This window comes from Crinia signifera, chromosome 1 (assembly GCF_055691185.1).
Source record: "Crinia signifera chromosome 1, ASM5569118v1, whole genome shotgun sequence".
NCBI classification, from domain to species: domain Eukaryota; kingdom Metazoa; phylum Chordata; class Amphibia; order Anura; family Myobatrachidae; genus Crinia; species Crinia signifera.
The window spans coordinates 57,924,596-58,068,774 of record NC_139217.1 but is presented as its reverse complement, the minus strand read 5'-3'; the positions used below and the strand labels follow the sequence as shown (position 1 = coordinate 58,068,774).

Here is a 144,179-nt window from a genome sequence, read left to right as displayed (position 1 = left end):
GCTTTTGGGACTGCTGTAATGCGGGACTGCAGAAGATATTAGGGAAGTGTATGTATCCCTCCCAACTGCATCCCTCCCAACTGCATATCTCCCAACTTTCCACATGAACGTCCCGTTTTTAGGGGACGTTCCTACATCCAGCCCGGGACCAGCAGTGTCCCACAGCAGGGGAGGGGGCAGTTGGGTGTTCTCGCTGCCACCTCTGGGCAGCGGTGCATCGACGCTGTTTGCATGTGCACAGCTTCTATCCCCCACAGGCAGAGGGCAGGGGCAGAACTCTGGAAGGCAATGGAGTCATCTGCCGCCGGGCTCCTGCTCCCAAGGGGGCACCTCTCCTCCCCTGCTAGTTTAAATCAGTTAACTGGAAGCCATTGATATCCCTTCTGTAGCTGATTTCTGAAATATATATGTGTGTGTGTGTGTGCATCACTCATGCCACGCCCCCTCACTGTGAGGCCACTCCCCGAAATTTCGGCCGCACGGCTACGATGCGTGCGAAGGTCCCACTATGCCACCAGGGAAAGTTGGGAGGTGTGGTGTATGGGTGTAGTAAATCCTCTAAAAACTGAAATGTTTTACTGCAAAAAGCCTTTAATGCATCTCAACCATAGACAGATGAGGGGGGGGGGGGGGAGTAAGAAATGAAGAAAAAGGAAGTGAAAAATATTGGGTAGAGTGCTGAAGAGAGAGTAGGAAGGGAGAGCGAGAGAGCGAGAACCGGCAACAATATCTAGATATAGTGTAAGTGTTAATGTGCACACACATGTACATGTACCACCTGACCTTGCTGAACACGGTGACTCAGAGCTGCCTGTATACACAATCATGCCCAAGGCAAAACTGATGTGACCTAACAGATTGCTTCTGAAGCCGATGCGAATCGCAGGCACACGGGACCACGCATTGCCTGCTGTCAATCACATGCAATTTGGATGATTTTCATGCGATTGATCGCAACAATCACAATCAAAGTGGCAAAAATTGCATGTAAATTGCTCTAGTGTTTCTTCAGGTTAAAGTGACTGCTTCATACCCCTCAAGATGTAGCACATCCATAAAATCTACAGTACTGTATTATACCGCTATCCAGTAGTCAAAGGGTTAACACAGTGAAGAAACAGTTTCTGAATCCTTTAAGCCGTCAAGGACACAACTCAAGAAAGGCTCATTGAAGACTGAAGGTACAGTGCATATACAGTACAGTACATCTTATAAAAATAGACACCGAAATATGCAAACAATTTCAAAATTAATATGGCGAAGAAACAGAAATCCTACTTACAGTATGTCACCAATATTCCTGTACAGTTATCTGAGTCCATGGCATGGGTGAGACGGTAAATTATACATCTGATCAGACATTAGCCCCCCGAAGAGTGAAGCTTAGAGGTACACAGCAGAGGCGTAACTAATATTGTGGCGCCCCCCCCCGCCAAAAAATTACCTTACCCCGCCGCATGCCGCTGCCGGCCCCGCATTCAGTCCGGCACCGCAGATAGCCTCCGGGCTCCGTCTCCTGCAGTAATGAAAAATGACACGACAAAATGGCTGCCCCCGTACAGCAGACAGTTTTTTTAGGGATGTTAGAGGAGGCGGCGGCCTCCTCTAGCATCCTTAAAAACTGTCTGCTATTAGGGGGCAGCCTGCTTGGCCTCTCCATCCTGTGGCTTACAGAAGGGGCCATACAGAGAAGGAGGGTCAGGCAGGGGAATATACTGTGAAGGAGCAGGCTGGGGGAAATACACTGAATGGGGGCAGAGTGGAGGACATGCAGAGAAGGGGGGGAGCAGGCTGGGGGAAATAGATTGAATGGGGGACATGCAGGGAGCAGGCTGGGGGAAATACACTGAATGGGGCAGAGTGAGGGACATGCAGAGAAGGGGGGAAGCAGGCTGGGGGAAATACACTAAATGGGGGACATGCAGGGAACAGGCTGGGGGAAATACACTGAAAGGGGGCAGAGTGGGGGACATGCAGAGAAGGGGGGAGCAGGCTGGGGGAAATAGATTGAATGGGGGCAGAGTGGGGGACACACAGAGAAGGGGGGAGCAGACCTGTACTACAGATGTAGCCCCTGCCATCCTTGGCCGGGGCTCACCAGACCCTCCCTGCTGGGGCACGCGTGTCCCAGTCTCTCGGCGGGGACGCTGCGTGTCCCTGCCCGTCTCCGCTTCCGGGAGATGGGCAGGGTTAGGGGGAGCGCTCGGGGCGGCGAGGGGTACCTGCGGCGATGGCGGGGGAGGCGCCGGGGACCGGAGGCAGGCTCCGTTGCCAGGGGGCGCGCAAAGCGTCTCTTGCGCGCGCACCCCCTGGCGGGAATGGCGGGGCTGGCGTTAGAAACGCCAGCCCTGGAAAGATGACCCAAGCTCCATCTGTATTTACTGCAGTCAAGATCTCAGTATCACCTTTCACACTAGAGCAGGTAAGACAAGTTATTTGTTTAGTCTTCTGATGGGATTCATGGTTCAGGCTGAATTGTCGGCCCCCACACATTTTCACCTCACCAAATCTGGCCCTCTTTGCAAAAAGTTTGGACACCCCTGGTCTAGTGTGTTCCCAGCTTAACAATGTACAGGGCTCATTTATCAACGGGTGATAAAAATCTTTGTGAGCGATAACACTTGTTGTGTATCATTAATCAGTGACGTGCGGTGAGGTCAGTGACTGGTGAGGCACTGGCTAGTATCAGAACCAGATTTACACACAAACACACATACAGTATAGACCGGATAGGTTTACCATTTAATTGAACAATAACGCAAAATAGACCAGGTCCAGCCTGGCGAGTTTGACAGAACCATGAACAGTTCAGCGAGATCTGTGCATGGTACAGTCTTATAAAGTAAAAAAAAAAAAAAAAAATGCATAGGGTCCCCCCTCCTGAGCATAACCAGCCCCAGGCTCATCGAGCCAGTCCTGGTTTCCCAAATAGGGGGGAAAAAAAATTGTGGGGTTCCCCCATATTTAAGAAACCAGCACCAGGCTCTTAGACCGGTCCTGGTTCCAAAAAAATACAGGGGACAAAAAATTGTGGGTCCCCCATATCTTGGAACCAACACCGGGCTCCAACAGCCAGCAGTGTCATGCCACAGCTGGGGGACACTTTTTATGCAAGGTCCCCCAGCCATAGCATGATCACCCTGGCTGGTCAGCCCTGGACCGGGTACCTGGGGGAGTGGGGACCCCCCCAATAAAGGGGTCCCCCACCCCCAGGCTTCACCCGTCCTGGGCTGAAGCCCGGGGCTGTCCCCGGTGTCCCAGGGCGGTGGACACCGGGCTGATAAAAATAAGTGTAAAAGTATTGGGTTCTGCTGCGGAACAACAAATCACAGCAAACCTTCCCCTGTATGCAGGAACTTGGGGAACCACAAGTCCCAGCATACAGGGCAATAATGGGCCTGCTGGGACTTGAAGTTCCACAGCAGAACCAATACACCAATAAAAACACACACACACACCGTGTAAAGTAAAATTTTATTAACACAGCAGTCTTCACCTGGTGGGTGGCAGCCAATAAGCTCTTTTGCGTGGCTGCCACTGTGCCAGGGCTTCCGGGGTCTTCACCTGGCGGGCGGCAGCCAATAAGCTCTTTTGCGTGGCTGCCGCCGTGCCAGGGCTTCCGGTGTCTTCACCTGGCAAGCGGCAGCCAATAAGCTCTTTTGCGTGGCTGCCACTGTGCCAGGGCTTCCGGGGTCTTCACCTGGTGGGCGGCAGCCAATAAGCTCTTTTGCGTGGCTGCCGCCGTGCCAGGGCTTCCGGTGTCTTCACCTGGCAAGCGGCAGCCAATAAGCTCTTTTGCGTGGCTGCCACTGTGCCAGGGCTTCCGGGGTCTTTACCTGGCGGGCGGCAGCCAATAAGCTCTTTTGCGTGGCTGCCGCCGTGCCAGGGCTTCCGGTGTCTTCACCTGGCAAGCGGCAGCCAATAAGCTCTTTTGCGTGGCTGCCGCCATGCCAGGGCTTCCAGCATCTTCATCTGGTGGGCAGCAGCCTTCTTTCTTCGGGAGCTCTTCTCTGCTCCATTCCTGCTGGCAGACTGGCTGCTGCTGGCTCACGCTGGCTCTTAAAAAGACTGTGAGGGGGCGGAGCCAAGACAAGCAGCACTGTGATTGGCTTCCGGCGGCCATCTTTAAATGTCAAATATGAGACCAGAGACGCCGCTGCCGCTTCTATGCCCTAATATATAAATAGTAATTAGCGTTACCCTTGCACTACAAGTCCCAGCAACTGACTAATCATGCTGGGACTTGTAGTGCAAGTGTAACTAGTTACTATCTATATTGCCCAGCATGTCTCCCTGCCTTGGCTCTTCCCCGTATCACATGCGGGGAAGAGAACTGAAAGCTCTCCCTGCCCTGCCCCAACAGGGACCACGGGCAGCCGGAGAGGGGAGCTAGGTAGCTGGGCTGCGGGGGGGGGGGGCAGAGCGGGGGGCAGCAGACGGCCTGGTGCAGGTGCGCGGATAAGGCACCCGCCACTACCACGGCGCCGATTACCACTGCAGCCCCCGCTGTCGCCGATGTGCGCTAAAGCAGCCGCGCGGCGCCGGGGGCAGAGGGGGTGGGGGAACAGCTTGGTGCAGGTGGGTAGATGAGATACCCACCGCTTCCGCCCCGCAGTTTAACGCTACAGCCCCCGCTGTCGCCGATGCGCACTACAGTAGCCGCACCGGGCTGCGGGGGACAGAGCGGGGGGTTACAGATTACAACTGCAGCCCCGCTGTCTATGGCATCGGCAGTAGTTGCTACTGCGGATGCCCGCTTCTCCTAGCGGGCACCGCTACTGTGTAGGACCCGCCAGCGCTGCTGCTGCCCGGTTCAGTGTTCCAGACACTGACTGCGCAGCTCATGGGCAGCGGACACAGGCTGTCAGTGAGTGACAGCCTGCTCCGCTGTCCTATCACATCTGTCTCAGTGACAGGGGCATCCGTCCCTGTCATTGAGGCAGAGGAGTAGATGCCGCTTCCACATACAAATTCAATGGGCTTCTCAGCCTCTTTACTCCCTGCGGGTTATGCCCGCCCCCAGCTGCCTGACATTTTTCAATTGTCAGCGGGAGGCACAGCTCCCGCTGCCGCTCAGCCACCCCACAGTGTCCCACCTCATGACGAATTAAAGAAAAAATCAAATAAGATATTTATAAAAACAGCATATGTGTTATTATGTTATAAATATCATGTTTGTATTTTTTTTAATCAGTCATGACAGGTGAGGCTCTGCCTCCCCTGCCTCCCCTGACTGCACGTCCCTGTCATTAATGGTTCTCCAGCCAATCAGCTCCTGTCATTTTCTTCACTTCCTGTCATGTGCTTGAAAAAATGTGAGGTAGGAGCTCATTGGTGAATAGTAATGATGATGCTAAATAGTCCAATTTGTTTCTAATATCTTAGATTTCACAAGTTTCCAAGATAGCTAATGTGAGAAAGAGATGTAGGATGAGATTTAATAGGATGAGAGATTCAGAAAGTGAGAGATTTGGTAAGAAATCTCCAGTTTTTTTAAAGTGGCAATCATTTACACTGCTAAACCAGTTTGATATTGCAGTGTAAATGATTGCCGCTTTAAAAAAACCTGGAGATTTCGCACCAAATCTCTCACTTTCTGAATCTCTCATCCTATTAAATCTCACCCGTAGTTTCACTTGCTGTCAACAGATGGCAGTGTTTCAGTGACACACAGACACTATACATATACAGTATATAGAGTATGTGTACATGAAATGTACCTTTATGCATTGGATACTTAATAGCTGTTGTTTGTTATGTAATGTTATAAGCTTGCTAAATGACATTCCCGTGATGTAGTGCCAGCACCATAGCCAGGAAGGCACTACATCACATTTAGTGCTGGTTATCTGTATTCAGGACTAATGCCCGGCTACAACAAACACTGACTAAAGGAAAACAAAAAAGTTGCAATTAAAGTTTCATTAAAGCTCTGCAAAAGGTTTTCACCAGAGAGCTGTGCTGATTAACTCTTTCACGTCTTTTAGGGGTGTATTTATTAATTATCGAGAATCTTCCTGATAGTTACAACTTCTTAATTCTACTTACAGTGACAATATCAAATTAAGATGGTCCCTTGACAGTCGTTTAAATATGAACAAAATCCCCATGCGTTTCTAGAGGCACACAGATTTACAGTACACTGGTGTTACAGCATATACTGTAGTAAATGACTTGACCCTGCCGATCTTACATGCAATGAGCTTGCACGTGCGTAAGCATTGAGAGTAAGAACAGCTGCGCAGACTCAGCCGCTATAAGCTAATGATGTGGGAGTGTGAGTGGGCAAGCTCCAGTTTGTGGACACATTTGTTCAGAGCTTGAGTAACGGTTCCAGGTGCCCTAGGCTAATACACATGTAGCTCCCCTTGTAATGCTGCTAATCCCATGTGTATGGGTGCTCAGGGACTCGCCATTCATACTGTCCATGTGCATGTATTGAAGGGTATACAACTGGCATGTAGGATCTAATGCTTGTGGTATGTGAAGGAGGCTTTGGCTTTAGGCTGCCCGGCTGGCGCTGTAGCACAATGTACATAAAGAAATGGTTCCATCAGTAAGTTACATCCTTTTCCTGACCACTTATCTTATTTCATTGTTTGAAACAGCCTATACTATAGACCAGGGGTGTCCAAACTTTTTGCGACGAGGGCCAGATTTGGTGAAGTGTAAATGTGTGGGGGCCGACCATTCAGCCTGACATTTTTTGAATCATTAATCACATCAGAATGGTGCCCCACTCTGCCCCCATTCACTCTATGTCCCCCAGCCTGCCCCTTCACTGTATTTCCACCAGCCTGCCCCCCATTCACTGTATGTCCCCCAGCCTGCCCCTTCACTGTATTTCCCCAAGCCTGCCCCCATTCACTCTGTCCCCCAGCCTGCCCCATCACTGTATTTCCCCCAGCCTGCCCCTCCTTCACTGTATGTCCTCCATTCACTGAATGTTCCCCCAGCCTGCACCCCTTCTCTTAATCTTCATCAGTGCCTCCATTCATTGTATGTCCCCAAGCCTGACCCTACTTCACCGTATGACTCCCATTCACTGTATGACCCCCATTCACTATGTACCCAAGTCTGCCCCCATTCACTGTATGTCCCCCAGCCTGACCCTCCTTCACTGTATGTCCCCCACTCTGCCCCCTCCCTTCTCTGTATGTTTCCCAGCTCCTTGTGTGAGCCAGAGGATGGAGAGGCAAAGCAGGCACTGCAAGGACAGGAGATGCTTGGGCTCCCGCTGCTGCCCTCCTCCACTCTGTATGTTACGGGAGCAAACTTCCCCCTTGCTGCACCCCTCCCCAAACACTGCTGTCACTGTGATTGTGGAGTAGGGTGATATACGGTTACAGCATCAGGGGTAGGACGCCAAACACATCTGACTGTGGTGGCGGCACCTCCTCACTGCAGCAGACAGCAAGGTGAAGGCGTGCTCGCCAGGGCCCCACCTTTAGTGTCCTGTGCTGTGCTTCCCACATCTGATGCTGTACCCGCTTCCAGCTGGAGGCTGCGGGCCGCTTGAAATAACAGCACGGGCCGCAATTGGCCCCCGGGCCTGACTTTGGACATGCCTGCTATAGACCATCTGTACTGTTAAATATTAATACTGTATTCCGTACAGTATCCAATGTATGAAAGACCAATTTTTGTGGCTGTTACCGCTCCCCCAGATTTCCATACATTACTCCAATGTGAGATTTTGGTTTACATTTGGAAACCCCCCTATAAAAATTATGCATTTGCCAGTGTGCCCACTTATTTTACTGGGCCCTGGGCCCATCACCCCTTTAGCATGTAAATTGAAAACACACTGAAAATTATAAATAAATGATATCAAACTCTTTAATAACTCCGCATAGTCCTTAGAAATGAAAAGAAATATGTCCATCATATAACCAGTATTATCATATCCAATGATGAGGATATATGATAAGTTAAATCATAGGTCATCAAGTATAATCCAAACCCATATGTTCTTAGCAGAGGCGTACGTAAAAAATATTCATAGGCCCCATAGCAAAAGTTTGTAAGGGCCCCCTATTTAGCACCTGATGGTGATAAATGTATGTAAAACCTATTAGTTAGACAGCAAAGATGGGCCCCCTACAGCTCTGGGCCCCATAGCAGCTGCACCCCTTGCCCCTTTGGTAGTTACGCCCTTGGTTCTTAGGAGTCTTTATAATTTGCCAATGGATTCCCTGGAGCTTTTTGCTGCCCAGCTGTGTAGCTATATATAAGCAAGCTTGTAAAAAATACTTAGGAATCATAGGATATGTCTAATTCACTATAAAGGACATACAATAGAGCAAGTACTTCTGCTGTTCGCCCGTCTTATCAAGAAGACAGTGAATGGGGAAGGAGAGAGTGGGATCCCCAGGAACTGGCAGAAATGATAGACAGAGTAGTGCATTTCTTTTACCAAATTGGTCCCGAATGACCCTGATGCCTGCCAGCAGTGCAGGGAACAGGTCTAGGCCAGATCAACGCACTACTGCACCATAGAAAACTGGCGACTGCCCTGAGAATTGGAGGAAAAAGGTCGACATGTTCTTAGGTCAACAGGTTCATTAGGTCGACATGGGGAGGACGACAGTCAAGGGGTTCACATGGGTTTTTCACATTTTCTTTGAGCAAACATGTGCCAACAGGTGGTATTTCAGGCCCTACCATCCACTAAGGTGTGGTGGGAGGATATTATAATGTGCCAAGCGTAGCGAGGCACCGATCGCAAAGCATGGCGTCCGAAGCGAGCCATGTGAGGGGACGCGGTGCACTTTTTCAACGTCCTGTTGACTGTGAGTGACCTTCCCCATGTCGACCTAATGCTTGTGTTGACCTAATGAGCCTGTCAATCAAAGCCCACATCGATCTTTTCAAGTGTTGAACTAAGCCCATGTCGACCTTCAGTGGTCAACCCAATGCATGTCGACCTTCCTGTGGTCGACTCAATGACCCAAACCCCTTTCAGTTCTCTATACTACAGGTGTCGATGCTTGGAAGCCTAGGACAGGTCTTCAAAATCTACATCCAGCCCATAGAGTTTAGGGCGTGCTGTATATTTCCATTAAATTGGGTGTATGAGGCTATTACAGTGTGAGTAATGTGCATATATATATATATATATATATATATATATATATATACTGTATATATATATATATATATATATATATATATATATATATATAGTGATATCACATCGGGTTTTTTGCTTGCTGTTTATAAGACAAATTTAGACTAAGGTTGTGCAGAATCACGCTGGGGTCTGTGACTTAAGTACCTCCCAGGGCAATGCTAGATTAAATCTGCAATTGTAGCTTGAATATGTCATATGAGATTTCAGTCTTAATAAAAGACTTCTAAAGAGGTAAAATTAGAATTAGCCATCTGTAGTAATGTATAAGAACTTCTCTGACTACAGCAATGTGCAAGAGGTTGGAAATCCGTTGTCTCATAGGCCCTTATTCTAGTTGAATCGGACGGATGCAGATTTCGGACAGGAACCGAGTGTTGTTAGCCCCGCCTATGGTACGGATCGCTCACACCGATCACTGTAAAACGCAGACCGAATGGACCGCGAGTGGATGTTTCATGTGAACACCTCCTCCATCTGTGGGAACCTCCTCCATCCTCCGATGGTTGCCGACCATCGAATGATGGGCTAAGTGGTCAGACAGCACCGAGTGACCACATGTGCGTCATGGACGCATTACCATACGTATGCCCAGAATTTTCATGGAAACGCCCATGAAACGCGGGGCGGATGCATATGGCAATGAGCCCAAACAGCCCTTCATGCCCCTCTACGCCCCCTGCTCAGAAAGTTCCATACGATCATTTTCTGCACGGACCTCAAGCCGTGTTCGTACGTGTGAGGCCTTCGCTCATGCGCAGATACGCCTCTGCACATGCGCAACCACCAACCATCGGCTGTCTGTCCGCACTCGGAGCCATCCGACTCAATCAGAATAAGGGCCATAGTAACAGTTCATCTGGAAGGGATTGAAAAAGAAATGGTAACATACCCAGATTTATCAGAGCTACATTTTATGTAGTGCTGACATCTCTGTGAAAGATGTTCGAAATATCCGCTAAAAATGCCAACGTCGCTCATATTTGTTATATAAATTCCCAAAAAAAAACAATTCCCCAAAAAAAAAAAAGTAAATCATTACAGGTCGTTCTGATGAATACAAATGTTTGATTTTGCAATTTTTTTAAACCTATTTTGCCAAATTCACTTGGCACTCACAGGGTTAAGTAATGTTTGCGCTAAATATAGTATATTGTTGCACTAATATATTCAAGATGACTCTCGCAATGTATTTATGACTTACTAAGTTTGCAGGTCATTGTCAGGGTACCAAAAAATATTTATACATTTACCTTTGCGATCCTTACTAAGGTAACACAGTTCACATTTCTATTAATTCATCCAGCTGGTCAACATCGATTGGCCTGCCCATAGGAAAACAGACCCTTACTAAATCCCAAGCTGTCCCCCATGTAATTGCTTCGACACCAGTAACCAAAAAAAAACATTACAAAATAGCTGTACAGTTTGGTCAACAAGAAATCCAAATCCACATGAATTTTGTTCATTAAGAAATCCAAAGACAACTGAGTCAAGGTTTGAATCTTCCCACAGTTTAGAATTTGAAGTTTTAATCCAAATGTCACGCAAAATTTTCAAGATTTTAGAAATTTTTATTCATTTTTATTAGATATTGGACTCACTCAATTCTTACTAACAAAATTAGCCCAAGTTTGTATTTTTTCGGATTTGCTATCGGCTGTCAAGTTTTCGATAGCCAAAAAGATCCCAATTTATTTTTTTTAAAGATATTTTTATTGAGTTTTATAAAGCATAACAATCGGTCAGTCAGACCAGAACAATCAAACAGTGAGTATTCAAATATAGGCCCTTATTCTGATCGGTGCGGCCAGATCCGATTATGCGGCCAGGACCGTGCGTGCGAAACCCCGCCTTCCATACGGATCGCCAACTCCGTCCGTACGCGGTAAGAAGCTGGCCGAACGGTCCGCACGTGTATTTTTCACGGAATACGCCTCCTCCATCTCAGGGAAACTCCCCCATCATTCGATGGTCGCAGACCATCGAATGCAGGACCGAGTGGTGCACCAGCTCCCGCAACCTCAGACCACACGGACATTTTTCCGTGCAAAAGCAGGGATCTGGGCGGGCAGCTGACATCCGGCGATGTCATATGTCCGCCCCCTACACGTGCGTCACGGCCGCATTACCATACGTACGCCCAGCGTTTGCATGGAAACGCCCATGAAACGCGGGGCGTATGCATATGGTAATGAGCCCAAATAGCCCTTCACGCCCCTCTCCACCCCCTGTTCGGAGTGTTCACATTTCATGCGGGATTTGGCCGTACGCCCCGCTCGCACATGCGCAGAGACGCCTCTGCACATGCGCAGACACAAAACATCGGCGGCACGAACGCACGCGGATATTAACGCACCGATCAGAATAAGGGCCATAGTAACCAGGACTATAGGTAGATTCCAAGGTTGTAACACGTGGGTGTGTTAATATTTATTTATTTATTTATTTAGAGTTTCTTATATAGCGCATACATATTACGCAGCGCTTTACAGAGTACAGTTGGACATTCACATCAGTCCCTGCCCCAGTGGAGCTTACAATCTATATTCCCTACCACATGTACACGCGCACACAGATATTCTAGGGTTAATTTTTGTTGGAAGCCAAGTGACATACCAGTATATTTTTGGATTGTGGGAGGAAACCAGAGTACCCGGAGGAAACCCACGCAAGTACGGGGAGAATATACAAACTCTGCACAGTAAGAGCCATGGTGGGTATTGAACTCATGACCTCAGCGCTGTGAGGCAGTAATGCTAACCATTACACCATCCGTACTGCCCGCAATCTTAGTTACAGAGTATCTTTAAGTTCAATAAACAGTATTACCCCTTGAGTCAACATATAATCCTAATAGTTTGTAAAGTAAAGAGGTTAAAATAAGACGAACAGTCGAACAGTAGAGTTAGTATATGAAATAAAGGATGAGACGATGGCATAAATTGTTTTGCCCGATTTTCGGAAGGGAGGAAAAGAAAAAGAAAAAAAAGGGGAGGGGGGGAAGGGAGATGGGAAGGGGGGTGTTATGTAGAGGATAGGGTAGGTGTAGTTTTGCATAAGTAAGACCATCGGAGATCATGTCGGTAACCATTATGAAGAACAGAAACATTAGCTTATTACTTGGTGTAATGAATATCAGATTAGTATAACTTGGATAAGTTTTTTTTTTTTTTAAGTTCCTGGAGTTGTTGTCGAAAGGAATACCATGAGGTGTTTGCAAAAGGTTTTAGTATGTCCAGTTGAGTAAAGACTGAGAGAGATCTAATAAAGGGTTCCCAAATTTTGAAGAATTTCAGAGTACTGGTTTCTGGGTCGTTAGTTTGAATCATTTTCCTTTCTAGAAATAGGAGTTGAAGCATTTTTTGCGAGAGTTCGGACAGGTTAGGAGATGAGCAGGTAGTCCAATGGACTAGGATGAGCTTCTTGGCAATGGTAATAATTTTGGTGAGTAGAGGAGAAATGTCTGTGAACTTCCCGTGAAGGTTCCAAGAACCAAAGTGTAAGAAGATGATGGCTGTAAGATCTGGAGATGTGTGAATATTGAAGAGTTTGTTTATAAAGGAGGCAACTTTGTGCCAGAAACACTTGATTTTTCCAAATTCCCAAATACAGTGGTCAAAGGATGCAGAGGAGTGGTGACATTTTTTGCAGTGTCCTGTTTCTTCTCTAACCCAGTGCTTCCTTTGGGCTGGGGAGATGTATGACTTGTGGAGAAATCTAAAGTGGACTTCCTGATAATAAGCTGCGTTGACAAATTTATAAGCTTTGCTGTGGTTTTTGAGTGTCTCAGGCCTTCCAGCCAGGTTGGGAAGGTTCAAAGTCCAGGTGTTACATATAGAGGACCAGACTGCATCTGATCCCAGTACAATCAACTGGGTGTATAAGTCTCTGGTATGATATGGTATTTAGGTTAATTTCCGCAGGATAGTGTTTACCAAGTCTGGGGAATTGGTGGTACAATCTTTTTTATTTAAGGATAAAACATAATGACAAAATTGTAAATATATATAAAAATGATTAGTAGGGATCCTGTAAGTGGATCTTAAGTCAGAAAATGGATATATCTGTCCTCCAGGATCAAATACCTTGGTGATGTTTGAAAGACCCTTTTCCTTCCAGGAGTAGAAAGAGGAATTCGATAATGAGGGAGGGAAAGAGGGATTTCCCCAGACAGGGATATATGGAGAGCTATGTGGGTCTCGTTTTAATTTCTTGTTTAATGTGAGCCAAATTCGGTATGTGTCGTGGAATAGTATATTATTTAGAATTCCCGGAGGTATGTCTGAGGGCTTTGAGTGTAGGAGTCCAGAGGGGGAGAACGGGTGTAAAGTAGCTTGGTCTAGTTTGAGGCACGTATATTTAGAGGTTTCTAGGACCCAATCACTTATATAGCGAAAGAATACGGATATTGTATAATATTCTAGGTTAGGTACTTTCATTCCTCCTAAGGACCTTGGCATTTGCATTTTAGGTAGAGCAAATCTTGCTTTTTTCCCAGACCAGAGAAATCTGGAGATTGTTTTGTCAAACAGCGAAAGGTCTGCTTTGATAAGACTTATGGGAAGCATTTGAATAATGTAAAATATTTTGGGGAACAATATACTTTTTATTGCCGCAATGCGACCTAGGAGGGATAATGGGAGATTTAACCAATTATTCACTAAGGTTGAGATTTTTGTAAGGACTGATGCAAAGTTCAATTTATATAGTTCTGAGAGTTTGGCTGGAATATAAATACCTAAATATTTGATTTTGTGACAGACTATTTTAAAGGAGGAAAGGATGTGCGAGTTTGTTAATGTAGGTGAGAGAGGAGTGAGGGGGAGAATTTCAGATTTATCCACATTAATTTTATATCCAGAGACTTTCCCAAATTTGTGAATTAGATCCATGATCACAGGTATACTCTGTGCTGGGTTTGAAATCATGAGTAACATGTCGTCCCAAAAAAGCGATACTTTGAGCATTCTCTGATAGTGATACCCTGTATGGAAGGGTGATTGTGAATTGCTATAGCCAGAGGCTCGATTGCAATAGCAAAGAGGAGAGGGGACAGCGGGCATCCCTGCCTTGTCCCCCTTGCTATTTTAAATGAGTCAGAAAGGTGAGCATTACAATATACCTGTGATGAGGATCCCGAATATACATTTTTTATAATATTAATGAAATATTCAGGGAAGACAAAACGTGACATGGAATAAAAGAGATGGGGCCATAAAATCATATTGAAAGCTTTTTCAGCGTCGAGGGCCATCAACACCTCGCTAGTAGAGGACGTGGAGGATGCAATGTGTTGGATTGCAGTTAATACTCTACGCACGTTGATCACTGAGTGTCTACCAGTAATAAAACCTGTCTGATCAGAATGAATGATCTCTGGTAAAACAGGTTTTAGGCGTTCTGCAAGAATTCTGGTTAGGATTTTATCATCTAAATTTAATACTGATATTGGGCGGTAAGAATTTGGGGAGGAGAGGTCTCTGCCTGGTTTGAGGATAAGTTTGCTTATGGCGGAATTAAAATAGAGAAGAATTGAGCCTGATTTTATCATGGAATTGAAAACCGAGGCCAGTGTATTTGATACGTAGGGAAGAAGGGTTTTATAAAATTCAATAGTAAAGCCGTCTGGGCCGGGAGCTTTCATTGCTTTCATGTGTCTGATAGCAGCTGATATCTCTTCCGTTGAAATTGGTGCTAATAGAGAGTTCAAAATAGTCTGAGGGATTTGAGGATAAGGGTTATTTGCATCAGTTTCTGTGTAGAAGTCTAGATCTGGAGAAGGGTGAGGATGTGAGTTTTGGTCTACTTTTGTCTGTGATGGAACAGAGTACAAGGATTCATAAATTGAGGACATGATATCAGCAATTTGCTTAGAGTCATTGGTAAATGTACCATTATTTAATTTTAGTGGATGAACTATCATAGGAGGACGGGTACCTTTAAGAAGGTTAGTTAGCAATTTGCCAGTTTTATTACCGTATTTATGGAAGCGATAATCTATGGCGAATTGGTGTTTATTCCCCTTATCACCGCTTTTGCTGTTTGCCAAAACAAGCTCGGATTAGATTCGTAGTGAACGTGATTGTCTTTCTGGTAGTCTTGCCAGGCTTTAATTAACATAGTTTGAAATTGTGGGGAGTTGGATAGGTTAGAGGGAAAGTGCCACAATTTGTTGGGGGTGACTGGAGGTCCTATGTTAATTGAGAACCAAACCAGAGCGTGGTCTGACACAACCATGGTTTCAATATTAGAATCTGAGATTTTTGGAAGTAGGTGGGAGGAGGCAATGAAATAATCGATTCGGGAAAGTGATGCGTGTGCCGCAGAAAGACAAGTAAATTCTTTATCAGTTGGGTGCATAGCTCTCCCTATATCCACTGCCTGTAGTTGAGATATGAAAGTGGGGACCCCTAATTTGGGCAGATGTATGGTTCTACCAGGAGGTTGAGATCGGTCTAAGTATACTGAGGAAATTAGATTGAAATCTCCACATATTATAAGGTTTTTATCGGTGTGGGGAAGTAGTATGCTTAGAAGACTTTAAAAAAAGGCTTTTGTGTATGTATTAGGAGCATAAATATTACGAAGTTTAAATGTGAGGTCAGACAGTTCTATTGTTACACAGACTATACGACCTTCCGGGTCATTAAATACATCTGAGGTTTTAAGTTTAAGAGATTTTCTGGCTATAATTATCACTCCTCTTGACTTAGAGTTGTAATGAGAGGTCGCGATTACTTCCCAACCAAAGAGGATGAGTTTGGAAGTTTCAGTAAGAGTAAAGTGAGATTCCTGGAGGAATACTATATCCATTTTCTGAGTTATTAGGTATTGCAAGATTTTCCGCCTTTTTATTGGTGAATTAATACCACCAACATTAATAGAACCAATATTATACTTTAGGGGGCCCATAACGGGTGGTGAAACATGTTATAGAACTTAGTGGTTAAGCAACAACATTGGTTAGGTCTCCGAAATGCAAAACAGCACTGAGGAATGCAAAAGTATTGGAGGGGGGAGGTGAGCAAAGGGGAGGGTATTCACATAAAGGATTTAAGATTGGGGGAGAAACCTTTGAGATCAGGTAATTCGGGTAGTGTAACTTAATATATTTGCTATGTTTTAGCATGTTGTCTAGATTTATATCAATCTTAGACGGTACAACTAAGTATTGTAGATGGGAGATGGGGAGAGGGCTCGAGGGCAGACCCTGGGGTGTGATAAACACCATTATTCAATGTGACTCAATATTTGACACCACTTCTGGTATATAAACTGAAAAGGGGGGGGGGGAGTGGGGGAGGGGATGGGAGGAAGAAGGGGTTACATAATAATAAAGCTTTGAATACAGTTATTACATCTATACATCAGTGATAGAAATCCCTATTTTGACTTGTTGCGGGGTTGTGCAAGTGCACATTATTGATGTAACACAATATTTGACATCACTTCTAGTATATATATTGGAGAGGGAGTGGGGGGGAGGGAGGGGGGAGAGAGAAAGGGGTACATAGTAATAAAATAGGAAATACAATTATTATAACTAAACAACAGTGGTGTAAGCCCCTAATATAACTTGCTGCAGAATTGTGAGAGAAAAAGAAAATATTTTCTGTGTACTGTCACATAACAATGATAGCATCAATAATGAGCTATGTATGATACATTTATTTTGACGGGTATATACCATAATGGAAAGGTCATTGGTCTGAGATGTCTTGGTTTTCTTCTTTATTACGTTCCTTAAGAAAGGCCTCTGCATCTCTATAATCCGAAAAATCATAAAAGTTGTCGCCATAATCTATACGCAAACGCGCTGGGTAAAGTAGTGCAAATTTTTTCTTTTCTTGCACTAGTCTGGTGCATATGTGGGAAAAGGCTTTCCTTGCTCTTGTGAGTTCCACTGAAAAATCTTGAAAGATCATCAGCTTGTTATTTTCCCACATGAGGGGTTTCACTTTCCTAGAGGCAGTCCAGAAGGCAAGTTTGTGAATGTAGCTTAAACATCTGAAAATGACGACACGTGGGCGCTTCTCAGAGGCGTTAACTGGTCCTATTCTGTGTATTCTTTCAGTGACAAGATCTGCGCATTGATCTGCTATGCCCAAAATGGAGGGGAGTGTGACTTTAGCAAAATGGAGCAAAGCCTGATCTTTCACTGTTTCTGGTATGCCCACAATTCTTATATTGTTTCTGCAGGACCTGTTTTCGATATTATCCAGCTTGTTATGTAACTGGTAATTCTCCTTTTGGAGCTTAATCATATCTGTTTGTAGAATTTCTATGTCATGAGATAATCCCCCTATGTGCCGCTCAGTTTCGGTTACCCTGTGGTTTAGCTGCTGCAGCTGAGAAGTGATCTCTGTGACAGCTTGGGATATTAGGGGTCCCACTGTCGTTTTTATTGCCTCGACCATGTCTGTGTAAGTTAAGGGGTGTTCCGCTGGTTTGCGTACCTATGGTCGGTCTGTCAGTCTGGAGCTTGCAGCTGCTTTCTTGGATGCCGGAGAGGACGGCGGGGTTTGATTGCCGGACGCCATATTGGATTCAGCGCGCATTTTCTCCTGTCTCTGGGGAGACGGCAGAGCGGGTTTCACGGGGGTTTGCGGTGCCGGGAATTTCTCCAAGCGCCGCACGATAATGCGGGGGAGAGTCGTCTGAGGGTGAGTGGAGGCTAAGTAGCCTTGTAATGATGAGCTAGCAGGGTCTCTCCGGGAGCTCCGTCTCCTAGCTGCTTACAGCATTGAGCCGGAACCGGAAGTCCAAGATCCCACTTTAAGATCCTAGTAAATCTGGGTAAAACCGAATCCATATAATCACTAAAGGCCCCCACACACTGGTGGATATTCAGCTGAAAGCAGCTCACTTTATCCGTTTGAGCTTTATTCAGCTCAAAAGCTGCACAGTGGAGGTTATCTGGTTGATTCGCTCTGATGCGAATTCGCACCCCTGGGAATCAACCAAACCCTACTTTGCGAAAGGGTGGCTGCCACCACCCATTCGCAAGGGTGACTCGCTCGCAGGGGCCTGCAAATGGATGTTACACAGTAACAGCCATTCGCAGTGCAGGGGGAACCTCCCACATCTTTTCATGGTCGCCAACCGTCGAAAGATGTGGAAGGTGCACGCATATGTAAGGTTCCTCTGAGCAACATTACACACAGATGTGTCCACATACAGTACATCTTGGTTTTATTGCGCCATGTATGGCACAATTTGGCACACCTTGGCACTTTAGGGATGCCAATCCCAGGGCATTTTTTCAATCCCGGGATTGGGGATTGAAAAATGCTCAATCCCGGGATTCCCGGGATTGGCCTCCCTGATATAAAAAAAAAAAAACCCAAACTGCCCGGGCCGCACTTCACTGAAATTAGATCATCCCCACCATTTCTCTGTACCCCCCCCCCCCCCTGCCCTGCACTGCACTGTCACTTACACTGGGTTGACAGGCAGTAGCAGGACCATCATCTCCAGCAGTCGGTTGGCTTGGAGCATCACAGTGGGCGGGTGGCTTGGAGCATCACAGCGGGCGGCTTGGAGCATCACAGCGGGCGGGCGGGAGAGAACATCGGGAGGGCGGCTCGGAGCTGCTCAGCAGGCGGGCGGCTGAGCGCTGCACTGGAGGAGGGAGAGTGGGTGACTGGGAGCAACACACCCCGTGAACAGGTGATCAAGTGTGCTATGCTGTAGCACCATGGCGGCGGCCGGGCTGTGCAGCGTGACGTTATGTCAAGGGTCACGCTGCGCAGCCCGACCGCCGCCATGCCGCTACAGCACACTTGCGAACAGCCGCTGCCGGTATGCCTGCCTGTATTTTACAAGCGGGTACTAATCCCGCAATCCCGGGATTGAAAGGCTCGATCCCGGGATTAAAATCCCGCCGTTTTTAGGCCAAAATCCCGGGATCCCGCCTCCCTAATCCACTTGCTAAATTTGGAAAAACAGCTAAACTGTGTTTTGAATGTTGTGCCAAATTGAGAAAAATAGCCAAGATGTTTGTAGACACAACTGTATGCGTGCACACTGGGGAGGAAATGGGCGGGCAGATGACATCCGGTGATGTCAGCTGCCCGCCCCCCCACCTGTGTCATGGCCTCATTAGCATAAGAATGCCCAGTCTTCTCATGGGAAAGCCCATGGAATGCTGGGTGCTCCCATATGTTAATGTTTTCTCTCTTTCCAATAGCGAAAGTTCTATGTTTTAAGTTAGTTGTCTCTCGTTTTCTTGTGTCAGGAATGTGCTATAGTTATGTATTTCGTCATCCGATCTCCCCAGCCTGCAGCATTTGCCTGTTTTGTTCTTTCTCTTTCTGGATAATAGTTCCAGTGCTTGGCATCTATCTTCCTCGCTGCTTGTTAGTCTCTTCCTGTGTTCCCTCAATCTCTTAGTTGTGCTGAAGCTGTAGTTTTTTTTTTATTTCATTTTGAATGTGTACCCAACTGTTGGTGGCTCAATGCTTCGTGTGTCATCGTGGAGGTGCACGAACACGCTTCACTGGCATTAATATTTCTGGGTAAGTACATCGGTGAGAAAGCTGTGATTTGAGCAGTATTGATGCACAGAAATGAATGCCTTACGAGAGACGTTGGGCCCAATTCAGTTTTACTTGGTCCCCTGCGAATTCACTGCAGGGACCGATGTATTGGTGGTGCGCATGTGTATTGGGGAATATATGCATGTACAGACCCGATGTGCGATCAGACGGCGAGGTGTTCCAACACAGCAGGAGGGGAGGGGGGGGGGTTATTGGGCCAGCAGGGGGCTGCTGCATGGTAACGGCCAGCGTTTCCTGGGCCACTAAAACGGTGGCTGCTGACAGAAAAATGTGTAGCAAAGCCTGCATGAGGTGCGGACGGCTGACATCACACGACGTAAGCATCTGCTCCGTTCTTGGCTATTTCCAAAGGCTGACTTTTATTTGCGAACGAGGAAAACGGTCGGTGACAATCAAATGATTTTTTGCCCGCATGCGAATGGATGTGTTATGCTGGGTACACACCAGGACGACTAGGGCGCCGATCCCCACAATCTAGATCCAATTCCGATCAATTGGATGTAGATTGTGTGCTGATTGGGCCCTTTTCTGTCCTGGTGTGGACCGATACCGATCCGATGCGCGGTCCCGCGGGTCGGTCGGTCGTTATTGAGATCCTACCTGCTGCAGGTAGGATCTGAATGACGACCATACAGCCGGGTGCGGGTCGCCATCGGATCGGACCTGCTCACGGTGCACATAGTGAGCGGGTCGTGCCCTCCCGCGTCACCGTGAGCGGGTCGGACGAGACACTGACGACCCGCTCACGATGTGCATCGTGAGCGGGTCGCCCTGGTGTGTACCCTACATAAGTGTACACATCCATTCACAAACCAGTGAAGACATTCGCACGCCAGTGGGGGGTGGGCATTCGCTCACCTGGCACCTGGTGTTTGCCCTCTCACCGATACCCCATTCACACCAGAAAATGCAGGGATCCACCCGGGAATATGGCCCAGGGATCATGCTGGGCCATTCCTGGGTTGACCCCTTTCACACCAGAAAAGTCCCTGCATTTTCTGGTGTGAGAAGGAGGCTGGAAGGAGGCGGGGAGGAGGTGGGCAGGCGGCGGGATGGCAACGGAGGCGAGCAGGAGGTGGAGAGTACTCACTCCGGTTGCTGGTCCTCGGTCCAGGCCGGGGATCCACACAGGCGGCGGGCGAGGATGACAGGTCAGGCGGCAGACGCAGATGGCGCAGCTCTCCGGCTGCAGTGAGGGCACCGGAGAGCTGTGTCATCTATATACGCCGCCTGTCCTGTCCTTTGCACCCGCCTCCTGTGTGGATCCCCTACTGACACCACGCACCGAGGACCGGCAACCTGGGTAAGAACCCCTGCCCCTTTCACACGGCCAGGACCCCGGGTTGAACTCGGGAAACACCCTTTAGAACAATGATTTTAATATGCTAATATTCATATTACTTCTTTGAAGAAAAATCTAGGCCAATATGTATGTTCTCCGGAAACCATTAAGTTATTACAGCTGGGAGCACTTGGAGTGACATAATATAGAGGATAAGTGTCATTAAAAGCCCCTGATGTGGCTCTTTCTGTAGAAGGTATTTATATTCTAAACAAAACATGATTTTGTTATATTCACCTACTATATAGATGTATAGACTCTTCAGCAAAACAAAGGCCGATGTGTGCTAATAGCTGCGATACTGTGAACACTCTGCCAGCTGAACTGAAGTATTCCCTGTAGTTAAACAGGAAAGCCGCGTACATGGAAAGGCAATCAGCGTTACTGGAGAGGTACACAGTCACTCTGAGCCAAGGTAAATTCCCAAAAACGAAGCACAATTACAGAGTCATAGGAAGCCAATGCCTGATAGAAACTAATGTACAAAGCAAGCAAGATTGTGAAGCCAGGAAATAACCAAGCACTGGAAGAACAGTCAAGGGGGAGATTCTCTAAACTAAAAATGTGGTATAAACCCTGTTATCTGGTTTTTACTGCATTTTGGGATGCTCTAAACATCCCCCGCTGGGTTACAGCGATGGGGGCATCGCCAGCAAATGCTGGCGATGCCCCATAGAAGCCTATGGGCTTCTACCGCGACCCACCGCCGCCCCGCACCGACCCCGTCAGCCCCGCGCTGACTCCCCCCCTCCTCCTTCCTGCACTGTGATCCTCTTCCGGCTGCAGGGAGGAGGAGAGCCAGCCCCCCGCTGCTGCAGCAGCAGCACCAGCGCCGGGTAAGGGAGGGAGGGTGGAGCCGTGGGACCCGCTGACTCACTGCAAAGGACAACTCGTAACGCAAGAGCTGTCCTGTGCCATAATTATTGCATATGTTAGAGCATATGCGATAATTATGTAGGTGATGGGCGGCGAAGGGCGGCAGAGCTGGGATGCGGATGTTAGAACATCCCGCCCTAGAACCCTTAAAATAGTGATAGAACAGCTGATGTCATCGGATGATGTCACTGCAGAGTGTGTGAATGGATCTAGTCTTGCATGACTATTCGTTACATCCAGAGCATGTATCCAAGGTTGGCAGGGACACATGGGGTGTGGTGTAGTTTGACACAAGCAAAAGGTTGACAGGAAAAGGGTTGACAAATGAAAAGGTTGACATGAGTTTTTCATGAATTTTTTGTTTCAATGTCCCTCCACGTGGATGGTAAAGGATCAAAAACTAAAACCCCCTAAAAACTCATGTCAGCCCTCTTATCCACAGCAATACTCTGCTTGTATCGACCTTGTGTCAATGTCAAACTTGTGCATGTTGATCTTTTGTTGTCGACCTATTGACAGTTGAGCTAGAAATTGGGCCTAATTCAGACCTGATCGCATGGCTGCTAGTGCCAAAGTGTGTGCAGCGGGCTGAGTTGCCCTGGACTTACTTGGCGCTGCGATGAATCTCTGCAGACCGCGGCCGGTGCTGATGTCAGATGCCTTCCCTGAAACCGCCTGGGTCCCACCTGCGATTTTTGTGCGGATTGATGGGCTCTTCAACAAACTGCACTTAGGGCCACATTTATCAATCAATATTTGAGGCAAATATTAAGCATCCCTTGAATGTATCAGAAGGGACCATCCCTGCTGCGATCCCTCCTGTACCACCGCCGGCCGTATCCTCCATAGGTTTCTATGGGGGGTGCGAAGCTGGCCGATGTATCAACATCAGGCAGCAGCGCATTGCATGCCCGGGCTGCCCCCATTCTCTGATGGCGGTAGCCCATTGTATCCTAAGGGCTACACACCGCACTGCTGCCGGGGCAGTGCGGTCAGCGGGGGGGGGTCAGCGATAAACGTGCATGCGCAGATCCCCCGGCTTCCGACTCAGCACATCGCAGGGACGGGCTCCTTTTGGAGCCGTGTCCCTGCGAGCAGGGGATGATACATCCCGCCGTTAAGATCACCTTTTACAATGCGATCCTGGGCGGTAATATTCAGTGGAGCTGATGAAAAGAGCCGGTGATGTAAATCAATACAGCTAATTGAATACCCCCGCCCCCTTAATATATGGTCTTATTTCTCCAACAACATTATTGTATACAGTTGTTTATACTACGTCACAGTACTCTCCTAGCTTTAAAACTGAACAAACTTCTCCAACACTGCAAACTTCTGGCACATTCCAAATTCTAAATGCATCGCTCTTATCTTTGCACAATAATCATTTGCAATATTTTCCATTTGCAAAAACATAGTTTAATTCCCATCACTGTGCTTACTGTGAAGATGGCAAATAGCTTACCAACTAGCGTGTAATTTATGGACCTCATCTGAAGCAATGTAATTATACATCTCTGTGCTCGAGTACTGATATGAGGTGATCTTCTTACACAGTGATGAATACCAAACTGTGTTATAAACATAAGATAGTCCTGTACGACCTTATTTATATCATGTCTGACTACCTTGCAGTGTCATTTAGGAGAATTCAAATATTTATTGACATAACGAGAAAACGGTGCTCAGTGTCTCATGTCATATTTTTTTTAATTAATCATTTAAAAATGACAATCTGTAACAGATGAAGGAAACATACAGGGGGAGATGTACTAAGCAATGGAGAGTGATAAAGTGGGGAGAGATAAAATACCACAACCTTTCGTAAAAAGGTCCTGCACTAGGATAGTCTATTCATATTGTCCAGTGGCGGATCCACCAAGGGGAGACTAGGGGCGGTCACCCCGGAGCCGCCGACACTGGAGCCACCGACACCGGAGCCGCCGACACCGGAGCCAGCGACCTACCGACGGGATCAAGATAGGTAAGTATCAGTGTGTGTGTGATGTGTGTATTAAACTTTTATTTAAAATGTGTGTCAGTGTGTTTTGTGTACTATTTTTTTAACTGTGGAACTACAAGTGCCAGCGGGCCCTTTAATGCCCAGCAGGCTGGGACTTGTGGTTCTCCAAGTCCCAGCTTGCTGGGGAGGCTTGCTGGCACTTGTAGTGCCACAGTAAAAAACAATAGTTTTATCTTTTTTTTTTACACCATAATCAGCCCGATGCCCACCGCCCAGGGGCATCGGGGACAGTACCAGGCTTCAGCCTGGTCAGGTAAGTCCTGGAGGGGGGGACCCCTTCATTGGGGGGGTCCCCACTCCCCCAGGGCCCCTGGCCAGGCTGACTGGTCGGTAGGGATGAATGCTTTGGCCGGGGGGACTTGCATAAAAAGTCTCCCCCCGGCTGTGGCATTACCCTGCTGGCTGGTTTTGCCTGGGGCTGGTTCTTAAAATACAGGGGACCCCCAGTCATTTTGTCCCCCGTATTTTGGGAACCAGCCCCAGAGCAGGTGCCTGGGGCTGGTTGTTAAAAATCAGGGAACCCCTATTTGTCGGGTTCCCTGATTTTTAATTACTGGCTCCAGGCTCCGTCAGCCTGGTGCTGGTTTCGCCTGTGGGGGGGACCCCACGCCGGTTTTTAATTTATTTATTTTGTTTTATTTATTTTTACACCGCAGCCTGCACGGATCTGACTGATCCGTGCAGGCTAAAACGAGAATACGACAGGAAAATGGTGTTCTATTTTTCTGCCGTATTTTCGTGGGCAAAAGCAGCCGTATTTTCTATACGGCTGCTTAGTAAATCAGGAACCACCATTCTTTTGAATGGTGATTTCTGTCGTATCCTATCGATGGTGTAGACATTCGTATTTGTAAATACAAATACGAATGTTCCATCTTTAGGAATACGAATTGTTGTATTTTTGGGATAGTAAATCCCGAAAATACAAATTCGTAAAAAAAAGGTGTATTTCTCCCTACGAATACACCTTTTTTCTACGAATCCATTTTGGTAAATGTCCCCCTTCATGTCAACAATCAAAAGGTCGATAGGGTCCAAAGGTGGACAGTGAAAAAAGTCAACAGGGTCCAGAAGTCGACAGTCGGAAAGTCAACATGGTCCAAAGGTCGACATCAAAAAGGTTGACATCAAAAAGGTCACCGTGCATTTTTTTGCAAAATTTTGAGCCGACATGTGCCGACAGGCGGTATTTCATACTCTACCATCCAACAGTGCCGAAGCATGGCGAGGGTAGCGAGCCATGTGAGAGGACGTGGTAAACTTAGACATAGGCACCCAAAAAACATTAAAAAAACTCATGTTGACCTTTTCCACGTCGACCTTTTGAATGTCGACATTTTGATCTTGTCAACCTTTTCACTGACAACCTTTAGACCCAGTCGACCTTTTGACTGTTGACCTTTGGACCTTGTCGACCTTTTGACTGTCAACCTTTTGACTGGCAACGATTAGTGGTCAACCATATGACTGTAGACCTAGACATCGTAGATCTAATATACCGTAACGGAACTCAGTATATGGTATATACTGTATACAAGGTACAAGCTTAACAGCACTGACCACAGAGACGGCTGTGCCAATCATACAGACACAAGTGAGGAGCTGGTCTGTCAGCCCCATGTGACGTATCTGTTCTCTGCTCAGCAGGAAGGTTCCTTATACCGCTTTCAGACCGCACTCTGAACACGACTTATTGCCGTGTTCGCGGGGCCTAAACACGGGTCACGGTGCGGTCTGAAAAGGCCACCACGGGTCGAGCAACACGGGTGTTCAACCCTGGTAATGACCAGGGTTGAACACGGCTATGACCCGTGTCAAGTGCAGTGTGAACGGGTGCCTGGGTCGAGCGACCCGTGTCCCGTTCACAGTATGGAGGAGGCAGCACTGTCAGCTCCAAGTACTGCCTCCTCCCGAGCCCCCGATGACGCGCCGCCGCCCAGCACCGCCCCATGTGACGTCACCGACTCGGCAATATGCCGTGTCGGTGTCGGAACTTTCAGACCGCATTGCCGTGTTGCTCTGGGGATGGGACCCGTGTCCTAATCCCGTGTGCGACACGGCATTTGCGGTCTGAAAGTAGTATAAGTCAGAGAATCATCGCCTGTGCGCTAATAGGAATACACAAATATTGGATGTAATTGTTTCAGATCTCCAATTATACAGATTATTGTGAATTAAATACGGCTTGACGTTGAAATTAATGTGCAAGAAATTGCTTCGCGTTTAGTATAATTGAGCCTAATGAATTTAAATATAAATGTCAAATTTGACTGTAGATTTGTGAGAGCGGTATTAGGAGAGGCAAGATACCATGTGCAAATGGTGTTAACGTCTGCTACCTAAAGGGGGCGATTCAGGCCCGCTCCCTGCACGCCGAATTCGCTACTTTAGCCAATTATATGGTTCGCGTATATACATGGGCGAATATGCACATGTGAAAACCCCCCGTAGCAAACTCAATGGACGTTTTTCACACTCTTCGGGGCATTCGTTCCAGGATGGGTGAGCAGAATGATTTTTTCTCCGTTCTGCCGCATTCGAGTGTGGGGAATGGGATGGGGGGATGGCGGGCTTCGGAGGGGCGGTGTTTACCTGCTTGCTAGGCAGAGAATATTTGCTGCGTAGTGAACAAGTCTGAATCAGGCCCAAAATCCTTTGATATTCTGTTTTTGCCTTAGAACTAGGCCCGGGTTTCAGGATTGAAAAACTTTCAATCCCAGGATTCCCAGGATTGGCCTCTTGATATGCCCAATCCTGTATTTTTTACCTCTCTGGGCCCTGTACATGGCGGCGGGCGGTGGAGGAAGTGGAGGAGCAAGCAAGGTGACTGTGGCGGGCCAGGAAGGAGGCGGCTTACTCCAAAGTTCGGGGCGGGCAGACGTGGCGGCATGGAACCCCAGTGTGTGGCTGTGCAGCATGACCTCTAACATCAAGCTGCTCAGCCACGCAACCTTGTTGCCAGGCAGCGCATGCCCATTTTGATCTCGTAATCCTGGGATTGTAACCTCCAATCCTGGGACTGAAATCCCGGCCAAAAATGCCTTAAATCCCGGGATCGGATTGGCATCCCTACTTAGAACACAAAGGAAACAATTTATAGAGGGTCAATCCAATTAGGTGCAAGTTGGGTCCTGTGAGACGTGCTCGCTGCAAGCTTGCCCTGGGAAGTACATTTGAAATCCTATTCCAATCTCCCATTGGTTTTATAGATTGAATTAGCAATTTTTTTGTGCTTACCCCATTATTATCCTTAATTATATGGTGCCACAAGGCATCTGCAGCGGCCTTTTACAGAGTAAATAAACAAATAAGCAAAACAGGAAACAGTGACTAAAGACCCCCTTACACTAGTGCGATTTGGACCCTTATTACACAATTTCGATGAATCAGGCCGATAAATCGTATGAAAAGTGTCAAATCGTATATTTATGTCTTTATTTCCAATTCTGATCCGATGCGCAGTCCCATGCATAGTGGATTGGATCCAGAGATTATCAATGCTGCAATAAGGATGCATGATATCTCGCATCAATCGATTCGATCGCATGCGTTACATCGTATGCAAAGTGGCCGCATACGATATATATCGCATGTAATCCTTGCCAAGGTTACGATACCCTGGCTTTGTGTGTGGGTACATTTTCAGTTAAATACAATAGAGGACAAGTACAGGGTACATAAACATTGCTGCATCCGCAAACAACACTGAAATAAATATCAGAGTGCATGATAACCGCAGGATTTGGTGCAATCGAAGATGGTTTAAGTGTAAGAGATGGAAAATCACAAAAGGGAAGAGGGCCCTGCTTGTGAGAGTTTACATTCTAAAGGGGAGGGGCAAACAGACAGTCGAGACAAGGATGGGGTAAATGTTGGTGCTCAGTGCAGAACCTCTGAAACATCCATTCTAATAAATGATTGTGCACTTAGAGGGGTTTAAAATAAATAGCAAAATCTGTCCAATAAAGGTGTCAATTTTTTTTTTTTTTTTTACTTGACTTTCACTAATAAGCTCCATAATAAATGAAATGATGTTGACAGGTAATTGGCAGTGTGGTACTGATGTGGGAGGGGCTTTTCAACTTTATTAGGATTTATTCCAACTTGTTACAAATTTGCATTAGATACGGTTCAGTTAGTTGTCACTTTTTGGAGTCCAGAATGGCTTCCCCACATTTTGATTCACTTCTACGAGGTTGCATTTCGTAGAATGCAAATGCACCCTGGCCCTCGCCTTGAGTACCACACACTGGCATTTCTAAGTGGATCTCACATTTATCGGGTGCATTTGTTTATGGGATGTATACAGGTTTCGAGAAACTCACTTTTGCTCAATCGCTCCCATTTGTGTTGCTCCCATACAGAGTTTGGTGTATATGGCTCTGCTGGCTGTGAGCAAGTTTTACTTCATTGCTATTTTTACTTATAAGGCCATAGGAAATGGGGAAAAGCGTTCGTGGCATCTTATGAAAAAGGAGAGCATTTTGATTGATACCTAAGCACTTATGCTATTGTCCTTAGTGTGACTACCCGGGGCAAATACACGCCAGTAGCCTGTCAGATTTGTCCCACTTTTCACAATGCATGTGACGGAGCTATCTGAAAGCTACAGTATCTATAAATAGTCATTTTAAAACCAAAAATGGACGAACAGAGCCTGACTTTTCTAGGCTGCTGACCTTACTGTCATTTGAACAGATCATTCTTATGCTGAACTGTTGTGTAAGTCTGTAATAGGAACTCCACCACTATCACTGTATTACTCATTGCGGATATTTTTCAAAACTTAGAAAGAGATAAAGTGGGTAGATATATATTGTTGTGGCAGAGCCGGCCCTAGACATAGGCGAACTTTGCAAATGTCTTGGACATTTAGAATGCCTTGGGGCATACTTGCCTACCTGACCCTCTCCATGCGGGAGAAAATGCTCTGCTCCTGGACTTCCCTGGTAATGTATGATTGCCATCAGTAATGGTGAAACACCTTTACCTAGCTCCCCACAGGTGACGGCAATCATACATTACCAGGGAAGTCCAGAAACAGAGCATTTTCTCCCGCATGGAGAGGGTCAGGTAGGCAAGTATGCCTTAAGGGATAAAGCAGCTCATACAACTGAGACTGCAGCCTCCGGCATTATGTGTATAAGGTGCACTACTGTGTGGCATAATGTGTATATAGGGCACTGCTGTGTGGTGTAATGTGAATAAGGAGCAATACAGTTTGGTGTAATGTGAATAACGAGCATTACAGTGGGGTATAATGTGAATAAAAAGGAAAGGGTCATGGGCGGAACTAGCAACAGCGCTAGGGGGCACCACCAAAATATTGCCAAGGGCATCAAATTAGCTAGGGCCAGCTCTGCATAGGCGTCCCTTTTTAACATTATTTTTAAAGTTTTCACACCCTTTTCACATTATTTAATTTCACCTAAACGCATTAAGGGCCTTTAGCGCAAACCCTTTAATTCACATTTTTTAAGTAAGCAGATCTGTTGAATTTGCTAAAAAAAAAATGTGAAAAAAATCCCTGCAGTGAGCCCTTTGATAACAACACTAGTCTCAGATGGTGAATCAGAGAGCTCACGTGCAAATTGTGGCTTCTACAGAGCTTTCTTTGCCCCTATGCAGAAAAAGTAGTGTAATGACGGAGCCAGTGGGTTCACATAAACTTATTACAGTGTAAAAATGTTTTAAATAAAAAGAATTCATACTCACCTCCCAAGCATAGGCGAATCTAGGGGTGACCTTCGGGCGCCTCAATTTAAAGAAATGACAGCCGGGCAGAAAAGGGCTGTACGCTGCCCGGCTGTATAATCACTGGCTAACTAATGCATTGAAAACAAGCAGCTTGCCTCTGTCCCCGATACCCATGGACCGCGAGCCAATAGGAGCTCGCAGTCCGGCAGCCAATCAGGAGCGGCCACAAATACAATTAATGCCGCTCCTGATTGGCTGCCGGCCACGAGCTCCTGGCTCGTGGGAGTATTGAATGAAGAAAGATAGTGACGGGGACGAGGCCAGTGGTGGGCTGGGGCAGGGTGCCACATCATGGTCCCCGGGCCGGTATGTACTTGGCCTGGCCAGGGTCGCCACCGTAACTAGGGGGAGCTGGGCACTGAGAGACCGGGACGCTGAAAGCCGCTGCAGCAGCAGCTACAGACTGAGTTTCACTACCTATTTTGTGGTTCCGTGCCCCTGGCCGCCTGTAATAACTGTGACCCCTGCGGCCGTCTACTTGTGTGGCTGGCTGTGCTGTGCGGCGTGTGCCCCTATCTGACCTATCTGCTCCTTGTTCTTGGACTTTGTGCAGCCGCAGCAGCCAGCATTGCTGCGGAGAGGGTTTTTTTTCTTCCTGGACTGGTGCAACAAGCATGTAACACCCCCCCCCCCCACACACCATTCCCCCAGCAATGAGCATGTAAATCCCCCCCTGGGCAATGAGAATGTAATTCCCCATGGTAACAAGAATGAGACCCCTGGCAAGAAGCATGCAACCCCTGGCAACGAGCAATATACCTCTGATAATGAAGAAAGAGAGGAAAGAGAAAGTACTCTCTTTGTTTGGGGGCACACTTTATTTAAAACTTAACGTTTAATTATTATGTCATATTAAAAAAGAATGATTAGGACATTACATGGGACATACATTGACATTAAACATATATAACATACACAAACATGTACATACAATTCCTTATATTTGTCAACCCGCGTCTATGATGGCAATATTTGTCAATAATTTTTAATGTGATCAATATAAACACAGCTGCCGGTCTAGCGGTGATAATACAAATAGTTATCCTGAAGGAATTGATTGAAAGGACACCAATGTTGGGTGGGTGAATAGCGAATTTTGTTAGCTATATTGTAATTTATAATGGAATACACATTATATAACAAGTGGAGTACCCCAGTATGGGAACAGCATTATCGGGTCCCTATGACAACGGACGCGCAGGCGCAGGAGAGAGCATACTACACTCATGCAACAGAGTCTCAGCTCCGAACGTACATACGGTAATCACGTGGTCACGCAGATGATTACACATGTGACGTGACACGTGACCACACCCCAGCCAATCAGTATGCCCTATAAAAGGGTTGCCAGGGAACAATATACATATACTAATTTCCTAACACGCCCTCGTCTCTCATTGGACTAGAATTCACACACCCTCGCTTAGGGATTGGCTAACTTACGTATATTACAGGTTTCTGATCAGACAATTATTGGGACACTGAGGAAGCGGGAACACCGCAAAAACGGCCGTTTGTCCACCTATATATCTACTAGTCAGAGAGGAGATACCAGTCCCATCTGACACCCTTTGAGACCCCTTAGGGAATTTCAGCTCCAGCACCTTCTCACCCGACAAAGGATCTGGTTATAGCACTGGCTAACCCACCCGGGTGGTGGTAAGATCCCTGTGAGGGGAACCTATATATTTCTGCTGATATAATTACACTGTCTAGTATGTGCAATCATAGCTTTTTGTGCACAGATATCTTATTTGGGAGACCACAAGAAATAAAATTTAGAATTGTGAAATAGATATTACTCCTGTTGCATATCTAAAAAAAACACTGCATAGGACTGCTATAGAATTATCATTCCTATTTCCGGTGACACAGAAGACGAGACACATCACTCATCACCCACCAATGCTAAGGCACATGGGAGAAAGCAGCATGTGAGGTAGTCCACGTGTGTCACTAATTCTACTACTATCTATTATCACTTTCTGGGCAGACTCAGCCACGATCGATGGGACAACCCCTGCAAGGGCATTAGCCAACCAGGGGGGCCCCTTCCCTAACGTGGATAGTAGTAACCCAATTTTTCTTATCCATATCTGCAACTGACGCACGGATCAAACCCGCTGAATTGTGGGGATTGGGCAACACCAATCCATAACGACAATCAGCAGCAGTTCCCGTGCAAAAACAACCTTGCAGGGATATACTTGCACATCTCTATCTAAATCTATTTTCAGTTCCTACTTTTGTGTTTCTATTGTGGATTATTCTCTCCTCCTTAGAGACAGTGATATAATGCAGTATATATAGCCTTGGAGATCGCCAGTTGACAATATCATTATAGAGAGGCTAATATTGTGCGATTGCTAAAAAACAGTTTCTTTACTAGATTATTTTTCTTTACATCAGGGGTACTCCACTTGTTATATAATGTGTATTCCGTTATAAATTACAATATAGCTAACAAAATTCGCTATTCACCCACCCAACAGTGGTGTCCTTTCAATCAATTCCTTCAGGATAACTATTTGTATTATCACCGCTAGACCGGCAGCTGTGTTTATATTGATCACATAAAAAATTATTGACAAATATTGCCATCATACAGTAGACAGTAGACGCGGGTTGACAAATATAAGGATTTGTATGTACATGTTTGTGTATGTTATATATGTTTAATGTCAATGTATGTCCCATGTAATGTCCTAATCATTCTTTTTTAATATGACATAATAATTAAACGTTAAGTTTTAAATAAAGTGTGCCCCCAAACAAAGAGAGTACTTTCTCTTTCCTCTCTTTCTTCATCTTATCTTACTCTCTGGGAAGCACCTCCACACAGCGACACTGTGCTACGGCACATTCAACCATATATTGTGGACCATAAATAAATAATTAAATAATCACCCGATTTTATTAACCACTTCTTTGGAGGGTATCAGTGCATAGGTATATTGTCCCATTCCCCCATACCCCATGTTTACTCTGATAATGAGCATGTAGGTATGTGGCAGTTATGTGATATAATATGTAATAGGCATTATTGTGTGTAGTATTATGTTTAATGGGCATTATGGTGTGTGACATTATGTGTAATTGGAATTACGGTGTTGGTATTATGTTTAATTGGCATTACGGTGTTGGTATTATGTTTAATTGGCATTACGGTGTTGTGATGACACGCATCCTTTCCATTAGGCCATGGCCATTTTTCGCGCAAAAGTCCGCTCTTCTTCTTTGTCTGGATATGGGACCACCATTACCATATTTCTAGATTTGCCTATGCTCCCATGCTTGGTGGCTATGGTCCAGTGCTTGGTGCTATGGTGAGCACTGTTGGTCTTCAGGGCTTCATGTTGCTGTGTGACCCTTGGTGCTGTAAAATGCTGCTGCAAAACGAATGAACACTGGCTGCGAACGGACCAGAATGAGGTCCATAGTTTATACATACAGAGCCCCCACACACATAGTATGCATATACACAGACCCCCTATGCACACACACTATACATACACACAGACCCCCACATACACACACACACACAGATGTAGTATACACATACAGAGCCTACGGCACCTCTCCTTGGCGGCTCAGTATCGCCCTCCAGTGGCCGGCGCCCTAGGCAAATGCCTAAAGCTGCCTAGTGGTGGCGCCGGCCCTGACTACATACGTGGTGTGTGGAGCTGGAGCAGTAACCAGCTGCTGGAAGGCTGATATCTCTGGTTCTGGGAACAGTAGAGACAAGCTACTAGTGTCCATCAAAGGGGGAGATTCCCAGCTTTTGGAATATACCCTCAGAGAGGGTAAGTCAGACAGAACCTGAAATATCTGACTGGGAAGAGCAATTAACAGGCTTGGATGGGGACCACTGCTTTGAAGTCAGATATCTCCGGTTCCCCAGGGCTGATTTTTAAAATTCGTCTACCCTTGGAAAGAGGGAACCCTCAGCTTTCAGGCCGGGGTCCCTTAGATTCCTGAAGGGGGGGGTTTTCTGGGTACTCAGAAATCCCCATGCGTGTGCCACTGCTATAGATGTAGTGTGAATGCTGCAACTCTGTCACGTTATCAATCGGGCCGGCCCTGCTCCGCTCCCGTACAAAAAACGCTGTTCAACTGCCCCGATTGATTGGCGGGCAGGGGTGGGGGTTTCCAGGTACTCATTAAAAAAAACCTGCGTTCGTGCGATCATGTCTGAATCAGGCAGTTTGTCTTTCTGGAGAACAAGAAGCTTTAGATTTTCAAATAATACATTTCTCATTGTTTCCCAAAGATTATTCTGTCTAGTCTTGAAATATTTAAGCTCATGAAGAAACTCCTGAATAATAGAGTCTGGCCTGAGGACGTATATGTGCTTTGTCCATGCTAAGATGATCGGAGGATGGATCAGGCGCAGGACGCTGGGAGAATCCCTTTAAGAAGGTCTCCAGCTGATATCGGAATCATACGAGAGTTCTGACAAAGCCCCTGTAGCTTCCTTTTTATAGCAAACTAGAAAGGACCACTGACGTTCATGACATCACTCTCTAAGACAGCAGAGCAATTTGCACATGCATGGGAAAGGCATAAGGATATCCTTACAAAGAAATAAGGATCAAATATGGTTGAGGTAAGCATATGGTTAAAAAGGGGGCAGACTAGATGGTTCTTAGCTGATGTTTCTAAGGGCTAGATGTATCAAGTGATAAAGTGGAGAGTGATAAACAACCAGCCAATCAGCTCCTACCTTTCATTTTTCAAACCCAGCCTGTAACATGGCAGTTAGGAGCTGATTGGCTGGACGTTTACCACTCTCCATTTGATCACTTTTTGGAGCTTGATACATCTGGCCCTAAATCTTATGGAGGGTCACAATGCCTCTCCTTTAGGAAGAGATACATTTATGCATTCAAATTGGCCAACCAAAAAAAGTGCAGAATTATACCATGTATGGTGAGCAGAGATCGTCACTGTCTGAAAGTAGTTTGTAGAAAAAAACAATTAGATATAAAAAATAAAAACAGCTAAAAATAAATAAAAGAAACTTAGAATTGAATGGGTAGCTATTAACAGTAAGTAGCTTTGCAGAACCGACGTCTGCTTCCATAGGCCCAATCATTTCTTTGAGTTCAGAAGAAGGAGGAACCGCTAAGCACACATGACAAACATGTAACATCTGTGCTGATAGTTCCCCTGGTTTCGGCATCGCTGTGGGTATCAGGCAAGATGCGACTCAGCATGAGGTATCACACTCCTCCTAAGCCCGCCCCCAGACTCCTATTGGCTAATTTCGCAGGAGTCTGGGGGACAGACTTAGAACAAGTGTGGAGCCTAATGCACCTGATACACACTCTGCTGTCAATACCCGAGGGAAAGAGGAAGCACATATATGACATACATCAGAACGTGTATGTTTATATGTGCTAAGTGTTTCCCCTCTGCAGCAGCCACTGCTCCAGATAATCTGATTGATGGGTTACTAATTATCCCGCCTGCTTCCACAGACAAAACATGACCTGGGGAAAACGTGGCCTCTTTCCACACATACAGGGCCAGATGCACTAAGCTTCAAAAGTGATAAAATGGAGAGTGATAAGCAAGCAGCCAATCAGCTCCTACCTGCCATGTTACAGACGGTGTTTGAAAAATGTCAGGCAGAAGCTGATTGGTTGGTTGTTTATCATTCTCCATTTGATCACTTTTGAAGCTTAATGCATCTGGCCCACTGTATGAAGAAACATATACATGTCATCTAACAGGTGCATATGTGCCAAAGCCCAGAGAGGAGACACACAATACAACTGCTGATGGTGGAGTTAGGCAATTTGATGTCACTAATTATCATAGAACCAAGTCGTATTGGCCCCGCCCACTCCAAGTTATACCTCCCAACTGTCCAGGTTATTGGACGGGATTGTCACACATCCCACCCGAGATCAGGCGTGTCCTGCGGGGGGAGGGGGGGGCAGTTGGGAATCCCTCTGTCAGTGCAGTGAATAGACTCTGTGCGCATGCACACATCAGCTAATCAGGAGTCAGAGGGGACAAGGAGCATGGTCAGCAGCTTCACAGCACTGGCCATGGTCCCACAGTGACGAAAAGGTGGTGTGGCCTTGTGTTTGTGTACATGCCCCTTTTCCATGAGGCCACACCCCTTATTGGCAACCCCCCCCCCAGACCTCTGAATGTTGTCAGGTATCAGTTGACTGTGATTTCTGACATTTGTAAACTGCAGGTGTTAAAGACCTTCCTGTATTCGGCCTGTGCTGGGTTGCCCCTTCCCTCATGTCTCAGCAGTGGGGAGTGATCAGCATCAGATCTGCAATTACTCGCGTGCATGAGATTTCCTTCCGAGTCAAATCACACACTAGCGTAACCCGCCTCAGGCTGCATCAGCCACTATGTGTTCTACATATGTGCAATGGAGTCGTACACTGTCATGTAATGCGTACCTGTCAGACACCGCTTGTCTGCAAATTGTCAGTTAATAAGAGCAGCTTATGCCTAACATTTCTGCACTTCATTTACTTGGGGTTTTTCAATGCCTGTATGTTAGAGCGAGATTGGAGGCAAGGTTTGCTAACATTATTCCCAGAGACATGAAACGTGTTTCTTGGATTTAAAATGTTACAGGGTGTCTGACATTTGAAAAGCTTCACTGCAGACAAGGCCCGGGGTCTGTTGTTTCCTTGGTTATGTTCACTTATTCAATTATAATGTGGTCCTCGGTTGGATTCAACAATGTTCCCGAAGGTCTCAGTTTGACAGCGTGTGACTAATATCTTTTGATTTTTTAAGCATTACAGTAAAAAATGGAAATCCAATCAAGGCCTGGGAATACGTTTCATCCCATCTTGAAAGTTACGTAAACCTGAGTCACAGACAGCATGAGGATGATTTTTCTGGAAAACAACAAACATGGTTGTCCTTGGGTACATGCAGACAGCTTCGTTTTTAGTTCCACTTTCAGAACGCAAATGTTAAGTCGCACCCCAGATTAGGACCCATCTCAGGAGCGACCCGGCATTTGCGGTCAGAAAGCTCTGCGTCCAACCCGGGTTATTGTCTCCTCCATACTGTGAACCAGACCTGGGTTGCTCAAACCGGGTTACCTGTTCACACTGCAACAGGTCAGACCCATGTTCAACCCTGGTCGTGACCATGGTTGAATTTTCGGGTTGCTCGACCATGGATGGCCCTTTTACACTGCACCTGGACCCGGGTTGGTGATGTAACGACCAGGAAATAAACTGGGTTGAGAGTGCGGTCTGTTGCTGTCTCTTAAGCTGGGTGCACACCAGCAGATATATATACTGTATTATCCATTGACCAAACAGCGGAAATATCATGAGGTCGATGGAGGTGTGTAATTTTAGGCTGTGTTGATTGGTCGCTATGGACAACTACTCCACTTTATCCCTCCACTTTATCCACTTAATGAAGGTTTGATACATCTTCCCTTCTATAATTTTTCCCTGAGATAAAGATTTTATATAAGCTTGGCCACTTTAGGTCTGGTCCTGGTTCCTACCAAGTAGTCTTCCAAGCTTCAGCTCCGTCTCCAGGGATTCCTATGCCCAATACCCCTTGGATTTGCAGCTCAGATCTTGTGGCTGAAGAAGGTCTGCAAAACTAGATGAAGCGGGCTGGCGGCTACGACAGGCAGACTGCCCCCAGTATCTCATGGACTGACATTTCAACATTTTACTAAATAAATGGAAACAGTCCATGGTTTGGCTAAAATATTAGGTTTAAGACTCCCGTTAATATATTTTGCAGTCATCCATACAGTACTTGTGTCTTGGGCTTGTATTGGAATTTTTATGTTAATGAAAAATGGGACGCGATTGTTCAGGCGGTTGAAACAGAAAGGAAGTAATTTGATGAGAGACTTGGGAACCTGCATATGACGTGTTAGAAATATAGGCAACAGCTAACGGAGCACAGCTGTCATGTCCTCTGCGGCAGATGTATTACTACTCCCTCGTCTATCACGCTTTAAATGTGAAAGGTCTCAGAGTAATGTAGAGCAGCGACATTTTATTAATTAACTGCTTGATGCTCTGTAAAAGCCGTCCAGTGTGGAGGCTTGGGCAAATGGAATGAAGCCTGAACTCATGTTCTCGACTTCCAGGGTTGCGTGGAATAATTACTTTTTACCCCTGATTCAATGAGCATCTGCATATATTACCAGAGTGTGGATGTCATTAGTAATTAGCTGTCCATACGGGTGTCTCCCTCTTGATGACAAGTCTAGATCCTCTTAAATGGTGAGATGGATTATTATTAATTTATGTCTAATTAGTTCCCAACTGAATATTAGACATAATGGGTTTTATATTCAGTTTTAAAAGAAATGCCTCTATTGTTTGTGTATTGGTATTTCAAATTATTTGGTTCTTAACTAGATAGTATTATAACTTATAGTCCCTATGACTTTTACCATATTAATTCAAGCCAATGCCTGTAATTGTTTGATCATTAGGTTCTTGTTCACTTCTAGTTGGGTTATTTTCTTCTCTCTGTGATGTAGATGTTGTATTCTCTCAGAGAAAAGAAGTGGGACGGTTTCTGCTGACCCCACCTGGCACGGGTAGAACAGGGTGTAATGTGTCCGATAAAATAACACCAGCGGTGAAACATTAGGGCTATTTCACACTGCCCGGGTGTCGCCGGACGGGAAAATATGTGGGCTAGTGACACTGAAAAGTCACTTGCTTATGCATAAGCACACAATTTATCCGGCTAAAAACCAGATCATGTGAAAGGTTCTGCCATCCGGCTAAAAACCGGATAAAGTTTGTCTGGCTTTTTGCCGTCCGCTACGCTCGCCACAGGTTTATATCCAACTCCATGCCCACTTGGATAGTAGGGGTATGAAAAGGACCCCTTTTTCCCATTGAATTCCATGTTAAAATGGACTCAGTCCGTTTTACCTTTGATTCTTATGGAAAAATTGGGTCATCGCATCGCATCGCATCCGATGGTCGCATGCGATGCGATGCGATGTGCCCGATCCGACCCGATTTAGAAATCGGCAGCCCAGATACTACATAAGTACCTTGTCATTACTTGCAGGTCAACTTAAAAAAATGTTGTAAAATGGTAAATGTCTTTGCCATCACTACATATTCAAAGTTTAGAAATTCGGCGTCTTACCGTATCCAAATATAAAATACCGTGGGTGAAATTTACTAACAATCCCGATTACTGACGATCCCGTGTAATAATGGGTACGACCAGGATCGTCCGTAATCCGGCTGAAAAAACACAAACTGAGAATACAGCTAATTTACTAAACTGCCCTATGCTCGGGATTCGTATTTTCAGATGGTCAAGTGATTAGTATTTGGCTGATGAGATTCCCCGGGAGCCAAATATTGATGAGCTGGAAGTCTGCATTGATCAGTCAGATCTGTGCAGGGTTCTTTGTGTAAAAAGTAGAAATATCAATAAATAAATGGAAAAAAAATGGCGTTGTGTGCCCACGAAATTATTGAATCTGCCCGTTAGGCTACATGTACAGTAAATGCACCAATAGCATACCCATTCAGCAGCAAGCAGAGATGTGCGCTAATTGCGTGTGAATTGCAGAATCGCCTGTAGTCATACATAGTTGTTTACACTTGGACATAGATCATAGGTCAAAAAATGCAGGACACACCTACAAAACATTGGGGGTTATTCAGATTATAGCGGGGCATTCTAGTAAGGTGGCCAATTATTGGATGACTGCGCCTATGTACGGATCATAGCATGAATGTTGTAGTAGTAGGCCATTCTGCCAGAAAATCCAGCGCCTTTACTGTACGCAAGCCGTTCACACGAAGACTGACAGGAAGACACCATTTTTGGGTGTCAGTCACCGGCAGTTTTCTGAGAGTGTCAAACATGCCCAGGCGTTTTACGGTGAAGGTGTGCGATGCCAGGTCCGGCCTCGCACCGTTGTCTGTAGCACAGGCAGAGCAGTTTCTGGGTTATGCACAGACTGGGAGAATCATTCGATGTTGAGCGAGTTGCGAATGGATTTGCAGCTAAACACTGATCTGTGTGATTTTCAAAATCCATTTGCAGACTTACACAGGGTGGGGATTTCATTCTGTTTGGGCAGCAGCTATCTGATCACAGGGCTCAGCTAAATCACCCTGCTGCAATCAGGCCTGAATAGCCCTCATAGTTGTGTAGTTCTGTATCATCCACTTTATCTGCAGGGATATATCAAATAAGCACAGAAGCATTGGTTTGACCTACTGTATGTACCTGAAATCAACAGCATTGCAATAACAAGTTCAGTGGCAGAACTCTGGGAGACAATGGAGTCATCTGCTGCTGGGCTCATGCTCCCAAGGGGGCACCTCTTCTCCCTAGTTGCAAGTTGAAATCAGTTAATTGAAAGCCAACAATATCTCTTCTGTGTGTGGCTATATATATATATATATATATATATATATATATAAATATATATATATATATATATATATATATATATATATGTATAAGTTGGGGGGGGGGGCACCAATACATATCTTGCATCCGTGAAACTGGAGGAACTTACAGCACTGAACTAGTTAATCAGGTTTACTGCTTGAGCAAGACTAATAAATATAGACAATTATTTTGTGCATTTGGCCCATTTCCATCTTTGTAATAGACTTCAAAATCTTTTTAAATTAAACTTTTGCTAAATGTATTGTCGTTCACATGTATTGTATGTACTGTATACAGGGAATACCTTTCATTGAGGACAGTCGCATCTCTGAACATCAGTAACAATATAACGGCAGCTGGAGTATCGCCGAGATCTGAGTTTCAGTACATTACAATAAGAATCCCAATCTGTTGTACAGTAATTTGCAGCCACTCAGCCGTAATGATGTAAATGTGTATGATAATGAATAGTCACGCTGCGTTTGCCAGAATGTCTCTATTAATGAAGGGACTCTAGGAAATTTACACTTACCTATTAGTTATGTGCATGCAAATTGTCTTTTATCCAAAGATAGGAGCAAGCAGTGGCGTAAGTTCGTCACAGTTGCCCGGAGGCAAGATAAAAATTGGTGCCCCCCCCCCAATGGCTTTCAATTAAATTATTCAAACTCACAGGGGAGGAGAGATGCCCCCTTGGGAGCAGAAGCCCGGCAGCAGATGACTCCATTACCTCCCAGAGTTACGCCTCTGGGAGTATCCATGGATAGGAGTAACCTGCATCCTGACAATATTGTCAACTATAGATGCCCTGATGGGGTTCAGATTCTAAGGGTGAAATTTAATAGGAAGAGAGATTCAGAAAGTGAGAGATTTGGTAAGGGGATGGGGGTTGACTTTGGTGTGCCATGGGTGGGGGAGGGTGTGGTGTGGGTGTAGTGCGGGTGGGGGAAGGGCAGTAGTGTTGTTTATGCAAGTGCATGTGGGTGTGCTGCGGATGTGTGTTGGGGTGGTGTGGGTGGGTGGGTGGGTGAGGGTGGGGTGTGTGGGGGAGGGTACTTGGAGGTGGTGTGTGGGGTAGTGCCAGGTGCCAATCTCAGCCGTGTGGGCACTCCTAACCCTGTGTGTGTCATAATACTATATGTAACTTTGATTATTGTAGCAACAGTGCGCTGATATCCCTAGCCCTTTTTAGGGCTACCACCTAACTGTTCATGTCATTCTACTCACTTCTCTATTGTATGCCAGCCTGTATAGTTTATTGTGAGTTGCGGCTTCACTACCTGAGCCGCTGCTCCATTAACCCCGGCACCGCTGCATGTAAATTGAGTGTATAATGCGATTGCAATATATCACATTACAATTCTGCAGTGCATTAGCCCAGCGCCACCCTAATAAGAAAATCTGTAGTGGATGCTATACCGTATCAGTACATTTGTAATACTGACGAGGAATATTAGGAATCTGACAAACATAACAATCATTTTTTACATCTTGTGACAAAGTCAGTTCCTGGGCCAAATAATACCCAGTGTCGGGGGCTAACAGGAATTACTATTTTAACAGAACCCTCGGATCTATTTGAGTTATAATCTATTAGTCTAGTAGGAAAAACTAATAAATATTCATACACTACAGTTTAGTAGGAATTGTTGGGTTTGTGAAACTGGATACTTTGTCTCACTAAAAGCCTATACGGCAACTTAATACATAAAGTTAAACAGTTGCAGTTCCACAACCACTGAATATACTAATTCTTATAAGCCTGTTTGCTCCTCAATTATTTAAAAAAATACATTAAAACACACATGGAGCGTCCGCACGTGTCATTTTAAACACACGTCACTAGTCACTTGTTCGTCTATATGTGTTTCCTTTTAATATTTTTTCGCCTGCTTTATTAATTGTAACAATAAAAGTTATGTTTTAATGAAAATCTCTCTATAGGTGCACCACACCAAGACAAATCTTTTCTTTCTCCCTCCTTGATTGCATATGTACTTTGTCAGTGGTAGCACACCCCAGTATTTATGTACCTATATGGTCTTTAATATCATACACAGGGGAGAGTCTGTGACCTATGTATTTATGCAGGTGCTATATTACCAGTTGGTACTTTAAGGGGCACTAATTTGTGATGTATTGTGAATTAGGGACACTACATGTGGTGTAATGCGAATGCTTTTGTGTTACTTAGTGACCTCGCCCCCTTCTAGGGAGGACATGCCCCTTTTTGCGCTGTGCACCTTTGGCGCACAGTTGTAAACCGTGTCTTGCGGCGGAATGAGTTCCACCACCTCTCCAGGACCACTTTAAGCACTGCTTCACATTTCCGCACACTGGAAGGCAAAAATACTGCACTCCGATTGGTGTATAGCTACAACCATCAATTAATCAGCTATTTATTGCCTGGTTGCAGGAATGGGGGGGGGTACACCGCGCTAAACAGTACAATTAACAAAGAAATAATGATAATGTTAGTGCCAATTGGGTAAAGAGAATACAGAATTATTTGTTAAAAATTTGTACCAGATGCCCTGCTATGAACTAACGGGATGCAGTTTAAATCCCGGCGGTCTAAATCCTGACCGCCGAAATCCCTGCACTTTGTCCCTCTGTGGGTGTCAATGACACCCATAGAGGGAGAATGAATTAGTGTGCCTAGTGTAGCGAGGCACTTGGCCCGCTGCGTGGCGAGCGCAGTGAGCCCACAAGGGAAGGGGGCGATCCACGTCCCCCCCTTATCAGGATTCCGGCATTGGGATTTTGACCGCCGGGATTTCAAACCAATACCGAACTAACAGCAAGATTAAACCAATGTAGAGAAAGTTATCTTACCGAATCAGGGAAATGAAACACATCTTACAAATATAATAGTGAGGATCAGAAAGTGAGAGATTTTGGGAGACTTTTCCCATTTTTTTAAAGCAGCAATCCTTTACACTGTAAAACCAGGTTGATTTTGCCATGTAATTGATTGCCGTTTTAAAAAAATGGGAAAACTCTCCCAAAATCTCTCACTTTCTGATCCTCACTCCCTATTACATTTGGCCCTTTATTTTAGTTTGAGTGTCAGCCCAGTTGTGACTCTTTAGTTCTCCAGCAGGGCATATACTTTTTACCCAACACTTACTATTGTGTTACAACTTCAATTCTGTTTTTATTTACTTATCTGTGTAAAAAATATGTACTTGTGTAGTTTCACGGCACCAGCCGCAAGGGGACTCAGACGAACGGCGCCATACTGGCGCCGTGAAACTACACAAGTACCAAAAAATATTATATTTTTGCTTTAAGAATTAAAGGTGCATACACACTGAGCAATTTTAGCCCGTCCAAACGATTTTCGTGGCAGTGGAAGGTTTTTCATAGCAGGACATTATGGAAAGCCATCCACTCGGCTGGTAATACCAGCAGATGAGTGGTACAAGGACGTCATGGAAAGCCATCCACTCGGCTAGTGATACAGAAGCGAGCATCAGCACTCACCACTCATCGCTGGGACATATACGCTGGGCGGTTTTGGAGCTGAAAACAGCTCAAATGTTAAAAGTGAGCTGCTTTCAGCTCAAAATCGCCTAGTGTGTATGAGCCTTAAGTTTTATGTTAACAGAAACATTTTATTATACATGAAAAAAGTTTGAGATTACTGGCATGCAGTGTGCTGCACATAATGACAGTGCCATACTGCCCTCTTGTGGACTATAGAAAAATGCATGTAAGGTGGTCAATATACAGTATGCAGTGTATCCAAAAGGTGGCTCTTTAAAGCTCCTGTCCAGGGCCGTCTTAACAGCAGTGTGGGCCCCTGGGCAAAGCAATGCACTGGGGCCCTTACCCATTCTCCCCTCCTAGGGGTGGGGGGTGCTATCAGCAGCAGCTTTGATGTCCCACAAGTGGCAGGGGGTGCTCTATCTTCCATTCAACATGTAGCAGTAACTTCTGCTAATTACTCCTTTACTGCACAGGTGGTGGGAGGGAGAACAATAACATGTGGAAGGGGGCACTGAGCTGAATGAAGGGTCCCTTGTAAATGACTTCCACAGTGTTTTATACGCAGTGGAAGGTTGGATAATGGAGTGGGCTTAATATTCCTCATTTTCTGGTGGAAGTGAAGCTTGTTTGACTGCAGATATCTCCATTATCTGGAAATAGATTTCTTAGCCTTCAATAGTATAAAAACCTAGAGTCCCAACTTTCAGGAGGTGCTGGGAACTTGGGGATCAGAGATCAGGAGCCAGAGCAATCCATTGACAAAAATATAAAACTGTACACCAGACGTTTGGAGCTGGAGCAGGGACCGGCTGCTGGAAGGCTGATATCTCTGGTTCTGGGCAAGATAGAGACAAGCCGCTAGTGTCAACAGAAAGGGGAGAGTCCCAGCTTTTGGAATATACTTTCATAAAAATATGACTGGGAATTGCAATTAACAGGTCGGAGTTGAACTGCTGCTTGTTGGATATCTCCAGTTCCCCAGGGCCGAGTTTCAAAATTCTGGTATCCCTGATAAAAGGGGATCCTGAGCTATCAGCATAGGGCCCTTATACACCTGGGGCCCCTGGGCAAGTGCCCATTAAGCCCATACGAAAAGACGGCCATGCTCCTGTCAGTTCTGTTTTTTTAAGTTAGCTGTGATTGGGCAGGTGATTTAATAATATCATATCAATTTGATTTAATTATATGTGCTCTTACATGGATAGCCTTAAAATCTGGACTGCATTAGGAATTTGAGACGAAGCTTGGGAGACAGTGCAATACGGTTTCCATATGCTGGAGTTGCACCCTTACACTTTAACCCTTTGAGTGCCAATATCTCTGTGAGATGTGCAAAATATCGACTAAAAACGCCAGCGTCGCTCACATTTGTTATATAAATTCAAATAAAAAATGTTGTGTGAGAGAAGATAATATTTCCGATATAAGGTAACATTAAAGATCATGATGAGGAATAAAATATGTTTGCTTGGTCATTTTCACACCTATTTTTGACAAATTCTTGACAAATTCACTTTGCACTCTGTGCAAGGGTTCACCAAACTTCCAGTTGCTGTAGCATACCTCCCAACTTGCGCAAAAATCAAGTCAGGACCCCCGCACGTGCCCAAAATTAGGGGGTATGACCTAGAGGCAGAGGCTGTGCTCCCATGAGGCCCCGTCCCCATTTTCGCTGCAGTGGGGGCATGGCCAGAGACTTTGTGAGCTGCTGGACATGCCCCCACCCCTCTGTCCTGCAGCAAGGCAGGGGGTACTCCCAACTGCCCCTCCCCCATGCAGGAAACTGTCAGCCCCTGGCGGGACACAGGACCATCCCCAAGAAACGGGACGGTCCTGCTAAAATAGGGACAGTGGTGATGTATGACATAGCTATCTCTGAGTGTGTGTTATCTTTTGATAAATAATTGCCTTTCAACTTTTGCTTCAATACCAGATTTACCAAGGTATATAAATATAAAGCATACTTTTTTGATATGACCCATTTTTGCCTATATCCATGTCTCTGTTTTTGCTAATGTAATTTCTCAAATGAATCACCCCAAACTGAATTAAATAGTTAAAGTTAAGGGTTTGTGCATTTTCGCAGCGTTCTCCCACCCCAGATACAAATACAATTCAAGCAATCCGGTCTGTAATACTGCAGGCTTTGTAGGTCATTAATATTCCCCTGAGCTACTACGGTATAAACTGCAGGTCAAACAGAAACGCAGACCGACTGCTCAGGCCTGACCTGCTGGCTGAACTCCTGCTGTGTGTGATCCAAAACTGCATTAGGGCACTTGGATCAATGCATCAAACTCCTGTAACGTTGTCGGAGAAGTTTGTCTGAATTTTATTTCATTTGACTTGTGGCTGCTGAAACGTCTACCAGAAAACTCATCTGAAATGTGCAGTAAGAATATATATTTAGAACTAAATGTTTCAACTTACCTCCCTCCAATTCATCACTTTCCAAGGCATAATACATCTGCCCCTGTGGTGGTGGTGGTGGTGGTGGTGGTGGTTTATGAAACTCTCTAAAGAGTAATCAGATTCTACAGATGGGGCCACTCTCGTTTCCACCAGACCAACATCCGCAAGTTTCTGGCGGATGGCGAATCTGGTGGACAGGGATGGGACATGGACGCTCGAGTGTCTCACACGCTCGTGCATCCTTTGCGGAGAATGCGGCACGCGAGCGTCTCAACGTGGTGGCGGATAACACGCGGTGGTAGTCGCGATGGGAGCCGCTCAGATGAAAGTGGTCCCATCTGTACATATTATGTATGGATACCTTCTATAGAATGATAGATCGAAGCTGGTTGGTTGTCATTAGTGACATATCTACTGTTCCTCTTTAGAACGTTTGATACCTCTCTCCCTATGACGATGTGTTTATGCTGCAAGTAATACGAGCTGTCTTACACTATTCTTAGCTTGAATGATATTAAGGGAGGTCAGTGGAAAAATAATATAACAATGGAATGACCACAAAATAATGTATACATTATAGGCAGGGAACACGCTATTCCTTTACAGCCTTTGCTTTTATATTTCTGCTAAAATAGAGATTGAGTTGCAGAACATTCCATCGTGTAAATCAAGGCTACGGAATGTAGACAACCAATCCAGTGTACGCACGGTTTAGAATGTATACAGTTAGAACTAGTTTTTAAAAATAAGAAATATATAATATCTACAATTGTAATCTGTCTGTGAGCTCAGGTGACCTATACCTAAAATTACTGCACAGATGGGTACAATATACCTATAGTTACACAACGTATTATACAAAGTATACGTTGTACAGCACAAACGGCAATGCTTTGCACCTGATGCCCAGCACATCAGAGTCCATCTTTACTCTCCTTCTGCATATTGGAAGCATGGCTAAGGGCAGGGCTGGGCAAACTACTGCCCACTGGCCGGATGCGGCCCGCGACCCGATCCGGACTGGTTTGGTACATACTACAGGTGTAGTCGTGACATGCGGGGGGTGGGCGGCTCGGGCTAGGCGCTCCTGTGTGTGTGTGTGTGCATGTGCGGTGCAGTCCTGTGGAGCTGCCGCCGGCGATCAACCTGTGTGTAGCAGGCACCTGGCACGTCCCGGCACATGCTCAAAAGGCTCTCATGGACGGTGGGGCTGCAGTCGGCGCCATTACATGGTGTTTGCTATAGATTCGGCTCCAGTAGCAGGTGCGTGAAATAACTGAGGGGGGCGTGTGTGGAATTACTATGGGGGAGGAATTACTATGGTGTTTGGAACTACTAATTTTGTGGCATTACTATAGTGTTTGGATCTACTAAGGTTAGGTACAGATGAAGCTGGCCTCTTCCTTGCAGGGGCTGGCGATTCTATTGCCAGAGGCTGGCTTTCATCAGGGGCACTCGTGCACGAGATGCTCGCATGCGCCCTGTAGCTACAAAGCTTTCTCCGCCACCTGCCGCCTCCCTTGCTGCCTCCCCCAGTGCCCCTTGCCGCCCCTTGTCCCCCCTATCCCTGCCCATCTCCCTGAAGTGGAGACGGGCAGGGACCCGCAGCTGTGCCGTTCTGAAACTGTGACGCGCTTGTGAGATGCACGTGCGTCCCAGTCAGATGGAGCGCCTCTGTGCCGGAGATTGCCAGCGGAGACATGCTGTAGGTGTTTGGAATATCTAAGGAGGGGCAGGTGTGTGGAATTACTGATGTAAGGGGCAAGTATAAGGGGCCTACTATTGTGTTGCATGATGTGTAATAGGGGTATATGGTGAGCTACAATACATTCAAAGACACACACCCTTTTGAGAGACCACACCCCTATTTCTGGAGTGCAGCCCTCAAATATCTGCTGGAGGTATTAAGTGGCCCCAAGCTGAAATAATTGCCCACCCCTGGCGGTATGGTGGATGTCCTGTGAGGTGCACTGTGCAAATGTTACATGACAATAGATTATAAGAACATGCAGCTTACTGCTACTGGTGTAGATTTATGGATTTGGATGGGTATAAAATTCACGTACAATAGACCTCTGGCCATAATGTTCCCCTAAGTGTCCGTTTACATAGCCCATATCCATGGCTATAGAGATAAATGGTGATCCTTGGAGACACTGAGGGCCATTACCAATACAATATATAAATATATATATATATATTCCCTTGGTTACGGGGAAACAGGTACGGTTACGTCATTAGCAGGAGACAAGCACACGGTAACGTGCGCGAGTGCTCCACGCTGGTCCCGGCTCCCGCCCAGCATAGGTGCCGATTCTGTGGGTGCTTAAGGGCTTGAGCACCCACGGAAATTGATGAGCACCCACGGGGGCCCGAGTCGTGCTGCTGGGCCGCAGTTTTACTATTCACACCCGCTGTATTACACAGCACACTTGCGTCCTGCATGCCGATAAGCATAGCAACCCGGTCCCCACCACACCCTGTGCACTCACGTGACCTCACGCACAGCCGCTGAGCGCCAGTGCCAACCTCCCGCATCCTTCTCCCTCCACTGCGCGATCACACAACGTCGGCGTCCATCTCAGCCTTGGGCAGCTGCAGCACAGTGCAAGGAGGCAGCTTGCTCACCCCAACAAGCGGAGCGGAGTAGGCTGGCAGGAGCGGGACCGGCATCTGACTGTCCTGTCAGCTTCTAGTTTATTCTTGTGGCGCCTGCATGGCCATGAGCTGACAGTCACTCTGTGAGGCTCATGTGAGTAAGGTCAGTAAATCCAGTGCACGTTGCTCTACTGGACCCAAAATAATAGCTGGCCATTCATAAAACTAGAGCTTTTATTACAGCAGCCCAGGAATAAATGCATTTATGTATTTGGCACTGTGGGGGAACTTATATACCTGCACTGTGGGGGCATTTATGTATTTGGCATTCTGCTGCTGTAATTTGAGTATTGGAGACAACTGTGTTGCGTAATATGAATTGGTACTATTTTGTGGCCACGCCTCTTCCCCATGAAGCCACTCCTCTATATTTTTGGCTTGAGCACCCACCAGCAAAAGCATAAATCGGCACCTATGCCGCCCAGCACAAGGTCAGGTATGTATGTAATCTGTTATATTTCTCATTGTATGTTTGCATTTACTTATAATAACATGGGCCCTTGATAAAAACGCCTACATCAGCATTGAAACGTCGGGGCACTAACCCATGCTTTTGAAGTAATCGAATTGTATGATGTCTGCATAACCTGCTTCAAATACAAAGAAAAAGTTTTTTCACAAGACCCTTTGAGTGCCGCAATTCTTCCGCAACTTGTATCTATTCTGTTGGAGGCACCTGGGCAAAATCCAGCAAAGTAAGGAGAGTGCCTGATCAACAAGCATCCTATCCAATATATATATATATATATATATATATATATATATATATATATAATTCTGGTATTGCTGGCACGCCACAGCTCAAATTTTGGTGTACAAGCACCAGGTGCCCTCCCTGGGCAAACCCTGTTGGGTTACCAATCTACAGCAGGTAGGTGGGCGGCATATAACACAAGCGTCTTATAATAATGAAGACAGGAAACCTGTTAATCTATAATGGCCTAGAACTTTGGAATATGGTAGCCCTGTATGTAATAAGTACAACACCGTCCTCAAAATAATTCTCTGATTTATTTTTTTACCTAAGGTTCAATCCTCCTGCAGCCGGAATGCATTTGATTTTTTTTTTTTGTTTTATTCGGAATTGAGTACACTTATACATTTCTGCCTATAGTACAGATTCTGTCAACCATTTTTTAGGATGCAATAGAGAAATTATAGAAAGAACCTGATTAGTTGCTATGACACTTCCAATCTCCATGGAGCCGCTGGGGAACTTCTGCATGCGATGTGTAGCGTTCCCTGCCGCTGGGAGAGGGTATGTTACGGAAATCTTACACACTGCGGACCGCACATCGTATCGGATGTCACATACATGCTATTTGGGCCGATTTCACCAGATTTCTCTGGCCTACCCGCCGGACCATGTGAAATTGGGCCCAAATTGCATATGGGGCCTTTATTATTCTAATTTTTTTATTTTTGTTGTTAATACAACTTCTTAGTAAATCTCTGTGATCGATCTTGTGTTCTTTAGCAGGCATTCTGGAAACTGGATTGTCCTTAAAGCTAAAAATGTAGAGTACTTTTATTTGATCACAAAGTGACAGCAGTTCGGTGTATATATTACAACTAGGTGATTCATCGCGCCCTACGGGCGCTCTTCACACCGTCGTAAGGGGCTGCGCCCCCTTAATTTGTGAACGTTTGTATATGAGAAATATGGTTAGAATTGTATGAAAGATGCCCTGTATTGCAACTTAGGTGTCCGCGAATCGCGGGAGGGGGGGTCGCGGAGGGTGCCGCGAATTGCAGGAGGGGGGGTCGCGGGGGGTGCCGCGAATTGCAGGAGGGGGGGTTGTGGGGGGGTGGATGCTGCGAATCGCGGGAGGGGAGGGATTGCAGAGAATCGCGGGAGGGGGGTCGCGGGGTGGGTTGCCGCAAATCGCGGGAGGGGGGTTACGGGGGCGGGGGTTGCGGCGAATCATGGTAGGGGGGGTCGCGGGGGATGTGCCATGAATCACGGGAGGGGGGGGTCACGGGGTGGGGTGCCGAGAATCGCCGGGGGGGTGTGTGTGTGCCGTGAATCGCGGGAGTGGGGGTTGCGGGGGGGTGGGGGGGTGTGACGCGAATCGCCACAAGAAAAAATCAACACAGAAAGGTCAACACATGTAAATGTTGACATAAGTGTGGCACTTCATTGGTGTCCATGTCGACACATGAGAATGAATATGAAAACATTCAAAAAATGAAAAAAAAAAACTTCAAAAACTCATGTCAACCTTTTTCATTGTCGACCATAGCCATGTCAGTGTTTTCCATGTGCAATTTAATTCTGGAGCTGCCGCGAATCACGGGGGGTGCCGCGAATTGCGGGAGGGGGGGGTCGCGGGGTTGGGTGCCGCGAATCGCGGGAGGGCGGGGTTCACAGGGGTTCCGGTGGGGGGTTGCCGCGAATTGCGGGAGGGGGGTTTGCGGGGGGGTGTGACGCGAATCGCCACAAGAAAAACTCAACACAGAAAGGTCAACACATGTAAATGTTGACATAAGTGTGCCACTTCATTGGTGTCCATGTTGACACATGACAATGAATATGAAAACATTCAAAAAATGAAATAAATCTTCAAAAACTCATGTCAACCTTTTTCATTGTCGACCATAGCCGTGCCAGTGTTTTGCATGTGCCATTTAATCCTGGGGCTGCCGCGAATCGCGGGGGGTGCCGCGATTTGCGGGAGGGGGGGGTGTTGCGGGGGGTGGGTGCCGCGAATCGCGGGAGAGCGGGGTTCATGGGGGTTCCGGTGGGGGGTTGCCGCGAATTGCGGGAGGGGGGGTCGCGGGGGGGGGGGTGCCGGGGTGCCGCGAATCGCTGGAGGGGGGGTTGCGGGGGGTGTGACGCGAATCGCCACAAGAAAAAAATCAACACAGAAAGGTCAACACATGTAAATGTTGACATAAGTGTGGCACTTCATTGGTGTCCATGTCGACACATGAGAATGAATATGAAAATATTCAAAAAATGACAAAAAAAATTCAAAAACTCATGTCAACCTTTTTCATTGTCGACCATAGCCATGTCAGTGTTTTCCATGTGCAATTTAATTCTGGAGCTGCCGCGATTTACGGGGGGTGCCACGAATTGCGGGAGGGGGGGTCGCGGGGGTGGGTGCCGCGAATCGCGGGAGGGCGGGGTTCACAGGGGTTCCGGTGGGGGGTTGCCACGAATTGCGGGAGGTGGGGGGTCACGGGGGGTGCCGCGAATCGCGGGAGGGGGGGTTGCGGGGGGTGTGACGCGAATCGCCACAAGAAAAAATCAACACAGAAAGGTCAACACATGTAAATGTTGACATAAGTGTGCCACTTCATTGGTGTCCATGTCGACACATGACAATGAATATGAAAAAATTAAAAAAATTTAAAATAAATCTTCAAAAACTCATGTCAACCTTTTTCATTGTCGACCATAGCCATGTCGCCATGTCAGTGTTTTGCATGTGCCATTTAATCCTGGGGCTGCTGCGAATTGCGGGGGGGGGGCGCGAATCGCGGGAGGGGGGTCGCAGGGGGGGTGCCGCCAATCGTGCAAGGGGGGGTCGCGGAGGGGTTCTTTTTGCCGCGAATCGCGGGAGGGAGGTCGCGGGGGGGTGTTTTTTCCGCGAATCGGGGGGGGGGGTCACGGGGGAGGGTTTGCCGCGATTCGCGGGAGGGGGGGGTCGCGGGGTGGTGGTTATGCCGCGAATTGCGGGAGGGGTCGTAGGGGGGTTCTTTTTGCAGCGAATTGCGGGAGGGGGGGTCGCGGGGGTGTTTTTGCTGCGAATCGCGGTAGGGGGGGTCGCGGGGGAGCGGGTATTTTTGCCGCAAATCGCGGGAGGGGGCGGGGCGCGCGGGGGGGGGGAGGTTTTGCCGCAAATCGCGGGAGGGGGGCGCTCACCTGGTGGCTGTGGAGTAGCAGTGCTGGGCAACATGGGAAGGCAGTGGGTGTCTGGCACTGTCTGTGGGCTCACTGGGCTGGTTCTCTGTCACATACCTCCCAACATGACCCTCTCCAGGAGGGACACAATGCTCTGTTTCTAGACTTCCCCTTAATGTATGATTGCCATCACCTGTTTTAAACAGGTTAATTTCTCAGAAAGGTGTTCAGCACAGATGAAGGCAATCACACATTAAGAGGAAAGTCCAGGAACAGAGCGTTATAGACACAGACACCCACTTTGAGTGACAGATGTAGCCAAATATATAGGAGATTTATTCATCCATTTTATATCTACAAATTGCATTGGTAATTCAATTACAAACATATAAACTTCAAGGAAATACTGAAAGAATAGCAATTAGTGGTACCTTTGGCATTTTAAGTATCAGTACAGGTAGAGGTGAGAGTCATTGTGATAAACGTTTTTCAAGTCTTTGGGGGGTTATTCTGATTGAACCGGAAGGCTGCGAAGTCTACCAAACCCCGCCCGGCGACTGCTGGGCCGCCCTCCACCCCTCGCAGTGCGGGTTCGCCCGCACTGGCTGCAAATGGATGTTTAACATAAACATTCATTCTCAGGCTAGGGGAATCACCCCCATTATTCGATGGCCGCCGACTCTCAGGCAATTTCAATATGCGTGCACCGTCGGGAGGAAGTGGGCATCCAGTGATGTCAGCTGCCCGTGTCACCGGTTGATTTATATGGGCACGCCCAGCGTTCTCATGGAAACGCCCACGAAACACTGGGTGTTCCCATGGGGGGTATGCCTGACCCACCACCGCATGCCTGCAATCCTGGGTGCGTGCGCCCAACGAACACCCTGTTCACCGAGGCCGCAGGCATCCTGCGTCTACACATGCGCAGAAATGCGTCTGCGCATGCGCACATGTAAAGCATTGCTCCCCCGTGCGAATGCCACAAACAGTCTGTGGTGTATAATTGGGTACGGGTCATAGGGTCGACAGCAAAGGTTGACAGGCATTGGGTCAACCACTATAGGTCGACATGCATCAAGGTTGACATGTCTGAAGGTCGACATGGGTCATTAGGTCGACACATGCATTAGGTCGACATGTGCAAGGTTGACAGTCAAACTGTCGACATGTGGTTTTTCACATATTTTTTCCCCGAATGTCGACACAGCTTACATGGACACTAAAAAAGTGCACCGCGTCCCCTTGCATGGCTCGATGCGCTCACCATGCTTCAGACTCAGTGCCTCACTACGCTTTGCACACTATTTTATTCTCCCACCATGCCCTAGTGGATGGTATGGCATGAAATACCGCCTGGCGGCACATGTCGGCTCAAAAAACAGTGAAAAACCCCATGTGGACCTAATGTATGTGTTGACCTAATGACCTTGTCAACTTACAGCCATGTCAACCTTGATGCATGTAGACATATAGTTGTCAACCCATTTCATGTCATACTTATTGCTGTCGACCTAATGACTGCAGAGGCAAAACTGTGGAAGGCAATGGAGTCATCAGCCGCTGGGCTCCTGCTCCCAAAGGGGCACCTCTTCTCCCCTGCTAGTTTAAATCCATTCACTGGAAGCCATTGCTATAATTTCTGAAATGTATACAGATGGAGCAGCTGCTGCTGGCGATAAAATTGCCATTCCTCACCCGCCGACAGAAGGGGACGTGCGCACACAAGATGCTCGCGAACCCCGTTCTATTGGAGGCTGTAGCAGCCCTCTAACCTGCTCGCCCCCCCCCCCCCCCGCCTGCTCTGTGTGTGTGTGTGTGTGTGTGTGTGGTTGAACTTATGCCACTGAATGACCGTATACATCTAATTGTTTGGGGGTTTTATTAGAAACGCTCAATGAATAAAGACAGAGAACTGAAGGTAATTAATATAAGATACTGTTCCACAACATAAAATACAAATTTAATTTTAGAGCTCAAATTATCGGTACTCTTTACTTAGTGCGGCGCCCGACGCGACCGACGCGATGCCCGCGATTTCCCATTGAAACCAATGTTAAACAGGGAAATCGTGTCGGTCGCGTCGCGGCCGCACATAAATGCACCCGCGATGCCCGCGACGCGATGCTCACGATTTCCCATAGGGAACAATGTTAAAAGTCGCGATGGACCCGATTTTAGTGTTAAATGGCTCAATCAACCCGATTTGGCCATAGGAATCAATGTTAAATGGGCCACAGAGCCCATTAACCCTTAAATGTCCCCCCAAATTTTTAACGCCACCCCACGATCCACGCCAACCCGAAGCGTGGCGAGCGCAGCGAGCCCGCGAGGGGCGGCGGTACGCGTCCTCCGACCTTTTCATGCCCTACTATCCACGTCGGCGTGGTGTGAGAATATAATAGTGTGGCGAGCGCAGCGAGCCACCGAGCCCGAAGCGTGGCGAGCGCAGCGAGCCCCGCGAGGGGACGCGGATACCTTCACAGTTATACGCGTCCCCTTGCGGGCTTCACAGGTGTCCGTGGCGACCCGGACACCTGTGAAGCCCGCGAGGGGACGCGTCTACCTGTGAAGGTATCCGCGTCCCCTCGCGGGGCTCGCTGCGCTCGCCACGCTTCGGGCTCGGTGGCTCGCTGCGCTCGCCACACTATTATATTCTCACACCACGCCGACGTGGATAGTAGGGCATGAAAAGGTCGGAGGACGCGTACCGCCGCCCCTCGCGGGCTCGCTGCGCTCGCCACGCTTCGGGTTGGCGTGGATCGTGGGGTGGCGTTAAAAATTTGGGGGGACATTTAACGGTTCATTGGCCCTATTTGGGCTGTGTGGCCCATTTTACATTGATTTATATGCCAAAATCGGGTCCATTGAGGCATTTAAGTGTAAAATCGCGGTCAATCAGGCTTTTTAACATTGTTCCCTATGGGAAAATCGCGGTGATCGCGGTAATCGCGGGCATCGCGACCATCCAATTTTACCCGCGATGCCCGCGATTACCGCGATCACCGCGATTTTTACCCGCGATGACCACGATTTTGATCGGCGGCGCCGTTCTAGGTAAAGAGTACCAAATAAAATTACAAATATTATTGGAGACGTACAGTATTTTTCCCATTTTTCAAGTCTGTGGGTTGGATTCTTTACATTGAAATATATCAGGACAGCGGCTCTGCCTTGAGCAAGTCTGGTGATATTAAAATCACTGGAATAAAAAAAACACATAAAAAACCTGACAATTGGTAAATTTCCCCATTGTGAAAGTTTGGCTCTGGTATTAGCAGGTGCCCTCTCAGCCAATGACCTCACCGCACGTCACTGCTTATCATATACTGTAATTCTAATGAAATGTATTTTCAATAATTGTTCTAAAATTACATAACGCATTTAATAAGTATAATGATATATGTTATAAGACTGCTTAGGAAATGTCAGCTAGCTGTATCACTAGCGAGACGATAAAATCAAGAAATCCTAAGACTTGAACATGATAGGAAGCAGGGACAGACTGGCCATCTGTCACTCCTGGCAAATGCCACACAGTGACAGGGGCTGGCCGAACAACACAGCCTCCAGGCACTCCGCTCAGCCACCCAGCCTACAGAGACATGGGAGCATTCCACAAGGCCACGCCCTCATGAGCCATAGCTATGTTACCTTGGCGACTGCAATTTCAGGGCTGCTACGGAGACCCAGTTTGTCCCTCATAGGAAGACAGTGTTTCCCTCTATTTATGAATGGTAACATCTATATCTGAAAGGCACATTGCAGTTCAAAAAACAAATATAGGTCTATATAGGTGTGTATATTCTGTATGGGATTAGCAGGGAGGTGTGTCAACACTTCTAAAAAGCACAGATGGAAAGTGTTGCCTATAGAAACCAATATAGCAACCAATCAGCTTCTACCAATTATTTGATAGATTATGCCTGATAAATGTTATCCAGAAGATGATTAGATACCTCACAACTTCAGGAGATTAAAAAATCAGGATGGGCTGCGTGCATCAACCTGGGGGCGTGGCCAAGCCTCCGGTGGCTGCAGCCTGGGGAAAATAAAATATAACTTTTTAAGTTACCTCCACGATGCTCAGCAGTGGCATACCTCGCAATCCCCCTATTCCAGGTATCAGGACCAAAGCCCTCTGCGCAAGACAGTCCCATAAAATTGTGACTGTCTCAGCCCACCCCTTTCATAGCCAGAACCTCTTTCTTAAGAGAAGGTCTGCATGTCAACTTTGAGTCACTGCCGCAGCCACATATGGTGACAGTTACAGTGAGGGAGTGGCACCTGTGGCCAGAGTGGGACGATCACTGTTCTCAATGCTCTGTCTGTTGGTGCCTCTGGACCTTGGGGACAACTCCACTCACATTGACTAACAGCCCAAAAGGGTGAGCCTTCTCAGGGAATGTAGTTGGCAACCCAACAGGTGGAATCTCAAATGTAAGTATGCTGGGGAGGCTGTGTTAGTGGGCTGCAGGTGCTAGGCTGCAGGGGGAGGGTCAGGGTGCAGGGGGAGGGGTTATGCTGGGGTGAGGGAGGGTAAGGCTGTGGGAAGGTAGGGTTAAGGCATCCATACACTATATGTTTTGGGCCCGATTTCACTCAATTCAGGCGGATTGGGCCGAGAAATAGGTTGAAAGTGGCCCAAATGCATGTTTATGACATCCGATGTGATGTCCGGTCCCATGCTCATCGGATCGAAGTCGAAGGTCGGATGGGCTGCATATAAGATAAGCGGCACAGACCTACGGACCGTATTGGATGTGATATATCGTGGGTGCTAAAAATCACCCACGATATATCACATCCGAGACGGTCCGTAGGTACGCCCCTATCTGCAGAGCGGTAAAATGCCGGGCAGGAGAAGCACTCTCCCCGCTCTGCATCCTCGGTGGGTGGCGAGTGGTGTGCAGGAAATTAAAAAAAACAGCTCTCTCAGCCAATCAGCGGCTTCACATTCTTTTACAGTAAATGTTTTTTTTATTTTTTTATTATCCTTCCCCCTCAACTGCAGCTCCATGGGATTTTTATCGCATGTGTGAGCCCTACCGGGGAGCTTCTGGGTGAGCTCAAGGCAAATCAGGTCCGACTTGAACTGGGACTACCAAAAAAATTGGCTTCGCTAATAGAGGCCCTAAAGAGAAGGAACCCACATGAGTCTAGCTGATAATAGGCATGTTACCGGGAGACCGCTATTTTGTGGAGTAAACCGATACCCAGCTAACTGAAAAATGGTGATATCACGAGGCACAAAGTTTTGGTAAACTTTCTGTACAGTATGTAATTAAACTACTGTGAACTCAGGATTCCAGGGGATTCATGTGAATGCTCATATTTTACAGTACACGTCAAACAGTGAATACATTGAATGCATTCTATAGAAAATGGCAAAGGGAAGAGCAATATCAATAACAATAATCCAGGGTACAAATCCAAACACAATAGCTTCCATCCCATTATCATATTGTGGGCGACATCCAAAGGCGGGGGGGATCCAGAGCTGGAAAAGAAAGCAACAATATTATATTACTTGTTTTATACGTCACCAATTCATATCACATTTCATATTAACCTCTTCTCAGGTGACTACAGTGCAGTTAGCAAATAATGGACTTGCTCAGCTTATAGAAACATCTCACCAATGGGGGATTTATCAAAGAAAGATGTAGGTGCCCATTTATCAAAGAGTTTTAGCTATTTAAAACTCATTGCCTAAAATAAATGATGCTCAAGCCAATCAGCTCCTGTTATGTGTTTCAAAAAAATGGAAGTTGGAAGCTGATTGACTTAAGCTCCAATTATCATATGCAATGAATATTTAAATAACGAAAAGTTATTTATAGCCCCAAAGTACCGACCAATCAGCTCATAACTGTCATTTTCTCAAAAAAGGAACAATTATCAATGAGTTTTAGCTATTAAATCTTGTTGCCTATGATAAATGCCACTCTAGACAATCAGCTACTAATTACTTTGCATTTGAAAATGACAGTTTGGAGCAACAAGATTTAAATATCTAAAACTTGTTGATAAATGGGACTCAAAGGCTCTATAATGCCAAAATCCAAGATGGCCACGGTGGGCAAACTGCTGCTCAGCGTGTCATCGCCCAGCCCCCTGCACCACCTAATATTAGTGCGAGGCTGGTGAGGCAGTCCAACAGCATAGGGGGAGCCATGAAGGTGTCCTGGAGGATATCAATCCCCGTGGAAGTCCTAGATGGGCAACGGCCATGCAATAGACCTTAAAGGCTATCGACCACCAGGTGAAGAATGAAGAAGAAACCATGGGAGTCCTGGGTAGGCAGCGACCATGCATTAGAGCTTAAAGGCCATAACATTGAATGTGAATAATGCTAGTCAGCGGCTGTCCATAGTACACAGCACTGGCTGGCGGTGTCCTGCTGTGCCTGGCACGCCACTGGTTCCGGACTGCTGTTCCTAATGACATTTTTCAAAAGTACAGTAGTCTGGGGTGTTCCACCTGAAAAATAGCCCTGAGAGGAAATAATTGTACAGCAATTTGAATTACCAACATTATGTAGCACAGCCGCTTGAGAGAGGTAGGTTGACCAAACATTCTAAAGAGTAAAAGTAGACATAATGCCCCTAGCAACCAATCAGATTGTAGGTGTTTAATAGAATGTACAGATGGGACACGCGTGCGAGACGCTTAAGAGCCCCATTGCTGCGAATCGCGCCGTGGCGGGATGCTGCGGCACAACGGAAGCAAAGATAAATGTGGCTCCATCTGTAGTAGATAAATAATATCTAGAATCTGATTGGTTGCTATGGCAACACCAATTTTTGCATTTTAGAAGGTTTATTCTTACTAAAGTTACATTTATCATAAAATGTGCAGCCACCCCATACACTGTTATTTCTTGTTGTATTGAAATTGTGCTAATAACAAATTGTTTATTAAGGATATGTATTTCATGCACTTTTAGATTATATCTTAAATCTAGAATAGCAATTACCATGCTTTTTTTTAGAACCTTAAAATCTGGGAGTTTTTTTTTTTTTTGTCTCATCCTGTAGATATCGGTGGTGAGTAAATCATTATGATGTTGTGGAGTAATATTACTCGGGTTGGGGATTTATAGATAGTTACAGCAATATCTTCAGGGCAAACTCATGTGACGCAGTGTCATGTGATTCACATACTGAGGCGCAAATGTAATAGGTAGCCATTTGTGAGCATCGTGGCACTCAGATTATATACAGTGTATGAATGTAACCTATATTTAAAAAAGCAATTCATTTTAATGTAAACAAACTAGGCTTTAGCATTAAAAATAATTGTTGCTTTAAATCTATTGGCTACCTAACAGAATAGCACCAATGCCAGTGGCTTATCACATCTGGGCATACAAATGTGATATTGGAAGGAGTAGGTTCATCAGGTATCACATGGTAGTGATCAGAGTTGGAGCGGGGTACTTGTGGGAACTGGGCTGCCCGAGCACCCAGAACATATGACGTCACGAGGTGACAGAAGCTGAGGCTAGAGCAGGAAGCATTGGGTGCAGGGCCGGCTCTACCACTAGGCCACTTTAGGCAGCTGCCTAGGGTTCCGGGATCTGGGGGGCACCACCAAGTCTGCAAATCAAAAAATCAAGGCTGTATATGAGGATCCTTGTTGTACTTAATGCAGGTGGTGGCTGTGGAACTTCTAAGTCCTCACCTCCATACTTTCCCTTGAGGCATACTTCCCTACATTGCTTCCCCCTCCTCCTTGTACTCTGTTGTGGGTGGCAAAGGGGAGGGTGCAGAGGACCTCCAGGAAAAGCAAGAGAGGGGGTCACGGGGATTGGATAACCACATGATCTAAAAAAAATTTGGGGGGGGGGGGTAGGTTGAAGTTTTGCCTAGGGTGCTGAGAAGCCTTGCACCGGCCCTAATTGGGTGCCTTACAACCTGGGTGTTCTTCCCTCTGCCTTCTTTCTCTTGGCACCAGCTCATACTGGGCAATAAAAAAAAAGAACTATACTAAAGTACTTACCGAAATATTGCAAAGAAACAAGGCGACTGTAATGTTTTTCAGCAATACCTTCTTGAAAATGGGTATTTTAGAGGCTATTCCAGATTTATGTGACTTATCCACATGAGTCTCTTGAGTCTGAACTCGTTCCCCTTCCACGGGATGGCATCCATTTGCATAGTTTCCATTGCAAGCTTTGAAGTCTGTACTTTCCGCAGGTACCACGATTTCTCCCGCAACCGCAGGTATTTCAATATGCAGAACCTCACTGCTGTGGTTGGTGTTTCGATTGATGTATTTAATGATGAAAAGGTTTTGTATGTATTTCTCAATTATAACCAGGATGCAGTAGGGGAGATTGTACCAAGTGTACATGTTGTGACTTTGAGCGAATATTATTGCCAGGATTGAACCCCACGAAGTAATCCAGGAGCCAATGGCAGATCCCACAAGAAGATCGGCGTCCAATTTTAAAGCGGGACTTTTATTTTTAGTTATAACTTGTTTCTCGATTTTGTAAACAGAAAGTCCAACGAGAGATGCTAAACACATAAAGCTCAGTACCGTTATGGAATAGAAATAGTAAACGCTCAAAGCAGACTCGCTGTTGCTCTTTGAGACCCCGATGTTAAATAGGTATGTTGCAACTACGCCAATTGTTGCAATTACAACAATGAATCCCAAAACAGAACCTGGGATCACCCCTTCCAACTTAAATTTTAAGTTGTGCACTTTGTGTCCAGTGTCATTGCCGATATTCTTCCACAGGACGTATAACATCGCCGAGGCCAAAACTTGATATTCGATGGTGAATGGGTACATATAATAAATTCCTTTTTTAAAATGATCACACAGTCCAGTGGAACAGTTACAGTGTAGGTCTTCTCCAACTGTAAGATAAAATAAAAGAATTGTAATTAATTATTATATATTATTAATCATATATATTAATTATACAGGTTGAGTATCCTGTATCCGGAGATCTATTATCTGAATTATTCCAAATGATTTGGAATATTTATTTATATTATTATTATTAATATTATTTTTTGTTTTTCTCCCCCCTGACCCTTTTTTATACTTACCAAGTCCCCCGGCGTTCACGGCAGGCCTTCAGCATCCTCTCCGGTGTCTGCAGCGGTCCCAGGAGTGCATTGCGCGAGTGCGTCACCGGCGCATCTGGGAACTCGCGCAATGCACTCCTGGACCACTGGAGACACCAGAGACCATGCTGAAGGCCTGCCGTGGATGCCGGAGGACACCTTGGAAGCCGAGGGACTATCGAGGCACCACCAGGGGACAGGTAAGTATGCTTAAAAAAAACAGGAAAAAAACCTTATTCAAAATGCTCATGGTCCCGAGCATTTCGGATAAGGGATACTCAACCTGTATATATATTGTATATATTACTTACGAATGTCATATCATTTGTAAGTGATTTACATACATGACACAACTCATCCGATAGAAGGTTTAACGCAAATGAAGATGTTAAAAATATTTAAAATAAGTATATTTATACGGGACCTGCGGAAAATTCAACACAAAAACAAATATAATGAGTATAATGCCATAAAAATACTTTTTATTCTAGAAATCTCCACAGCTGTCACTTAATCGCATGATTAAAGTCATGCAAATAACTGTCTCCAGGCAAAACTACAGAGAGCCATCAGCTGTAAACTACAAAGACAGAAAAAGACAAGCAGACAGGGATTTAATCGAAGAGATAGAACTATTAAAACAACTTTATAATTTATAATTCATATAAAACTGACTTCAAGTAACGTGGAAAAATAGGAAAAGATAACATGATTTGAAGCCCAATGAATATGGCTATAATGCAACTACTAAATAGAAATAATCTAAATAGCAAAGTCATCACCTACAGTATATTGTTAAAAGCAAATCAGCACAATGCAAACATAACTTATTAAAATGAACATAAAATATATATGTAGATATCTAAACATTATATATAAATATATTTAGCTCAATCCCATAAGCTAAAGCCTATCCCATAGCTAAAGCCTAATCACCACCACTGTTAATAATTTAAATCTATTTTATTCCTCTAATGGTTACACTCAAGGGTTAAAGTGAGGGGGACGGGGTGGAACTGAGTTCCACCACCTGTAATGGTGAGGTGGAACTCATTCAACCTCCACCTTGGCTGTGCACTGTAATTCTAACAGAAAATAATTATATGCAAGGGGTGCCAAAAACCCTGGCCTTGGCTCTGCCTAATGGGGGGAGGGGACGGAGAATTAAGTGGCAGAGGTAAATGAGTTCCACCACCTCTCCAGGACCACCTAAGCCCTGATTATACTTAATAGACCTCAACTATTGTTCTAATTTAACTTTATTAATTCGGCACCACAGCACCTCACTGGTGACACCTGGTACACACTCTACCTTCTTTCCTACGTGCCATCCAAAAAGGGGCATTGACTAATATAAGGGGCAGTGGTGGCTCCAGAGAAAGTGGCTGCAGCACAGTTTATTTGCCAGTGAGTCAGTTTGGAAAGGCAGTTGGTGGCAGTTGATATGGCTCCCCTATTTGAATTTTGAAAATGTCTGCTCCCCTCTGGAGCCGCCCCTGATAAGGGGCAAAGCTTGGCGGGAAATACCTGTTGTATCATTCAGCAGAGGCTCTCCCGGGACTTCAAAGGCTATAAATAGGTAGAAAACTTTTGCTTAGTTTTTTTTAAATATTCCCCACTGGCCAATAGTCAATATCATGATTATTGAGATTAAATAACGTCTGGTGAAATGTGCTCGTAAAGATAATGTTATATTTCATAGTGTTATGATAGCAAATTAAATTATAAATACCTTTTCTAAACAAATACTAATCTATATATATGCTACACAGATCTAGAGTCACCCCCAATGTAGTCCCGTATTCAGTGGACAGATCAATGATGTCTAGATGGACAATCACGTGGTCAACCAGTAATGGTTGGACGCATCTAGTTAGATGTCTAAACATAGTCGACATCGTCAAGATCCGGGGTTCTCAAACTTGGCCCCCACAATAGTTCACATTTTCCAGCTCACCCAGCAGGTGCACAGGTGCATTCATTACTCATTGACACATTTTAAATGATCCACAGGTGGAGCTAATTATTTCACTTGTGACTCTGTGAGGAGACCTGCAAAACATGCACTGTGTGGGGTTCTGAGGACCAAGTTTAAGAACCTGTGGTCTAGATCGACAGTAACAGAAAATAAATGTAAGGAATAGGTTAAAGGGAACGTGGTTGACAGTGACAAGGTCAACAAGAGATCTTCATGATTTTTTTGCTTTAAGCGACTTGTTCATACTTTACTGTCCCAGTGGACATAAAGGGAGTATAAAATGGTGGAGAATGGATGCCGTAGCCCAACTGACCGTTGGTGGGTGGGACAGATGTGGTGTCAGTGACCATTTTGTAGGTATGCCAAGGCATCTGGTCTTCCAAGGCAGATTTTGTGGCCCCAGCATTCTGGTGATTAGTTTGGCAAGCTTAGTTGGCCAATGGCTGGGCCCATAGCAGCCGATGGTCTTTAAATGCAGTACCTGTGGTGACAGGAGGTTTCTTATTTATGAAGATGCCTCCAGCGTCTTGAACATATTTTTGCATAATTGCTGTGTCTGAAGGTACAGCAGCGATGCAAATAACACCTACAAATGATCAAGCCCATTGGTCACAACTGTTGCAATCATTGGCCTTCTGAGTAATGGTGTGTACACACGGTAGATGTGCCTTAAGATCCTATCCACGATCTGATCAGATAGGATCGTGGATAGGATCTTAAGGCACATTCGATTTGCATCCTAGCTTGACTATATAGTGCAGATCTGCACTATATAGACAAGGCAGCCAAGACTTTCTGGCTTCCGATACGTGAACGCGCATCGGGATCGGGATCGCAAGGGTTAAAACCCTTGCGATCTGCATCCGATGCCGATCCAATGCCGATCCGATGTTGACTATATAGTCAACATTGGAAAGGAAATCGGACCGTGTGTACACAGCATAAGTGAAATCCTATGCCAAGGCCAGGAAGTCTGCATCAGAAGACACAGATCTTGGCCTTGGACACCTACATAATGGAGGCAACACAACCTAGCTTTGTAAAATGGCAATTTTGACACCCCCAAAAGGTGTCCTGGTGTAATTTTTAAAATGTAAGTGTCTGTGGGACAGATGTATAAAGCAGTGATAAGGGAGGAGAAGTGAGCCGGTGGAGCCCATGGCAACCAATCATCACATCAAGTTGATTGGTTGCGATGGGCCACTTCTCAACTGGCTCACTTCTCCCTTAGCACTGCTTCATACATCTGCCCCTATGTACTAAGCCTTGTAGAGTGACAAACGGGAGAGATAAAGTACCAGCCAATCAGCTCCTTACTCCCATGTTACAGGCTGTCTTTGAAAAATGACAGGAGCTGATTGGTTGGTAGTTTACCTCTCTTCACTTTATTTCTCTCCAAGGCTTACTAAATAGCTCCCTAATAGAATAACACCAGTAAAACTTCTCATGGTCCATTTAAAACTCCAGCTTGAAGAGAAATGTTTCCCAGAAATGGAAACTCGTACTGCCCAAACATATATTTCTTGAGTTTGGCAACAACCTATTTTCTCCAAGATGTTGAAGAACAGATAAGACATTGTTTGATCATGAAACTAGATCTGAAGAATAAATCAAACCTGTCTAGTTAGCCAGTAACAAATTGATAGAAAAATCTCTTAAGTATTCATTAGCGGAATGTTGAAAGACCACTAGGGCATTTCACAGCCTGAAAGGTATGACAAGGTGTGCTTGTATTAAAGTCAATTTCCACTCGTGAGTTTCTTTGATATGGATGAGATACTGTCAACCCTGTAAACCTAGTGTATAGCAGTATGTGGCACATCATTTTGATATCCAAGATCAGTGGAATAGTGTTCATTTTTTTACGGTATTGAAATGATGGGGCGGGATGTAATGCTGCCCCAGTTCGGCGGCCATGCAGGTTGCCGGTTGAACCTGGATGTTTTTTTAAAGGGGCAATCACTCACAAGGGTTGGCTTTGCCATTTAAGTTATTGCCCCTTTAAAAAAATCAAAGTGGAGTCAGAATCCCACATTACATCCCGCCCTAGATTTCTGTAGGCAATACACCAGTGGTTCCCAAACTGTGTGCCGTGGCTCCCTGGGGTGCCTCGGGACACTTGCAGGGGTGCCTCGGGTAGGTTGTCCAGGACCAATTCAAATTATTTATGATCAATTATTTATGGACAAAACCATTGCTGGTGGCTGCCAATCATAAACTGTACTATCAGAAGCAAATCATGCTCTTTAACACATAACTGAACCTAAGAAGCAGCACATATAAACATATGAATCTACTTAATGTAATATTTATTTTTCTACACCTAGGGGTGCCGTGGAACAATTCTGATACTCTGGAGTGCCGTGATTCAAAAAAGATTGGGAACCCCAGATTTTTATCTAAATCTTTCTCAGTTCTGTTTTTCGTATTCAAATGTAACTTTGGTTTCTCAAACTGACATTAGGTAAACATGATCTCTGGAGGAAAAGTTATCAGATATTAAGCCAATGATGCAGTTAAAGAGATTGTGCCATGATAAAGTATTGGCTTAGTCTACAAAAGTGAATTCCGAGTATACTGAAGAGAATGTAGGTTTTGTGTCTGAGAATGATGAATGAATAGAATAATTGGATTTTTGTTATCCAAAATATTATCAGAATATGAAAAACCCCAAGCCTGTTGTTATTTTGTCTGAGATGCATTGCCAGATGGTGGCTACCAATTCTTACTTATTCTCAGTGTGCTCCAAAGTTGATGTATAAAAATGAATTGTGTACTGACCAATGAGCATGGTGTCCTGTCGTAAGTGTTGAAGACTTGCAGAGGAAAAGGACACCAAACTAGACTTAGCAAAGACTTTGCTAAATGCTGTCATAGAAGCAGACATGGTGTATGGAAGCTCATTCCAATCCCACAAAAGAGAGTTCCAGGCAAATGCTTTGGTATAGAGGAGACTATGAAATATGTTCCTTTACCTTGATTTAAGGGAAATTTATCATCATGAAATTCAAACTTAAGTGCATATTTGTATGGAAACCTTAACAGTCCTCTTTAAATGCATGGGTTCTAGGAGTTGACGCTGGATAGCTGGGGTGTAAAGTCTATTAGATGCTGGAGTGGGCAGGTGAACTTGCAACAGAGTGGGAGTGTGGGGACGTGGTTTGAAGGGGGCCAGCGGAGGGGGTGGGCAGGTGCGTGGCTGTGCAGCATGACCATTAACATCACACTGCGCAGTCGCACGGCATGTTTTTCAGGCAGCGCCTGAGCTGGAACTCAGCTCGTCAGAGAGATATGAAATGCGCATGAGCATGTTAATCACAAAATCCAGGTATTAGAGGTTCCATTCCCGGGATTGAAATCTCAGTCAAAAATGGCATCCCTAGTCATGTCTCTTTGGTTATAACCACTAGGCTGACAATAAAAGACACAAACATAGAAGTTGTTAGGTGCCGTGCTGTGCACCACCGCCTCCCTGCTCTCCTTCCAAGCTCCAGCGGTGGTAAGTGCTTTGGAGGTTCAGATGTCAGGTGCTGTGCTGGTGCCGCTGCCTCCCCGCTGTCCCCTTGAGCTCCGGCAGCGTTGGAGCCTTGGGGAAGGAGGTGGGCAGCACCCACCTTCCGGACAAGCTCCTGGCTCAGGGCTGTTTCACATGCTCCGGCTCCTGTCGGGTGGCAAAACCCCACATGGCCAAATGCTGTGCCACACACAGTGGTGAATAATGGACACCGGAGCGTGTGAAATAGCCCTCAGTGTCACAGCTTGTGTCTGTTTTTCTGGTGATGCTTTTTTTGCTCTTCTACCAATGTCCAGGCTTGTATACTTTTTGATAAGTATATTGGGGTCCGTTGACCCCTCCTCAAGGGGGGGTACTGTTAGGAACCATGATTAATGGTTCAGTTCTGTTTTGTGTTCTGTTCAGTTTGTGCTTGGCATTTGACTCTCTGGTGGCCTCCTGTGAGCTTAATTTATTCACAAGTCTGTGAGGTAAGGAGCTCGTTATTACAGCTTGGGAGCTGTCTGGATCTCTCTCAGCTGAATAATCACTTAATCTGTTCATAGGACATTCTCTCTAGCTCTGCCCTGCCAGTGAAAGCTTCAGTTCCTGAGTCCTAGCTTCCTGTTCCTTTTGCAGGTAGCTACTAGTTCCTGTTTCCTGCTGGCCCTCTGTCAGGTTATTGCTCTGTTAGGAGCTCACTAGCCATCTGCTGGTCATTAGTTTATTTCTCCCTGCACTCAGCCCAGTGCAGCCTTCCTGGCCTTTGGCAGTTCCAGCCTGCTTACTTTCAGTAGCAGAATCCTGTCTGTCTGCTCCAGTCTGTCCCAGCCTGCTCTTTACCATCCTGAGCTGCTGGATGTTCCATGGTCCTGCTGTGTCAGTTCCAGGTCACGTAAGTGCTCCAGTGGAGCCTGGTTTTGTTCCTTGTTTATTTATAAAGTCCTGGCAATCTACCATATTCCTTCTCTGCACCAGTGCCTGTCAGTGCCAGGGAAGTCTTCCCTGTGGTGGTTCCTTGTCTCTTCAGTTGGTTCCTGGTCTCCTGAGTACCCCTGCTAGGGGCCTGGTTTATTTTATTATTTCTTGTGGCTCTCCTGAGCATATCGTTATTTACCCACCCTCTGCTTGGTGTGCAAGGGTGTCCTTTAAGCAGTTCACTGTATCCTTATTCTGTGTTCAGTGTTTTGTGCGTATTGTTCATAGTGTGCTTTTGGTGTGGTGTATTCTTTATTGTGCATGCAACGCAGTCGCTGGTTATTGGCGACTAGGTCGCTGGCGCTATTAGCTGCATTAGTTAGTTTCGGCAAGTTAAGGGTCAACAGAGTCAGCGTAGGGTCCCGCCTTGGCTGTCCTAAACAGAAGTCCTGGCTGCGGGTTCACACCCGAAACCTAACACTCAGAAGCATCGGGGACATTGCCAGGCAACACCCCGAGCTTCTGTCCTCTTCCCCGGCTGCCTGGCATGCTCCACTGATGTCACTGGTCAGCGGGGCGGCTTTTCAAATAAATTCCAGCCAGACTTGCTGTGTGACTCCGGTTATAGCATTGTCCAGACCTGTCAGTGTGTTCCTGGTACCAGCCTTTCTCCAGCTCTGTATCCTGTGGTCCTACTGCAGTGTTCCTTTGCCTGAGCCTGCTGTGCATTATCTTCAGATAAGTCAGGGGTTTTCCCTGCAGCATTTTCCTCTTGTATTTAGCTTTATTTACCATCTCTGCATTGTTACAGTGAGTTGCCTGCACAGGAGTCAGGCTTGGCCTGTTAGGGGTTAACTCCCTCCTGGTGCATGTAACTAGGGTTATTGTTATTGTATCACCATCTGTACATTGTTGCACCTGCTATTTTTGGTTTGTGCTCGTACCCAGGGACCATCTGTGCATTGTTGCATTTGGGTCCTATTACCTCATTTGGGTTCTTTGAGTGCAGTACCTCATTACCTGGTTATTGCAGAATTCCAAAGTCTCCTGTACGCAACCTTGTATCTCATAAGACCTGGCGACACCAGACTGGGGCCAGACCTAATTTGGCCCAACAAACGTGGCTATTAAAGGTGAAGTCTTAGCCCGCAGGAGGTAAGTAGGACCCTTTGTATTTCGCAATTGGGTATCTCACACTCAGACTACCTTACAGAAGTATAGTATAGCAAAAGTTACTACTCCCTAGACACACTAACTTATAATACACGATCTTGCAGTTTTATTGCAATTTTTTTTTTTTTTTTTACATTTCAGATATCCTTTGTCAGGGACAATGGAGTTGGTTGTTGACAATGGCCCAGATTCAGAGTTGATAGACAGGCAAAACCATGTGCACTGCAGGTGGGGCAAATGTAACATGTGCAGAGAGAGTTAGCTTTGGGTGAGTTATTTTGTTTCTGTGCAAGGTAAATACTGACTCCTTTATGTTTGTACTGCAATTTAGATTTCAGTTTGAACACACCCCATCCAAATCTAATGCTCTCTGCACATGTCACTTCTGCCCCATCTGCAGTGCAGCATGGTTTTGTCCATTATAGAAAGATTTAGCATTTGCAATCAACTTGGATAAAGTTACACCACTGCGCTGGAGTGTCACCGACCCCAAGAGTGTGAAAATAGGCTCAGCGCACAGAACCTCAGTAGACAATGGGATAAATAAAGATATAATATATGTTTAACTACATGTTAGATAGACCCCATTTCTCCTGTTGGATGACACACAATATACTGTACAGTATGTATTCACTATTATAAACTAGGGACCCATGGTCTTTTCTGTTGGAACATCCGATAACTTCTCTAGACCCTCTTTCAGAAAGATTAGCAAGCCACATACTAAGTGCGGCAAGATGTCTTGTCGCATCACACTGGAAGAATCAAAACGCTCCTTCAGTTCAAACAGTGGCTAATAAGATTTGGTGTGTAGCTTCAATGGAGAAGATAACGGCTTTTCTACAGAACAACTCCATAAAATGTATTCAAATATGGAATCCATGGTATGTTTTTACACAAACTATACAGGGCAGGAAAAAACATGACCATCTTGAGAATTTAGTATTATAAATTTTAATTTTGACCTTTTACATGGTAACTCATTTGAAAAAGCATCTCTGAAGAACTCTTACAAATTAAATATCCCCGGGCTATATTTTATTTAATTTTTTTTTTTTTATTATTATTATTTTTTTTTTATATATATATATATACTATGTCCTTCAAACTTATTAATCCGTAATAACTTAAAACATTAATGTAAGAGTAGATATGGTAACAACACTTTCAAAAGGTATAGGAACAATTTTATAAGCAATATTTACGTGTCAATTTGCAATTTTGTGGTATGTTCTTTGCAATAACATGGAGGACGTTGTCCTGTTTTATTGTACTTATTTATTTTATTTTTTTATTATTATTATTAATATTATTTTTTTTTTTTTCATTATTATTATTATTATTTTTTTTCTTGTGTATTGTGCATTTGAGAATCTTATACATTGTTATTTGTATAAATGTGAATAAAATATGTTAAACTAAAAAAAACATATTGTCCAAAGCTCAAAACCTTCAGTGAAAATAAAGTTTGTGTCAGTACTGAAAAAATAAAATAAAAAATATATATATAATTCCTACATTTAACTTACTTATAGATATATTGGTAAATCCAAGGGATGTCAGCCTGCCCAGGTGCTCCTCCAGCATGTGGTCGGATTCTGTAGCCACCGCACTAGCCCAGAGGAGCAGATTCGTAAAAACAGAATGGATTAAGCCAAATCTATTACAAAAATAATAACAATAATGATAATTAAAAACTGTAAAAAAAAAAACCTGTGCAAATATAAATATGTACACAACTATGGTCAGGCATCACAACATCAATGCTTACAGGAGGTATTCAGATTGAAATCTTGCAAGCAGGGCCCTCCTACCTCTATGTCAGTCCATTATTACCCAGTTTGTTTTATCACCGTTATTTCCAATTGTAAAGCACAACAGAATATGCTGTGCTATATAAGTAACTGTAAATAAACAAATACAATGTGGTTGGAGTTGGTTTGTGTGTCGCAAAGGTTCATTTGCACATGAGCAGGAGCCATTCTACACATTCTGGAGAGAGTCCTGCAATGTAGGAAGGAGGATGGCAGCAAACTGTAAGTGATTGACAGTCTGCTGTGCTTTTGGAGACGAGGAGGGAGCAGTTATAGAGTAAGTTCCCCAAAAAGGAGGTGTGTCGCTTATGGTTGCTTAGAGATTTCCTGACCTCTCCGATGGGTGACATGCATGTCCCCATGGGTGGCAGAAGTCACCAGATGGTGAGTGGTCTAGGATGCAGCTCAGATCACTACTGCAGTAGGAGATGTCTGTTTATGACCATACAGCACTTTTAACTTTCGTTGCTGCTTCCAAGGAAGCAGCAGTGAGATAGAACGAAGGCTGCATAGGCTCAAGTGTATTTAAGAGCCTGTGAATTTAATGATTGTTTAAATAAAGTTATTGAAGAAGGTCAGATTACCCAGGAAAAGCTTAGGTGGTGAGTGGCAGGTGGGTTAGCCAACCAGGTAGCATAGGGGCGCTTTCAGTTAGAGAGGGGTATATTAAGTTTGCAACTCACTTTTCCTTTCCTTACAGTGCTATCCATTCCTCTTTACCCTTCTCTGCTGCATTTTCCTCTCCTGAGCGTTGATGTTTCACCCCTTGGGTAGGGGCTCCACCCCAGTGCACCTACTGCACATGCAGCAGCTCTCGTCGCACCAGGGCTATATATCGGCCTCTGTACCGCAACCAAGTTTTCTGTGCCCTCCTCTCGCACAGCCTGTAGCTCAGGGCTTCACCTCCCCTGCTTTCAGTGCCAGCTTGCAGGCATTCTTGCAGCCCCCGTCACACATCAAGCGCAGACGACGAGGTCTTTCACCACGCCATTGTCCACTGGCCACCAGGGATACCAGGCATACCAACAGCAGTTTGGTCCCCAGTATTTCGGGGGACACACCTCCACTTTCCCTTATTTCCAGCAGACCATGTTGTCCGCAAGAATGTAGTACGTCAGGGTTGGCCAGGTTTCACCCCGCAGCATGCTCCACACTGGCCAGTCGGCCAGTCGCAGGGGTACCCGGTGGGCAACTATCCCTACTACCATGCGCAGCAGCCCCGGGTTCCTGCCACCGGGTGAGTTTTGGGTGGGAGGTTACACGGGGGCAACACAGGTTTTCCTACACGTATGTACCCGGGGTCTAATACCAAGCATGTGTCTCCCGAACTCTCTGCAGGCGCTGGTTTCGCCACAACACCCAGAGGTCCTCCCAAGGAGAAGAACAGGATACCTTATAAGGTGCTACAGCATCTGCTGGGGCGGGAACACTACTCACAGCCAACCTGCTGCTGTTGGAGCTCTTTCCAATTATAGTGGCGGTAGAGTTATGGGGGTGGTTCACACCATCAACAACCAGAGTTCTTCTTCCCCTCAGGCACTTCTGTTGCATTGCTTGCGACGCAACATACAATTTAGGGCGAGGCACATCCAGGGGGTTTATAACAGCATAGCGGATGCTCTATCGCGGTTCCAATTTGTGAAGTTTCTCAAATTGGCCCCCCGAGGCTTCACCCCAGGGGCTCAGTTGTCCCCGTTCTGTGTGGCAGATCATATAGTAGGCGTAACAGAGCTGGCTTTGTTATCCTTAGCACCTTCCACGCGTAGAGCCTATTCCACTTGGAGAGACTGGTTGTCATTTCAAGCTTCCCACGAGGTTGGCGGTGAGTTGTTGATGACCGTTTACTTGCTTTTGTGTGAGCAAATTATAGGAAGGGCAGGTCCAAGTCAGCCATGTTGGCTGCTTTAGCCAGAATATCCTTTTATTCCCCCTTGCATGGCAAGCATGACCCCACTAAGGCTTTCGGAATCACCAAGGCTATTCGGGGTTGGGCCAGGGAACAGCCGGTGGCACCAGATTCTCTTAGACCCATAGACAAGAGAAGCTGGGCGAGTTAGTGGCTTGTTTGCCCAGCGTTGTTTGCCCACTGTCGCTGAGAGCGCTTTTGAGGTGACCCTATTTAGAGTGGCGTTTGTGTTCGCCTTCTTTGGCGCTTTCTGCATTAGCAAGATAGTACCGGCTAATAAGCAATCTGCCACAGGGCTGCTGATGGAAGACATGGTCTTCAGGGACAGGCTGGTGATGTGTAGGATTAGGAGGTCCAAAACTGACCAGCTGGGCAAAGGCAGCTGGATTTCTTTAAAAGCCCATGGCAACGGTGATATCTGCCCAGTCCTCCTAGCTAAGGAGTATGTCTCCCGCAGACCTAAGGCCGCTATACAGTTTTTGGCACATGCAGATGAGGTGCCCCTGACCCGATTCCAATTTACGGCTGTGTTTCGGTGGTGCTTGGCGGCCTTAGGGTTGCGGGGCGAGGAATTCGGAACGCATTCATTCCATATTGTAATTTAGCGCCTGTTGCGCCAGCCTAAAAACAATTGTTTACAATCAGTTCTGGAACGGATAGCGTTCCGGAATTGACAGTGTGATAGGGGGTGTTATTGGATTGGGGCGTTTCAGTCGCTACCATGAGTAACACCCTTGACTGGAGCTGGTTTCAAGTGCTTTCATGGCCATCCCTTAGACAAATAAGGGTCATACCATTTCAATAAATATATATGACCGCTTTAAACTTATGCAGTTGTTGTCCATGTCGTTATTCGTAGAATAAGGTGTCTGTGTGAATTATTTCTAGGCAATTAGAGTTAAGTAAAGGTATAGGCCAATCAGTATAACTCATTAGGCGCCTTATAGCAACTCCACCCACATCTAAGTTCCACAATGCCTATTACAAAGTCTTTCCCTGCATTGTACAGCTACATTTACTATTCGGTGATATATAAATACAGTATAATGACCATAATAATCATATCAGGTCATAGAGAGTTAATATTTACAAATATGCAAAATATCTAATAATCCTACATTGATGTTTTATTACTGCATATCCACAGGACATGAGTCACGTGGTTATAGGGGGGGTCATTGTATTGTTATGGAATAAATTGTTGAGCAACCAAAGAATTCCTAAGAGAGTAAGGGCCCAATTCAGACTGAGTATTTATGAACTGCCGTGTGCGTTTGGGCCACAATGCGCGTGCATGACCCCTAGTAGTGAAGGAATCCTGCATCTTTTTTCATTTGCATGCCGTTCATATGGGGATGGACACGAAGTAGGTGTCTGGTCTGAAATGGGTCCTAAAGCTCACACACACACACACACACACACATATATACATATATATATATATATATATATATATATATATATATATATATATATATATAATTGTTGCAAGGGTCCGGCACTGCCCACCAGTTTGATGAACGTACTTGCTCGGGTGCTCGTTCTATTTCAGGGGTCTCCCCCTTACACTATAGAGTGCATCGCAGTGTTGCCCGTCCAACATGATGACCCGAGATGGCGTCACGTTATTTCCGGGAGGATGAACCCGGAAGTGAGACGGAGAACACGCCGGTGGGCGGATGCGGGAGCGGGTAGCACCGGGATGGGTGAGTTACACACATGTATAAATGTATGTTATTTGTACTAAGTATGTCCTGAAGACGGGCTTGACCCGAAACGCCGTAGGCACTTAGTAAAACTACGTTTTTTCTGCACCAAGACCTGGAGTGACGTTCTTTATTTGGATTGCTATATATATATATATATATATATATATATATATATATATATATATATAGTGTGGGGGGACGGTTGCACTCAGAAATAATTCACTCAGCAGGCATATATATAGAAAAGGGGGGGTTTGTGACCTTCTTCTGTGTTAAGGGGGTGGCAGCACTTCGCTAGCGCCTTGCTGTTAATAGAGGCACAAGGGATAGGAATGAAAAGAAGAGATATAGAAGTGCGCTCTTATATTCTCACCAGAAATGGTACAAAATGTTGAAAATGAATAGTATTTATTCATAACATCAGTACAAAAAAAATCTTAATTTGACGATTCTCGTAAAAGTTCAATAATTGATCCAACATCTGACATAAAACCGCATAAACAACCCTACGCGTTTCATCCCAAAAGAACTTCTTCAGGGGTGAACTGGATCAAAAGATCAATAAGGTAAAATGTCTAATTCTCATCAATAATAAAGAGACAAAGTATAGACCAACATCTGACATATAAAATAATGTGGTTCCATCTGCAACCAAAAATCGCGACAAGTTTTGGATAAAAACTATACAGTTGACCGACTGGGGTTCCTTCACAGCATTGGCACTTATTGGTACTGTACTTAACAGTACATTCAGCAATTTAGGAGCAAATAATATCCTTAGTCAGAAAGCAGAAGTCATTTCACTTATTATTAAATTACATATACGTTGTAAAATATTAATGTGTTTCTAATTTTTTATTTTAGATTCATTTTTTTTAATGGAACCATAAATCAAATGTTCAAATAAATGGAGTGACAATTCCAAGAACTTTAATTGTAAATCATGAATATTTTATTATACAAAAGGGTGCTGGGCAATGGGAAATGTTACAATCATTAAATGCTTTAAAATTGCTTTTGTCCCATCACTTTGGTTTTAACAAATTAGTGGTGCAGAGTTTAAAAGTCTGATGAATATTGTCAATACCAATTGGACGAACTTTGGCTATATACTGTTTGTATTCTTCTAGGTTTTAGTGTTAATTATTTATCTATTAGTTAGTTGGTTGTTGTCACAAATGAAATATAATGAAACTTTAGCAACCAAAGCACTTACATCAGACTTGGCCAAAACCTACGTTATACGGTCACAGGTTTTTGTTCAGAATCAAGATATTGGGGTGTATTTTACTCTTACCTGCTGAGGCATAACTTTGCAGCCTCTGCATTCCACGGCTGTGTGGTCGGGAGAGGCCTCTAACTATGAGTCAGAGAGCAAGGACCAGTCACTGGAGCCACAGCAGGTGAGACAACCCCATGGGGTGGTTGAGTAGTGGTTTTACTGCTTTAGTTAAATAGCTAATCACATCTTTTAACAGAATTCAACATTTTAACCTAATTGCCACAAACTCTGTAAATTTTACTGCCCGTAAAGACTTCAGCCTTCAAGTCAAGGTCATTTTGACACGTATATGTGGACTGTTTGGCAGTGAGGTCATGATCAATTGCATTGCAATCATTTTTGCAACCTCTAATAGATCTCTTGATGCAGATATGCCAGCAACCTACTGAGTACAAGAAATCATAGCAACAAAAGATGTGCCAGCGCTAGCTGCTTCCAATAATATGACAAGACGGTTCTCACCAATTAATATTTAATTAATAGCATAAGTGATGTACATCTATCCCATAATACATAAAAAGAAAAAATACATAAAAAAATAGAGCAATTGATAAAATATATCAGGGATGTTGTGATGAGATCTCCAATTCTTGGAGTATTTATAGATGATAAAGATAAATATCGTTTGTTACCATCCTTGGAAATCGTCTGGATAATGTCCAGTGGGGGTGACAGCAAATGTCCTTGATTGCCCTATATTTTCAAGGGCTCAGGCCTCCCGATTAGGCGTGTTTGTTTTCCTCCTTACAGCTGGAATTAGGGATAATGCAGATAACCCAAATAGGCAAGGGTCCAGTTCATAAAGGATTCTTAACGTCAATGGGAGAAAGGACAGGTCACATAAAGAATAACCCAGGCAATTGGATTAGCTCAACGCGTTTCCCCGGATATTTGCGTCCGGCTCCTGAAGAAGCCGCTTATGCTATTAATTAAATATTAATTGTTGAGATTATTGGAAGCAGCTACCGCTGGCACATCTTTTGTTTCTTTAAATATACTTCTTGGGCTTGACTACCCAGTGCCAGCTGCTATTGATAGCGCACCACTCCACCCCCATTGTTTTCTTCCAAGAAATCATAGCAGTCTGCTATCTCCAAAACCAAATACTGGGTAAAACAGCTGAAACAATTGCTTTATGAAATGTGGAATGAAAAGATGCCTGACCCGCAACACAAAAATATACGTGGAAAAAAATCATTTTGACAAGTCCAAAAGTAAAATATACTCAAATTGGGTTTTTCTGCATAAAGCAACAAACAAGGCAGGGACGATTTGGGGCTAAATCTTGGATATGGCATTCTTATAGTTTGCATACGGCACACACACATGAAAAAAAAGGGGTGTGGCCATGCTCCATCTGCTGGCTGAGCAGTATTACAGCATGTTACTCATACTATATACTCTTTACTAAGTTGTTCCTTAGTTGCAGCATCTGTTGGTCTCATATGTGTTTTTGCTATCAATGGCAAAACATCAACACATAGGGGGTTATTTTGGTTCACTCCTTCTGACAAATTTCTTCTCAAATGGACAAAACCATGTGCATTGCAGGTGGGGTAGATGTTACTTGTGCAGAGAGAATTAGATTTGGGTGGGATTTTACTTTAAAGTGAGATCTATGTTACAGTGTAGAAATAAAGCAGTTAGTATTTTCCCTGCACAGAAACAAAATAACTCACCCAAATCGAATTCTCTCCACATTTTACATCTGCCCCCCTGCAGTGCACATGGTTTTGTCCATCTAAGAAGGAATTTGTCAGAAGGAGTAAACCAAAATAACCCCCATAGAGAGAATACACAGTGATACACAGATTGACCTATCATCCCTCAAGTAACTCTCAGCCTGCAGCTGTTGCTATACTCCAAAATCAGCGAAGAAAACAGATGAACCCTGTTCGCTGCTCATAAAAATATGGAGAAAGAGAGAGACGGTCAGTGAGAGAGGTAAAAAGAGAGAGACCTCGAGAGAAAGAGAGGAGAGAAGGAAATAGACTGAGAGAGAGGCAGAGATAGAGAATGAGTGGGAGAGAAAGAGAAAATAATCTTTCACACAATGGGCCTTATTCTAGTTCACTCTTTCTGACAAAATCCTTCTTAGAAGGACAAAACCATGTGCACTGCAGGGGGGCAGATGTAAAATGTGCAAAGAGAATTAGATTTGGGTGAGTTATTTTGTTTCTGTGCAGGGTAAAAAACTGGCTGCTTTATTTTTACACTGCAATATAGATCTTACTTTGAAGTAAAACCCCACCCAAATCTTATTCTCTCTGCACAAGTTACATCTGCCCCACCTGCAGTGCACATGGTTTTGTCCATCTAAGAAGGATTTTGTCAGGAAGAGTGAACTAGAATAAGGCCCAATGTAACAATAATAAGCACACTTTATACAAAAAGAAAAAAGATCAAGTCACCGTTGCTGGTAAAAAATTTTTTAAATAAAAATGACTTCCAACATCAAACACATAAACGAAGCAGCATAAATACCAGCTTAAACACGCCTACACAAGACCAAAGCCTCTCGTGACAGTTATAAGGCTAATAAAGATGTCAGAGCTCTGTAAGTGAGGAGAGTAGCGTACTAGACACAGATGTAAGTGCAAAACCCAAACCTAATAATAATACTTTTCAGGACTTCGAGGGGTTATTTACTAACATGGAGTTCTATTTCATAAGAATATAAGAAGTAGATTCTGATTGGTTGCCCATAGCAACAATCCATGTGAAATAGATATAGAGTGATGACTCCAATGAATGTGCTGCCAATAGACCAATAAGTAATTGGCTTCTATGGCGATGCATAGACCAATATAAAGACTGTGAAGTTCAAACATGTTCTAAGTTATTTAAATACAAACATGTCCTATAGGAAACTTTTGAATGCTTTTTTTTGTCTCCTATTAGGATATTTTGAAAATGAACTGCTGTGAGCACTAAACTGGCTACTGGCTGTATATTGGAAAAGTTAAGGTGCATACACACCGAGCGATTTGGCAAATGATTCAATGTCTTTAAGGATTTCCTCTGATCTCCCTCACAAATGATTTTGTGTCAAATGATGAACAATTAAGCAAATGTTTACACATGAACGATTGATCTTTAACAATGGTTGAGTGGGAGCCAGTCAATCAGCTTTACCAAATCGTTCATCATGCATACACATAAAACTATTGGTACACATCGCTGACGACTGGTCTATGATCTTTCTGCATGCAGGAAAGATCATTGACCTCCATGCGCGGATTTAGGGGGGAGGCACCCGGGCACGTGCCCAATCCCAACCCCCCCCCCCCCCCCCCCCCCCTGTCATATCTGATTTTTTTTTTATTTTTTACTTTAGCTCCCGCCCGCCGCCGGAAAGAATTTACAGCCGGGCAGAGAGCAGAGAGCTGCCCGGCTGTATTGTCAGGAGGACACTGCAGCAGCCCTAGGTCCCGACTCCCGGCTATTTTAAATCTTGCGCTCCTGCAGCAGCCTGTCGGGGTCGCAAGCCAATCGGACCTCGTTCGCGGTCCGGCAGCCAATCAGTAGACACCACTCAAGCACAGGCAGGGCCGGTGGAAGATTTTGGCAAAAATTCTACTACTGTGCGCGGTCCCTGCATCACCCCACAGCCTGAACCCCTCACCCTGCGCCTCCCACAACCTCCACACCCCTAACTCCACACACACTGTGCCCCTTACACCCCTCACTCCCCACACCCTGCCCACCACACCTCTCACTCCTCACCTACTGCACCTCCACACCCCTCATTCCCCAAACCCTGTGCCCCCCACACCCTGCACCCCTATACTCTGCACCCTCACGATATACTGCGCATCTATGTGCTAGAGCAACATGACATATGCATGCACTGATAATAGAACTAGTTTCCTCTGTGGGGACCGTTATCATGATGAGCAGACCGTAGCAATGCTGCCTGTACACCATGTAGGCGATCATATGAAACATTGCTGTATAGTCACATCATTATAATGTGGCACCTGCTGGGGCATTGCACTGTGCAGCCTCTAATGGAGCCGGACATCTCTGCGGGGGGAAAGATACCATTTAGCTATAAGCCACCCACCTAGCCGGGGCCATTTGGAGGAGGCACTGGCTGGAAGGGGCAATTAAATGCAGGAAGATTCCTTCTTGGGCCGCTCACCCCTTCGGAGCAGCAGGTAATAGCTTCATACTTTCAAAAGTTGGGAAGTATGCAGCGGGCCGGTGGATACATTGCTGCTGTCATGAAGCATGGAGGGAGCACCGGTCAGCAGCAACGACAGGTCCCATGGAAGCATCGGCTGTGGGTTTCGCGGGGGCTCGATGGGCAGGTTCATTGGAGGCTGCAGCGGGTCCCATGAAAAAGCGCCAGGCAGCAGTGCTCCACAAGACGGGATCGCCAGCTCCTCCTAGAAATGATAGAGGGGGCATGGTCCCACAATCTGGCACTGACTGGACGGAGGATCCTGGTGCAGCGGCCATGGAAGGGTGACATACTGTGGGTGTGTGGCGGGATGGGGGGCTCTGCATAAGCATCATTGGTCGGAACAAAAAAAATACATTTCCCACATGGCAATGAGCAAGGAATCCCGCATGGAAACGAGCATGGAACCCCTGGCAACGAGCATGGAACCCCTGGCAACGAGCATGAAGGTAAGCAGCACTTATGTAGCATAATTTGTAATTGGCATTATGGTGTTTGGCATTATACGTAATGGACATTATGATGTGTGGCTTAACGTGTAATGGTGCACATTTTTTACGCAATGTCCCTATTTATGGAGCATGTTGTGAATACAGTATTGGCGTAATCTGTGTAGCATTATGTGAATTTTGGCTCAATCTGTGTTGCATCATGTGTAAGGGGCAAATATAATGGGGTCTACTACTTTGTTGCATAATGTGTGGAAGTGGTATATGGTATGGTACACTACACTCAAGATCACTCCCCCCTTTGAGTGCCCCACCCCCTTATTCAGAGCCTTCGGCGCGTGCGCAACTACATACTTCACTATTGATGCCAAGGTAGGCCTGCGTACTTTCAATGCCAGGGCCTATTTTTAATCCCATTCCCACCCTCTATCTGCTCTCTTTCTCTCTCTCTGCTCTCCTCCTCTCTCTCTCTGCTCTCTGAGCGTGCACACTGGCACCACTAACACCCCCCCCTCCCCTATCTTGGTGCCCCCCTGTCATTTTTTCCTGGATCCGCCCCTGTTGACCTCTACCAACGACCGACGGGTATGCGCATCGTCAGCTATATCGTTCATCATACACATGGAACGATTTGAGTGATTGGTCATTTCAATCAGTCGGGAACGCCCAGATCTTTTGCCAAATCTATCCGTGTGTGCGCACCTATACTGGATGGGGGGGGTAGGAGTGAATTGCGCTGCTGTATATAGATAATTGTACACTAGGTGACCGTATAAATATGAATGCAGGACACACTGTAGCTTTTTTATATAAATTTTATATCTAGAAAAAACACATAAATTTACAACAAACAAATACAATAATAAAATATAGCATATAAATGTAATAAAAATTGGGATCCCAAAACAGCTATTTTAGTTTGGATAACTTCACAGCAGGATATAATTATGAGCTCAGTGAGTGAAAAATGACTTGAAGCTGGCGGTATTCTGCAGGTAATTGTTGCAGCAACAGAATATATATATAAGAGAAATCTTATATGTAGGTCCGGATTATTCAGGACTGGCCAGTCAGGTATATATAAGATTTTTATGCAGTTGTTAGGCAGTCACATATATTTTATGCTCACCAAATTAGTAGTAGGTAGGTGCTTAATGCTGGCGGTCCCGATTGATGGGGATGGAAATGACTTCTCTCCTCGGCAGCACGCCGGTAAGGTGACCCCGCAGTCTGGGGTGCAAAACACCGTTCAATCTGAGGTGGCACGAAGTAGTATGGAGGGTGATGCGCCGTCCTGCCGTCAACCCTGGTAGCTTCTGTGCAGTATAGTTGGACTGTACACGGCTGATGGCCGGCGGCTCAGGATAGAGGTGAGCCGCACTTCAGCTGGGAAGGCACAGTCGGCGGTAAGCCCAGGGGAGGAAGGTGGCGGGATGCACGCTCACAGTGAAACCGGAGATACGGAGCTTGAATCAGCTTGGGGCGGCTAAGTGCCGTTGATGAATGCACAGGATTTGTGCTGCTGGCTGGGGAGCACGCGAGGCGGCTAATTGCCGGTGATGTTGTGCGGCTAGCGCTGCCTCCGTGAAGTTCTGCTGTGAAATGGCTGTTTGGATCACCTTCACAGGTACAGGATAGTAGCTTGTCAACACGTTTCGTCCCCTGTTGTATGCTGGGAACTTTTTCAAGACGAATAGCTGTGTTCTGAAGGTGTACTACCTTTATAGGTGGGTGATTACTTCAGGCGTTTAATTAATCAATTAGTCACTTTATTCAGTTTACATACAATTGCTCTATAGTACTGAGGCGTACAGACTAGTATTTAAAATGCATACAGTGTGTCCAACATAATTATATAAACGCACATAGAGTATAAAAAGACATGTAAGTATAGAAAAAGAGGGAATGATTTTACATATTAGTAAATGAGAAGAAAAAAAAAGGAATCTCTCTTATAGAGACAGACTTGAATAGATCGATTAGTTGTTCACAATTTATTTGCTAGAGAGCTGATAACAATTAATGTTATCGCGTCAATTTAAACTTATGTCTGAAAGCATTGTCGTGCAATAGTATGTTATATTTTCATTTTTACTTTTTAACTAGTTGTTGCATAAAAAACAAATATTGAGAATCATTGGTTCGACTGAATTAACATATAAGTACAATAAACTTATAAACCTATGAGCAATATATACAAAGATGTATTAAAGAGAGTATAGACATATATTTTTATTTTTATTATTATTTTTATGAGAGAGACTAAGAAGCCAAGGTGAATACATCATATTTATGAATAAGTATCTAAAAATAAAAATATATATATATATATAGAAAGAAAAAGAGAGAGGTTGATAGAGGGAGGATTTCCTTGTGTACAATATACTTAGGAGTAAATATATATAAATATTATATGCCTTCGCATCTGATAATCGGATGAGAGCATATAGGGATATAGTAATGTAGTCATTATGGTAACAGGACTTGGATTTTATTTTATTTCTTTTGTAGCTGTTCATTGATTTGTCCATATTTTAGCCCAAAGGGTGCAGTCGGCATAAATTCAATGGACAATTCACCGTTCAAAGTAGTAGATTCAATAGATAAATATAATGTAGATTCATAGCGCATAAGAATACATAGATATTAATGATAAATTATTCTTTGGACAGTAATTTTGCATATGGGGGATCACATTTAACCCTATAAATTTAGTTTTTGTTATTAGTACTAACCTTCTATACAATGACAGAATAGAGTATCAATTATGAAATCTTATAATTTTATATGAATAGAAAAAACATTTTATTTTGCTTGTTTTAATTAATTCCAAATAATGTAGAATAATTCATTACTATTTTTATTTTATTATATTCACGGTGACCACATAAAAATAGAAGTTTTACATAAGTTGTTACAACAAATGGCACAAGTAATCAAATTATTTGAAAAAAAGGGATGTAGAAATCCAGAGTACATAGATGAGATTTTTTATATATATGTAATATAAATTGTATTTGATCTATGTTTTATTAAATGGTTTACATTTCTTTATATGATCAAATGCAAACTCCAAAGAAATGTTATTATAAATTGATTCAGGCTTTCATCTATTATTTTGATTTATTTGTAAAGTTGTCTATATTTCAGTTTCATGTGTAAAATTCTCAGGGGGAGGAGAGAGAGGTGTCTGCTAACCCGGGATGTCACAATAAGCTGCGCATGCCGGGTAGACCACTGTCGCTCCAACCCATGAGAATTTAGAAAAAATATATATGGGTGTGTAAAAAGAATTATTATTTAAATCAATCCAAACAGGTAAAGTCCAGGGCTTCAGTCCCTGTGGATTCAGAGTATCTAATTTGAAAATCCATGCTGATTCGGCCAAACAAAGCTTTCTGAACCTGTCGCCTCCTCTTTTAGTGTTCAAAATTTGTTCGATCCCTGTCACTGTTAGTCCACTAGGGTCACCTCCATGTTTAATCGAAAAATGGCGTGGGATGCTGTGATTATGCAGTTTTTTAAGGATGTTGTTCCTATGTTCCCTAAATCTGCTTTTTAGGTTCCTAGTGGTTCGACCCACGTACTGGAGTTTGCACGGACACTCCAGCACGTAGACACAGTAGACTGTTTCGCAGTTAATAAATTGTTTTATTGGAAAGGTTTGTTTATTTTGGGTTGAAGTTATTGTTTTCTTTTTATTGGACATGTATTGACAAGTTAAGCAAATATTTCTATTGCATTTAAAATTGCCCAATGGTTTGGGGGGAATCCAAGTGGACGTTTCGTGGTGGTTCAGTGGTGGTAGTAGGCTTGGGGATATAAAATCCTTAAGATTCCTGTTCCTTCTGAAGGTGATTTTGGGTTTGGTTAAGACTCCCTGTAGGACTTTATCATGGTATAGTAATTTGAAATTTTCTAATACAATTTTCTTAATTTGTTGTGATTTATTGTTGAATTTTGAGATGAAAGCAATTGAGTTGGTATTTATATTATCATTTTTTATTTGACTTTTGGGTTCCAGTAGGTTAATTCTTTTAACTTTATCTACATTCTCCAATGCTTCCTTTAATAATTTATCAGGGTAGCCCCTTCTCTTGAAATTCTTAATCATTATTTCAGATTGTAGTTTGTAATCAGTATCCAGTGAACAATTTCGACGGATTCTTAACAGTTGGTTTTTGGGGATATTGTTTATCCAGGGCTTGTAATGTCCACTATTATAGTGGAGGTAATTGTTGGTTCCAACCTGTTTAATATAGTTTGCAGAAGTTAAAAGGCCATTAGAGGTGGAGAATGCGATATCCAGGAAGTTAACAGACGTGTAACTAAAAGTGTGTGTGAATTTTAAATTAAAAGTGTTAAGATTTAGAAAATTAACGAAATCTTGTGCCAAATCGTGTCCACCTTCCCAAATAATAAATAAATCATCAATGAAGCGGCCATAGAGGACCAGATTCTCTCTATTCGGACCGCCCCATATAAGTTGTTCTTCTAGGCGGCCCATATAGAGGTTCGCGAAACTCGGCGCAAATCTGGTCCCCATGGCAGTCCCAAGGCGCTGTAAATAATAGTGATCTTCAAAAATAAAATAATTGTGAGTGAGAATAAAGTGAATAGAATCCAAAATAAATTTCTTCTTAACTGGTGTGATCTCAGTGTCCAAATCTAAATAGTGACTAACTGCACCCACACACACCCCTATCGTGCGGTATATTCGTGTATAGTGCCTGGACATCAAGGGTTAGAAAACCCCAACCCCTGTTCCAGGATAAATCTAAAGTTTTATTTAAAATGTGCGTTGTGTCCTTAATGTGTGAAGAAAGTGCAATAACAAATTTTTGTAAGTGAGAATCTACAAAATGTGATAAATTAGAGGTGAGGGATCCTACACCAGAAATAATGGGTCTACCTGGGGGTGAGGTGAGGTCTTTGTGAATTTTAGGTAAAAAGTAAAAAGTGGGAGTGACAGGGTGATAAGGAAAAAGAAAATGTGATTCCTCTCTGGATATCGCACCCTCCACCTCTGCGCAGTCCAACAGGTCTCTATATTGGGTTTGGAAAGAGGTGGTGGGGTTTGATGGGAGTTTGATATAATAATCAGCATCTTTAAGTTGTTTGTAGGCCTCTTTTAGGTAGGCCTCTCTCTCCATCAAGACTACCCCACCCCCCTTATCCGCCTGTTTGACTACTATGGCTAAAACTTTTTTTAGTTTATTAAGTTCTGCACGTTCTAATTTTGTTAAATTGTCCCTTATGGATCTATTTTTAGTGGTTTTATTACATAGTTCTTTAAATTCGTCTAGAATTTTATTGTAAAAGATGGTGATGGCTGGGCTCTTATGTTCAAGAGGAAAAAAATTTGATTTTTTCTTAAATCGTGGTTTTGTTGTGGAAGCATTGGATAAATTGAGATTAAATAGTTCGATCTCATCTGGGTTGTTCTCGTCTAATAGCGATTGTAAGGTCTCAATTCCTACTCTGTCTGAATTATCGAGAATTATAGGGTTAATATCATCAAAAGGCTGGGTTCTTTTTAGGTCTTTACTAGCAAAAAAACGTTTTCTGCATAAATCACGTGTAAATCTATTAAGATCTGTAAAAAGATCAAAGATGTTTGGATCTTTCTGTGGGGCAAAATTAAGTCCTTTACACAGCAGTGTTTTCTGAGGGTCTGTCAATTGGTGTGAGGTTAAATTAAATTAAATATGCCAGTTGAGTCTATTTCAGTCTTTGTTTTCTTTGTTCCCTTTCCACCTCCTCTTCTCCCTCTCGGTCTCGGTACCTTTTTGGTGTATGGTTTGTTAGGTTGGTGTAGGGATTGTAATCCTGCCACGTCCTGGACTGAAAAACCTGATCATTTTTTGACCTTGTATCAACCTCTCTCTTTTTCTTTCTATATATATTTTTATTTTTTTATTTTTAGATACTTATTCATAAATATGATTTATTCACCTTGGCTTCTTAGTCTCTCTCATAAAAATAATAATAAAAATAAAAATAAAAATATATGTCTATACTCTCTTTAATACATCTTTGTATATATTGCTCATAGGTTTACAAGTTTATTGTACTTATATGTTAATTCAGTCGAACCAATGATTCTCAATATTTGTTTTTTATGCAACAACTAGTTAAAAAGTAAAAATGAAAATATAACATACTATTGCACGACAATGCTTTCAGACATAAGTTTAAATTGACGCGATAACATTAATTGTTATCAGCTCTCTAGCAAATAAATTGTGAACAACTAATCGATCTATTCAAGTCTGTCTCTATAAGAGAGATTCCTTTTTTTTTTCTTCTCATTTACTAATATGTAAAATCATTCCCTCTTTTTCTATACTTACATGTCTTTTTATACTCTATGTGCGTTTATATAATTATGTTGGACACACTGTATGCATTTTAAATACTAGTCTGTACGCCTCAGTACTATAGAGCAATTGTATGTAAACTGAATAAAGTGACTAATTGATTAATTAAACGCCTGAAGTAATCACCCACCTATAAAGGTAGTACACCTTCAGAACACAGCTATTCGTCTTGAAAAAGTTCCCAGCATACAACAGGGGACGAAACGCGTTGACAAGCTACTATCCTGTACCTGTGAAGGTGATCCAAACAGCCATTTCACAGCAGAACTTCACGGAGGCAGCGCTAGCCGCACAACATCACCGGCAATTAGCCGCCTCGCGTGCTCCCCAGCCAGCAGCACAAATCCTGTGCATTCATCAACGGCACTTAGCCGCCCCAAGCTGATTCAAGCTCCGTATCTCCGGTTTCACTGTGAGCGTGCATCCCGCCACCTTCCTCCCCTGGGCTTACCGCCGACTGTGCCTTCCCAGCTGAAGTGCGGCTCACCTCTATCCTGAGCCGCCGGCCATCAGCCGTGTACAGTCCAACTATACTGCACAGAAGCTACCAGGGTTGACGGCAGGACGGCGCATCACCCTCCATACTACTTCGTGCCACCTCAGATTGAACGGTGTTTTGCACCCCAGACTGCGGGGTCACCTTACCGGCGTGCTGCCGAGGAGAGAAGTCATTTCCATCCCCATCAATCGGGACCGCCAGCATTAAGCACCTACCTACTACTAATTTGGTGAGCATAAAATATATGTGACTGCCTAACAACTGCATAAAAATCTTATATATACCTGACTGGCCAGTCCTGAATAATCCGGACCTACATATAAGATTTCTCTTATATATATATTCTGTTGCTGCAACAAGTACCTGCAGAATACCGCCAGCTTCAAGTCATTTTTCACTCACTGAGCTCATAATTATATCCTGCTGTGAAGTTATCCAAACTAAAATAGCTGTTTTGGGATCCCAATTTTTATTACATTTATATGCTATATTTTATTATTGTATTTGTTTGTTGTAAATTTATGTGTTTTTTCTAGATATAAAATTTATATAAAAAAGCTACAGTGTGTCCTGCATTCATATTTATACGGTCACCTAGTGTACAATTATCTATATACAGCAGCGCAATTCACTCCTACCCCCCCCATCCATTTCTTCTTTCTCTGTGTGCCTGACGGGCTCACGGGAGTGTATGCTGCAGCTGAAGGATTTCTATATGCAAACCCTCCTTTGATCTATCTGGACTAATACTTATTGTAATTGCCGAGCGCCAGGTAGTGTGTATATAGGTGCCTCCTTTAGGGCTACTCTATTTCACACAACACCCCCCATTATTGCGCACCTATACTCACAACTGATCCGAGCTGTGTCCTAGAACACAGCTCGGATCAGTAATGCAGCAGGAGGTATTACAGTATTAGAGTTATCACCACTGTTTCCAACTATACAGTAGCAATGTTCCCAGAGACTGAGCATAGGCAGTAGATTCTGCTGGAGTCTACTCTCAATTGCCCCGCAGAGTGGGACCCACTGAGACCCTGCATTTGTGCCCTCTTCTCTTTTAAACAACCCTTGTTTATACAGTTTCTTATTGAATCACTCTAATAATTGTATTCTCTTTTTAGCATAACATATGAAATGTTATACAAACCCTGGATCAGGCCAAATTTCACTTCTCCAGAGCCGGCCCTAGGCAAAGGCAAACTAGGCAAATGCCTAAGGCATTTAGAATACCTAGGGGCTTGCAGCTCATAAAGTGGAGCCAGCAGCAACAGGACTGCCAGCGCAGGGTGCACAGATAGTGGAGTCAACAAACAAAAAGGCCACCTGCCCTGGAGGTGGGCTGCTATGCAGGCCCTGCCGCAGCAGCTCCTTATCCCATGGGCTTTTGCGGAGTCCAGCAGAATGTGCTTGCACTGAGTGACTTCCTGCAGCTCTCCCAAGCTTCAATATCTGCAGAGTCCAAGCTGGATGAGTTCTGTGCAAGGTGTGCAATTTGGTTGTAATCATGTGTGGCATATGTGTAAGCCACATTAGCTTACCCTGTGGCATTATATTAGGACATTACTAATGTGCGGCAAATGTTTAAGGGGAGCTACTGTTTGGCATTATTTGCATAAGGGTTGTACCTACTGTGTGGTGTAACCGGTATAAAGAGCAATACAGTGTGGTGTGGTTTAATGTGAATAAGGAGCAAAATGATGTTGTGTAATGTGAATTAAGAACAATGGGTCAGGGGTGTATCTAGCCACAGTGCTAGGGAGCACCAACCAAAATCTTGCCTAGGGCATAAAATTAACTAGGACTGGCTCTTCACCTCTCTCTTCCTTTTATCTGATACAGAAGCCATTCTTAATAAAAAAATAAAGAAGCTAATAAATATACTGATAGATGATTCAACCTCAGACATTTTACACCCAAGCCATCTGACATTCATAAGACATGTTAATGAAAAAGTGGAGCTGTTGAGAGTTTTATTATGTTTTTGCTGAATCATATATTAAAACCAAAACATCTTGTTGATTCATTCCTGAGTATTTTTGTTTCAATTTCCATAGTTACTGAAAATTGTTGACCTCAGGAGTGCATGCAGGTCAACAAGCTCTTATTTACGACACATTGCCAGTGTATCCTATCTGTCCACTATGGCTGGCTGCAGTATATTATAGCTGGCAGGAGAGGAGAGTGCCACTGCTCAGCAACCAGTGGTAGTAGAAAGGTAATGAGGGCTATTTGGGGAGGGGTTGATTGCTACTGAATCCATACTTTGGGGTGCAGCTGACAAGAGGAGAGGGTTAGGGGAGAAGGGGCAGCCATTTGTGTGGGGGCCCTGGGGCAACCGCCCCTGTCGTCCCGTGCTTAATCCGCCTCTGGATCCACAGGTTGCCTGATATACATGAACTGTTGGAAGATCTTGAGGACATGTTTGACCAGCCCTAATGTATCTGTTTTCCCTCTATATTAAACAGTGCAGAGAGTGGATATTGACGCCTTAAATATTGACACACTCTATAGGGTATATTTTCTCGAGCTTCTAAAAATGAAAATAGGTGATGTTGCCCACAGCAACCAATCTGATTCTGTCCAATTCTCTATTGCATCCTAGAAAATGACAGACAGAATCTGATTGGTTGCCATGGGCAACATCACCACTTCTGCCCAGGACCAGAAGCATTTTGGATAAATGTGACTGAGGGCTGCATAAGCCCAAGGTCATATAAGAGCCCTAGCTTAGGTTCACAGAAAGGTCAGGTTAAGAAAAAACTTGCTGTGTTGTTTCTCTGCCTGGTAACACCTGGTGAGCAGGCTGGGAGCCTATCAGAGGGTTAAGGGGAGTAGCCAGAGCTAGGGTATAAAGGTTCAGGGATCATGTGACCTCTTCCTTCTGTTCTTACCATCTCGAAGTGCTGGTGCTCCTGCGCAGACCTGGTAAGTGCTTTTTTGCTGTTTCTTGCTTTTGTGAGGTAAATTGTGAGGTGATTTGTTAATATGCCACGTCCCAGACGCTCAGCCCCTCCCCCCTGCCAGTGGGAGCCGCAGTGTTGGCTCCTACTGGTATTGGGAACCCTGTGGCCGGACCTCAGGAGGCTGTAGGGGGTTTGAATAGGGTGCCAACAAGTGCAAGTGTTATTCCGGTGCATAGTCAAGGGGGGCACCTGGGGGGTAGTGGCATTGGGCCAGGGGCTATGTCAGGTTGGGGCGCTGCGGGTTTCCCAGTTGCTTCTCCCGCAGGCTCTGCAGGTTTAGGCCAAATGGTGTATTCCAGAAGCACACTGGCCACGTCAGTGCATTTGCAGGGTGCTGCTCCAGGGGCTTACCCCACTGTATCTTGGGGGGGAGGGGGTATGTCCACTCCCTCTTGGCAGGGGGCGCAATCATTTGCTGTGTCACAGGGCTCCCCCATGTCAGGCTTCCCAGGCCAGTGGGCCCCCCCGGGTGGGCCATATTTTCATTCTCCGTCAAGTGGCAGTTTTAATGCGTGGCCACTAGGGGCGACTTGAAGGCAGCAGGCTTTCCCCAACGTCTCACAGCGCTATGCAGCAGGTATCCCTACCAGTCAGCCCCTTTTATGGTCCACGGGGGCTCAGGGTGCAGGTCCCTTTAGTCCTGGAGGTTATGGGTGGGAGCAAGGTTGGGGCCAGGCTAACCCTTGGCAGCTTTGCAGAGGTTCCGGTGTGTCATTGCCCTCCTCGGGGGGCAGCACCTTGGGGCCGCAGGGTTTTTTGGCCCTTTGGGGGGTCCGCCTTTGCCTAGGGGCCCCCCGCCTAGTGCTACTGTGTCACAACCACCGCCCCCCAACGAATAAGGATAAGGCTGCAGGGGTGGCTCCTCCTCCTCCTCCTGAACCCCCTTTGTTTACTGAGATGGTGCACTGTGCAAACACAGCGGTTACTAGGGGGCTCAGGAAGAGGATGAGGGAGAAGATCAAGAGAGGTAAATATGTTGACATGTTCACCCTTACGGATGACATGAGACAAGCGTTAGAGAAAGCGAAGAAGGCTGATGGGATTGGGGAGAATGCCTTTAGAAATTTCCATCAGTGGTTAAGAGGATTTTTAGTATTTGCTGCTTGTTACGCGGAAACCCGGCCTGCGGAGTATCCTAATGTGGTTAAATACTTGTTTCTGGTACACGAGATGTACCTTAAGACTAAGGGGTATTCTTGGAGGGACTACGATGAGAAATTTCGTAAGAAACAAGATGGTAATAGCATTTTTCCCATGGGTTTTAAGGATGTGGAAGTGTGGTTGGAGGTGACACAGCAGACCAAGCCCCCAGGGGAGGGCTCGGGTAAGAAGTCCACGGGGGCCCCTTCTCAAGTTCCCAAGGTGGGAGGTAAGGGCAAATGTTTTGCCTTCAATGACGGCAAATGTAATAGGGGGGCAAACTGTCGTTTTCGACTCTCCTGCAGAGTTTGCGGGGCCGGGCACGCGGCAAAAGATTGCACCGCGGCTCCTTCCGGGAGGCCAGGGGATTCCGGCGAGGGCAGCGGAAGTCACAAGTAAGGCGTATTCGCCGATTGTGGTTGCAGAGCTTGCAGGCTGGCTCAAGCATTACCCAGAGGTTTCAGTTGCACGTTTTTTATATGAGGGTTTCAGGGATGGTTTTAGGTTGCCCATCGATGGGTCTGTTCAGGTGGTGGCTTCAAGGAATTTGAAGTCCGCTAGGGATTTCCCGCAGATTGTGCATCAGAAGGTGGATGCAGAGATAAGGCTGGGGTGCATGTGTGGCCCGTACCGGGATCCCCCTATTCAGAGATTATGTATTTCTCCGGTGGGGATAGTGCCCAAGAGCACCCCTGGTAAGTTTAGATTGATTCAGCACCTCTCGCACCCACATGGGAGCTTAGTTATTGATGCCATACCTGAGGAGCTTTGCAGAGTGAAGTACCAGTTGTTTGAGGAGGCTCTTGTTTTAGTTCGGGGTTGCGGGCTTAGAGCTTTAATGGGTAAAGTTGATATAGAATCGGCCTTCAGGTTGCTCCCGGTTCACCCAGATTCCCTGCGGTTTTGGGGTTTTAAATTAGGGGGGGGATTTTTTGTGGACAGGTGTTTGCCGATGGGATGCTCGGTCTCCTGTGCTTATTTTGAGAAATTTAGTTATTTTTTGCACTGGAGTATTCAGGTGGTCTCTGGGCATCGGGGTATTGCACACTATCTGGATGATTTCCTATTGGTAGGCCCAGAGGGTAGCGAGGTTTGCAGGCAGTTGCTGGAGGTCACGGAGCACGTTTTCGGGGTTCTAGGCGTTCCCATAGCGAGGGAAAAAACGGAGGGCCCCACTCACTGTCTTTCTTATCTCGGGATAGAAATTGACACTGAGGCAGGGTGCTGCCGGTTACCGGCTGACAAGGTACACAAGTGGCTAGGTCTTATTGAGGATTGTTTGGCCAAGCGGAAAGTGCGATTGAAGCAGGTTCAGTCATTGCTGGGGTGTTTCAATTTTGCGTGCAGAATCATCCCTATGGGGGCGGGTATTTTGCAGGAAGTTGGGACGTTCAACAGCTGGGGTGGTTAGGCAGCATCATTCGGTTTACCTATCAAAGGGAATCAGGGAAGATTTAGAAGTTTGGTCGTCATTCCTGGTATCGTTTAACAGGGTGGTGTTGTGGCCGGCTCCTCCTTGTTACAATAGTGCTTTACAGCTTTTAACGGATGCATCAGGCAGTTTGGGCTTTGGGGCTTTCTTTGGGTTAGAGTGGTGTGCGGGTCCTTGGCCTGATTCGTGGGTGCACAGAGGTTTAACCAGAAATTTGTTGTTGTTGGAGTTATTTCCGATTGTGGTGGCCCTGGAGTTGTGGGCCCGTGAATTGGCAGATAGGCAGGTGGTTTTTCGGTGTGACAACATGGGTGTAGTCCACGCCATTAACAACCAAAAGACTTCTTGCCCTTGGACTTTGCGGCTATTGAGGCATTTAGTTTTGCAATGTTTGCGTTTTAATGTTACATTCTCGGCCTGCCATGTTCCAGGTATTGACAATAGTATTGCGGATGCCCTGTCACGTTTTCAGTGGGATAGGTTTAGGGAGTTAGTGCCCGGGGCTGCGGATGTAGGTTTACCCTGCCCATCTTATATCTGGCAGATCATCGAGAGGGTATAGTTGGATTGGCCAGGAACGCCCTGGCACCCTCTACGTTGAAGGCTTATGATGCAGCCTGGAGAGATTGGCAGGCCTTTCTGTGTAGGTATGGTCAGGAAGGTGAGTCGTTGGAAGATAGGCTGTAGGTTTTTTGTTTGGGAACATTATAAGGCAGGTAGAGCAAAAGGAGCCATGTCTGCTGCCCTTGCGGGCATCGCTTTTCATTCCCGTCTGCGGGGACAGTTGGATCCTACTCGTTCTTTTGTTTTGTCCAAAGCAATGAAGGGTTGGGCCAGGGCAAGTCCGGCGGTCAAAGATTCACGGGTCCAATTGATTTGGTCTTGTTGAAGGACTTGGTGAGGGTTCTGGAACAGGTCGGGCAGTCCGAATTTGAAATTTTGCTGTTTAGAACTGCTTTTGTATTAGCATTTTTCAGGGCTTTCAGGGTTAGCGAGTTAGTGGCAAAGAACAAGGTAGATAGCGATTCAGGACTTCTCTTTAGTAATGTACAGACAAGGCAACTTGCCCAGTTGGGTTAGCGCAGGCGTATTTAGGGATTCGCCCTGTTGGCGTTGGGGGGCAGTTCTTGTTGCATGCTGACATGAGTGCTTTGTCTAAGTTTCAGTTTGCAGCTGTTTTAAAGCAGTGTTTGAGTGCGTTGAGGCTGAAGCCTCAAGAGTATGGTACCCATTCCTTTCGGATTGGGTCGGCTACACAGGCAGCGGCAGCTGGGTCGTCCCCTGGGGCGATCCGGGCGCTGGGTCGGTGGAAGTCGGATGCGTACAAGACGTATGTTAGATTAGATAAGTTGTAGTTGCGCCTGTTGCGCCAACCCTAAAACGAAGTTTACTCTCGGTTTTCGAACGACAGCGTTCGGGAATCGAGGGTGTGAAGGTTGCTTTTACTTTTTCCTCTGAGGGGGCCTAAATTCAATTGGCTAAACAAGGTCCACGGGAGGTTTTTTGAGTTTTCTCCTTCACATGGGTTGAACGTAAAGTTTAAAGGTTTCGTTGTGTTTTTGAACCAATTCTGACTTTCAGGATTTTTCTTTTTTCAGTTTTAATGGAGTCTTCGGGACAAATATGGCTGATTGGCCATTCCTTTATTTACTGGGCAGGGAGGCACCCTATGGGGAGGAGGTCACATGATTACTTAGGTAACAGGACAGTGAGATGGATAGGGGCATGAGGCATGAGATGGGGGGAGTTCCTGCAAGAGCTCTTTAGTCGAGAAAGGAATTGGGGGCGGCCCAAGTGGTTGGTCATACACCTGGGGGGAAATTACATGGGGAGAGTCAAGGGCATCGACTTGATTCTGAGTATTAAGTCCAATCTAGTCGCTGTTAGAGCCCACTGGCCTGAGGTTAGGATTGTGTGGTCTGAGATCATTCCACGTTTCCATTGGCGGGGTGCTGTAAGAACCTCAGCAATCCGAAAAGCACGGAGGAAAGTGAACTCGGCCGTGGGGGTGTTTGTGAGAGCCATGGGAGGTTTAGTGGCGAAGCATCCGATGCTGGTACTAGACAGTGTTCGGTATTACAGAGAGGATGGAGTGCATCTTTCCCCTGCGGGAAACTGCATCTTCTTAGAGGACATTTAACGTTTGTGGGCTTGATTCGATTTTTCTTGGTTTTGCCTGGTTAATTTGTTTACTTTGGGGATGGCGGCTGCGGTTCTGCTAACCTTGTTGTGGCGGGAAGTCGCTACCAGCCAGCGGTCAAAAAGGGCATAAGCGGTCATCGTGGGGCACCACCCTTTTCGTAGGATGGCGGGTGGTCCTCTCCATGCGGTTGGACAGGGGGCGTTCCCCTGCGGGACCGCCCACTTCGGCTCAGTCAGGTTAGGGGGTGGTGAGACCTTCACAATGCAGGTTGTGCCGTTAGGAGGCGGTGGTGAACCCCTCCTAGAGTTATGGTTTACGGTTATCAAGTTGACTGGGCAGGTGTGTTGGTAGCGACTTATTTTTTGCCATCCTCCAATCTTTAGTTTAATAAGTTAGGGACTTTCACATCCAAATTATTCCAAATTGAAATTCAATTAGCTAGCTTAACAAGGTATTTCAATAAATAACCTTTTTGACCTTTTTAAACGTATTTCAGTGGTCCGTGTGGTTATTTCGAATCTGTGTGAGTTATTTGGTCTCGTCTCAATTATTTCTAGTTAAAGGTTTTTATTAGATGTTAAAGGTAAATGTATTAAGTTATGGGCTACTTTTGGATTATTTTGTTTTCCACAATATTTTTATATTTCAATGAGTTATTTTAAGGTATCTTGCATTTATGTTGTACAAACACATCAAACAAATTAAATACACACAAATATATTTTATTTGTGCATGAAACAAGGTTTCAAAACAGGAAACAAAGTTTGTTACTATCACAGGCACTGAATTTAAATGCCAAACAATCATTTTCTTTCACGTATTTAGTGCCAGTTACATATCATGTCCCCAGTAGTGCCAGTTACATATCATGTCCCCAGCAGTGTCATTATATATCGTGTCCACAGTAGTGGCAGTTACAGATGTCCCCAGTAATGCCAGTTATATATAATGTCCCCAGTAGTACCAGTTACAGATGTCCCCAGTAATGCCAGTTACATATCATGTCCCCAGTAGTGCCAGTTATATATCATGTCCCCAGTAGTGCCAGTTATATATCATGTTCCCAGTAGTGCAAGTTACAGATGTCCCCAGTAGTGCCAGTTATATATCATGTTCCCAGTAGTGCAAGTTACAGATGTCCCCAGTAGTGCCAGTTACATATCATGTCCCCAGTGGCATAGCTACGTTTTGGGCGCCCCCCCGCCGCCCATCCAAACCCCCCCTCAATCCCCCACAGCCTTACCTATCACGCTGGTCCCGGCGGCTCCGTTCTTCTGCTGAGGACCATCAGAAAATGGCCGCCCCCATACAGCAGACAGTTTCAGAGAACTGTGTGCTATATGGGGGCGGCCATTTTGTGGTGGTCCTCAGCAGAGGAACGGAGCCGCCGGGACCAGCGCGATAGGTAAGTCTGCGGGGGATTGAGGGGGGGGTTCAACTATAGCACTGCAGCCCCCAGCGCCCCCACATGCACAGCGCCCCCCCCCCCACGCCCCCCCCCCCCGCGGTGGCGGGGGCTGCGGTGCTATAGTTACGCCGCTGCATGTCCCCAGTAGTGCCAGTTATATATCATGTCCCCAGTAGTGCCAGTTATAAATCATGTTCCCAGTAGTGCCAGTTATAAATCATGTTCCCAGTAGTGCGTTACAGATGTCCCCAGTAGTGCCAGTTGTATATCATGTCCCCAGTAGTGCCATTAACAGATGTCCCCAGTAGTGCCAGTTATATATCATGTCCCCAGTTGTGCCTGTTACATATCATGTCCCCACTAGTGCCAGTTATATATCATGTCCCCAGTAGTGCCAGTTACAGATGTCCCAAGTAGTGCCAGTTATATATGTCCACAGTAGTGCCAGTTATATATCATGTCCCCAGTTGTGCCAGTTATATATCATGTCCCCAGTAGTGCCAGTTATATATCATGTCCCCAGTTGTGCCAGTTATATATCATGTCCCCAGTAGTGCCAGTTATATATCATGTCCCCAGTTGTGCCTGTTACATATCATGTCCCCAGTTGTGCCAGTTATATATCATGTCCCCAGTTGTGCCTGTTACATATCATGTCCCCACTAGTGCCAGTTATATATCATGTCCCCAGTAGTGCCAGTTACAGATGTCCCCAGTAGTGCCAGTTATATATCATGTCCCCAGTTGTGCCAGTTATATATCATGTCCCCAGTAGTGCTAGTTATATATCATGTCCCCAGTTGTGCCAGTTATATATCATGTCCCCAGTTGTGCCAGTTATATATCATGTCCCCAGTTGTGCCAGTTATGTATCATGTCCCCAGTTGTGCCTGTTATATATCATGTCCCCAGTAGTGCCAGTTATATATAATGTCCCCAGTAGTGCCAGTTACATATCATGTCCCCAGTTGTGTCTGTTATATATCATGTCCCCAGTAGTGCCAGTTATATATCATGTCCCCAGTAGTGCCAGTTACAGATGTCCCCAGTAGTGCCAGTTACAGATGTCCCCAGTAGTGCCAGTTATATATCATGTCCCCAGTAGTGCCAGTTATATATCATGTCCCCAGTTGTGCCAGTTATATATCATGTCCCCAGTAGTGCCAGTTATATATCATGTCCCCAGTTGTGCCAGTTATATATCATGTCCCCAGTAGTGCCAGTTATATATCATGTCCCCAGTTGTGCCTGTTACATATCATGTCCCCACTAGTGCCAGTTATATATCATGTCCCCAGTAGTGCCAGTTACAGATGTCCCCAGTAGTGCCAGTTATATATCATGTCCCCAGTTGTGCCAGTTATATATCATGTCCCCAGTTGTGCCAGTTATATATCATGTCCCCAGTAGTGCCAGTTATATATCATGTCCCCAGTTGTGCCAGTTATATATCATGTCCCCAGTTGTGCCTGTTATATATCATGTCCCCAGTAGTGCCAGTTATATATAATGTCCCCAGTAGTGCCAGTTACATATCATGTCCCCAGTTGTGCCAGTTATATATCATGTCCCCAGTTGTGTCTGTTATATATCATGTCCCCAGTAGTGCCAGTTATATATAATGTCCTCAGTAGTGCCAGTTACAAATGTCCCCAGTAGTGCCCGTTATATATAATGTCCCCAGTAGTGCCAGTTACAAATGTCCCCAGCAGTGCCCGTTATATATAATGTCCCCAGTAGTGCCAGTTACAGATGTTCCCAGTAGTGCCAGTTATATATCATGTACCCAGTTGTGCCTTTTACAGATGTCCACAGTAGGGCTTTTAGCAAAATAAACATTGTAGAAACTATGGTTTTCAGAATAATTTGGATAACGGATATTTGGAGAAGGAATACTCAACCTGTACTCTACTTTCTTTGAGAGGTCTGGGAATCATCTCTCCATTTTAGGCAGCAAACCCTAGTGATTGATCAAATTGTTCCTCCATTGAGTGGGCGCAAATGATTCACCTGTTATATAAAACTACTGTTACAATGTTCCCTCGCGATCATTATTAAATTAGGTGCAACCATGAAAATGAAACAATTGCCCTTAGGTGCATTTTTTGCAGACAATAAGCCCATTCACTTACTGTGGGTGACATTTACAATGCTGGCACCAGCTATTGAAAGCAGAACATGATAATATGGAATAGACTTCATTGCAGGTGCCTTTACGTATTCATCTATTTTCCTATAAATGTTTTTTATTTCGCTCTCTATAGAGCATTATATCACGTTACAGTTGCATAGCCGCTTCTCCACTTTATAATGTGATGTGAAAGTTTTGTGTTTCAGTCACCTCCTTGTCCCTATTCTCCTTGTTCCAGGTACCCAGAGATTGCACAATATGCAATCACTCGAGGAACCTTCAATTTCAGAATAAGTGCTTTATTATCTGCAATTATATGGTCACAAACACAAAAAGTTATTATCTTGTTCCTTTTGTAACACAATTTCGAAACCCGCTATCATCCGTGAAACCTTCAATTTTTAAGCTATGCGTTAATTGAAATAAATTGTTGTAAAAACAAATGTGGACAAAAGGTAAAGTGTTACAACATCTCAGGAAATGCAGAATAAAATCAGACTGGGCAATTATTTGCCGCCATGCCGTGTGTTATATTTGTATTTAACCCTTTAAGCGTGAATTTGTCAGAATAGGTGTGAAAACTTCAGAGCAAACATTTTTATTCATCATAATGACCTGTAATGTTTATCTTATATGGGAAATATAATCTTCATTGCGCAACATTTTGTATTTGGATGTATATAACAAATGGGAGTGATGCTCTACAGGGAAGCCTATCATATTTAAGTTCTACACGCATAACATTCTGAGGCACTTATGTATTATATACAGGGCCGGTGCAAGGCACCGGAGCGCCCCAGGCGTGGGGGCGCCCCGGCGCTCACCCGGTCCTCGGAGAAAGGGGGGGTGGGGTGCCGTGCGTGCGGTGGCCGGCTATTGTGCTACACAGTAGCCAGGGGAGGGAAGGTTTCGGGCGGCTGCTACACGGAGGTGGAGGGGGGGTGCCGGGCGTGCGGTGGCCGGCGGCCGGCTATTGTGCTACACAGTAGCCAGGGGAGGGAAGGCTTTCGGGCGGCTGCTACACGGAGGTGGAGGGGGGGTGCCGGGCGTACGTCGGACCTGGCTACTGTGCTACACAGTAGCCGGGGGAGGGGGGTGTCAGGCGGCTGCTACAAGGGGGGGGGAAATGCTCTGCTTGCGGACTCACCCAGCCTGGCGAGTCACTGCACAGGGGTGCGATGGGCGATGCGGCGGCGAAGGGGGTGGAGGGTGGACAGCTGCTCCAACTTCCGCCCTCCAGTGGCCGGCGCCCTAGGCAAATGCCTAAGGCTGCCTAGTGGTGGCGCCGGCCCTGATTATATAGCTTCTCTTCTGGACTTGTAACTTTGTGGGACTGCTATGCTATTACTGGTGCCTGTCCTTGTGTTTCCCTCCTATATCCCTATAGATTGTAAGCTTGCAGCAGGGCTCTCCTACCTCCAAGTCTGTCTGTTGTTACCCAGTTTGTTTTATCACTGTCTACTATTGTAAAGCGCAATGGAATCTGCTGCACTGTATAAGAAACTGTAAATAAATAAATAAATAAAAATTCTCTACTGTACTCATAGGGAGTATAATTCTAATGAGTCCTATGGGGTGTCATAATCATAGAGATAAGAGACAATTAGGCAGCCCAGACCACTGGTGTTATTGATGATACTGAGTAATAATTTGCATGGTTACCAAGTGCCTGTCTACTATATCCAGACTGACGTTCATAAAATAATAATAACTAGTTTAGCATCAAAAATGTTAGAAATGATTTTTGTCTTTGATGACTGAGAGTGTTGCATTTATCTGGGCAGTGGGTACATCAAGACTCGGTATTCCAAGCAAACCAATGACATCCCAAATATAACCACTTCTAGACATGAAAGAGTGAAAAATAGAAAATAAAAAAATACCTAAAAACGTTCTTACCTTTCTAGTATTTTAAAGGACTTGATAACATCTCTTGAATGATAACTGAGAAAATATACCTGTAATACAAAGGATTGTGTAAGGATTGGTTCCGGATCTGAATTTCCATATGAATAGAAAAGAAGACAATTCCAATCATTGTTTCTTTATACAAATAAATGAAATGTTTCTATACCTCTTAATTAGATTAATACTGAATAGATGGCAGTTATAAACCTCAGCATATCAAGGGAGTAAACAAAGTAGGATTTGGCTAGTCTTTGAAGTAGTCTACTCTACAGTACACTGATACCCCTTTCACATCGCACCTGATTACCAGGGTCATGCCGGTTCGACCCGGTAATTGGTGTGATGTCAAAGGGTTTACCGGTTACAGCAAACCAGTAGCAACACGCCAATATGAACCGGTAAAAAAGAAGGGTTCTTAGTTGGTTTGTTGCAGTGTTGCTTTGCGGTGTGAACGGGTAAATCGGGTTGAGCAACACGTTTCCCTTCACACTATGGAGGAGGCAGTGCTTGGAGCAGTGCCAGCTCTAAGCGCTGCCTCCTCCCCCGCCCCCAACGACGCACCGTCTCTCAACCCCAATATTGCCGGTTCGCTGAGGCGATGTGAACAGACCAAAATGCAGGGTCACACCGGAACTGAACCGTTTTAAAGTTCCGATGCGACCATGATTTGCGGTCTGAAAGCGGCATTAGTAATTAATGGTAAGGCAGAAATGTATTAGATTACCCCGCCTCTTTGGGTGAAATTCAAGTGTTTTGCTCACCGGTGAACACTAGACAACAAAAAGGGGCAATTCAAGTGTTGCTCCATTCAGGAACATACAGCCATCAATGCTAACACACTGTATGTTTTACCATCATTTCAATGAGCTGGAATCTAGTTGCCTCAAATTACAGTAACCTCTATACTCCATCAACATTCTAGTATAGGAGCCACCTCTGTGTGTGATGGGAGTTTTTTTTTGGGCACCCCCAATGTTTGTATCCCACTGCAACTATTTATATCCACAGTATGTTTCAGTCACATCAGGAGGGGTCATGAAAGAATCCTTCAATCATTTTTGACAGATGCATTTTAACGAGTGTGCCAGCAAAATCATCACATGTATTAAACACCATAAAAGCCAGTGCTAGTAAGTTACAAATGGTGCCGAAACCTGATGAGGACCGGGTAAGAAGGGAAACCGCAAAGTATTGAAATTTGGAACTACCCTGATCTACGGCCCTTTTATTAACCTAACATGTTTAAATTCTTGGAAATGACTTACTTCAAGCCTTTAACATTGTTTAATTATTGTGGCAGCCGAGTAACACTTAAGCCCCTCCGTACACTAATGCGATTACTCCCCCTGGAGAAGTCGCAGCCAATCCTCCTGGAGCACTGGAATAAAATAGTGTGCCGAGCACAGCAAGGCACCGTGCCCGAAGCATTGCGAGCGAAGCGAGCTATGCGAGGGGCTGCGGTTCACCTCCAACTGTGTCTATGTCGACTGATGACATTTGGGTCAATAAACAGTGAAAAAACCCAAGTCGACCTCGCGACCTGTCAACAGAAAGTCATGTTGACTGTTTCACCCGTACATTCTATATGTCAGTATTTTGACCCTGTCAGGATTTTAAATGTCGGACTTTTGTCCTTGTCGGGATTTTAAATGTCGGGATTTTGTCCTTGTCGGTATTATGACCCATTCGGGATTTTGACCCTGTTGGGATTTTGACCGTCGGGATTTCATAACGAATCCTTCAGAACCACCGATGCAGTTGCACTTTCCATGAAAACTACAAATGGGTGCCTCAATGCCAGGGCTAAATATGGTCATGCAGAGGTGGGGGAACTCATTTCTCTATAACACCTAATTACCCCCCTTCCCCTCCCCCTATTAGGCAGAGACAGGGTCAGGGGTAGGGTTTTTGTCATCCCCCAGCAATCTAGAATTCTTTTCTGTGAAAATCACTGTACAGGGCCAATGTGGAGGTTAAAATGTTCCACCTGACCATTAGAGGTGGTGGAACTCAGTTCCACCCTTTTCCCATTCACTTTAACCCCTGCTCAATGCTTGTACCATCCATCGCACAAAGGGAAGACTGACAAGAAAAAGGCTAACTTTAGCATTTGCATATTGCTCCCACTATACCAACAGTGGTTGCCATAGTGAAATGCAGCTGCATCCACCTCGGAATGAGGCCCATTGTTAGGGGAGTCTATCATTATGCTGATTCTATTTTTTTCATACCATAAACTTTAATGAAGTTCCTCATTTACCCGGAAGCAAGGATGGAATTTATGAAATCCTTTATCACACATAAAGGACCAGATGTATCCAGCTTCAAAAAGTGGTAGTGGAGAGCGATAAACAACCAGCCAGTGGGGCAGTATTCCCCCCACCACGGAAAACTGAGGACCACATGTGGGAGGCGGGACAGTCCCAACGACACATGACTATCCCGTGAAAATTGGCACAGTTGGGAGGTATGAGTTTGGACACCGCTGGGTTAATGTATTACTAGCAGACCTCCTCTTTGCTTCTGTTCTCTACATCCTATATAATGTCTTTCTCTTCTACAAGAAAGTACTTCCTCCTTATTGCTTCATTTGCAACTGCTTAGAGTTACACAGGCTTTTCTGCCTATTCAGGGGAATCTTCCTGTTACACCAAGTGAGAGCTGAATCTAATAATAGAGAAGGAATTGAATAGGACAAAGGTGTATAACATCATTGCCAGGCCGATCTAATTATGTTTCAGGTGAAATACAATCACATATAAAAGAACTCTTTTGTCGGCGGAGTTAACTTCACAAAAGCGACCCGCCCCACACTACACAACTGCACAATGTGAGATGTTTGTGTCTGTAAGCGTAGGAAGAATCCTTCCATTTGTCTAACGCTGCCGACATAGAATGTTAGGTTTGATACGGGATATGTCTACGGGACAAATGATGTCAACCTGTGTAGAACCTCTGTGCTGACAGATATACCCTTTTATGTGCTAGCTGACCCTAAGCGACTTTAACCTATTCTTTTCTAAGTTCATTCTCAATTCAGTGATAAAGTTGCCGGGACATAACGGATAGACCAGGGGTGGCCAAACCTGTCCTCAAGATCTACCAATGGTGCATGTTTTCCAGACAACCTGTGGATCTATAGTAGGAATGAATGCAGCATGTTTGAAAATGTGACAGTTAGCTGTGCACCAGCTAGGTGATTTGGGTCATGTGAAAGTTAGTAATGACTACAGCTGTGCACCAGCTAGGTGATTTGGGTCATGCGACAGTTAGTAATGACTACAGCTGTGCACCAGCTAGGGGATTTGGGTCATGTGACAGTTAGTAATGACTACAGCTGTGCACCAGCTAGGGGATCTGGGTCATGTGACAGTTAGTAATGACTACATCTGTGCACCAGCTAGGGGATTTGGGTCATGTGACAGTTAGTAATGACTACAGCTGTGCACCAGCTAGGGGATCTGGGTCATGTGACAGTTAGTAATGACTACAGCTGTGCACCAGCTAGGGGATCTGGGTCATGTGACAGTTAGTAATGACTACAACTGTGCACCAGCTGGGTATTTGGGTCATGTGACAGTTAGTAGTGACTACAGCTGTGCACCAGCTAGGTAACCTGGAAAACGTGGACTGTTGGTAGATCTCGAGGACCGGTTTGGCCACCCCTGGGATAGACTTTTGTGGCCCATAAACAAAGCAAAATCACAACCAATAACAGATTGGGATCATTCAGGGATCTTTCCAATATAACTGGGAACCTCTGAAAATCCGCCATGACCACAATCGGTAGGAAACTGGTTACATATGTACTGCAGGATCTGCTTAAAGGTCTGAACGCAGAATGGCTGATCCAGAGACGTACGGAATTAGGCCACATCTGCATGCTCAGAAATAAGGGTGTAATTTAGCATGGAAGAAAAAAAGCAGTTGTCTGCAATCAAAAAGTCGCCGCCCAGACAGAAAGCATAACCGCCCCCTTGCAAAATTTTGAATTCATCGCAAATAGCAATGCATTCGCAGATCCATTCCCAAAAACCGAACCAAACTGTTTTTTTCCCATCTGCACCAATCTACTAAAGATCCAGGCTGCAAGTAGTCATCGATGACATCAGAGACCCACACTAAAAAAGTCTGGGCACGCTTTTCACACACGCCCAGAAACCGCCATATTTCCACCCCTAAATGCTGGCTTCCTGTCAAGTGACTTCTATGTGATTGCAATTATCTCCAGTTGCAAGATCCGTCGCAAAGGAAATATGTGTGCAACAATGTATCAGACCCTGAGGAATTCTATTGCTGGTGGTCCAATTGGAACTAAGATTTGGTTGCTTTGTTCTCAAGTGGAACAACTAGGGCTGCCTATGCACTGCATATAAGCCTACAGATGTAAGCAGGGGCAGGGCATGTAGGATATAAACCTTTATATTGCATATTCATTTATACAGATTTATGGCTTGAGCTAGCATGTACAGACAACATAATGTAATGTAAACTGTATACCACAATGTATGAATAGGCCATTTCGTCATTTCTTTATAAAAATATTCCATGACACATGGATATTACTGTATGTCATTCATTGTGAGAAGTGTTCTTTGTCCTGTCAGGCCAAAATGAAATGCATTGTTTAGCAATACACTGCCCACAGTAAGCGAGGTGTAATAGGACAACAGGGGAAACCCCAAACAATAACTGCAGGTATGACTGTAATCTTATTAGGAAGTGTTTTCGGTACTCTTTACCTAGAAGGGCGCCCACGATTTTGATCGTGGGCATCGTTAGGAAAAAAAATTGCGTCGGTCGCATCGCATGCGACCCAAAAAATCGCATGCGATGCGACCGACGCGATGACCGTGATTTCCCATAGGGAACAATGTTAAATGTCCCAATTGACCCGATTTTCCTGTTCAATGTCCCAATTGACCCGATTTTCCATAGGAAACAATGTTAAATGGCTCACAGAGGCACCCTGAAGTGTGAAACGGGCCCCCCAATTGTTAACGCCACCCCATGATAAACGTCAACCCGAAGCGTGGCGAGCGCAGCGAGCCCGCGAGGGGCGGCGGTACGCGTCCTACGACCTTTTCATGCCCCCACTATCCACGTCGGCGTGGAGTTGAGAATAGAAAGTGTGGCGAGCGCAGCGAGCCACCGAGCCCGAAGCGTGGCGAGCGCAGCGAGCCCCGTGAGGGGACACGGACAGCTGTGAAGCCCGCGAGGGGACGCGTATACCTGTGAAGGTGTACGCGTTCGCTCGCCACGCTTCGGGCTCGGTGGCTCGCTGCGCTCGCCACACTTTCTATTCTCAACTCCACGCCGACGTGGATAGTGGAAGTATGAAAAGGTCGTAGGACGCGTACCGCCGCCCCTCGCGGGCTCGCTGCGCTCGCCACGCTTCGGGTTTACGTTGATCGTGGGGTGGCGTTAACAATTGGGGGGGCCATTTCACACTTCAGGGTGCCTATTTGGCCTCTGTGGGCCATTTAACATGGTTTCCTATGGAAAATCGGGTCAATTGGGACATTGAACAGGAAAATCGGGTCAATTGGGAAATTTAACATTGTTCCCTATGGGAAATCGCGGTCATCGCGTCGGTCGCATCGCATGTGATTTTTTAGTACATGCGATGCCCGCGATGGGCGCCCTTCTAGGTAAAGAGTACCGTGTTTTCTTTTACCTTAGCCGGAAGTGATTTTCTTTAAATATTAAAAAAAAAGTGTATGTGTGTGTATATATATCATAGCTGCCTACCCTCCTGCATTCTGCAGGAGACTCCCTGAAATAGCAGCAATCTCCCTCTCTCCCTCATTAGTCTAGCAATCTCCCTCATTTCACCTAGCCCACATTACACTATTACATTTTGGGGAAAAAAGGAATAAGAGATAGAAATGGTTACCTTGTATCATCTGCACCATTTTGCCGGAACTTTACCAAGTATAGTAACTCTTACTAACTGCTTTGGGGCTCATCTACATTTGGATATCAGTAATTTTAAAAGATTCCTCTCAGATGTAGCAGTACACACCCACGCTTCTAGGTGCCACGTTCACAATCTCTTTTCACAATCTCTCCATATATGGAAGTAGACACTCCCTTTGGGAGGAGCATGACGTGCCCCTTCAATGGGGCGTTTTGCTAAATTCTATTACCAACTATAATCTCCCTGAAACTAGTTTTCAAAAGTAGGCAAGTATGATATATATATATATATATATATATATATATATATATATATATATATATATATATATACACAGTATATAGATATATATCTATATAGATATAGATATATATAAAATAAAATTTCAGATAGTTCAGCACTCAGCATAGAAGACACATGACAACAAATATATATCAACGTTTCAGTGTTTACAGTAAGATCTTGAAGATGATTGCGATAGTGGCAAATGGCAATACTGCTTCCGGTAAGGATGGATAAAATGCCACGGAACAATAATTAGGGAAGCCACACACTTCATATCACACCTCCTATGCTGCAATATAAATATATGCTGTTATGTGTTTTGTTGTTCATTCATTGTAGTTTGCAAAGTTTTTCTTTGCTTTATGAGACTGTTCTGTACACAGGGAAAGCGCGTTCCACTGAGCAGCCTATAGATAAAGTAAACAACAAAAAAACCACAGCTTCCGTTTCAATGTTCCCAAGGGTAATCTGCCAAACAATTTGCTAAAGGACACGCAGACCTTGACGCTAGGCTGAATCGGGAATATGAGGATCTATTATATGCTATTGAGTTCCCTTTGACCATTTCTTTAGTAATACTCCAAAGAAACATATTATGTTGCTTAGCTGTCATTGAACCCATTTATATAGAGGTCACATAGTTACACAGGACTCAAGGGAACTTCTTATGTCACAGAGTAGATGTAACCTGCCATAGCAAACAGCACACATCTAGAAAAATGTTATAGAGCTACAGAGATGCTATTTGATACATAGCTAGCAAGAATAATCATTGGGTCTGATTCAGATGTGGACCTGCAAGCAAAGTACCGATGTTCAGTATCTGTTCTGTGCGTCTGCGACCAGGTCCTGCAACATGGGATGCAGGACAGCAGCAGACAATCAGGCTGGTGTAGGGATGCCAATCCTGGGCATTTTTTTCAATCCCAGAATTCAGGATTGATCAATGCTCAATCCCGGAATTTGGGATTTAAAAATGCTCAATCCCAGGACCTGGGAGTGCGGCTGTCAAGAGCTGGGCCACGCAGCGTGCTGGAGCCGGTGCAGTGCAGAGGATCCAGGCATGCGGATGTCAGGAGCCAGACCGGAGGCGGTTCAATGCAGATGAGAGGAGCCGGGCAGTGCAGTGGGCAGAGGATGTGTGGTGGTCAGCAGGCAGGCTGTGCACCGTGACCTTTGACATCACGTCACACTGCGCACTGCCACAAAGCTGTACGGCTGAGTTCAGGAGCAGGCATTAGATGTACGTATGCACAGGCTAATCCCAGAATCCCGGAATTGGAAGGTCCAATCCTGGGATTCAAATCCCAATGTTTTTAAAGCCAAATCCCGGGATCCTGCTGTTCCCAGTCCCAGGATTGACAGATTTTTTAAGAAATATGTATGCGCCTCCTCGACTGCAGCTATTCGGGTTCCTCCTGGGTTTACCAAACCCAATAAGACAATTGTAAAAAGAAGTGGAGGACACAAAGAGCGCTGTCTACCACACAACACAACACAACGAGCCCAAAACAAAATGTGTTTTTCTTGCTTTGCCAGCTCCGTATATGTCTCCAAATATAGGCGTAACAGGGCATATTATAGAGGTCAGTATTTACACACTAAAGAGGTGTCATTCAGGATATCAAAGTCTTGATGTGGGAGGGACCACATCTGCCTTGTAAAAGAAACTGCTATATGAATATAGGGCCTTATTAAAAGGTCAGTGTGGGGACGTGGGATGCTGACGCACTGTTTGGAGAACTATATACGGAGCGGGCAAATTGATCTCAGCAACATCATTGGGGGAAATTTACTAAGAATAGGAATACGACTTTTCGTATTCTTAATACGAATGAATACGGCTGTTATAGCCATATGCAAATTTGTATTCTGGAGGGGAATTTACAAAGCAGTCAAATACAACTGCTTTGTATTTTCCTATGGCGTATTCATTCGTATAAGCAGCCGCTAATACAAATTTATATAGTCAGCCTGTATGGATCAGTCAGATACGTGCAGGCTTCAGTGTGTGTAAAAAAATAGAAAAATAAATCAATTAATTAAAAATAACGGCGTGGCCCCCCCCCCCACGGCCTTAACCAGCACCAGGCTCAAAGAGCCGTTCCTGGTTGTAAAAAATCAGGAAACAATTTGCGTAGGGTTTCACTGATAATTTACAACCAGCACTAGGCCCAAGGGCCGGTCCTGGTTCCCAAAATACGGGGGACAAAATGAGTAGGGGTCCCCCGTATTTTGAAAACCAGCCCCAGGCCCAACCAGCCAGCAGGGTAATGCCCCAACCGGGGGAAGACTTTTTATACAAGTCCCCCCCAGCCAAAGCATTCATACCTACCGACCAGTCAGCCTGGGCAGGGGTCCTGGGGGAATGGGGACCCCCCCCATGAAGGGGTCCCCCCCTCCAGAACTTACATGCCCTGGCTGAAGCCTGTTGCTGTCCCCGGTACCCCTGGGCTGTGGGTACCGGGTTGATTCAAGTGTAAAATTTTGAAAAAAGCATTGGATTTTGCTGTGGAACTATGAGTCCCAGCAAGCCTGGAAAGCATACTGGGACTTGGAGTGCTTAAAGCCAAATACGTCAGGAAAATTGAGTGTATTTTTCTGGCCTTTTTGGCCGGCAATTAGCAGGCCTTTACAACTAATTAGCGGCCGTATTTTCAATACGGCCGCTTAGAAAATTAGGAATCACCATTCTTTTGAATGGTGATTCCTGTCATATTCTATCGATGATGTATGCATTTGTATTTGTAAATACAAATACGAATGTGCCATCAATATGAATACGAATTGCCGTATTTCCGGGATAGTAGAATCCCAATAATAAGAATGTGTAAAAAGTAGGTGTATTTCTGGATACGAATACACCTATTTTTTTACGAATTCTTCTTAGTAAATTTCCCCATTGTGTTGTGTTGTGTGGTAGACTTTGGAGTGTGGGGAGGTGGTGGTCACTGCCATTGTGGTGGAGGGACAAATTGGCTTCTTGGTAGCTCTTGCAGTGACTGGCTTGCACAACAATATGGGTCACACAGACGACCACTGGTTATAGAGATGATCCTTTGACACAGTTCGGATCAGTAATGCATGACAAACTGGACACACAGGAGACCCTGTGCACCAGAGACCCAGTGGCGCACGCAGGGGGGATTTCTGAGTACCCAGAACCCCCCCCCCTCCCAGGAGTCTAAGGGTCCTAGGCTGAAAGCTGAGGGTCCCCTCTTTCCATGGGTACAATAATTTTAAAAATCTAAGAAATCTATTTCTGGGAACTGGAGATATCTGCAGTCAAGCAAGCTGTCCTCTCACCACAACATTATGAATAATAAGCCCACTCCACTATACACCCCTCCTCTGCGTATTACACATCCTCTACCACCCTGGAAGTTATGTATCAGGGCCCCTTCATTCAGCCCAATGCCCCCTTCTCCCACCATCTGTGCAGTAAAGGGGTAATTAGTGGAAAATACTGATCCAGGCCTGACATGCTGAGTGGTTGATATAATACCCCCTACCACCCGCGGGACATCAAAGCTTCCGCTCATAGCACCCCCCCCCCCCCCTACTGCTGGAGGATAGGTAGGGGCCCCAATACATTGCTATGCCCAGGGGTCTACACTGCTGTTGACGTCCCTGTATGTATATGTATATATGTGTGTGTGTGTGTGTGTGTGTGTGTGTGTGTGTGTGTGTGTGTGTATATATATATATATTAATATACATTTGGTCTATCTATAATACTTTAACTGACCCGGCATATACTGGGTCACCTAAGTGTCCATCTCCGTGCTTTGCTCCGCCCCTCTGGAAACCCCCTTCTGAAAATCCTGCGTTTGCCCCTGAGACCAGCTGCTGTTGGTGCAGCTGAACAAGAGACCATTCGCCACACATGAGACCTGCCACTGCTGGTGAACCGGAGGCTGGTGCCAGTGAGCGGGAGACCTGCCACTGCCAGAGGTACACAGTGCTGCTTGTACCCAGGAGTGAAGGGAATTAGGAAGCCGCCACAACTCTTTAAAAATGTTATGGGGCCCATAAAGTTTTAGTAACTCTTCTGCCCTCATGGATGTATACCATGCCCAAATCATGTTCCTCAAGCAGTTCCTCCCACGACATTGATTTAGTTTTGTTTTTCTTTCTGAATAATGCAGACGGGTGTCTATTAGTTTGTCTATGCATTCAGTTCTAATATCTACATAAATGGTTCCCAAGTATTTTGAATCGCAGCATCCTACAGCATCAGAATTTGTTTTTATGGCACCCCTAGGTGAGTTTCTTATTGAGAAATTGCCCCAAAAATATTCCATTAAGTAAATCATATTGCGAATCACGGCACACATTTTGGGAACCACTAATCTACAGATTTCATATGACTTATATTGGATTGAAGAATTCCAGCAGGGACTAATATCTGGCCACAACTGAAGCAAAACTGTTATTTAAATAGACACAAAAAGAGTTGGTCAATCGCACAGGACCCGCATTGATATTTGAGGAGAAAATAGTGGACCCCCCCAAGATTTCTGTATGCTAGGTATTTTCCTAGAGATGAACTCTGTGAGAGGTGTGCTACCACTGGACACAATATGGGATATACACAAGACAAGAAGAGAAAAAAGTGTGTCGCGGTGTGGTGCACCTTTAATGACCTCACACATAAAAATTAACTTTTTTTGTTATAATGTAAAACTAGCGAAATATAAAAACACACAAGACAAGACAAAATGAATATGGTGTGTTTAAAAACGGCGGCTCACTCACTCAGCACAATATGAAAATTGTGATGCACTGTTGACAGGTGATTCCCGTCGACACCTGTTATACTACGTCAAATGGATTAATATCCTATATATTAGTGTTCGAGTCGGGTTACATTTCCAGTATAGGGGTGCGTATCAACTGCGTGAAATATCCTCACATATAGTAGGCTTAATGTGACCTGTTATTAGGTCAGATGAGTCATACCAATTGTATCATTCTCTATATCTTATATTTATGGTAAGTGTGTTGTGTCGACCTGTGTCAATGGTTCTGTGTAGGTGTTCTTTTTACACATGTAGCTTCTTATAAACCAAGGGCAGTTTGGGTAGCCTGTATTCCACAGGTCAGCCCAACTGTCTTATCATCAGTTAGAGATCGTCACACTGAGTTATGCTACAACAGTGTGGTTTCACTACAGATTCTAAGTGCAATGGTATAGTATTTGCCTAAATACGGTCACAAGTAATTGGAGATTGGAAATGCACTTAGAAAACACACAGTGCTGGTAAATAGGTTATGTTATGTAGCGATATCGGTACTTATGTAGTATCTGGGCTGCCGATTTTGTGATTGTATGCCTTACCTTAAGGCATACAATCAGATGCGATGCGATGCGATTCGATGCGATTTTGCATAGGATTCAATGTTAAGAAGGTCCTGTTCATTTCCCCACTATACAAGTGGGCATAGAGTTGATTTTATATAGCGTGGCGAGCGCAGCGAGCCACCGAGCCCGAAGCGCGGCGAGCGAAGCGAGCCCCGCGAGGGGACGCATATTTCTTAAAAAGTATTCTGTGTCCCCTCACGGGGCTCGCTACGCTTGCCACGCTTCGGGCTCGGTGGCTCGCTACGCTCGCCACAGGTTTATATCGAACTCCATGCCCACTTGGATAGTGGGGAAAGGAAAAGGACCCCTTTTTCCCATTGAATTCTATGTTAAAATGGACTCAGACCATTTTAACATTGAATCCTATGGAAAAATCTTGACCATCGCATCGCATACGATTTGGTCGCATGCGATGCGATGCGATCCGATCCAATCCGATTTCTAAATCGGACGCCCAGATACTACATAAGTACCGCGATATCATATGCAGCAGTGTTTTGTTTTACCATAAATTGTCTTTAAAATAGACACTGCTAATAGTAGATTATACTCCATGGTAGTGTCATATATCACACTGATTTGTTACACCAATGAGTCTTTGATACAATGCATAAGATCAAAAAGTAATACTTTAATAGTAAGCCTGGGAGGCCATATACTGGGGATTAGTTGGAGATGACAATCTGTGTGTCGACCGTTATGTCAACCCTTGTGTGCTGGGTTGTCACTTGAACAGTTTCTGTAGATACAGGGCATATGACCAACACTATCCGCATAGATCAGCGCTGGTTAGTATGTTTCTATCTCAGAACTTGTAATTAGTAACAGTTTGTATTAATAGGGCTGTATCGGCTGTATGAAATAGCTGGAATTGCTATATGTTACTGTATGAATAAAAGCAGAGTATAAAATAGAGTATAACCTACTATTAGCAGTGTCTATTTTAAAGACAATTTATGGTAAAACAAAACACTGCTGCATAGGATATCGCTACATAACATAACCTATTTACCAGCACTGTGTGTTTTCTAAGTGCATTTCCAATCTCCAATTACTTGTGACCGTATTTAGGCAAAAACCATAGAATAGGTAGTGAAACCACACTGTTGTAGCATAACTCAGTGTGACGATCTCTAACTGATGATAAGACAGTTGGGCTGACCTGTGGAATACAGGCTACCCAAACTGCCCTTGGTTTATAAGAAGCTACATGTGTAAAAAGAACACCTACAGAGAACCATTGACACAGGTCGACACGACACACTTACCATAAATATAAGATATAGAGAATGATACAATTGGTATGACTCATCTGACCTAATAACAGGTCACATTAAGCCTACTATATGTGAGGATATTTCACGCAGTTGATACGCACCCCTATACTGGAAATGTAACCCGACTCGAACACTAATATATAGGATATTAATCCATTTGTCGCAGTATAACAGGTGTCGACGGGAATCACCTGTCAACAGTGCATCACAATTTTCATATTGTGCTGAGTGAGTGAGCCGCCGTTTTTAAACACACCATATTCATTTTGTCTTGTCTTGTGTGTTTTTATATTTCGCTAGTTTTACATTATAACAATAAAAGTTAATTTTTATGTGTGAGAGTCATTAAAGGTGCACCACACCGCGACACACTTTTTTCTCTTCTTGTCTTGTGTATGTTATTTAAATAGTAAAACAGAAAATATAAAAGACAATGAATGTTTTCTTGTTGCTTACCTGGATAAACGTGTGAACAATCTGGGAGACTGGGTAAATTCCTTCAATTATCGACATACACTCTGAGAATCCAATGTAGTAGCCTAATTTCAGAGAATGCATGACTAATGTCGTTGATGCAAACAGGACAATGCCACCTAGACACAAAATAAGATAATGCACAGTCACATTAGGAAATAGGAAGCTGCAAAGTACATTCCGCAGGAAATTGCCGCTGGTACTACTGGATTGGAGATTTCATAATATGTAATTTATTTCTGATCATAGTGCTAAAAAGATACCGATGTTGGTAGCACATATATATATATAATAAGACACCCTGAGGAAGGACCTTATTGTCAGAAACGCGTTGGTGTATTGAGGAGACCAGAGCCAGGGAGGACCAATATTTGTTTTACCAGCTGAGCGGGCATTTCATCCTATACTCATCCCGGGGCAGGAGGATTTTAATGTTGTATGTTGGTTCCACCTGGTAAAGGCTTCCACTGAGTGATCATCCTTTGTCAGTTTAGTACATAACACTACGTACACACCTAGAGGGTGAGCGCAGAACCATTAACCCCTCCTGTTTTTACTATTTATCCTGTTTTGGATTTTATATACTTATCGGAAATAAATTTCTGAAAGAAAAATCCACCATTGTCATTGGTATTCTGGTTCGGAGGAATCTTTTGTTCCAAAGAAACTGCTACGGGAACATAGGGACCATTACCAAGGACAGTAACATCAGCCATTGATTTCTGGAGTGATAGATGACCATTGAATAAAAGATTAAGGAAGTAAAGAAAACGCTATGTGCACATAGGGACCATCACTAAGGTCAGTGTGGTCCAGTTGGCTTCTTCGTGAACCCTTAGAAAGAACTTGGTAGAAGTCCAAGAGGAGGTTATGCACAAATGGACTTCCATTGAATAGAATAAGATCAGCGCTTGGTTCCTGTCCTTTCTTTGTACATTTGCATATATATATATATAGATAGATAGATAGATAGATAGATAGATAGATAGATATAGATAGATATATATATATATATATATATATATATATATATATAGATATAGATATATATATATATATATATATATATATATATATATATATAAGGCAAACTACTCCTCACCACTAGGAGGTGAAGTACTGCCAGTGACCACTAGAGATTACTTGACGGGCAAAATTGCTCCTCAAAGGTGAAAGCAATTTTTGCAGGGACACTGATCTGTTTCAACCTTGTTGGTTATGGTGATTGGGAGCTCTGAAGACAGATATTAGAGGTAGGAACAGATAAGGACTGGGGGTAGGGTGGAAAGTGTGCGGGCTAAAAATTGTCACCGCTCAAAGTGAAGGTAAAAACTGTCACAGCTCAGAGTGAAAGTGCATTGCAGAAGCCGTCATTTGATGTGCTTTTAACTAGTAAAAGGAGAATAGATTATGATGTGATGGGCTTATCTACACCTATTATTGGATTGTTTGCAAGATAGCTATATCAGATTCTGTCTATTATCTCCTAGAAGGTACTAAACAAATAAGAAGTCGATTCTGATTGGTTCTCCAATAGAAAAGAAGAAATATTCACAAGGAATGGTCAGGCGCCAGGCTGTGGGCTGAAACTCCAATTAAAGCAGCTGCTCAAAAGGGTGGTAGTCAATCCCCACAAAGGCAAAAAAAACAACAGGTGTCAGGCTTGAAACGTGTGAGCAGCGCTAAACCAATGAATTATATGCAAGTGTGGATATTAAAAATACATTTAATGTATATAAAACACATAAATTAAATTCATAACAGTGGTTAAATAGACCAGTTTGGGAAATAATCAATTTAAAACGGTGAGTGAACCACATCACAGGATGAACATTGTAATGAAGGGGGGCCCAATGGTGGGTGGACAGTCAGGTAAGTGCACTTTACCGGTATATTGATCAAAGTTGTCAATAACAGCTCCAATTTTCTCCTTATATCCTTTTGGATGTCCTCGCTGGTGCTGCGGCGCAGTGGGCTGCCGCTGGAGGTGGTAATGTGGCTTCCGCAAACAGGGACTAGTATCCTCACAGGCTGGTGGCCAGATGGTATATTGGGCCACTGGAGGTGTCCAAGGAGCGGTGTCCGCCAAGAAGTACCAGGGGAGAATAAAAGTGTTCCAATGGTTGGAGCAAGGGGTCCACAATGGGCTGTAATTTCCACAAATGGAGATCCTGGATGTGTGGGTGGCACCTGACGCATTTCGCTGCCAAACTGCAGCTTTATCAATGTAGGCATTGAGTGATTGGTGCATAAGCGTGTGGTACCCTCACTATTTAGCCATCACTGAACATCAAACTGTGAATTATTATTTTGTTATTGTGTAATCTTTCTTCTTCAGTTTTCATGCAACACAATTTCGCTTGGTTGTCATCGTTAATCTGTACAAATCAATATCCTTGTCACATTGTGTGGTTGCTTATACTGTTCTACCCTCAGCTACTTACGGACCAGATCTATCCATTTACTCACTCGCCTTATCTGTGTCAGATAATAAATGTACCCATTGCTCTCATGTGCGTCTCAATAGGCACCAGCTATTGTCCCTGAGGCCACAGGGATGTGTGTATTGGGGGGGGGGGGGGGGGGGCTGGTGTAAATGTATAAAGCAGGGAAAATACTTAAGAGGTGGAAACCAATCAGATTTCACCTATTATCTTTTAGAGTGCAATCTTTTATATTGTGATTGACAATGGATAAAAGCTAACTTGTTGCTATGGGCGGAGAGGAGCTCACAATAGTAGGCAAGCATCCCATCCTCCAATCAGTGGTGCTGGGAAAGAGAAAGGGATCGGGTACTAATTACCAGAGCCGTGGCTTGTTAAAGGGGCAGGGCGGGGGCCTGGGTTATTACAATGTTCACTATATTGTCGATGACTGCATGTTCCAGCAGGAGCCAGGTGAGGTCACAATTGTTAACAATATCGTACAGTGTGTATGCGCTATATCGTGAGCACAGGAGTTCCGCCAATATCGTTTGTTGATGATATTGTCTAGTGTATATAGATTTCAATTAGATGTACAAGCGGAGACAGTGATACCGAGCTTTTACAGCAGGGGCAATATAATACTGTATGTACCACGATATAATCTAGAAAGAGAGTGCTCACTATGTAAGTAGGGTGAGACTAATTACCATGCGGCACATAATGTAGATGGATTATGTTTTGATCCCCAGCAGGGCCTTTATCAAGACCCCAATGTTCCTCAGAGCACAGACCGCACTATTAGACCATCCTGCTATGGAGCCAAACACTGATCCTGCAATTTGTGTGCCATGTGGAAGCCACTAACAAGATGAGTGCCCACCTTCTGTAGTATTGGTACTGGTGTCTGAGGACGTCTACAGAGGGCGTTATTGCAGCGAGGGAGGCTTGAATGCTCATATACCCCATGTGTATTGTCAAAGGGCCTGATTCAGAACTGATCCCTGGGCTGCGAATCACTGGGCACAGTGATCAGGTAAATGCTGCCCCCGAGTTTCTCCCCCCCCCCCCCATCCCTGCTGTGTACAGCTGCAAAGGCATTCACAGTCGTGCACACAGGGGGAAAACCATTGGCAGTCGCTTGCCATCTGTTTTCCCCCTGTTCGCAGCGCCAAGTTGGGAGATAGAGGCCGCTGCTGATGCGAGCAGCCCTCCCTCCCCACGTCCGTCCCTGCCTGTGTTTTTAGGCAGAAAGAAGTGCCACCTACAAATGTCCCCCGGCTGTCAAATCAACTTGCGTACAGCCAGGGATGGCTAGCCATGACTGGCTTCATTCGCAATGGGAGCCCGCATATGAGCACCGCATTCCATGCGCATGTGCAGTAATTCCATAATCGGCAGGGCTGTGAATTTTCAGCCCTGCAATATGGTCTGAATAGGGCCCCGTGAAGTCAGTGGCTGGTGAGGCACCCTGCCAGGCTCCCACACCAATCCCTCCCTCCCACACCGGGCTTTGGGAACTGGCCTCCACTAGCAGGGGGTGTAATGCCATAGCCAGGGGACATGCTTGGTGGGGTCCTGTGGCCAAAGCATTACCTACCTTAACTAGTGGTCCCCCAATCTCCGGGGTACCACAGGCCTGGGCTGGAGCCCAGGGGCTATCCCCCGCACCCCTGGGCAGTGGGTGCGGGATTGATAGCTGGTTGCTCTTTGCAAGGATTCAAGGGTTGTCAATCTGCTTTCCGGATTCAGTATTGAATCCCGGCGGTCGGGATCCCGGCGTTCAGAATCCCAACGCCGGAATCCCGACAGCCGAAATGCCGACAAGGGGGGGACGTGGATCGCCCCCCTTTGCGGGCTCGCTGCGCTCGCCACGCAGCGGGCCCAGTGCCTCGCTACGCTCGGCACACTAATTTATTCTCCCTCCAGGGGTGTCGTGGACACCCACGGAGGGAGAAAGTGTCGGCATTTCGGCGGTCGGGATTCCGGCATCGGGATTCTGAACGCCGGGATCCTGACCGCCGGGATTGTAACTGCATCCCGGCTTTCCGGTCTGCAGAAGTGAAAAGACCTGCTAATGAGTTCAAGTGGAACTTGACATGGCAACAGCCCATCCTTCGTTTTTCTCCTGCAACTATGTCTGCAAGTAAACAAATGATTTTCTAACCAACCCGCTGGTGGTGATACAGGGCATTCAGGAGCAAGTTTAGACATCTGGTCCGGACTGACTGTCATGTGGCAGACCCTGTCGCTGAAATGATTGGTTTGTTAAAGTGTGCATGTCCTATTAATACACTTCCATCTTGCACCTCTTTTCTTTGCATTATGTGCTCTTTGGGGCTATTTTTTAAAACTGCCACCCTGTCTGCCACTGCCTCTGCCACTGCAGTGTCACTCCTAGATGTGCCAGGTATTTGTGCCACCCACTTGCGTCGCTCAGTTTAGTCATCCAGCCGCCACTGTGCAATCTTTTGGCCTAAAAACAAGATTGTGAACGATGAACTGTTCAGAATAGACTGGAAATGGGTTAATATTATTGAGGTAAATAATACTGCAGGGGAAAAAAACACATTCTGTGATTTTAGCTGATCCAAAACCCGAAAGGGTGGTTTTGGCAAAACTAATCCAGATCCAAAACCAAAACACAAAATGCATAGTTATACATTGGTAAAAGTTTGTTGCAGATAGCAAAATCATACGTCCACCTGAGTACAGATAAATAACTGCACCTCATCTTCTGTGCAGTTGTTGATATGTGGCAAAAAAAAAGGCTCTTTCGTTTACAGAACCTGGGTACTCCCTGGTGGTCTCCCATCCAAGTACTGACCCATCCAACACTGATTAGCTTCCAAGTTTGAAAGGATTTGGGCATGCCCAGTGAGGTAAGACCGTAATGTTTGTGTAACTTTTTAGATATTGCTTCAAAATCCAACTGACGGATATTAATGGCACCAATATCTCACTGTCTCAGTGTATAGTCCTGCTACAAATGCAGAGGAATGATTTTTGTTAAGGTCGAAAGATAAGTATATATTTTGAATGTGGACAGCTCCAATATCCCACAGTTCCACTGGGGATCATATGTGGCCTCTGTGTTGGTAACTCACTGTCATCATGTGTAGGTGAGACATCATAGGAACATCAAATGGCAACAGTGCGTTGTTTAATGTGCTGGAAAAAAGAGAGGTATTAAAGTGACCTGTATCGTTTCTGCAGTGCTCCACCTCTGCTTTTCTTCACGTCTTGCCAAGTGGTATCTGACGTGGAATGAGATATTGGGAATGCCGACAGAGGTATAGAAGAAAGAAGAGGGGTTTTGGTAGGTCAATCGCACAGGACAGCAATGGGCCTCCATAGCCGTGCGGTCGCTCCCTCAGCCTTCCCTACCCCTGTCTGTTTGATTTCTAGTCATTCTAAGGACTCTAAAGTTTAGCTTAAATTTGATATATGTCTGTTTGGGTACACCGCCGGCACAGTAAAGGTGATCAGAGTGTGCCACAGCCACCCCGCTCAGCCATGCTTAAGGTTAACAGGGTTCCACCCGCATTCCTTGTATACAGCATGCATGGGGTTACAGCTGCACGCCCCATCATACTGTCTGCTTGATTACACCACCGGGACAGTTAAGGTGATCATAGCGTGTCACAGCCACCCCGCTTAGCCGTGCATAAGGTTAATTGGGTTCTCCCCGCATTCCTCGTATATAGCACGCACGGTGATACAGCTGCACGCCCCACCGTACTGTTTGCTTGGTTACACCGCCGGCACAGTTAAGGTGGTTACAGCCACCCCGCTCAGCTGTGCATAAGGTTAACAGGGATATACCCACATTCCACATACACAGCACGCACGGGGATATAGATGCACGCCCTATTACACTGGCGCATATACCCGTTGTTTATGGTTGCCTATATGATAGATGTCATATACTAATCCTAAGTCCACCAGACTTGCAGTAGCCATTGCCTAAAGCTGGGTACACATATGTACAATTTCCTTTTTCTTGCGACCGTTCGATCGACCGAATACACGTTCGGCCGTCCAAAACATACGACCGTTCTGCGCGTACACATATGTACAATTTTACTTGCGACCGTCCGATGTACTCCCGTCCAAACAATCGCAAGAAGAAGTATATGAGAGACCCTGTAACCCTTTGCCTGCTGTTTTAACTAATGTGTGTTTAATGCCTCACTGCTCAACACTTTAGACGCATCACTTTAAGACATTAATCAATGTTGAAGTTTTAATAGTGTGTTATGGTGCCCTGAAAAGAGCTTCCAGCCCACTCTATTAAAACGTCAACATTAATTAATGTCTTAAAGTGATGCCTCTAAAGTGTTGAGCAGTGAGGCATTAAACACACATTAGTTAAAACAGCAGGCAAAGGGTTACAGGGTCTCTCATAATGCAGCATACCACCGTGCTTTGTCAAACTGTCAAGCATATCGATCGAACGTGCGTACACACTTCACTTTTGTTCCGATATGGAGCCGTCCTGTCGGATGAAATATTAAGCAGCAAAGAACCTTCGACCGACCGTGGACGGCCAAGAGCGTTTTTGGCCGTTTATCGGTCGCACAGCAGCAATTGGGACAGCGTACACACCTATACAATCGAACGGCCGTTTGCCCCCAGATTGGAAGAACGGCCCGACGATTGTATATATGTGTACCCAGCTAAAGTTGATGTAAAGCGGAGCAGTACAGACATTTCTCACAGACAGGGAACCATAATTGTGTAAAACACGTCCCCCTAGTGGAAATCAGGCGACATAGCCAACACGCAGGGAAGAGACGTGATAAACTATTGAAACTTAATGGGAATAAAAGTGCTAAGAAACCCGCATGAGCCCAAGTTTTTAACTTGCACTATCCTTCACTTGTATTTGTATTCATGTTATATGTAGTCTGTCATATTTTCGCAGCTTTTTTACATAGTAAACTAATAAAAGGTATATTTTAAGTCGTTTAATTATTTTGTGGTGCACCACCATCGAGACAAACCTGCCCTCTTTCTCCAATTTCTACATATAGAAGAAAGAAAAAGGGTCTGTCAGAACATTTTCTTTCAGCAAAGAGGGGGCCTATTCAAAAAAAATGTAGGGCAGGAAGATTGTTTATATCAGGGATGGGGAACCTTCGTCCCTCCAGCTGTTGTTGAACTACACATCCCAGCATGCCCTGCAACAGTTTTAGTGTGGCCAAATAGCAAAACTGTAGCAGGGCATGCTGGGATGTGTAGTTGAACAACAGCTGGAGAGCTGAATGTTCCCCATCCCTGGTTTATATGGTTGCACACAGCTATCCATGTTTCCCCAGTCAAAGGAACATATCCAGAGGAAGTATAAGGATAAAGGAAGCATTGTGTAGATAAGTGTGAATAAATTATATTTTTGGTACAAGACTAAAGGGGTTCATTTATCAACATTATTTTTACTAAAATAATGTGATAAATGGAGTTTTCACACTCTTCACATTATTTTAGTATCACCGGAATGCATTAAACGGGCTTTGGAGCACGATGATTAAAAACTGCTCCGAACCCTTTAATTCACATTTTTTTTTAGTAACCAGATCACTTTTCCCATTTACTTACAGTATCTATTCATGGCACTGTACTGTACTATTCATTATTGGAGCCATCGCCACCCAGTTGCAAAGCAAAGGAGTTACATGCTTTCGCCATAGTAGGCCTTGTGCGCCATAATGGGACATTTCTCACGGCGGGACAAGGAAGCCCGGATGGTAGGCTAACAGGATAGACTGTGGCTATATTTGTAAACTGGGAAATGCAATATGGACAAATGTACTACAAATATATGTAAAAAAGAACTCACAGTGAGCCCCTGCAATAATAACGCCAGCTTCAGCTGGCGAATCACAGGGCTCACTGCGAATCCCATACCCTAGGCAGAGAAACCAGAGGTTTGCCTGAATCACCCCGTGTATACACAGCAGGCGGATACACAGCAGGCGGTAGCGATGGGCGTCCCCGCAGTTCACTCACGTATCCAGCAGCTACAGGCTGGGACAGACGCAGGTAAGAGTAGAATGGAGAAAACAGAACTAAGGCCCTTATTCTGGTCGGTGCGGCCGGATCCGATTATGCGGCCAGGACCGTGCGTGCGAAACCCCGCCTTCCATGCGGATCGCAAACTCCGTCCGTACGCGGTAAGAAGCTGGCTGAACGGACTGCACGTGTATTTTTCACAGAATACGCCTCCTCCATCTCAGGGAACCTCCCCCATCATTCGATGTCATATGTCCGCCCCCTACACGTGCGTCACGGCCGCATTACCATACGTACGCCCAGCGTTTGCATGGGAACGCCCATGAAACGCGGGGCGTATGCATATGGTAATGAGCCCAAATAGCCCTTCACGCCCCTCTCCACCCCCTGTTCGGAGTGTTCACATATCATGCGGGATTTGGCCGTACGCCCCGCGCGCACATGCGCAGACACAAAACATCGGCGGGCCGAATGCACGCGGATATATCCGCACCGACCAAAATAAGGGCCTAATATCTGATTAGTGGCCATCGCACTATTACCTGCTGCTGTATCATTGTATCAAGGTAACCACTAGACCTGTCCAGTGGATTTCCGCTACATATTCAAACAGCTTTGCAAGCTTACCCTTTGTGCTACCACAATTATATGCCTATCTCCCCATAGTATATCGCTGACCAATGGTGTCAATGAACCCTTTGCAATACACAGCTGTGCAACAGAGGGTGGATTGAAACCATGGTCTCATGCTATTTCCTGCACCTGTTCTTTCAACCTGATATTGGGGTGTCACTCTCTCATTCCCTGTCCCCAACGGGCAAGACGGGAGAGCAGCAGAAGTGGCGCACCACTGAGATACAGGTCCCTTTCTTCTCAGCTGCATATTAGGATAAGATATTAGAGGTTTTATTATATTTTGTGTGACAACTCAAACCACAATTTTGTCGAACACTGATCCTTTTTTGGATATATGATGGTGTCAACGAATAAGTGACCTATAATTAAAATCCTACATACCATCTCTTATATATTTAGCCAGAACTGTCAGCCTGTGACTGTGTGTATAACGCTGGGCGGGGTCAAGGGCGGAGTTATACACACAGACAGTCACAGACTCCAGTCCTCACAAACATATATCTCAGCTGCTGTAGTGAACGGAAAAAGTTCCCCATCATGTGCACACATCCCCACAGCCCACACACATTATGCAGTGATGGGGAGGCACCGGCACAGCCACATACCTCCCAACTTCTTCAGTGTATGAAGCTGGACCCTTGCGGCGGGAAAGGGCGTGGTCTATGCAAATTAAGGTGGGACGTATGCAAATTATTTCCTATTTTCTTTTCCTCTCCTCCTCCCTTAGCTTTAGTAAGATTTTTGCTGAACGCAGGGGGGCACCACTGGCAGTCAATTAACCTGGCACAACACGGAAGGACTATTTCTGTTATGCACTATGACACATATACCCCAAGTCTAAGGTCTATGCCAGTTATCCCACAGAAATAAACCACTATATTAGCGCTACATAAAGTGGTGGCATACAACTGACCAGTGCGGTATCACTCTCACAATTCCCCCATCCCTTTTCCCCCCTGTATTTCTAGGATCAGGACCTACAAACCTGGAAAGGGCATCCGCATTGAGATGCTGCTGTTTCCCCGGATGATGTCGCTCAACTTAAATGATTGTAAAGCCAAAAGCCAATGGGTAAAATAAGCATTCACCTCTTTTGTAGTTTGCAACAATTTCAAGGACGCATGGTCTGTGACGAACTCTTCCCCTATTAAATAATATTTGAAGGACTCAACTGCCCACTTAATTGCTAAGCACTCCTGCCCTACAGTTGAGTATTTGCGCTCTATGGGCAGTAATTTATAGCTAAGGTAGAGGATAGGCTTCTCCTCCCCAAAGACATCCTGGGAAAGGACTACGACTAACTGCAGATGGAGCATGGCCATTCCTCCGCAGGCCATTTTAAATACAAGGCTCAAATATGCACAGGAATGCCTCAATATCATCAGTTGGGGCGAGCTGTGGTAATCTCTCCAACTCCTGCCCACCTTTTCTCAGCTCCTTTTAACTCCTCCTGCAGCAGCTGAATCTGAGCTTGTAGCCCTTTTATCTGGGACTGCTGTTTATCAGCCAGGTGCTGCTGTCCTTCATGCAACATCTGAATCTGGGCTTGCTGCCCCTGAATCTGAGTTTGCTATTTAGCATCCAGATTCTGTTGCCCTGCAAATATTTTCATCAATGGCTCCAAATTACTCTGGGTTTCTCCTATAAGGGCAAATTTAGGAGGCTTAATATAATGTGCCAGATTCACAAAACAGCTCACACCTGCCTGCTTCACTGGTCACTTAACACAAAACAGCAACAATCTTTTATGAGACAGTGGCCCTTTAAGGCCACACCTAACCTTTGCCTGACAAGAAAATGAAGATTTCCTGGCTCCCAAACCAGCTGCACAATGTGTAACCAGATTTATTTTTTTGCCAGTTCATCTGTCTTCCCAGGGTCTCTGTTTTGGGTTCCTGCAGTGTTGCAATGTGAGCCCCGCATTGTTCGCCAAGGAATCACATAGACTGGATAGCAGCAAAGTCTTGTTCTTTATTTGTAGCATGCAGACAGCATACAAGGTAACAGCATGGCAATTCTTCAGTTACAGCGTAGCATGTTTTCCACAGTAAGGATACACTCCAGAGCACACCTAACGTAATCCACATGTTCGCACCCTATCACCCAGCCTCTTTTAGGTGTTGGGAGCAATGACCCCCTGCTCTTTAAAAACATAAAAGAGGAAGTAACAGGTGCTGTTAATCAGCAAAGTGATTCACAATACATCTTAAAAATCCCAGACTGTGTCAGCGCCTGGATTTCTATATAATTATGGATGAAATTTATTATTCTACTCCAGAGAAATGAGGATTATACCAAATTATCTGGCTCAGATGGTTGGAGATTAATCCTCACTTAAATATAAAGACTTAATACCTCTGAATATAGTTTAATTAGATGTTGGTAGCTGGAGCTTATGTCTACACCAATTTGTTGTGGTAAACTTTTATAATCTATTACTCTTGTCAGTTAAGTATATCTATATTTTTTAAGTACACCCTTTCTCCGCCAGATTACTCCTTTTCTCTATTTCTACCTTCCTTCCTTCCTTATTTCCCTTCATCCTTCTATTACTCTAAAGTTATTTTTCCATCAAGGAATAATTGTGATACTTATTGGTTTTTCAACTCCTCCTTTTCTCTTCTTTCTAAACAAGTTTGACAAGAATGAAAATAGAAGACTTATGTATGAGGCACAGAAATGTTTTTCTAATCTTGATTGAAGTCTATTGTATATATTGATTTTGATTTGATGACTTACTATGAACACAGTTTAATACTTGTGCACTGTGCTGTTGAAAATACTTTTAAAATATAAAATTTATTTAAAAAACAAAACAAAAAAAAAACGGAAATGATTTCTCTAGCCCTCCTGCTGTTTTAATTCCTGGACTGGATCTTCCCCATTACCTTCATGTGGAAGTATGCTGTCTGTCTATCTATCTATCGATCGATCTTAATTTAACCCCTTCAGTGGTGGATTTTTTTTAAGGAGCACTCCCTGCTGGGCGAGTTTTTTCTGGGGAGCGCTCCCTAAAAAACCATCACTGCAACCCTTGGGTCTGGGCAGCGTCGCTGAACAGTCTATCAGCCGCTGCCCGGCCCTGCCCCCGGCAACCCGGCGGCGGCGTGACGTTACAAGGTCACACCGCCCACAGCTGGGGGAGGGAGGGAGGCAGGGCTCAGTTCAGCGACGCTGCCCGGCGGGAGGGAGCGCAGTGGCGCTCCCAAGAATTTTCCAGGTTTGCCAGTCTGTGCATTGGAGCATAACCAGAAAATTCTCAGGAGTGCCACTGAGGGGGTTAAAAGTAGGGTGGCCAATCCCGGGATCGAGATTGGCGGGATCCTGGGATTTGGCCCCAAAAAGGCCGGGATTTCGATCCCGGGATTCGAGTTTCCAACTGCATGCGCAGTCTAATGCTGGGCAGCGTCTGAGCACCCGCTCAGACGCTGCCCGGCTTCTCCCGGCACCCGGCAGAGCATACTGCGCAGCGTGACCTCTCAGCGTGACGAGATCAGAGGTCACGCTGCGCAGGCAGATCACGTCACGCCCGGCAGAATGAAGAAGCCGCGCCGCTCGCCCGCCTAACTAGCCAGCCAGCAGCAGCATTAACCACCCATCCCCCAACCCAGCTCCTGGCTCCTGAAGCTGACCGCCCATCCACCCACCCACCCGGCAACCCATCCATCCACCCACCCGGCAACCCAGCTGCACCTGCATGTAAGTAAATGCGGGGCAGCCAGGGGTTTTTCTATTAGGAAAGCCAATCCCGGGATCCTGGGAATCCCGGGATTGAGCATTTTTCAATCCCAAATCCCGGGATTGAAAAAATGCCCCGGGATTGGCTTCCCTACAGTAGTTAAAAGCATGTTTGCCTACTCTACTTGAAGGTATGGGAGACTCCCAATATTTCTGATAGTCCGCTGCACCACCAGAGGGTTGGTGAATTTCAAGCATCCCCCCCACCTCCTAGTGAAGTGTGCAGGATGTAAAGATAATACAGGTCAACGGGGAAGGTTAGGACTAAAATTACACAATTTTATGATTGTAGCCTAAACCCTACCACCACTGAATCAAAATTTGCTGCACTTTGTCTCAATGGGGGTGGGAACCTAATGTCCCACCCTCAAAATGGCCAGCTGTATCTCCTCTCTGGGCTTCTCTCGGAGTGGGTGGAGCAACTTCAAATCAGCAACGATTGACAGTCCATTTGTAACCATGTGATGGCGGCCATGTTTTAGTCAGAATGAATATTCATAAAGAAATCTATTTGGCTGAGTATCAGCGCCACACACAACATGGCTATTATGTAGGCAACAAGAATAATTATATTGTTACTTACATCTCAGCCACCGGGCTCCGGCATGCATGTCTTTCTCTGTAGAGGCCCATTTCTTTTTATTATTTATAGAAATATAAAAGATCATCCACACCACTTGTATTAGCATTAAGATGATCAAGTAGATCAGTCTATCACTTTCAGTCAATCCGATAACTTTCAGATAGGTGGCGAACATCAGGAATAGTCCGACAATGAAAATATTCATCCCATACTGGCTGCTGGCGGTTTCACTGGTCTTGCATGGCTTCCTTTGTACAGGGGTATCTGGTAAGCCTGCTTCAATAATGAGGTCATCCACAAACGGAGGAGGGAATATTGTATTATCCGGAATATCATTTGGAAAGGGCTCTGCAACATACAGACCTTCCTCAGGGTCACTGCTCAGTGTGGAGTTCACGGTCTCATGGTGAAAATGATTGACCATGTCTGCTCTATTGCTCTAGGAGGATATATTGTGCATGAAGATATTCACCTTAATACAGTTCCTGTAACAAGAAAACAGGATATGTAAATCTGGATATATTTAAACAAAGCTCAAATAACTAATGAGCAAATAACTATCTAAATCTGTAGATACAATTAATGCATTCATACTAGGGATGTGCACCGGCCACTTTTCGGGTTTTGGGTTTTGGGTTCTGATTACCTTGAGGTTTTGGGTTCTAATGGGTTTTGGCAAAACACCTCCTAAGTGTTTTGTGTTTGGATTTTTTGGGTTTTGGGTTCTGATTTTTTTGTTAAAAAAGCATAAAAACTGCTAAAATCGCAGAATTTTATTTTTTTTTGCTCCTACGCTATATTAACCCCAATAACATTCATTTCCACTCATTTCCAGTCTATTCTGAACACCTCACAATATTGTTTTTAGGGCAAAAGGCTGCACCGAGGTAGCTGGATAACTATGCTAAGCCACACAAGTGTGGCGGCACAAACACGTGGATCATGTAAGAGTGGCACTGCAGCGGTAGATACGGCAGTACTAGGCACCAGACAGGTAGATACGTCAGCAATACTAGTATGTGCACCAGCAGAATTTATAATAATTAATTTTATTATTAGGTACTGCTTGGCAGTGGCACTCAGTGGCACAAGTCAGTGCAACAGCAGCATGGAATTATTTTTTTACAGTCCCACGTAGCACAAGTATCTGACCACGCGGACGGACCCGAGTCAGGTGGGAATCTCTGAGCGCTGCTCGGAACCGGGCTCGAAATGATGACGTCCGTGGGGGCTTGGATCTCTGGAATCCGAGTCTGCACATCTCTAATTCATAGGGGTGAAAGTGTTTCATATACATGTATTTTTCACAGACATTTTCACTAAAAGACACGGTTGATCCAGCTGGAAATCTTTTCACAAATTTTCACTGTAATATTTCAGCTCCAAAAGTGTTTAAAGGTCTAAACACACTTGCCCAGCGTGTAGAGTTGACAATAACATTCAGGGGCAGATTTATTAAGCTCGGTGAAGTGATAAAGTGTCTGGTTTTGGTACTTGTTTCCTAGAACGGCGCCCACGATTTCCATTGTATGGGCTCCTAAAAATCTCATCGCATCCCCCTGGAATATTTTTATTGTACAAGCACCCATGCCATGAGATGTGATGGGTGCTTACAATGAGATGTAACCCCCAGTATCCAATCAGCTCCTAACTGTAAAGGTACAGGTTTGGTTTGAAAAATGACAGGTTGGATCTGATTGGCCGGTGATAAAAACCAGACACTTTATCACTTCACTGAGTTTAATAAATCTACCCCTCAGTGACATCACCCGGCCCACACTTGAACATGCAGTCTTTGACACTATATTCATCATTGACATGCATGTTCATACAACAGTAGATATCGGACCCCCAAAAGCAAGCATCATTAATAATATTGAGCATATACACTGGATGATATGAACAATATATCGATAAGGATATTGTTAGTTCATATAATTAACAATATATAATCTATTGTGTATGGGGCTTTAGGAGCTGATTGGCTGGTGCATTACCCCACATTCCACTTTATCACCACTTTATCACTTCACCAGGCTTGAAACATCTGCCCTTTTTTTGCAAGAAGCCTCATTGCGAGGACACCTGTGATTGGACAAGCAGTTCCACCATTTAAGTATTTTTGCATACCGGTGACAAATGCTGGTATCGGTATGCAGGCAAATAGAGGTAAGAGGATGTATCTGAATTTTAAAATCTCCTGCCCACTGTCATGTTTGCTGTCCAAATTTAAAGAAAATGTAAACGTTATTATAATTAAAAAACATTACTCAAATAATGAAAATATTTTAAAATACATTTTTAACATAACTGTGAACACCTGCTGCATATTTCTCTCTCCTGCTCTACACCCCCTCCTACTCTAACCCCATCTCCTCCTCTACAACCCCCTCCTCTCCTACAACCCCCTCCTCTCCTACAACCCCCTTCTCTTTCTCTACCCCCTCTCTTTCTCTACCCCCTCTCTTCTCTACCACACACCCTCTCCTCTACACCCCCCTCTCCTCCTCTACAACCCTCCTTTTTCCTCCTCTACAACCCCCCCCCCCCACTACTCTAACACCCCTCTCCTCTACAGCCCCCCTCTCTACTTCAATACACCCACTTTCTTGCTCAACACCCCCCTCTCCTCCTCTACAACCCTCCTCTAACATTGGCGGGGGCGGGGGGGGCGGCTATCAAAATTTTGCTATGGGGCCCACAGAGTTCTAGTTACACCCCTGCCCAAAACTTTTATAAAAAGAGTCTTGAGGCAAGGCAAAGTGTTGAGAAAATGTCTGTGAATATACTGTATGACTACTCTATTACCACATACGCTAATACAGGTTGAGTATCCCTTATCCGAAATGCTCGGGACTACGAGCATTTTGTATACGGTATTTTTTAGGATTTTGGAATTTATTTATTTTTACTTACCAGATCCCCTGGTGGTACCCTGATGGGCCCCTGACTTCCACTGTGTCGCCCGGCGTCCACAGCTGCCTTCAGGATCCTCTTCATCTCTGGTCCCAGGGGTGCATTGCGCGAGGGCGCGGCCACGCCAGTGAAGTCACCGGTGCACTCTCATAATGCACCCCTGGGACCGGAGATGCCACTCAAGAGGATTCCGGAGGCCGCCGTGGACATCGGGGGGGACAAGGTTAGTATGGGGGAAAAAAACTGAAACATTCTGAAATACCATGGTTTTTCGGAATATTTCGGTTTTTAGAATACACGGATAAGGGAGACCCGACCTGTAGAGAATACATTCTGTCTGTATTTTCAGTGCTGCACACAGTTTAATCTAAAATATTAATGTGCCAGCAAATCCCAGTAGCAACACAATTATACAAAGGGAATAGAAAAAAAAAGTCTATCATCTTAATTTCTGAATACACAACGGGGTTTATTTACTGAGATGGGAGTTCTATCGAAGATGAGATGTTGCCCATAGCAACCAATCAGATTCTACTTATTATTTATTTAGCACCTTCTAGAACAAAATAGATTGTGATTGGGTTCTCACAGCACCATCCCATCATCAACAGAAATACCAATTCGTATGTAAATTCTCACCTGTCAATCACAGACCCTGTAACATTCTGTAATAACAAAGCGGGAAATTCATCTTACCAATGATAAATAATATAGAATTCCGGTAAGAAGTATTTCATGAAGCAGATCTGGTGTAAGTCCTCCGTGTAACTCCAGGGCTTGATCCCTTTTCAATAGGTTTGCTAGATGCCAGCAGCTGAGCTTTAACCCTTCACTGACGGGGAAGCTGCTGTGATAGAAAATATATACACTCATATCATTACAGCATCCAATATCCATTCTTAAACAGCTGCTTCAGGTATACTACACTGGCAAGTTAAAATAAATGCTCCAGCAATTTGAACCCATGGATTTTTGCAGAGGCGAACACAAATCTATCACCATGATGCGTTAGGACACTACATGTTACAGGAAGCATCAGCACTTGGAATCAACAGTTATACAATTTGATTTAAAAAATAAATAAATGTCAGCGATGATTATATAATAAGGGGGGATTTGCCAGCAGGTATCCTAGGCTTCTGGGTGGGGGTATCTAGCTGCCTAGACCAGCCATGAATGTGCCGGCAGCCCCCTAGAGGAAAAGCAGACAGGTCCCAGCGACAGCATCAGAGAGACAATTGCATTTACTCACTATGATTGTCTCAGTACAGTTGCTAATCCTACACCTTTCTAGCAGGATAAGCTGCCTGACAAGCCTTTACCTGCTGCAGTGTGATCCAGGCAACATGCAATGAGACACAGAGAGGTGTAGTAGGTGTAGACGTTCTTAGATGCATGTATTGTACAGTTAGCGAACCGCCCAGGAAACAAGATAGGTTTTAGCTACAATGGGATCATGACAAGTAAAATGACATATACACGACTGCTCTTCTATATCTTATTGAGGACCATGTGATGCTAGAGATAGACAGACATGCAATGGGTTATATGTACTAAGGCTTGGAAAGTGATAAAGTGAATGTTAAATACCAACCGACCGGCTCATATCATCATTTTTCCAACTCAGCCTGTAACATGGCATTTAGGAGCTGATTGGCTGGTACTTTCTCCACTCTCTCTTTATCTACTCAAAGGCTTAGTACATAGCAAGGGCGTAACTGCAAGGGGTGCAGCTGCTATGGGGCCCAGAGCTGAAGGGGCCCATTTTTACTGTCTAAGTAATATGTTTTACATACATTTATCACCATCAGTCGCTAAATAGGGGCCCTTACAGACTTTTGCTATGGAGCCTGCGAATATCTAGTTACGCCCCTGGTACATCAGAACTGATTGCAGCCCTGCGATTTTTCAAGGCAGACGGTTATTGAACCACTATGCATGTGGACGGAACGTAGTTTTTGTTGGGCATCCCTTTGCAAGGTAATGAGGGGAATCGTGAAAGGGGAGGGTGTTATTCGGAGATGCTCGGTAAGCTGCGATCATCGGAAATGCAATCAACACCACAATGTTCTAGAGTAATCCTGTATATGTACATTAGGATATCTGTATAGCAGTCACAACCCTTATTGTGTCCCGCTAATGAAGTGAGCTCACCTCACCACTGTAGTAAAGCCTGCTTGTCATATGCAGGTATATCACTCATATCCTGGGGTACGAGGTAGTAGGCTCTCCTGTGTAGGCTCCCTGTCACTCGCTGCTCTGCTTAGCAGAGCAGTAATGAATAGATGTTGTACATACAACATTGATTCCCTGGGAGAGAGGGGCTGGGAACATACGCTTGATATGCCACCACGGGTTGGGATCATTTGCTCTACAGCATGATGTTCGACACCATTTGGTCGACATGGGAAAAGGTTGACATGGGTCTAGGTCGACATGGTTCTAGGTTGAAAGGTCATTGGTTCGACAGGTCATTAGTTTGAGCACGGTGCCTCGCTTCGCTCGGCACACTATTTTATTCTCCCACCATGCCCTAGTGGATAGTAGGGCATGAAATACCGCCTGTCGGCACATGTCGGCACAAAAAAACAGTGAAAAACCCCATGTCGACCTTTTGACTGTCGACATAGACACTGTCGAACTAATGAACTGTCGAACCAACGGCCTGTCGAACTAATGACCTTTCGACCTAGAACTATGTCGACATTTTCCCATGCCGACCTAGACCCACGTTGACCTTTTCCCATGTCGACCTAATGGTGTCGACCTAATGACTGTCTACCATCATGCTGTAGACCAAATGACAGCATCCCGCCACCACACAGGGCTGCTGTCAGAAATTGTGGAGCCCGAGACTGACAAAATCACTTTACTGAGGAGGTATATTCTCTGGATGATTTATATAGTCACTGAAGTGCCTAATATTGTACAGCAGAGACATTGCTTACAGAGACTGCGGGGAAGTGCTGCAAACCTCCCAACTGTCCCGCTTATCGCGGGAATGTCCCAAAATATTGGGACGTTCCCGCGATAAGCGGGACAGTTGGGAGGTTTGCAGCACTTCCTCGCCGTCTCTGTAAGCAATGTCTCTGCTGTGCAGTGTCCCGCGGCGGGGGGCAGTTGGAAGTCCCCCCTGTCGTCCCTGAATACACTGAATAGACGTCAATTCTGTGTCTATTCTTGCAGGCAGAGGGGCTAGGGGCTGGCCAGCAGCTCACAGAGCTGCTGGGCATGCCCCCACCATGGCAGAAAACGGGGGCGTGGCCTTGCGGCAGTGCAACGAGTATAGACCACGGCCCCTTTCCGATATGCCACGCCCCTTTGCCACGCACCCCGTCCTGACCCACTATCTACAAATGTTGGGAGGTATGGGTTTATTTACTAACATTGGAGTTCTAATGAAGATGGGATGTTTCAATGGGCAACCAATCAGAATCTACTTGATAGTTATTTAGCACCTTCTAGAAGATAATAGATGGAATTTGAATGGTTGCCCATAGCAACCTCCGATCTTCACTAGAACTACCATCTTAGTAAAAATAAGACCTGTGTGTATGGTTGGCTCCTGAGGGCACTGCCTTTGGAGCTATTTACACCGGTGGTGTCCAGAGCAGCATAACGTCTATTATCTGGTTGTTAGTAATCCTACCTCTCTTGTGGTCACCGGTCAGGCAGCTGCTCCGTAAATGTTCTCAGCTGCATTGACAATAAAATCCTACCACAAGGACTGTAAGGAGACGTATCCCAGTATTGGGTACCATGGTTTAATAGGTATACACCTACATATGACAAGCATGCTTTACTAGAGGTGTGAGATGAGCTGACTGAATTTATTAGACATACAGTACATGGCATGATTCATGTATGTAAGAAAAACAAAAGAGCAAACAACTAGGAAAAACACTGCACTGCAGATGGGGCAGATGTAACATCTGCAGAGAGATTTGAATTTGGGTGGGTTATCATTTTTGTGCAGGGTAAATACTAACTGCGTTTGCATGTAGTACACACCTGCTAAGCTGGGTACACACTAAAAGATGTGTATATCCAGTTACATTGTCTGCATTGGCAATTCCATGCACACTAGTCAATTCTGGGATCACCAATGATAGCCATGCTGCATGTAGCAGCATGTCCCTTGCTAGTGATGTCTGCTGTAGGGTGACCAACTCATCCCTTTAATCCGGGACACATATCAATTACACAGGTTCTGTGGCTGGCTTTCACCTGATTTTAAACTGCCACACCTCAAGACTCCATTTCACCTGGTTTTAAACTGCCACAGAACCTGTGTAATTAATATGTGTCCCGGATTAAAGGGATGAGTTGGTCATTCTAGTCTGTATGTCGACCCTTCAGGTCCGATTTAGGGATGTGCGGGCTCAGATTTCCCAGATCCGAGCCCCACGAACGGTAGCAATCCGAGCCCGTATCCGAGTGGTGCTCGGAGCTTCCCGCCTGACTCAGATCCGGGTGCGCGGGCAAAACTTCCGGCGCCGGATTCTCGCGATGCTCCCACGCCCGCCATCTTCACTTCAGTCTAGGAGCGGGTTGGGAGAGGGTGTGTTGGCTGGGTGCTGCTGCTGGGGCTTGAAGTTGTCGCTGAGGCTGTCTGCTGGGGCCTGTCTCCCTCAGTGCTGCTGCTGTGTACTCACAGTCAGCTGTGTTAAATAAATTCCAGGCTGCTGGTGCCCTGCCAACCAGTACCTACTGCAATATAATATCATTCTGCTGGTGCCTAGTATTGCCGTATATACCTGTCTGGTGCCTAGTACTGCCGTATTTACCTGTCTGGTGCCTAGTACTGTCATATCTACCTGTCTGGTGCCTAATACTGCCCTATCTACCTGTCTGGTCTGGGGCCCACTGCCTAATACTGCCGTATCTACCGTCTGGTGCCTAGTACTGCCTTATCTACCTGTCTGGTGCCTAATACTGCCGTATATACCTGTCTGGTCTGGGGCCCACTGCCTAATATACTGCCGTATTTACCGTCTGGTGCCTAGTACTGCTGTATCTACCTGTCTGGTGCCTAGTACTGCCGTATCTACCTGTCTGGTCTGGGGCCCACTGCCTAATACTGCCGTATCTACCGTCTGGTGCCTAGTACTGCCGTATCTACCTGTCTGGTCTGGGGCCCACTGCCTAATACTGCCGTATCTACCGTCTGGTGCCTAGTACTGCCGTATCTACCGTCTGGTGCCTAGTACTGCCGTATCTACCTGTCTGATGCCTAGTACTGCCGTATCTACCTGTCTGATGCCTAGTACTGCCGTATCTACCTGTCTGATGCCTAGTACTGCCGTATCTACCTGTCTGGTGCCTAGTACTGCCGTATCTCATTCTCTATATATACTACCTGTCTGCTGGTGCCTAGTAGTGCCGTATCAGTCCAGGGGTGCCCCCATGTGTGCTGTATAATTATATGGGTGCCCCCATGTGTCCCGTATCAGTCCAGGGGTGCCCCATGTGTCCTGTATCAGACCAGGGGAGCTGCCCTTTTTTTTTATGAAAAGGAAAAAAAAAGGTGTTTTTTTTTTTTATTTATTGCAAGGGCTATTAAATGTGCTGCATCAGTCCAGGGGTGAGCCAAGAGTGCCGTATAATCCAAGGGGTGTTGCTAAGTCTGCCGTATAATTCAAGGGGTGCTGCTCTTTTTTTTTTAATTAAAATAATAAAAGTTTTTCTTTTTTTTTTACTGCAGGAGTGTCGCCATGTCTGCCGTATAATTCCATGCCTACCGCCATGTGTGCTGTATCAGTCCAGGGGTGCCGCCATCTGTGCCGTATAATTCTATGTGTGCTGTATCAGGTCAGGGGTGCCCGCATGTGTGACGCATAATTCCTGGGGTGAGCAAAGTGAGTCATACTATTTATTTAATTATTAGCAGTTTCTTATATGGCACACACCGTGCTACTTAATATATTATACATGGGAAGAAAGGCTACTCTGCCTGACATAGAAACAGGAGAAATACGGTTTTACAGAAAATGAGACCCAATCACAGATCTTACGCTTATATGACAACACTTCATGGTTCCTGATAAAGCAAGTAAGTAATGCATAAGTTCTGCTACATGTGACCCCAGAATATGTTCGTACTGTGTTCAATTATGATGACATAATTAACCTACACTGAGACATCTAACACAGGCATGTCCAAACTATGGCCCTCCAGCTGTTGTGTAACTACAAGTCCCATCATGCCTTGCCACAGTTTTGCTATTACTGAATGCTAAAACCATGGCTAGGCATGCTGGAATCAGTGGTGTAGCTACATATGTGGCAGACCCCGCAGCGGCTTGGGGGAGCAGCGCCAGCGTGGTCTGTGGTGGGTGCCGCTTGCTGAACTGACAGGCGACCCAGTGACGCAGTGAGTGCTGAGCTGGTCCCGCCCTGTACATATGCAATGAGCTCATTAGAATTGGGGGGGGGGGGGCAGAATTTTTTGGGCAGAGAGGAGAAAAATTTTGAGCTACGCCACTGGCTGGGATGTGTAGTTTCACAACAGCTGGAGGGCCGCATTTTGGACATGCTTGGTCTAACACATCTAACTTATATGTATGATTCTTGGTGTAATGCCACCCTGGTCGTTTTGTTTTTTCCTTTTGTCTTGTCTGTTTGTGTACCCCCTATGTCAGATGTCATAACACTTTATTAAATATGTAAAGTATTATCTGGATTGTTCAGAAAGAGGAGATTCATTGGAACTTGATATATATATATTTTTAAGATATTTGATACCATTGTATGAAAACAATATATGTGTTTAATTTAATTTTGTTATAAACATTTCTTTACAACACAGACGCCCTGCGTGGTGAGATGTGATAATAAGAGACTGTCACTCTACTTGAAATATGTGACTATGTTATATAAAATAAAATGTGTAAAATAAAAATTAGTGCTGGAGCTGGTAGAGACAGGAAGCATGAGGCTGGAGAGACACATGGGATATATTGTATAGTGTTGCAGAGACAGTGGGGGAGATTCTCTAAGAATCTCCGCCCCCCCTTCGCCGCCCATCGCATATTTAATTATCGCATATGTTGTAACATATGCGATAATTAAGGCAAAGGACAGCTCTTGCGTTAAGAGCTGTCCTTTGCAGTGAGAGTCGCCGGGTCCCAGCAGGTCCCGGCGGCTCCCCCTTCCCTCACACACCTGGCGCTGCTGCTGCTGCGCCGGGCTCTCCTCCTCCCTGCACCCGGAAGAGGATCAGTGCAGGGAGGAGGTCACAGGTCCGGGCAGCACAGCGCTGTTCTGCCCGGACACAGGTGAGGGGGCGATGCGGGGCGGCGGGGGGTCGGCGCGGGGTGGCGGAGGGTTGCGGTAGAAGCCCATTGGCTTCTATGGGGCATTGCCAGATTTTTCTGGCGATGCCCCCCGCCGCGGTAACCCGGCGGGGGATGCTTACAGCATCCCAAAATGCGGTAAAAACCCGATAACGGGGTTTTTACCGCATTTTTCACTTAGAGAATCTCCCCCACAGGGCGAGATTCTCTATCACAGAAATGCGGTAAAAACCCCGTTATCGGGGTTTTTACCGCATTTCTGTATTCTCTAACCTCCCTCCGCAGTGTCACCGCTGCGGAGGGAATCGCCAGCAAAAGCTGGCGGTTCCCTGCAGAAGCCTATGGGCTTCTTAACGCAGCGGTGTGTGAGGGATCCGTCACGGATCCCTCCCAGCATGCCCTGCGGCCGGCGCGTCAGTCTGCGCATGCGCAGACGGACTCCCGGGTCATAGACCCGGAAGTCCAGCAATGGCGCCGCATCGCAAGGGACAGCTCTTATCGCTTATTTTAGAGAATATGCGGTCATTAGAAATGCGATGCCGGGCGAAGAGGGCTGCGGATTTTAGAGAATCCCGCCCAGTGTAAGGTGGTGTTAGTGAAAAGATAAATGGAATGAGGCTGGAGAGACACAAGGTGGGGTGGTGGAAGTCCTGTAGTACTAGAGACAAATGGAAAATGAGGCTGGGGAAACATGAGGTGATATTGGAGAAACAGAGTGGTAGGGCTGGGAAGTTAGGAGGCTGGAGAGACACAGGGATGGGGGGATGAGTCTGAAGAGTAGTACAGTAGGGGGAAGGGGCAAAACCAACAGGACTAGAAGAAAAGGCTGAGGGACAGTAAACTTTAATTTCTAAAGGCATTTTGGAGCAGTTTTCACGGAAAACTGCACCAATCCATTTTATTCACTTTTTTTTTGAGTAAGCAGATCACATTTCCCATACTTGTATTGGGAAATGCGATCTGGCTGAATTTACAAAAAAAAAAAAAGGTGAAAAAATATCTGAGACAGCTCTGTGATAATAATGCCACCCTGAGACAGTGGTAACCAATGGGTGCCTCCAATAACCTGCATGTTCTGGAGCCGGTGTCTGTGATCAGTCATGTGTACCTACATAATCCACAGACTGTATGAGATAAGGGATTCCCACACCATGATCATTTTTCAAATTGTGGTAATAAGGAGAGACAAAGATTTTATATATTATTAATATCAATTATATTAGATGGTTTCAAAAACATGAGTTTGATCAAAAGAAAACAAGGGAAACCAATTCAAAGTATACGCACTCTTCCTTCCACAGAATGAATATTTTTTTAATGTATACTTTTATAGATTATTTTTCAAATAAAACGTTGAGTTTGGTATCACGTATAATGCAATGGATTAGAGGTATATCATCCTATTCCTTTTATTGTTCAGAAAGTGCCCCACTGTATATTAGGGCTAATCGAGCAAAATATACCATAAAGCAAGCTCTGCCCCATCTCTACTTGCAGGGCCGGCACCACCAGTAGGCAGTTTTAGGCATTTCGGGGGCACCGACCACTGGAGGGTGGCACTTGCGAGCAGGTCCCCCCCTCCGTGGAGCCAGGTGAGCGGTGCCCGCACCCCCCCCCCCCCCCCCAGTGGAACAACTCAGCAGCGGCCACATCCCCTCCCTCCCCCCGCACTGTAGAGCGGGTGAGCGGTGGGGCCCGCTCACCCCCCCCCCCATGGATCAACTTGGTGGTGGATGCAACTGTAAACCCCCCCTTCCTGTGGAGCGACTCGGCAGTCACATCACCCCCCACGTGGAGCGGGTGAGCAGCCCTGGGTACTTAATACATCCATGCAGTGTTTTCAATTATCGCAATGCAAATTGGGCACATTTTCTATAAAATCCTATAAAGCTGCACTAAATAAATTAGAAACCACAAAAATACTGATGGAAAGTCTTGTTTTTAATTTACCTCTTTTGCCTCCAAAAGGCGACAGATGCCTCCCCATACAGTACCTATCAACCGCACTCATTTTGCAGCGCAACCATTATCTGTTTCGACTTTTGTCATTTTCCATTCGCAAAACCTGAGCAAAATGCAAAGAAATAATAGGTATCAGATGTAACTTGCCAACAGTACACTCCAACAATACATATACTATAAATACCCACTGCTTAGAAATATGATACATAATGCCTAGAAATAGCTTCTTTTATCCATTTTCTGAAATGTAAGACCAGGAAGTGTTCCGTTAACAACTCACACTGTTCATAATACACTGCTCCTCAATGATTACCAAATTGCAGGTTGCCTTCAATGGAAGAATCTAAATCATATGTGTTTGTGCGTACTGTGGAATAAATAGCAAGAATAAACAAAGTATTATGGAATGTTAGAATGTCATGTTGGGCTAGCAGAGACTTATCTTCTCCTGGTAACATAGTAACAGTAATTAAGGCTGAAAAAATACATTAGTCCATCGATTTCAACCTATCTAACTTGTTGGTGGTTGCAGTAACTTCACCGGCATCTTATTTCCAGGGCCACCGAGAGGGGGGGGGGGGGGTACTAATTACCCGGGCTAAGGCTTGCTGGAGGGGCCCGGCGGGGGCCCTGGTCCGACCCCCTCTGTCCCGCCCGGGCAGCAGCACACACAACATGTGCTGTGCTGACAGCAGGCTCAGCATGAGCGTCTCACTGACAGCGTGAGAGCTCATGCTGATTCTGAGCCTGCTGTCAACACAGCACATGCTGTAGGTGTGCTGCTGCTGCTACTGAGAGGGGGGGGGGGGGGACAATAACACACACGCACACACACACCCCTCGACTTTAGAGTGTTTTTTCACCCACGCCTCCAAAAATTTACCGGGGCCTGGCATACCTCTCGGCAGCCCTGCTTATTTCTACCCTAACCCTAATCCCTAACCCTACTATCCCTGCTGCAGCCTAACCCTAATATCAGGGCCCCGGGCAACAAATGTGTACACACACACACACACACACACTGGTTAACACACTCACATACTCACATACTCACCCACAAACGGAGCAGCAGCCTTAAAGCAGCACACACTGGCGGCTCTGTTAGTGTCTCGCAGGGTAGTGAAGGGAAATCCTGCGAGACACTGACTGAGCCGTCAACGTGTGTTTCTGAGACACACATTAGGGGCCACGGCCTGATTAAGTGCTCCAGCCACCCTAGGCTAATACAGAAGTGGCTGCCCCCCCCACCCCCACCCCCCAAATAACATGCGAATTGCGGTAAAATTCGCACACTTAGACCTGTCTAAAAAAATCACACCCAGATTTTTTTTCATAGAAAACATCAAAGCACAAATGTAATAGGGTGCAAATTTCCATAAAATGACCACAAATTTTCCATAAAATGACCAAAAATCGCAACACAAATAGACCATGTCCATCCTGGCGAGTTTCACAGAGTCATGCAAAGATCAGTGGGATCTGTGCATGGTTCTATCCAAAAAAGTGTTCTAAAGTTTACATTTTTAAAAAGTTATACGGGGTCCCCCTTGAGCATACACAGCTCAGGGCTCATTGAGCCAGTCCTGGTTCCCCAAATATCGGGGGGGGGGGGAATTGTGGTGTTCCCCCATATATAAGAAACTAGAACTGGGGTCTTGGACCGTTTCTTTTTCCAAAAATATGGAGGACAAAAAAACGTGGGTACCCCCGAATTTGGAACCAGCAGCGGACTCCAAAAGCCAGCGGTGTCATGCCACAGCATGTTTCATCCGGGGGCCCTTTTGTTTCCCCCGGACGAAACATGATGACCATGGCTGGGACAGGGTACCTGGGGAGTGGGGATCCCCCCCAATAAAGAGGTCCCACCCTGGCTTCACCTTCAAGGGCTGAAGCTCGGGGCTGTCCCCAGCGTACCTGGGTGGTGGACGCCGGGCTGATAAAATAAGTGTAAAAAATTAGAATTAAACACACCTCCCCCTGAAGGCCTGGAACTTGGCAAACTACAAGTCCCAGCATGCAGGGCATTAATGGGACCCCTTAGACTTTTAGGTCACTTGTAAAAAGAATGTTAAAATAAACACACACGCTTAGTAGAGTACAACTTTTTTACATACATCTTACAGCAATCAATTCACAAATACAGTATATTACCCTTCCTCGCTCCCACGAAGCTGCTCCGCCGGTGAAAACTTGGAAAAGATCTGCACACGTGCATAAAATAAATAAAGTATGCTCAGTGCTGTACGAGTAACAATACAAAACAGTTTTAATTGAGATTTTTAGGAAATCATCCAGCAATAATATGGCAAACATGGTAGGGCATAGAGTAGGGCAGCCCACTAACTTGTAGGGGTGCATTGGTGAGTCAATGATCCTGTATACCGGATATGGGTAAAAATACAGTATCAAAGTCACTCAAGGCAACTTGGGGGAGCCAAGTTGCTCAGGATGGGGTGTGGAGGAGACAGTCCAGTTGCAGGGAGTTACAATGCCCACATTACCAGAGTGGGAAGATGGAGGAGGGTCCTGGAGTAGGTGATTGAGAAGAGGGAGACTTGTCCCCTTTCCTGGGGATGCCGAGAGTGCCCTCAGGGCAATTTTAGGCCAAGTATCAGGTATGATTTTAAGGCCCTTATTCTGGTCGGTGCAGATATATCCGCGTGCGTTTGGCCCGCCGATGTTTTGTGTCTGCGCATGTGCACAGGCGTCTCTGCGCATGTGCGAGCGGGGCATACGGACAAATCCCGCATGATATGTGAACACTCCGAACAGGGGGTGGAGAGGGGCGGGAAGGGCTATTTGGGCTCATTACCATATGCATACGCCCCGCTTTCATGGGCGTTCCCATGAAAACGCTGGGCGTACGTATGGTAATGCGGCCGTGACGCACGTGTAGGGGGCGGACATATGACATCGCCGGATGTCAGCTGCCCGCCCAGATCCCTGCTTTTGCACGGAGAAATGCCCGTGTGGTCTGAGGTTGCGGGTGCTGGTGGAGCACTCGGTCCTGCATTCGATGGTCTGCGACCATCGAATGCTGTGGGAGGTTCCCTGAGATGGAGGAGGCGTATTCCGTGAAAAATACACGTGCGGTCCGTTCGGCCAGCTTCTTACCGCATACGGACGGAGTTGGCGATCCGTATGGAAGGCGGGGTTTCGCACGCACGGTCCTGGCCGCATAATCGAATCCGGCCGCACCGATCAGAATAAGGCCCTAAGTGTTTTACTGCTAAATTCTGAAAGTGAAAATTTTAATTACATCTCCAATCCAGCACTCGTCTACATGACAGCGTGTTGGTGGCCTCACTGTGAGGTACATGAAAACACATGTATTTATTTTATTAACAGTTTCGTATAGAGAGCAGCATTTCTGTTGCACTTTACAATTGTAAACAAAGCGATTAAACAAACATACTAACAGTATAGTTAAGCAATGGAGGAAATTGGTAATTGTTAAGAAAATACAAAAAACCCGTACACAAGTAACAAAAAAAAATGTAATCCCTGTCTGCAGTCCTAGTGCATATACTGCCACCTGGTGGGGTTCATACCATCCTGTATTTTCCTGGTTTACTTTATATATAATTCTAGACAAAAAGTTGCCACTCTCTGCTATACATGTCAAGAAGCTGTTCACCCCATGACAGGATTAAAATGATGTTCACTGAATGCACATGCGCTGTATGAAAACAATATGAAATGATACGTATTTCCTAAGTATTCTCTTAGTAAAATGAGGACAGATGAACACACAGTAGGGACACCTTTATATGCAGTATGTGTATTGTTACACACCTCCCAACTGTCACGATTACAGCGGGACAGTCCCGAATTTCGGGTCCTGTCCCGCTGTCCCACCCGCGGCAGGCATTGTCCCGCTGCGGGGGGTGGCAGTTGGGAGGCCCCCCAATCTAATAGAATAGACGCTGTGCGCATGCGCACAGCGTCTATTCTCGTATGAAAATGAGGTTGCGGCTAATTAGCATAAGCCGCACCCTCATTTGCATACGCCCCGCCCCCTTTTCGAGTGTCCCTATTTCCATACCTCCCAACAGTCCCGATTTTATCGGGACAGTCCCGATTGTCAGGGCCTGTCCCGATGTCCCACCCGCGGGCGGCAGTGTCCCGCGGTGTGGGGGGCTGTTGGGAGTCCCCCCTGTCAGCTGCTAAGCAGCGGGGAATAAACGCTGTGCGCATGCGCACAGTGTCTATTCCCGCAGCCAGGGGGCTGGGGGCATGGCTAGAGGCTCACAGAGCCTCTGGGTCATGCCCCCATAGCGGCAAAATGGGGGCGTGGCCTCACGGAAGAGCCGCGAGTATAGGCCACGCCCCCAAATTAGGTCACGCCCCCCGAACATTTCCCTGCACCTCCGGCGCGCAGGAGCATCGTCCCGCTTCCAAAACTTCGAAAGTTGGGAGGTATGTATTTCTGAAGCAAAGAAGTTGGGAGGTATGTTGTTATGCTGCAGACTTGAGTGAGTTTTGGGTCTCTTTATGCATACCGTGTTTGCACCTGGATGCAGAGGCAGAACTGCCATTGGTGAAGCAGGAGCAGTGCACCGGGGCCCTATAGGCTAAGGGGCCCCTATAGGCTAAGGGGCCCATTGCTCTCCCTGTCACCCTCTTCCTGTCTCTCACTGTTATTCCCTGTCACACTCTGTCTCCCCCTGCCTGTCCCTGTCACCCACTGCCGTGTTGAATAGAGTGACTTGAATTAGGGTGGAGGAGGGGTGCCCAAATAATATTTTTGCACTTGGATTTACCACCCACAAGTTCTGCCACTACCTGG

At 45.3% G+C, this 144,179-nt stretch overlaps 1 protein-coding gene across 1 annotated transcript; it reads right to left on the bottom strand.

Moving 5' to 3' along the window:
* Positions 1-57,512: 57,512 nt before the first annotated feature.
* Positions 57,513-127,697, bottom strand: LOC146025918 (proton channel OTOP1-like). Its single transcript, XM_083156119.1, has 6 exons — positions 127,218-127,697; positions 113,808-113,944; positions 100,496-100,554; positions 70,681-70,811; positions 60,508-61,376; positions 57,513-58,003 (listed from the first exon to the last, which is right to left on the bottom strand). The coding sequence occupies exons 1-6, from the start codon at positions 127,639-127,641 to the stop codon at positions 57,833-57,835; spliced, it is 1,791 nt and encodes a 596-aa protein (XP_083012245.1). The 5' UTR covers positions 127,642-127,697; the 3' UTR covers positions 57,513-57,832.
* Positions 127,698-144,179: the final 16,482 nt, after the last annotated feature.

What these genes read in the sequence shown, in the direction of transcription:
- LOC146025918 (XM_083156119.1), bottom strand. Translation starts at nt 127,641, where the DNA reads ATGGTCAATCATTTTCACCATGAGACCGTGAACTCCACACTGAGCAGT. An exon ending in TTGTTCACACGTTTATCCAG is followed by an intron (nt 100,555 to 113,807) that starts GTAAGCAACAAG and finishes TTTGTATTACAG; the next exon opens with GTATATTTTCTCAGTTATCA. An exon ending in TGTTTCTTTGCAATATTTCG is followed by an intron (nt 58,004 to 60,507) that starts GTAAGTACTTTA and finishes TTTCTTTTCCAG; the next exon opens with CTCTGGATCCCCCCCGCCTT.